The sequence below is a fragment of the Perca flavescens genome, chromosome 21, assembly GCF_004354835.1.
Source record: "Perca flavescens isolate YP-PL-M2 chromosome 21, PFLA_1.0, whole genome shotgun sequence".
NCBI classification, from domain to species: domain Eukaryota; kingdom Metazoa; phylum Chordata; class Actinopteri; order Perciformes; family Percidae; genus Perca; species Perca flavescens.
The window spans coordinates 29,466,107-29,587,846 of NC_041351.1; the positions used below are offsets into that span (position 1 = coordinate 29,466,107).

The following is a 121,740-nucleotide window of genomic DNA, read 5'->3' on the forward strand; positions in this document are numbered from 1 at the left end:
TCTAAGTAAAGGATATAATAAAAGGTCAAAATGACCAACAGGGTCTGATTAAACCAATGGAACAAAGCTGTATTTAAGCTAAACATCAAATCATTTATGATTATTATTATTGTAGCCTCACAAAGTACTGCAGGTTGTAATACATTTCTTCCTTGTCTTTATCTGTAGTACCCCATGTCTGGAATTTGTATTCTTTTCTTAACTTTACACATTTAAAAAATATATATAATTAAAAATTGGCGGCACCTCCTCAATCTGAATGTTAGAAGGGTTCCTTTTAAAAGCCCTCAGGGTTTTTATTTATTTTCCCACCTTTGCATTTTATTATGTTATTATATTTATTCTTTTTTTTTTGTCATTTTATTTGATATGGCACAAATATAAAGACAAAGATATTGCCTATTACAGTCAGCTTTAACTTAGCGTTTGTATACATGACTCTTCTTTTTTTATTATTTACAACTTGTCTTTACAAATAGTTTGATTATGTAAATGTAATAACAATGTATTGATTTGGTTTTCCTTTTATTTTAGGCTATAACGTCAATCAGCCCGTCACCAAATCTGATTAGTTTTAGAAAAGGCTAAAATGGTTCTTATTTCCAATGAATGGCCTAGGCCTACTATATTTATGTCAAGTGTGATTGATTTATTGTAATCTGTCATTTCAATTTTCGCCGAGTTATAGATGGTCACTAATTCAAATCAGTAGGCTACGTAATGTACTGATTTCCCTATTTTCTATTTCAAATAAATACCAAACAATAACTCACAGTCAATGTCCAGCTGTTCCAACATGTGTTCTTTCCACAAAAAATAGTTTATTAGATATCACACAACAAAACATAATTTGCGCTACATTGATTATTTAATGGAACGTCATGACGGAAGGTAAGGGCCCAAAGACTAACTATGTGAACGTGTATCATCATATAGACGACATACAGTACAGCAGAAACTCATCTCTACTGTTCATTTACAGTGATCGACACATAAACACACACACACACACACACACACACACACACACACACACACACACACACACACACAATCAACACAAATAACACACACACACAATCAACACAAATACAGCAGAGTGCTATATGCATTATATACAAACCGAAAAGTGTCCAATAGAGATAGAGACAGAGAAAGGCACTGGGAGATGGTGAAATGTTGTAGTTTTTGGGGACAGATTTTTACCTTAATATTACATCAGGAACTGGTCTATCAAGCTGTCATGGCAACCTGGCGTAAACAGACTGCAGTGAAGGTGAACGAACAGGCTCAAGTGTCAGAGGAGTGCAGTGATCTTCATCATCTTCATCATCCAGCTCCGAATGTCCGAGGAGATGTAGCCTATGGCCTGTATATTATATATGTATATTACAGGCCCCGTTTACCATCCGCACGCATTCCCATCCATCACACACATTCAATCACACCGTGGCCGAGTCTGCCGTACGACGTGTGTGAGATCAGATTAACATTCACAAACATTTACACACCGATGCATGGCGCTCCATCGGGAGAAATTCGGGGTTCAGTGTCCAGTGTCCAAGGACGATTCAGCAAGGAACTGCAGGGCCAGGGATCGAACCCCAGACCCTCCGATCGCTCTACCGCCTGAGCCACAGCCGCTCCGAGTGCATCCAGTGTCAGTGTCCCAACTATGGGTTCAGTGTGTAGTCGTCATCGTCGTCCTCCTCTATGTCCAGCTCCTGGTCTGTGTCATCGGACACGTCAGAGTCCAGCTCGGCGTGCGCCTGATGCGGGGACACGGGGCGCACGCAGCGGCCCGCCTGCACCAGATCGGAGGCCGGGACTGTGTGTCTCTGCTCCGGGTTCTGGATCCCGGAAGGCTCGGTCGTCTCGTCTCCTTTATTACTTCTCCCGGCGGGACTCTCGTCCTCCACCTCCCTCTTACCTCCCTGAGGATTTTCCTGATGCAAAAGGATAATAGATCGTTTGTGAATTAAATGTGATTGTTACCGTTGGGTGAACTATTTCCGAAGAAATGTGTGCCAGTAATCCCTCGCTCACCTGTTTGAGTCTTCGCCATTTTGCTCGTCGATTTTGAAACCAGGTTTTAACCTGAAAGACAAAATGAGAAAAATGGTTTCAATTCTGTTTCAATCAATCAAACAAGAAGAAGAAGAACAACAACAACAACAGGGAATACCCGTAAGCCTAACAAACTCTAGCTACGCGATAAATTGTTCAAATGATAACAGCACAAAACATTACAAGCAGTTTAAATGTGTGTGGATTAGCCTAATTGTGCTTTCATCCAAACAAATTGAAGCCTTATGTTTATGTCTTAATCCGGGTCACCGAGGTAGGCTATCATTGGCTAAAGCACCGAACGCCTGCTCTGGTCTATCGGTCTTATGTTTGTGTATTTAGGACCTGTGTGTGTGTGTGTGTGTGTGTGTGTGTGTGTTAACCCTCGTGTTGTCTTCCCGTGCAACTTTATATTTTTTCTAGGTCAGAAAAACATTTGGGTTGTTTTTTCCGACCTTTCTGAAGCTTTTCCGATTTTTTGTCGATTTATTTGCGCTTTATTTGAAGTTGTTTTTGAAGCTTTTTCCAACATTTTAGTCACTTTTTTTCAACGTTCTTTTATCATTTTTTTTCTTCAAATGCTATCAAATTGAATAAAACACCCAAATTCAATGAAAGTAGTGAACTGATTATGTATTCCGCTTATCAAGGACGTTGTATGGAACTATCCCGGTTATTTTTTTGATAATTTTGTTTAACGAAATCCAAATTTCTGATATAGAAACTTTTTGAAAATGGATCCGAGTTGACCCGAGGACACCATGAAGATTAAAGGACTAAGGAGTGAATTCTTCTAGTGGGCCTCAGCAGTAGCCTAGACGTTGTCTTCCCGCTATCGCCTGCTGATGTTATGCTTAGCTATAAGATGACGTCCTTCAATAACATGACGTCAAAATCCGCTGCGGCCTATCTATGCTTCACGCGCCAAGCCCCATCTCCTCTGCACGCGCGGCCTCTAGACAATAGACCAGAGATATTCAACAGCAAATTATGTTAAATATAATAACTTTTTGAAAGTTACAATTTTTTTTTATTAGAATGTCTAAACATATACATTAATATGGATCCAACATTATATAAGCTATTTAAAATGGCCTATTTGTAAGAAGAAGATAAAAACAGCTCCAGTGTGGTCACCTGTCTCTCGCTGAGCTGCAGCATCTTGGCCAGCCGCTTCCTCTCCGGAGGGGAGAGGTATTTCTGCGTCTCGAACTTCTTCTCCAGCTCGATCGTCTGGTCGTTAGAGAACCGGACCTGGCCGCCCTTTCTTTTATGTAAGGGCCGCTGTATGAAGGGGGCCCACAGCAGAGGTTTCCCTGTAGAGAAGAAGGAAACAGGGCCGGATAATCATTTGAAAGTCCACATTTAGCCTCATAATATCTGAGGATATCTATGGCATTTCTGATTGGTGAATGGACCAAGTATATATTTTTCACACCCGTAACACAGAATGGCATAGATTGAGCAGACTGACATAAATAAAAAGTGGCCTTGAAAAAAAAGATAACACAGAAAAAAGGGAGGGAACAAAACCCTTTCTAAAAGATATTTTGCACTTTTCTGGCCTTTATAAATAATTTAAAAACTTGACAAATGCCTAGGCCTACATAATGTCAATTTTGAAATATCTACAATTTGAAATCTAATCTTAATCCTATAAATACTGGACTATATGCCTGTCCTCTGCACATTTTAGGCTATAGGCCTACTGTATATCCGGAACTTTGGCACATCCCTCAACAATTTTTGTACATCCATATAGCTTTTTTTTTACTTACTTAAAAAGAATGTCAGAATGTCAGTCTGACATTTATTTCATCTGTAAAGAAAAGATTATAATAACATGTAGTTTCTGCATTTTCTGCTTTTGCTGGAAACGGATGATGTAGTCACTGTCAGCGGTAGACCATATAAACAGAAAATATTTAGGTGAATCATTGGTAAAAAAAAATTCAATTAAATTAAAAATCGATTCTGGGGAAAAGAATCAATTTTCAAAATCATCACAAAAAATCATGATACATACGATTTTCGATTTTTTTTTCTCCCACCCCTACTTAAGCTGCAATAGTCTACTAAAACCATGATCCAGTTATTAGTGCATAGCTCTCCGTGTTGTTTCAGATGACTATTGAACAGATTGATTTGAGTGGAATCAGGGCTGTTTTTCTCTTGTCGGGCTTCCTCTCCACTTAATGGCCTGGAACAAACAATAGCACCGGCTGCTGCTGCGGCCGCCGCGCTGCTCTTTAAGGAAGGTCGTGACAGAGTGAAAACTATGGCCAAATATCCGCTTCATGTGCTTCCTGCTTTGTGGTGTGATTATAGGCGATGGCATCCACCAACAGACGCTCGTGCCCTCTGCTCTCACTGACACAATGTAAATGGGTTGTGGTTGAAAGTGCTGTCAGAGCCCTTCTTATTGCTGCTCCTTTCCAAAGGAAGTTACCTAATCCTGTCCCATGAGATATATTCTCTCAACGACAATGTCATGACAGGAAAGATTTTGTAAGGAGCTTATTTTTGCTAACCTGCATTAATAAGGTGAAACCCGTTTCGAGTCATGTTGAGTCTTCATTTTTCTACACATTTTATTTCTATAGTTGTCTTTGTGATAACGCTCCCCTGGGGCCCATGGCAGGCCTTCTCTGGTAGGCCCTAGTTCATGTTTCCATCTGTAGCGAATGAAAGGAAATACATATGGTATGCTACAGTAAAGCTCATTCAACATCAAACATGTTTGCAGATATTAGTTTATTAACGAGGATTCTGATTGAAAGAAAGCTCAACGTTTCCTTTATCTTTATGATTATGTCGTTTCCATCTCTATTTCATTTTCTGTTTTTTTCTATTTTAAATTATTTTAAATTGCTCTTTAATTTTTTATGTAAAGCACTCGTTGCTTCTATACAAATACAAAAATACTCTTTCTTCTCACTTTCTAGCTACAGCCTATAGGCTACTTCTCTACCAATTATGCTGGGCAGAAAGCATGTTCCCATATTTAGCTGTAGAAAAATATGCGAAAGGAAGGATTTGTCCTAAAGTTTAAAAAAAAAATATCCACCATGAAGCCACGAGACAAACGAATGATCCTATTAAACTGCTGTTTAGAGCCCTTTGGTGCTGGAGAGCCCGTTTCGTTTTACAGCCTGTAACTATGATATACATGATACATAATCGCATACATGGCCTACTTATCGCTCTTATTATTTGACCATATTTTTATGTGATCGTGCCCAGGGACTGCTGAAGGAACCGAGCTAACCCCGGGACAGCCAGGGACTCCCCATTGTCCCTGTTAAACAAACAAATACATAAATCATTACTGGTTCACATTATATATATATATATATATATATATATATATATATATATATATATATATATATAAAATCATATACATCCCAAGAGCTGGCCTAATAAACTGAAGAGGCTATTCGTAAGGGATTATTTTGTGGGGTGAACTGAAATGCTTTAGGCCAATGAAAGCCTATTTTGTCAGCTTTTGTCAGTGAACATGTAAGTATTTAACACTAGCCCCTTCCTCTTTTATTGTAGCCTGATTTAAACTCCTTTAAATGAGATTGTATCTGTTAGTGGTAAGATGCCATCAGGCTTGATGTGCTGCTCTGTTTGCTTTATTTTCCTCTCGCCGCCAACCATGAAGAAAGTCAGCCACATCCTCGCGGGCCGGGCAGAGGAAGTGCAACAATATGTGAAAAACGGATCCCGGGCTATCAGAGGCCGAGTGTTTCCTGAATATGTCTGTATTGAGGATGTCGATAAAATAATCAGCAGCGTGCAGCGAGCTCCCGAGGAAGCGGCTGGCCGGGGTGAGCCAGGAAAACATTCAACAGCTTCTGAAACCAGATTTACTCCTATCGACAGACTCACGGCTTCCGCTGTGAACGGAAAAGGCCCGGCTCGTTCACTGCAGCACACAGTTAGACGCTCCGCTTGTCCCACTGTATTCAAGAGGACCATCACTCACAGCCTCTAACCCAGCCACAATAATATGGATTCAATCCTTAACCTATCTAAACCAATGATCAAGCCTTCCCGAAACCCTTACTCCTGTGCCCATGAGCCCTTATCCCCCATTAGCCTACTATCTGGTGAGCCTACTACTGCATCAACCTGAAATATTGACGCGACGCGGACCAGAATTTAAAATAAGCGCATGTAACGGACCCAGTGGATATGACAGGATTTCTTCTCATCCTCATTCATATGGGAGCAAGAACCTAACATAAAAAAAGGAATATGGGTATATGCATTTAAAGTAGGGGGCGTTTAGTGCTCACAAGTATATGAAAACACACACACACACACACACACACACACACACACACACACAAAGGAGTGAAATAACAAGTGATTTAGAGCCCAGCTATGTTTTAGTCAGCGGCAGATTTGCTCCTCTGATGTTTCAGAACAATGGGAGTCAGGAAAAAGAGTCAAGGTTGCCATTCACCTCCTGCCCCCCTCCCCCCCATCACCACCACCACTAGCAGACCGAATGGACAGGCCTGCCTGCTGTGGCCCCAAACATGTCTGTCACAATAACAGCGTGACTCATATGTGCGTGGTCAGACAGTGCAGAAATGTTCTTTTGGGACCGAGACGAGCTGAAGACTTAAGACAAGAACACGTCCAAAGACTCGTCCTTTGCCCTGCAATCTGTTTGTGTATAGGCTACAGGCGACTGTAGACTGTCTTGCTTTCGATATGCATGCATAACCAAGCGTGATATACTTAGGCTATGCAAAAATGGTTTCGTTGGCACTGAAACGAAGCTTGTGAAGACAAAAAACGTCCTCAGGCAAAGGGTAAAAAAGGCTTCTATTGCCACATCATCCAAACAAGTTGGATTTGTTTTGGACTAAATTAATTGAATGTATCACAACAGAAGCAGATCATCATTTTATGTACAATAAGGCATGAGGAAAAGGCAGCATGCAAAATATGGACTTGTGAAAAATGATCATTTGTAATGTAGCCTGACACTAAAGATAGCCTGCTGACAGAGTCATTAGGCCAACAGTCTGCACTCGTGGAACTGACGTTAGAGCTTCTCACACAAGGAAACAAAAACATGATTGTAGATTGTTCAGGGTGGTGCTAGAAATGACATTCACTCTAAAGAAGAAAGAATATGTAGTCTATACCTGAAAATATGGGTTTTACGCACACATGCCCAACTCACCTAGAGGGTCGTGCCTCAGCAGCGCCTGTGCGTACTCCCCCATGGAGCGGTGGTGCTGGTGGTGGTGGAACGGGTAGATGGAGCCGGCGAAAGCCCCGGCGGAGGCGTACGTCGCGCTCAACGCCGCAGCGGCGTGGTGAGACAGTGCCGGGTGGATCGGTGTGGGTTCATAAATCTGCGTCCTGTACGGCGAGATGAGAGTTGTGAAGGAGGAGTTGGGCGACGGGAGAGTCGGTGTGGGAATGATCGGAGTGGAGCAGGAGGAGGAAGAAGAAGAAGAAGAAGAAGAAGAAGAACAAGGCGAGGAGATGATGGTGGAGGTGGCAGTCCTCCCCAGAATGTCCTCGATGTAGAATGGTGTCGGGTGAGCCGGTTGGATTGGAGTCGGTGCGTAAAGCGGGACGCTCATGGTGCTGTTTATACCGCCGCTGCGCGCTGGAACTGTTAAAGCTGCGTCCCTCCTTTCTCTCCCTACAGCCTTCCTCTTTATCGGCACTATCTCTGAACAACTACTTTTACATAGTACTACACATCTACTGGAACTTTCAGCGCAAACTTCAGTCCGCTGACTATCCCAAACACATGAAAAGAGTGTTTCGGGGGCTGTGGAGGAGACCGTTAGAGGGTTTTGGTGTCCATCAGGCTGCGGTGGGGGGACTAGCTGGTGCTTGGTCCAACTGTTGGGGCTGTTATCTGGCTGCAGGCGGAGAAGGGAGGAGATAAGTGGAAGGCTAACTTCCTGCAGGTGGCCAGCGGCTGCTTCTGATTGGCTTACTTGCGGCTCCAATCGAGCCACACAGTGCTCAGATGACAGGAGGGGAAAGATAATTGTATTTCAGGAGAATTAGTTCACTACAGCCAATCATCTGGTCACTAGAAACCCGATGGGGAGAGTGATACAGCCTAATGGTGCGACGATGACTTACTAACACTAAGCCGATGTTTTTAAATGCCAGAAGTAGTTCTTACTCCGAATATTAGGACCAGCTCGCATTTCTCTTACTAGAAAGCGCTTTAGGCACAATGAGTTTGCGACCGGGTAATAATACACACTCTAAGACATAATAGAAAAAGTACTGCCAGCTCATTACCCGGACTTTGCCCCGTGATTATAAACTGAAATGATGTCATCTACAGTTAAAATTCATTTGAAAAAAACGACCAAAACCTCGTAAAAAGTGTCAAAGGTCGAAAAAAAGCTACAAAAACGTCAGTAAAAAACACAACCTTTTAAAATCTCGTAAAAAGCCACACACTAGCCGCCAGAGCACACATTATGCAATATGAAATGGAAAAAACAGAAACTGTGAATCACGTTCTATAGACAATTTCTGTTAGCCTACAATCTAGGCTACAGTGACACTGTAATACACAGATAGGTCTTAGAGTGCATCTTGGAAAGCAGGGAATGGGTCAGAAGATAATATCTTCACAGGAAAACAACCCCTCCAAAAAATATCGGCAATAAAAAGAAATCTCTGAGATTCTATCTCCCCACTGAGAAGCCTAAACATTAACAGGTGAAGAAAATGTTAAAAATGAAATGAGAACGTCCTTATATAACATTTCCTGTTGCTCCTGCCCGGTCTGTTGTCATTGTTTTTGACTGATATCAAGTAATCCGCAGCCTACATTTGATGTATAGGCCTATTCATTATTAATCTTTATATATTGCGAGCCTTTTGGCAACAAGGCTTCTCATGCAACTGAAAGACTGGGATTCTGTGTTCTAGTCTGCATTCAGGAAGGCGAATGCATGTGACTGTGTAATAATCAGTGGTAGAAGTATGCAGAACCTTTACCTTAGAAAGAGCAAAATAACAAATATTACAAGTAATTGGACTTACTTAAGTCCAATTATTATCAGTGCTAAAGCAGGCTATATCCGCTACTTTTATGATTCATGTATTGGAGTATCATGACTAATGCATTAATGTCTGATCAGCATTTGAATGCTGTAGCTGGCTGAGGTGGAGATCATTATTTGGAGCAGTTTATCCTGTAACAATGCATCCACTTCATAAAATTATCATATGTTTATACGTAAAATTTTAATCTGCCAATAACTGTCAGGTAGATATAGAAAGTAGCAATAAATGGAAACCATCACATAAAGTACAAGCATCTCAAAACGAACTTGAGTAAATGTACTTAGATACTTTTTAAAACACGCAGTATTATAAATGTATCATATGTTTTTTTTTTTTTTTTTTTAAATCATTTGGCAATAAGCTTATGTTGATTTCTATTTTTGCTATGGAACATTACGTTTGTATCTTTTTTGCTTATTTTAGTAATCTATTTGAATTAAGTTTCCCAAAGCAACACAGATATTACTGTGTAAGTAGTCGGTTTCTTATTAATGTGTCATTGTGCTGCCGGTGAAATCCTTGGACGGATTAGGAGACATTAGGCCCCTGCACAGGCACACACATATGGACCACCTTCCCACAAGCAAGTCGCTTTGCATCTTTCTGCTGCTTTTTACCGGTTCATTCTTAAGTTCTGTTGATGGGTGAAAGCATTTTGTTCAAGCTGGAGATGAAGAGAGGCTGTCACTCCTGCCACATCAGCTCCACAGATCCTCCTCACAGATATAACACTAAATGCTACACCATAATAGTATTATTTTTAAAACATGATCAGGACATGTTTTATTTGAGTGTTAAGGCTTTCAAAAGTCACTTTTTTACACCTCGGGCCCCCCTGGCACCCCTGCCTGTGGCTGGTAGGCCTGGTCAGTTTCCTCTCCATGCTGACGCACCCACACATGCACAGAAATCAAGTCCCACTCCTCTTCTCCTCTCAACGTTAATTATGACCCTGTTGTTGAGATTTGGGGTTGCCTCCCTAAACTATATATATTCACTGAGATGAAGTACAAACATGCCACCATGTACATGTTATACTTGTCTATTACTCTGATGTCAGAAATCAAATTTGAATGGGTGTTTTTATATGCTCACTTACACCAGTATAGTTCCTATTAATACTGCCAATATATTCCTATAGTCCCCCCCACACACCTATTTTCTTCTTCTTACAAACCGATCAAGGTGGCATGAGCTCACTGTTGTCATTGTTCTATTGCTCTGGTTCGTTAAAGCGCTCTTTGACTAATCAAACAGTTTGGAGTGTTATCTTGAACAATGTAATGCGGGTCATCTGCGGTCCTTAGCCCGGGGGTGCAGCTGAATGGCGGGTGATTAACTCATGATTTGAATGTTTGGAGTTTTCCCGTGAAATCCACCTAGGTTATTATCAGTGCGGTTGAGGGGATATATTTAGGATAACGACTACGAATGCAAAGCGTTTTAAAAAGGTCCTCGAAGTGCACGTGTATCCCCTCAGACCCGCTTCCAGTGTTAAACAGTAACCGACAACTTCTCGTTTTGACCAGGAACAGAGAAGCTGCCTCTCTCTGACCTAAGCGGGTTGGGACCATCTTGGTTTGGTTTTATGACCAGGTGACTTCATTAACGATATGGTCGCAAATCACGCTCCAGTGTTGGGAGGAAGCCTATCGCTTCATCACTGATAAATCGGCGCACTAATCGAATCCAATGGTTCGATTTTGTGATGCGTCCTTAAAGCGCGCGCCGCTAACTGCCAACTTTCTAACGGCTGTAATTTAGATAAAGTGGACTCGGAGCGCAAACAGGGATACGAGCAGCCTTGAAGACATGAAAGAAATCAGCAAACGGCTAATATTTGGTCTGAGACAATCATTGCAGCGCATCGATCCGGCCAGCTTTCCGCGGCGTCAGGCTCCTGTCGGAGGACAAGATTGATAAGTTCTCAGCCGAGGCGCTGCTGCTGCTTCTTGGGCAGCTGGCGCCATATATGTTAATGTTACCATCAACAATACCAATTAGAAAGAGATAAAGTCACAGTCTGACTTGGTATCTATTGCTTTTGACTTGCCACTAAATCGAAATTGGGACATTTAGGCTTAAGTCAAAATAGTGACTTAATGTTATTTCCCAAGTCTTTATTTTAACATAAGTCAACATTTTGACTTTTTAAAAAGGGTCACAGAGCCCTAATCCACCGGTGTTATTATGTTGACTGTTTAGACCTCTACTTTAACTTGATTACATTCAAAAATAAAGTTAGGAATTGTCAGTTCAGACACTTAAATCACACCGTGTGCGGTGCTACTGCCTCTCCTGTACTTGAGGCAGTGATGTTAGTTTGTCATTTCAACCGTCGGCTTAAAAGACATTTGAGAAAAATATTAAACGATTCATCTACATTTAGAAAATCTTTTCTCTGGCATGCCAGGGGACCAGTTACAGCTGCTGTAGTCTCGCTTTGCCAGACCATCCACACGCTGCGGAGCGGAAGGGGGTCTGGCTAGTCCACGTAGCATTCTGGGATGGGAGGAAAACGTGCTCTGGTCTCGGAATAAAAGCAAAAACTGATATATTATGTGCATCTAAACGTGGTCAGTGATGCCTAGTAAAAAAAAAAAATAGTTCCTATATGATCAGAAGCCACTCTGTTGTGAATGATGTTAGAAATGGTTTTGTATTTAACAAAGAAGAACTGTTTCACTTGAATATTTATTTAATATGCAAGTGCAAAACAAATTAGACAGGCTGTATACACACACCAACACTTTCAGATGTGGAATACACCAATCTTTAAAAAAAAATTATAATAGCAGCTTTACACGGTGTACTGGAAGAACAGAAATTGCTTTCATTCACAAATGTCTTTTTCAGGAGAACAGCTGAGATCATGGCATTTCCACAAACAAGCAATATATTTCACCTGCTTTGTAAATTAATTTTTTCAGCATGGCTACAGAAGGTGGACCTGCTGGTGTTTCATACAAGACCACCTAAATGAAGACAATATTATCACAATACTCCTTTTCATATCAGTCAATATCAATATACCATTATATCGCAACATAAATGAAGTTAATATTTCTGCTCATCTTAAGGATTCCCCACAGTTGTGACTGAGAGCAGGAACTAGATTTATAAGGAAATTATACAAAAATTTTAAATCCTTTTAGCATGAATCATAATAAATCCTGCAATGTGAAATGTTTTTTCTCCAATGTTTGTTTACACAGGAAATCTGTTTGGACATGCGTCTCAATTCATCACACTTCATTCAACAACACGCCCTAAAAACTTCTGGGAGAAATTGGCAAGCCTAGAGCGAATGTTTTCTTTGTTGGAAAAGCCAAGCAGGTGAGTCATGACTAACCACGACAGACCGAAAGGCCAGCTTCTCACTTTGGGTCCCGTTCAGGTGTCGGGTGTTCCTCAGGTGTCGGGTGTTCCTCAGGTGTCGGCGTCCGGAGGCTCCGAGTCGGAGCAGGGCTGCAGAGAGCGCCGGATGTGTTCCAGTGTCCACTGGTCCTGGGGTAGGGCGTGCTCCTCCAGGGTGAACTGACCCTGCTTGGTCCGGATCAGTTCCTTCACATGGGCACAGGACGACAGCGCTGCAGCACACAGGCACTGGTTATTCTCATGGGATGGGGGTGGGGGCTTTTGATTGGGTTAGTTCACTTTATTGACTTTTTCCATTAACATGCTGATCAGTGGTAGAAGTATTCACATCCGTTTCTTAAAGTCACTACATGTAACTTTTACACCTTTCTGAAAGTGTGTAATGTTCCATCTGATGATCAAACGTGACCTGTAACAGCAAACAACACTAACCGTGAAAAGAACGCTAGTTTTAGAGCTAAAGAACTTTGCCCGACCCGACGGGACATGACGGGTTTGGTCTTAATTTCTATCATTTTACATGGGCTTGGGTCGGGCTCGGGCTTGCGCATGACAAAAGGCAAATGAGCTGTGTGTGCGTGCACACATTTGAATAATGTCGGGCTGTCAACAGGTTTGGGCTTTTAAAAAGCTGTCAATCAAAATGTACTTGTTTTTATTAATGCCTCTGCCTGGGTCAGATTTTTACGATCCATCCAAACTAGGCTAAGTTCCCGTATTCAACACTGGAAATGCAACGATGCATCTGCAACTTATTCTGTTATGAATGATTTTCTGTCAGAGCAAAATATTAATGCTAACTATAGGACCTCTCTATAACGCTAACTCAGTAATATACTCTGGGTCATACAGCACCGGAAAGTCAAGAGCTTTACATCAGCAGGTGTGGTAAAAACACTAACGCTTTAGTCCAAAGGGCCCGCTAGAATCAACACAGACTGAAAGGTACATATACACACTTCAAGTAAAAGTGCTAACACCTCACTGTAAAAATACTCCGTTGCAAGTTAAAGTCATGTATTGAAAATGTTACTTAAAAAAGGTATTGTGAAGGATTTTCCAGAATTTTAGAAAAGAACCGCCCTCTGTACTTTTTGAAAAAATGCACATGCACAACACTCTGCCTGCTCCCGAGAGGGAACGCCTATTAAACGTGTGCACGAGAGAGCACTGTTTACAAGTTGCTGTCGGCATGGCTCATACAAGCCTACTTTCCAAAAGAAGATTTGCACTTTTTCACAAATTGAGATGTTTACCGTGTGTCTTGGTGGTGCGTGACTTGTGCCAGGGCTAGCATCGCTAATCATAGCTTACATCAACTTTTACTAGCAGTGATTTTAAATGGATTTCTCCAAATAGCCAAACTTTACCAGAGGAGTAGAAACTTCACGACTGAGGCATCAGTGGGAGGCCCAACCTGTGCTTTTAGCGCAGGCCAGCGTGTGAAATATTCTCCCAAAAGCTTCAATGCTTCAATGAATGGCTGAAACCATATGTGTGGTGAGCTCAAGCTCACCACACATATACACCTGAAAGCTAGGGACGTAAACATATCACCAGAATGATTGACAACTAGGAAGACCAATAGTCTTGATGATCCACCCGGAAAAAGAAAATCCTCCACTATACCTTTAAGTGAAAAAGTATTTAAGTGTAATCAGGAAGATGTACTTAAAGTATTCAATGTAAAAGTACGCAATGCAGAAAAATCCTCCCATTTTAGAAACTGGAAATGATCCAAACTGTTGTGTGTTTAATGGTCTGACCATTTCAGCTGGACTTGTAGGCCTACATAAACTACATGGGTTTTTTGTGAGAAAAAATGAAGTGGTCAGATGAATGTAGTGGAGTAAAAAGTACATTTCTCTCTGAATTAAAAAAGTGGCATTAAAAGGTATGACTCAAGTAAAATACAAGTACCTCAAATTTGTACTTAAGTAAAGTACTTGAGTAAATGTACTTAGTTACATCCCACCACTGATGCTGATGAGGAAATTCATTATCTCACCTTTTCCCAGGTCATCCACCAAGCTCCGGACATAAAATCCACCACCGCACTCGATATCTGTTGTAGAAATAAAACCCTTTCAGCGGTTTGTTTGAATGTGCAATTTAACTAAACGGAAACAGCAGGCAAAGATAACCAAAAATGCTATTTTAAAAGTCAGAAGTCATTATTAAAGAAAGAAAGAAATAGTGCATTCTGCAGCGTGTGCTAACCAAGAGTGAAGAGAGGAGGCTTGAACTCTTGCAGGGTCAGTTTGTACACAGTGACCGGTCTGGCTGGTTTGGCCTCAACCTTGTGACCTTTCTTCAGCAGGACAGACAGGCGCTGGCCGTCCTTTTTCAGCGCAGAGTAGCTGAAATGACAGAAAATCAATAAGCACAGCATACTAAAGATGTCTATTTCATTGAAAAGATAAGCTGCACTCAGAACAGAGTTTATATACATGACATCCATCCATCCATTTCATGTTGCAACCTTAAAGCTGTAGTAACTTTTTGATATTACATTCAAGCCATTGCCAAATGAGTTGCTACAAAGCTAATTAAGACTATCAGCTCCACACAACTCCCTCTGGATTTCTCAGTAGGACTATGTTCAGAAGATTGGGGCGTCTGGTGACTTTCCCACGCAGAAACTCAAGTGAAGATAATTACGTCTTCTGAAGAGTCCAACATGTTTTTTTAATCCTCCGTGTCCTCCTTGGCTACTAGCAACTGTGTGTGTGTGTGTGTGTGTGTGTGGGGGGGCTTGTTTCATGTGGATGCATCTCTACGCGAGCGACAAACAGTGCAAATAAATGAACACGAGACGGATTCTTGCAGTTTGTGAGTTCCATAAAATATAAAACAGTTAGCAGGACATGATCAGAGCATCGGCACAAGACTGGACGTATCGAGTAACGTCACATCTAGTTTAAACTTAAATAAGGCTGTAGAATTATGACTATGCTAATTTAGCTAACTTTAGCTATCAACCATAACAGTCTGTTGTATGAATCAACCTAGGATTAGGGATATATGATACCACTGTCAACCATCCATCCATCCATCCATCTTTGTCCGCTTATCCGGTGTCGGGTCGCGGGGGGAGCAGCTCCAGCAGGGGACCCCAAACTTCCCTTTCCCGAGCAACATTAACCAGCTCCGACTGGGGATCGGCGTTCCCAGGCCAGGTTGGAGATATAATCCCTCCACCTAGTCCTGGGTCTTCCCCGAGGCCTCCTCCCAGCTGGACGTGCCTGGAACACCTCCCTAGGGAGGCGCCCAGGGGGCATCCTTACCAGATGCCCGAACCACCTCAACTGGCTCCTTTCGACGCAAAGGAGCAGCGGCTCTACTCCGAGCTCCTCACGGATGACTGAGCTTCTCACCCTATCTCTAAGGGAGACGCCAGCCACCCTCCTGAGGAAACCCATTTCGGCCGCTTGTACCCTGGATCTCGTTCTTTCGGTCATGACCCAGCCTTCATGACCATAGGTGAGGGTAGGAACGAAAACTGACCGGTAGATCGAGAGCTTTGCCTTCTGGCTCAGCTCTCTTTTCGTCACAACGGTGCGATAGATTGAATGCAATACCGCACCCGCTGCGCCGATTCTCCGACCAATCTCCCGCTCCATTGTCCCCTCACTCGCGAACAAAACCCCAAGGTACTTGAACTCCTTCACTTGGGGTAAGGACTCATTCCCTACCTGGAAAAGGCATCTGTCAACCAATATCATTCAATTGTTTCAGATGACAGACATATTCCGATACCTGAACTTGCGTATCGGCCGATACCGAGTACCGATCCGATAACAGTGTGTCATATATTTTATTATGTTTTAACAACTGTATACTACTATCCCTGTATGGATGGGATATGATTTCTATCTTTGTTGTCGGTCTGGCTCAGGTTAAACTCTTTGTAAAACATGAACAAACACAAACAATTAATGCCACAGAACTTTCTATTATTATCCAGTTTGACAGTCAGTTATACCGGAAAAAGAACATAAATAAACTAATTTAACGTAGATTTTCTTTAGGGCTATCAGATCGGTGCATAAACTCCAGTACTTCCCGATACCAGCGTTTTAGGCAGTATCGGAGCCGATACCGATATCGGACCATCTCTACCTTGAAGCGGAGCTATTTTCATTTCGGCGCCCATGTTATCCAATCTGTCTGTTAATACCAGCAGAGGGGCTGCGCCAGCCCACCTGTTGCAGCCATCATTTCGCCGTCTCCTCTATTTCTTTGGCGAGAGTCAAGCCAGGCAGGTATAACACACAGGAAGGCCACAGAGCAGCCGGATACTTTACAAATAAATAAAACTAATTTAAATAACCCCAGGTGATTTGGGCTGTCACACACACACACACACACACACACACACACACACACACACACACACACACACACACACACACACACACACACACACACACACACACACACACACAATTTCACGGCTTTCTGCCGGTTACACCTGCACATTAAACCATTCAACGGTGTCCTTTCACATACACAGCCGTTTCCTCTGGTGGGAGGCTTTACTCACAGCGGAGGAACTTGCATTATGTCACCAGTGAAAGCTTTCAGTTTCTCCTCAATGTCCAACCTGGTTATGTGTTCTGTGGGCAAAAATCACATAAACATCATCCTGTAAAATAGAGAAAACTGCAGAAAAAGGAGGCATGCTGTTTGGATGAAATTATGTTATTTCTACTTCAATATTTACCAAAGTCTTTCTCCAGAATCACACTGCCAGTGGCATCAAGGCTATCTGTTGCTTTCCCCAGTTCCCCTACAGCAACGTATTTCTGAAAAACAAACGGTATACATCACCAAGTTGTCAGTGTATAAACGACCATTTATATGGAACTGTTGAAATCTGGAAATATTCATGCAGCTCATCTAAACACCAAATATTTTACAACAACAGGAGCAACATGTTTCATTTGGTCAGAGTATGTACTGTACTCAGTGAAACATACTACTCCAGACGAGTAGTGCAACTTGTGCAAGATTCTCAGACAAGTAGCAGACTTATTAAATGGAGGTTTTAATATAGTTTTGCTGTTAAACGCGGACCCCTATTACTTCAAGGATCAAGGATTTATTCCCTTTTTGGATTCTCTGTTCTCCATGAAGGCACGCAGCAAAAACTAATTTCACAAATTCAAGGCAACACTGGGTTATTGATATACAAATGGTATTTTTTTATTTGGACAGCCAGTCGAGAGTAGTCTATATTGACAAGCTTTCAATTTTTTTCAATTGTGATTGGTTTAAAGAAATGCCAATAAACCAGAGCACACCAGACCTTCCTCCGCAGCGCTGTGGAGGAAGGTCTGGCAATGCAAGACTCGTTGAGAAACAGCAAAAGTGGGGAGGAAGAGGGGTATGACATACAACCAAGGTCCCCCAGCTAGGAATCAAACTGTGTCCATTATGGTTGTATGGTATGCGTCCCAACAACTGGGCTACCTGAAAATGTAGTCAGATTGTTTGAAAATGCATAGCTATGACCTAATTTTAGCCCATTTCTAACAATTTCAAGACACAGTTTGAGTATAATTATTAAAATGCCAGGTGAGTGCGATTTCATTTTCCTGATTAAGTTACACACTGTCTGCCAACAAAGTCTATGTCATGGCTTTGGAGTGCACTGGAAATTATTTGTCAATAGAGTTTTCTATTTCATTTCCCCAATAAATACGAAACAAGATTTTTTTGTCATATAAAATGTGCCATACATCACTTACATACACATTTAAAATAAAATACCACTTTGATGAAATAATTTCTTTTTCAAAAGCATCTTAAAACCAACAATGGGATAAAACCCTCAACCAATGACAAAAACCTCATATAAGTATGAGTAAGGGTCTTAACTTTGTGTCAATGCTGAACAGCAGTATGCAGGTGACAAAAGCTCTAAAAAAACCTGAAGGACATGGAACATATCTGGTAGGGTTTATTGATTTTACAGTTGTTGTGATTTCTGATTTAACATTTAGAATAATCAACACACTGTCTGCCAACAAAAAGATTTTTTTGTCATGGCTTTGGAGTGCAATTTGTCAATAGAGTTTTCTATTTCATTTCCCCAATAAATACGAAACAAGATTTTTTTGTCATATAAAATGTGCCATACATCACTTACATACACATTTAAAATAAAATACCACTTTGATGAAATAATTTCTTTTTCAAAAGCATCTTAAAACCAACAATGGGATAAAACCCTCAACCAATGACAAAAACCTCATATAAGTATGAGTAAGGGTCTTAACTTTGTGTCAATGCTGAACAGCAGTATGCAGGTGACAAAAGCTCTAAAAAAACCTGAAGGACATGGAACATATCTGGTAGGGTTTATTGATTTTACAGTTGTTGTATGTGATTTCTGAAGTCAATACAATATAACATTTAGAAGTATTCCTAAAATAATAGTGCGTTCCATTTACTTCAGGACTCAGAAGACGAAGCTGGGAATGACGTCACAGCCGAGATGAATGCGTTCCATTTACAAGTCGCATTTTCATTGTTTTCATTAGCTCTAGCCAGGTTAGCCATTGTTAGCAATGTCGGGTTATAGCAACGCATTACGCTGTTATTTTGTGCATTCAAACAGCGTAACAACAGGTCCACAGATAGAAGAACTGTGTGTATGACTGATTTAGTGAGACATAGATAGACTGTACGTCACTGCAGCTTTCACAACGGTTGATGCACGGAGCAGCCATGTTGGATTTTAAGCTTGGGGTACTTGGTGGTGGTCCGAGTTCCGAGCTTGGAAGTCCGACTTTGACCTCAGATCTCCATCTTAAATGTTCTTGGAACCGTGTGCATTGAGAGCAACTTCAGGCCACAGTCAAATTCCTTGTATGTGTACACACACACCTGGCCAATAAAACGGATTCCATTTGAACTTACCAGACTGTTCTTTTATGTGCCCAGTGCCCACTTAGTTATTATATCCAAATTACTGATGATTATTTATCACAAATCGCATTGTGTAAATAGTAGTAGTAAAGTATTTTTGTGATGCACCAATTGTCAAGCCTACAATATCATCGCAATATCAAAATCAAGGTATTTGGTAACAATATCAATATTTCATTTTCTCCATATTGCCCAGCACTACTTCTGATATAGTGCTATCTACTGTATGTCTTCATTTTGAAATAACAAAAAGGTGTGTTTATATATTTTGTGCATACATTGTTTAATAAACCACGTTTCCAACTTGGAAAATCCGACTTTCAGCACAAATGGAATGCACTATAAACTTTGATTTCTCTCTTATCAGTATTGTATTCCCTGACTACATCTGGACCTTAATACAATGACATATTGTTGCTCACAGCTTTTAGCAAATGTGTGTTATGTTCCTAACTAATCTACAGATGCACAAGTCTTATTGTTTTATATGGTATACTAATGAATAAAATCGTTGTAATGAAAACACACAGTCTGTTGAAGCAGAACGGTTTTGTTAACATAGCTTTTTACACCTTTGTTGTACATATCTATTGACTTTTTATTAACATAAGTACAAACAAACTCACCTTAGAACCAGACAACATTGTACTGAGCATCTTTGTGCCATTCCCAACACCAACAACTGAAAGACACAGGGACAATGTTAGCAAAGCCCTGCTAGCATCCCCTAGAGGTGACAATGTTCATTACACCCAACACAGACCACACAACATACCAACGATTTAGCTCACTTTACAGCTTTACCAGTAGTGGCCCTAGGACTTATTTTCTGATTTTATTACAATTTTATCCATGCTGGCATATGGTCAAGGTATTGTCCAAATTCTGGGTAGGGCTGCAACTTACTTATAATTATTTTTAACTGTCTATAAAATGTTAGCAAAATAAATAGTGAAAAATGTCCATCATAAGATCCCAGAGACCAAGGTGATGTCTTCAATGTCTTGTTTTGTCGGACATAGAAGACTTTGAAAACAAGTAATTACTCACATTTTAAAAAGGTGGAATCAGTCATTTTTTGCCATTCTGCTTGAAAACTATTAGATTACCAAACTAATTGCTTATTTTCTGTCGATCGACTAATAGATTGATTGACCAATTTCTGCAGGTCTAAAGATCAATTCAGCCAACTGCAACAAGCGACATCACAAATGGTAACAGCTACATGACAACCCAACAACATGGAGAAATCACCTTACTGTTTTAAGTCCTGCACCCGCCCATAAAATAAAATGCCCATAAAACACGCATGCAGATGTCGGTATTTCGCAACCAGTTTGCAGTCCGCAAAGATACACAGGAGCTACAATAGTCACACCTGCAAACTCAGAAGGGCTGAAAAAGGTGACACATTTTAAACTGTTATAGTTCATCTCCAGTGAAATACAGACACACTTTTACACCGTTTACCTGTCAGCATTTTAACCGTGTTTACTCCAGCTGCTAGCTAACGGTAGGCTAGCGTTACCTGCTGTCGAGCGTAGTGTTAACTAGCGTGACATGCGGCGATGTTAAGGTTGCCTCTAACGTCCGTTTTCGGAGCATCCGAGAGAAGCGCAGGCATTTCAGTGGCACCAAAATCCGCATTGCAATTCGGTCCGGTAGATACCAGTTGTTAAGGCACCAGTGCCGTATTAGCACCGGGTCTCGGATCTACAAGATTCACGTGGATGACATTTTCCCATTCAAAACGTTGATTTTCACCAAAAAGCGACTAGTTTGCAGGTATGAATAGTGCGCACTAGTGGTGGGCGGATCGATCCAAATATTGATAATAACGTTGGTATTGATATTGGCGACCTGGCTGTCTGTCAGTGGCGCTCCTATCCCAGCATGGAGCAGGCACACTTTGCTCCTCCTCCCCCCTCTTGTGATTTGATGTTGTACCGTCACGTGACTCAGTGGCCACACACACACACACACACACACACACACACACACACACACACACACACACACACACACACACACACACACACACACACACACACACACACACACACACACACACACACACACACACACACACACACACACACACACACACACACACACACACACACACACACACACACACACACACACACACACACACCAGGAGAATGGCAGAGAGGAAGAGAAGCACTGTGTGTTTTTAGGCCGAAAATGAAACAACGGCAAGCTGTATAATTTGTAAAAAGGCTGTATGATACTGTGGTAACACAACAAATGTATACAAGCATATGAAAATTCTGTCCTGGGTTTTAACTTAATAAACCAAAAGAAAAATCACAAAACCACTTAAAGAGCAGCGGGGCGCTCGGACAGCTGGGCAGGAAGTGAAACAGCGAGACTATCCAGTCAATTTACCAAAAGAACGGAACTAATCAGCGGCACAGCCGGAACGTGTCCAGTGAAAAATCGGAGTAAGTTCCGCCAAAGCTAACATGACACTCGAGAAGTCACACAAATCACGTGACAGTTTTTTCAAAAGGTCAAAGTTTCCCCACCCAGCACCCCCAGCACCACCACATGCTTTTCACCTTATTGCCACAGTAGTAGGGTTGCACGATATAAGGAAAATATGTGATATGTAATAACATTGTTGAATATCGCGATAACAATATTACTCCTGATAAACAGATATTAAAGTGTTCAGTTGTGCATTTCTACTGAAGTATTCTGCTAAATTACAAATTGTTGAATTTAAAACATGAAAGGAAAAATCATTTCCAACATTTTCTTATTGAACATTGAATTAAATATAAAAGGCGCCACAACAAAAATGACAGTTATATATTGAAGTGCAGTTTTCTACAGATAAAAAAATAAAAAATCATTTGCGATGACGGTAAAAAACGATATATTGTGCAGCCCTATATGGGCGATATGGACAAAATCAAATATCACAACATTTTTGACCAAATACCATGATATCGATATCAGTGACATATCCAGAGCCCCATACGCTTAGCTACCAGAGGAGCTAACTGGTAGATTAAACTGTTTAGCTCGCCTCTGGCCCGCCTATATCACATACACCGATGTGATTGGTGCAGCTCTGCTACGAGGGCATAGTTAATGAGCATCATTACTGAATGCCAGAGGGACTCGCTGAGCAAATTACAATTGTGCTCTCGTGAGAACTCTGGATTTCCAGGGTAGATGACGCTTGGTGCTTTCACAAAATATTCACACAATTAGATTTGTGATAAATAATCATCAGTAATGTGGATATAATGATTTAGTGGGTAAAGGCAAATAATAGAACAGCAAGAACAGTCTGGTAATTTCAGAAAAGTACACCACTTTACTGTAATGCAGCCTTTAAAACCAGGAAAATACAACACTTATGTCATATTATGACATAACGATATCCAAAATCTAAGATGATATTAGGGCTACACAATTAATCGCAATTTTATCAAAATCGCAATTTGGACTAATGCAATATCCAAATCACAGGGGGGCAAACTATTTGTTGAAGGTAATGGTTTGACACATGTCAACAAACCATTGTGAATGAAGTAGTGTGGTGCTGCAGAGACATCCCGGCCTACAAATCGTATCCTACAGACTAAAGAAAAAAATGTGTTTGGTACAGACCCTTGCAAAAAAAAAAATCAGAATAATGATACATAAACGATCATTCCCTTCAATATCATGAACCATATCGCAATCGTAATATGTGTCAAAATAATTGCGATAGACATTTTCCTCATATCAATATCTAGTCTCATATCACGATATCGATTTATACTGATATATTGCCCAGCCCTACTTAGTAGTAATTAATAACCACAATGGAGAAATATCAACGTACATCGCATTTTGGGTGGAACTTTTCTACCAATATCTACTCCACATCAACCGAGCTAAGGCACAAGTGCCTTAGCTCCAACGAGCCGCTTACCTAACACCCCGCTAGCAGCGCTGTCCAGCGTCCCTCCGTGGCCCATCTTCAGGCTCTGCTTCCTCCTCTTCCGTGGGTTAGGGTTTTGTACACCAGCTTCTAAAAGACGAGAGACCCAAAACATGCCACTGTTAGCTTCAACACATGACAACAGACACATTTCCTGATTCCCGCCCCTGTCGAATTACCCTTGAGTAAAACTTCTTTGAGTGTATTCAACACGTCTGCAGATGTCGGTCCTTGTTTCTTATATATCGCAAACAATCCATTTAAAGACTGTAGTTTAGATAGAGAACTAGCTATCGGAGCAGCAGTATTACTTATGCTTCCTGCCATGCTCGTTTCATTCTTCTTCTACATCTGCCAATATTCTTCTTCTTCTGTTATTGGTCCAGTTATCAACTGCGGCTAAGCGAAGCATTTCTTTTGTATTTCGCCATCTGCTGGTTCAATAAGTTACTCATTATTTCTTATTTGGGCTCCAACAAGTCACAATATATGCTATATACGTTATAAAACATGACATTAATAAACATTATGCCCCTTTGACTTCTGAGTTTGACTGATTAAGGTTGATTAAGTGCCGTTTTAATTGAGGGTCGAAAAATGCTCACGCTTTAAAAAACAACTACGTTGACCAAGATGCTTTGCGCCGAAAAACACTTCCTAGTTACTTTGTCGGTTGGCTTCCTTTGCCTGTCAGCTGTGCAGTCTATAACAACAATAACTGCTACGAAGATATTCGTATTGCGACGTCAGTCGCTGAGGTTTGTAATTTTTGTTTCAAGATACAGTTCGTATATTCCCAGGAAAACCCAAATACTTCCGTAATTTAGGTTGGGCAACCATTTGATAGCCTAGAACGAACTTTTGACTCGCGTACACGATAACTCTTATTCAAAAATTGGCAAAACAAATGTTGCTTGCTTATTACCAAGATACATATCTTGTAAAATAAAACGCAATACCTTTTCTAAATTAATAGAAGCCATATTTTGATTCGGCAAACATAGGATTCCACCAAGCAGTGTTTATTTTATTACATGTTAATGTTATGCTTTTGCCAACTAGCTAGCTAGCTAACATAACAGGCAAATCAGTTCTTAAAGTTTGAATTTCCTCATCCTGATGCACTCTAAACTGCTCCTGTTTTGAGGGCGCTTGTAACAGTGCAGTACGTACTTGCCAGGTCAGTTCCAGTTGTTTAGATTTTCTAAGTGGAACCTGTACTTGTGGGTTGAGCATCTGTCCATCACAGTGACTCGGGACACTGTCAGTGCCTAACAAATCTTTAACTGATTAATCATCCACGTATTCCTAATCAGAAACTGTCCTGGAGTAGACTGGGTAAACCCAGTTTGGTCTGGTGATAGCCAGATTAGTCCTGTAGGCGAACCCAGTAATCGGGGAGCACTGACTCTGCCACACAAGAGTTTCATGCTTTTTGGCCCCACAAAGGCAGCTGATAACTGCTTTTTTACTTTGGTCCTTCTGCTTACTTCCACTTGATGGTAATGAGCTGCTAGTAGATCTCTGTACATGATTAAAACAGGAGGCCGGCAGAGAGAATCCCCTTTGAGGTGCAATTTTAACGTACTTGATGCAGGACAGATGGAACTATTAGAATGGTACTTTCTGTTTTCTGTCAAATTAATTTTCATTAGACACTGTGTATAGGGCTACAGCTAGAAATTGTTTTCTCATTATTACTACTACTACTACTACTACTACTACTACTAATAATAATAATAATAATAATAATACATTTTATTTATATAGCATTTTAAATGGTACTTAAAGATACTTTACAGCAAAACCAGCACATTTAGCACATTCAAATTTATATTGAATAATCTGATGATTGTTTTCTGGATTTTGGATTCATTTATTGAAACTTTGCTCTACAAATAGTTATAAAATTGTGAGAAATGGCCATCATGAATAACTAAAGCCCAAGGGGATGTCATTAAATGTGTTTTTTAGTCCAACCAACAGTCCAAAACCCAACGTTATTCAGTTTATAATCACATCAGTCAAAAAAAGCACTAAATCCTCACAATTAAGAAGTTACTAGGGACTGTTTGGCTTTTAAAAAAACGACTTAAAGGATTAATCAATTATTAAAATAGTAAATTTTCTGCTGATCAAATAATCATCTAATCATTTTATCACTAGTCTGCAAATTCAATCTTTTCTTCTCCAGTCAACAGGACAAGTCCCAGAGGAAAGAAGGAAGACTTGAAGAGAGCATTGTTCATCTCAGATGAAAAGGAGAGACAGGTGATGCACAATGGAGGATTTCAGGCAGGTGTACCTGCGTCTGTGTAAGGAGGGCGGTGCGGAGCCTCAAGAGAGTGTTGTGGCTCAGCTCCAGGAGAGCAGGGCTGCTCAGGGCTCTAGACTGGACCTGAGTGGACACAGCCTGTCTGCAGATACCTGCTCTGTGCTGGCCAGGGCCTTCCAAAATGATACCGGGTTTACAGAGGTGGTGCTCAGTGACTGCATGCTCAGCGAGGAAGGTGTGTATATTGTGTAAGTCTTGAGATTGACACACAGCCTATATGTACAGTAGTTTGGTTTATTACATTGTAAGTTTCTTGCTATAAGAGCAAGAGTCAATTAGCATGCATATACTGTAAATGCAAACACATGCTTGTAAATAAATTTGCATCTTTTGATTTTCCATAATGGATAACTGTCACTGATGCAGTGGTATGCACATTTACTCTGGGTTACTTTGCAATGTGGTTGTTAATACTACTGCATGTGACTGTTCACTGAAACCTGCCTGAGTCTGCCAACTCATCCAATGCATTTTAATTAGTCTGACTTAAAAAAAACCGTTTATTAATTTATTATTACATTTATTTATTTATATATATATATATATATATATATATATATATATATATTTACTAATCAAATTCCAAGACCAAAACCAACAATGTGTCTCTCAATATTATCTGATTTCCATACCCTGTCTGTTGCTCACCCATTGGATCTTATAAAGAAAATTACAAATATATAGTTTACTTTTTATGAAAAGCCTAAAACAACTGACCACTGTAGTTTTTAACAAACACTGCTCAAACAGGAGGAAATTGTGCAAATGTCTGGGACTATTTTCAGTGGCGGATTAATCCAAATTAGAACAAATCACTAGTGCAACAGTGTGGCTCATTGATGTGTTTTTAATAGTTTTTGGACAACAATGGAGCTCTATGGCACAGAGGAATAATCATTGTTGGTTTGTCTGTACATGGGATTTGATGAAATAAGTTAACATCATGTATGAGAGTGTCTGGTTTTATGCTTGTATGTGACTCTCAGGTGCCAAAGTACTTCTGACTGGACTGTTTGGCAACACAACTGTAAAAGTCCTGGATCTGAAGGTAACACCTGCCAAATTAGACTGTCTGCACTCTCAGACCCTAATGGATTTTAAGTGTTTGGATAGTCTGTTGATGGAAAATATTGTTCACAGGGAAATAACCTGAGATCGACAGGGGCAGAGATGTTGGGAAAGCTGTTGGCACGTAACAATACTCTGCGTAGGTGAGAACAATGCTCTTCACGTGAGAATATATTTTCTGTCGCTGAACACCAGACATGTGGTTTTTAAGTGTGAAACAATTGTCATAATGGCACCTGGATGCTGCTGGATCTTACTCTTTAACAGGAAGGTGGACCTCCTTAGAAATCCTTTCCATAATGTTGTCAGACATTTAGAATATTAATCTGAGCCTGTCAGTGGCAGAACAAGCCCTTTTGTTATACGTACTGTAAATACAAGCTGCACAATTGCCCTATTAAGTTACATTGTAGCTTGTTTCACTGACTGCCGACTGCAGCAATCTCCCTTATTACTAGACCAATGTCAAAGATTGTTGTTCCCATCAGTCACTTAGACACAAAACATAGGAAAATAGGGTTCAGATAAAAAAAAGAAGGTAGTTACCCTTTAACCCTTGTGTTGTCTTCCTGTCAACCTTGAAAAAAACTTTTTTTCAATGTTTTAAATTGTTACATTTTTCTTCTACACATTTTCAGTGCTTATTTCTACATCCCATATTTTCTGATATAAAACAAAAATTGAAAATGGGTCAATTTGACCCGAAGTCAACACAAGGGTTAAGAACTGAAGAATGTCAGTTCTGCTTGTACATGTCACATCACAAGTCCTTATTTGAGCTCCCATGAGTGGTCTAACCATGGCTGTTGAACCGTTAGGGGGCCCTTGGTAAAACCTTGCTGTTGAGCACCCTGACTTGTTATTGTTCAAGTGAATGCTTTTATGCCAGTGGCTCACAGCTTGGACATATATAACAACATATATACTTATCAAAGTTGACTGCTACCGCATATTATTAGAATCAACTAATAACTTACGTATTTATCTTCCTAGAAAGGATTTTTGATCAGGACATAAACTTGAAAACAAACATAACCCCACACTGCTGCAACAGAGAATGATGTCCCCATGAACACATAATGCTTACAACCTGTGAATACTGTTTGCAGGCTGGTGTTGGAGTGGAACGCTTTGGGAGTGTGGGACGAAGCCTTTTCACTCTTTTGTGATGGTTTGGCGTCCAACAGCGTGCTGACACAGCTGGACCTGCGCAACAATCAGATCAACCACCACGGAGCGTCTGAGCTCGCTCTGGCTCTTAAACGCAACACCACTGTGCAGGTGCTAGGTGAGACGCAATACAAACAAATATGACCACTTCACCCCTATACCGACGCCGATATTTTGCCTCCTGATTGGGTCATGACGTCTCCTTCTCTGAGACTAAGCAACTATTGTTTCCATGGCAACTACCAGCAACGGGCGCAGTATACACACTGCCTCCTGTTTACCCCGGCAAGCGCACGCCCAGTTTACAAGAATGTTCTTGTGATATTTTGGTTTGAGCGTGTTAGTTTAAACGGAGATTAGTTCTTCTACTAGTGCTAAAAACACTTGAGTGCACGGAGTTCGCTTTTGGCTCAAAACTCTTCAAAACCAAAACGTAGCGGTGGAGATGTAGCCTAAATATATAATAATCTGTTGAAAATTATTTGACAAAATCCCTGCTTCAAGGTTTTCCCTTTGTTTTCTTGTCAGAACATCTTTTCAGCTGAGGTCCCAGTGGTGGGACATGCTCTGTACAGGGAGATCCCACATATTTTACTGTGAAATAATTCAGGTTGGCTGTGCTTAGGGCTTAGCAATTTCAAGAAAATGTGTAACCGCATTGCCAGACCTATCTTCCCAGCGCTGTGTCAGTGCTGGAGTATGGTCTGGCTACACCGCTCTATCCTGGGTTAGGTTAAAAAAAGAAAAAAAAGATCTGGCTTGTTTGTATTTCTTTTAACCAATCACAACCGTCCTGGGCGGCGCTAAGCCCAGGATGTGGTAACAGTGCCCTTGCAAAATACAAAGTGGAGATAGCGCAGGGGGAGGGACATCCGGCACATTAGAGACACGCTGGATGACAGCTTTATCCCAGCAGTCTACATCCGTTGAGATAGACTACACCAAGCATAATCACAGATTGTTTCTGCATGCAATTAAACTGATCATAAGTTGCGTGTAGTTGAGGTCCTAAAAGAGTTCTTTTATACAAAAAAGTCAACAATAAATTAATCTAGTTTAATTAAATAGAGGTAGTCTGTACAGATTTTTTTTGGTGGTTAACAAACATGCAGAATGATCAATCTAATTCACAAGTTGGAGGGGTGAAGAACAGGTTCTTGCTGTATTCTGGTGTATATCGCTTGACTGACTAATGGTCCACTTTGGCTGTTCTCACTGACTGTATTTACAGATCTGAGGTGGAACAACATTGGTCTGCTGGGTGGCAGGACTTTGTTGGAGGCTCTGCAGAAGAACCATAGCATAGTGCAGCTGGAGATGGCAGGGAACAACATACCTAGTGACACACTCAAAGCACTTGGTAAGGTGTGTGTGTGTGTGTGTGTGTGTGTGTGTGTGTGTGTGTGTGTGTGTGTGTGTGTGTGTGTGTGTGTGTGTGTGTGTGTGTGTGTGTGTGTGTGTGTGTGTGTGTGTGTGTGTGTGTGTGTGTGTGTGTGTGTGTGTGTGTGTGTGTGTGTGTGCGCGTGTGCGTGTGTGGTACATGGTTAAGCATGCGTGTTGGTACAATTTACCCTAGTTTTTTTCTACACTGAATTACTCATTGCTTGTAATAAGCTAAACATGCAGCTGCATCCTGTCAGCCTCCTTAAAGGGACAGTTCATCAAAATTACTGTTTTATACCAAACTAGAATAAGGAAAAATGAAAATGTTATCACCTAACCTTGACTCCAGAAAATGAAGCCAAAAGACAACTAAATGTGGTAGGAGTCATGCAAATTGTATTATTTGTTAAAAAGAATAGATTCTAAGTAATGTTATCAAAACAGATGCAATCACTTTTCATTGGATACAAGCTTGTATAATACATATAAACTGAGTTATTGGATATGAGATCACATTGTTCAGTTTCAACTTGATATTACAATATACAGGGCTTTTCTTGGCACAAATTTGATCACATCCTTCAGTATACGTATAAGACATACACCATGAGGACAGCTGCTGGTGGGATAGATTTTTTGGGATATATATTCAGAGGAATTAATATTTACTGCAATAAGTGCCATCCGTGATTGTTACTCTTACACAGGGGCAACCGCTCTCCTGCTCTCCCTCTGACATATTAGATAGAGAGTCAGCCAAAGGCGGGAGTTTATATATTTTTAGTGGGTCTAAAATTGTCCATGCTCGAACACTATTGCTTCAATTTGAATAATTTTACACAATTTTAAAGCTACTCTTCCTGGAGTCCACTCAAAACATAAAACATGACAGAAACAGATATGACATTTCCAGACAAAACAACCACATGCAATAAAAATAAGAAAAGTATAGCTAGTAATATTCTTTCTCGCAAACATATAACTATACATATTCCTCTTCATATATATGACACTAAATTCATAGGCACTGAATATGTGTATAAATGTAAATATTCCTATACATAAAAAGTACATAATGTAGTTACAAAATATGGTTACAGGCATAGGGCCATTAGACCCTCCTCCAAAGCGCGCTGAATCAGGGTCTGCCTACCCCACACATCATTCTGGGATGGGAAGAAAACCTGCTCTGCTTTATTGGCATTTCTTTAAACCAATCAGAATCATCATGGGCGGCGCTAAGCTCCGCACAGAGCCGCTGTAAAATAGTCATGCAACAGAAAACTCTGATTGGACAGATAGTCTAGCTAGCTGTCTGGATTTAGCCTGCAGAGATCTGAGGAGTAGTTAACCATAGTCTTCAGAAATCCAGCACTGGAGCAATCCCAGAAGTGGACCACGAAGGATTTCGACTGGATGTCAGCTGATTTGAATGTGGTACGGATTATCACCCAGTGATACCTGTTCACATGCATCCTCTGCTCCGGACCCATTTTTTCTCTTTCTTCACTTATTATCCCTCTGCTCCTGTTGTTTAACCCTTTCAGAGCAGACCACAGGACACAACTCGGACAGACAGTCCACCCTGAGAGAGAGCCGCAGTAGGACCCAGGTCCTCAGCAAGGAGATTCAGACACTAAAAGAGGAGAAGGGCCGGCAGGTACCTCTCACCCCCTTACACCAAAGAATAAAATAATTCCATAGGTGTAGATTACAATTTATAAGTTTTACGGGAGGTAGATTTGCCTGCTAATACCTGCAAAACTAATGGCATGACTTCAGACTCGACTTGAGATACGAAACTCGTGTTGTTATTTTCAGGAAACGCCTGATGAATGTTATTCCCCTCCCTGCGTAACCTATATAACCTACCTACGTAACACAAAATACAGTACGTTACGTATCTGCTGCGCACGGCCACACGTGAGAGAGGACAACAAACAGCTGCCTTCCCTTTCATCATAAATTTTGACTTAAAAAATTTCATACAAGGCCAAAACAAAAGAAGAGCTGAATGCAAATATGTGGACTCTAGCTCAAAGACTTGAGACATGACTTGGACTTGAGCACAGATACTTTTGAGCATCTCTGGTTCAAGTCTTAAAACATCCAGAGAAATGACAGCATAGTTTAGCTGGACTGACATGAGTTGAAGCTAAGCGCAGTCACCATGCGCCAATGAAGCAAACCTGCATTTAAAGATCAACTTTTTTGATACACATAAAAGTTTGGTGGGGTTAACACTTTAAATTCTAAGTATTATTATTATTACGTTTTACAGATTTTGGATAAAGTCTGTGTTGGTGACTGTGGATGTTCCTCCTCTCTTTTAGTACCTTAGCCTGATGAATACCATAGATAGGCAGAGGGAGGAGATGGGACGCTCCAACGGGTGAGTGAAGGGTGTCATTACCCATAACCATAGTTTTATAACAAAGAGGCACATCTCCATATCATTTATATTTGCACTGGAAAGGAAATAAACCCAGGAAGAATATTGGTAATATGTTCAACAGTTACTCTGCATCTTCCTCAATTAATCACATTTTGTATCCATAACCTCATGGCAATGGCCTCTTTGCCTATTTTCCTGTTTGATTAGGTCCACCTCTATTCAGATAGGCCAACTCCAGGAAGCTCTGAATGAGAGGAAGTCAGCTGTCAACTCCCTCACTGCGAAGTAAGAATTTCATTTTCCTTTATTCAATTATTCACAATAAGAAGGAGGGCACAGTCTGTGCGTAGGTGTTGTGTGTAATATAAGTTACATAATTTAGTTAGATATTTTTCAGTCAAGCACAAAGTAGTATGAAGGACTGCAGTAAGAATTACACAGTATCGGTGTATGATCATTTTAGGACGAGGGGAGAACATTTTGGCTTTTCCAACTAATAAAAAAAAAAAAGACACAGGTCGCGCCATCCAACGCTAACACTGAACTGCCGGCTGCAGACGTGTGTCTCGGACGAGCAAGCAAGAGAGTAAGCACGGCGGTGCTTTGAATGACAGAAATAAAAGCTTATTTTCTGTACCTGTAACAATTCAAAATTTTGCTACAAAATTAACTGTCTCAGAAATAATTGCGATTAACAATATAATTGTATCTTTCAGTCAAAAACATATTTATTCATGGATTACCCTTTTAAACACATTAAAGTTTTGAATGAATACCAGGATACATCTTTTGATTACATCACTGTCATGTGACCCAGATAATAACACAGGTACACAGCCTATGAAGTAAACATCCATCCATCCATCTTCGTCTGCTTATCCGGTATCGGGTCGCGGGGGCAGCTCCAGCAGGGGACCCCAAACTTCCCTTTCCCGAGCAACATTAACCAGTTCCGACTGGGGGATCCCGAGGCGTTCCCAGGCCAGGTTGGAGACATAATCCCTCCACCTAGTCTGGGTCTTCCCCGAGGCCTCCTCCCAGCTGGACGTGCCTGGAACACCTCCCTAGGGAGGCGCCCAGGGGGCATCCTTACCAGATGCCCAAACCACCTCAACTGGCTCCTTTTGACGCGAAGGAGCAGCGGCTCTACTCCGAGCTCCTCACGGATGATTGAGCTTCTCACCCTATCTCTAAGGGAGACGCCAGCCACCCTCCTGAGGAAACCCATTTTGGCAGCTTGTACCCTGGATCTCGTTCTTTCGGTCATGACCCAGCCTTCATGACCATAGGTGAGGGTAGGAACGAAAACTGACCGGTAGATCGAAAGCTTTGCCTTCTGGCTCAGCTCTCTTTTTGTCCCAACGGTGCGATAAATTGAATGTAATACTGCACCCGCTGCGCCGATTCTCCGACCAATATCCCGCTCCATTGTCCCCTCACTCGCGAACAAAACCCCAAGGTACTTGAACTCCTTCACTTGGGGTAAGGACTCATTCCCTACCTGGAGTAGGCACTCCATCGGTTTCCTACTGAGAACCATGGCCTCAGATTTAGAGGTGCTGATCCTCATCCCAACCGCTTCACACTCGGCTGCGAACCGATCCAGTGAGTGCTGAAGGTCACAGGCCGATGATGCCATCAGGACCACATCATCTCCAAAGAGCAGCGATGAGATCCCCAGCCCACCGAACCGCAACCCCTCCCCACCCCGACTACGTCTTGATATCCTGTCCATAAATGTTACAAACAGGATTGGTGACAAAGCGCAGCCCTGGCGGAGGCCAACCCTCACTTGAAACGAGTCCGACTTACTGCCGAGAACCCGGACACAGCTCTCACTTTGGTCGTACAGCGATTGGATGGCCCTGAAAAGACACCCCCTCACCCCATACTCCCGCAGCACCTCCCACAGTATCTCCCGGGGGACCCGGTCATACGCCTTTTCCAGATCCACAAAACACATGTAGAGCGGTTGGGCATACTCCCAGGCTCCCTCCAGGATCCTTGCGAGAGTGAAGAGCTGGTCCGTTGTTCCCCGACCAGGACGGAATCCGCATTGTTCCTCTTCAATCCAAGGTTTGACTATCGGCCGAACCCTCCGTTCCAGCACCTTGGAGTAGACTTTACCAGGGAGGCTGAGAAGTGTGATACCCCTGTAATTTGCACACACCGTCTGGTCCCCCTTTTTAAAAAGGGGAACCACCACCCCAGTCTGCCACTCCCTTGGCACTCTCCCAGACTTCCACGCAATGTTGAAGAGGCGTGTCAACCAGGACAGCCCCTCCACACCCAGAGCCTTGAGCATTTCTGGACGAATCTCATCAATCCCAGGGGCTTTGCCACTATGGAGTTGTTTGACTACATCAGTGACTTCCTGCCTCTAACATAGAGGGCGTATTAGTCGGATTCAGGAGTTCCTCAAAGTGCTCCTTCCACCGCCCTATTACCTCCTCAGTTGAGGTCGACAGTGTCCCATCCTTACTGTACACAGCGTGGATGGTTCCCCGCTTCCCCGCTTCCCCCTCCTTAGGTGGCGAACAGTTTTCCAGAAGCACCTTGGTGCCGACCGAAAGTCCTTCTCCATGTCTTCTCCGAACTTCTCCCACACCGGCTGCTTTGCCTCTTTCACGGCAGAGGCGGTACCCTGCAACTGCCTCCGGAGTCCTCTGGGATAACATATCCCGGAAAGACTCCTTCTTCAGTCGGACGGTTTCCCTGACCACCGGTGTCCACCACGGTGTTCGTGGGTTACCGCCCCTTGAGGCACCTAAGACCCTAAGACCACAGCTCCTCGCCGCAGCTTCAGCAATGGAAACTTTGAAAATTGTCCACTCGGGTTCAATGCCCCCAGCCTCCACAGGGATGCACGAAAAGCTCCGCCGGAGGTGTGAGTTGAAAGTCTGTCGGACAGGGGCCTCCTCCAGACGTTCCCAATTTACCCGCACTACCCGTTTGGGCTTACCAGGTCTGTCCAGAGTCTTCCCCCACCCCCTGACCCAACTCACCACCAGATGGTGATCAGTTGACAGCTCCGCCCCTCTATTCACCCGAGTGTCCAAAACATACGGCCTCAGATCAGATGAAACGATTATAAAATCGATCATTGACCTTTGGCCTAGGGTGCTCTGGTACCAAGTACACTTATGAGCATCCCTATGTTCGAACATGGTGTTTGTTATAGACAATCCATGACTAGCACAGAAGTCCAACAACAAACAACCACTCTGGTTTAGATCAGGGAGGCCATTCCTCCCAATCACGCCTCTCCATGTGTCTCCATCATTGCCCACGTGCGCATTGAAGTCCCCCAGCAGAACAATGGAGTCCCCCACTGGAGCCCCATGCAGGACTCCAGTCAAGGTCTCCAAGAAGGCCAAATACTCCGAACTCTTGTTTGGTGCATATGCACAAACAACAGTCAGAGTTTTCCCCCCCACAACCCGCAGGCGTAGGGAGGCGACCCTCTCGTCCACCGGGGTAAACTCCAACGTAGCGACGCTCAGCCGGGGGCTTGTGAGTATACAAATTTGGCCTATGTAAACTAAATCAACAATTACCAGTCATACCCCTTAGGACCTTAGCTAATATTGGCAATTAATTGCAGTCAAACAAAGAAACCGCGATTATGTAAAAATTTAGACAATTAGACAGTTATGTAATAATTGTTACAGGCCTAGGCACAGTGAGACAAAATCTATTTTTCTTTTTTTTTTCAAGTGTGTTTTTGAAATGAAAGGGGCAGGTACACTGATCTGCGTTTACCCCAGCGACCACCAGCAGCCCTCATCCTGTCATGTAACTTTATACGTCAGCAGACTATTTTACATAGTCTTCACAGGTCTTTAGACCGGGGTGGAAACCTACACACAACATTGGACTTCTAAAGAAACCTTCTACTGGCCTGACAAGCCAGACCCACATCCAGATGTTCTGGTCTGAGTCTGGGAACTCACCATTGGCAGGACTCAATCCAAGGGGCGGGATAAACAGTTGTCTTTCAAATTCCCTCTGCACTCATAGCCAACCAGAGCAACACTAGTTGATAGATTCAACTTTTGCCGTATCCGGTCGGGAAAACTCAGATTCCTTTTTTAAGAATGACTTCTGTGTTTAACTCCAAGTCTTCCAGAGTCACAGCTAAAGCCGATTCCAAAGACCGCTGTTCGCCAGCAGCAGCAGCAGCCATCTTCTTTGTTTTCAAATAGCAGGGAATTCACACAGAACCGTCGCAACTCTGCCATCCTTATGTTAAGCCTGCCCACCAACACTATACACGATGTGATTGGCCTGATCAGAATTTGTTTTTTCCAGCTTGCAAGCCAACAGAGCTAGACGGCCCTGGCGGCAAATTACAATTGCTGCTGCTAGGGTGCGTCTAGATTTCTAGGCTAACCTTCTACAGTAGTTCTTTCAAAATAGATCTGGGGACTGAAAGATCCAGAACACAAAGTGTCAGGTTGTCTGGGACAGGTCTGCTTTCTGTCCACAGATTCAGAACTAAACAGAGAGAAGCAGCGTTCAGTTTTTATGCTCCACATATCTGGAACAATCTCCCAGAAAACTGCAGGTTTGCTGCAACTCTGAAGACCTTTCTTTTTGATGCTGCCTTTCTTTAAATAACTGTTCATTTCTTGTAATGCACTGTAACTTTTATTCTCATGTTTTATCTGTTTTTATATTTTTTATTGTTTTTACCTGCTGTAATATGTAAAACACTTTGAATTGCCCTATTGCTGAAATGTGCTATATAAATAAAGCTGCCTTGCCTGAAGAAGCACATGCAGTAACTCTGATTACGCAGTGTGATTTCTGTGCAGACTTCAGATGACCGAGGCTGCCCTCGCCCTCTCGGAGCAGAAAAACCACAACATGGGAGAGCTGCTGACACGAGTGAAGGCTGAGAAAGAAGAACAAAGGGAACGACAGAGCAGAGAGAGGAAGAAGGAGCAAGAGGTACGGACAGATGAGGAGAGACAACACTGCAAAACAAGTCATTTCACATCAAATGTGATTCGTAGGGCTACCCCCTCCTAGTGGTCAATTATCGTCGTCTTGGTCTATGTCGAGTTAGATTTCTTTAGTCGATCAGTAATTTAAAAAAATATTTTTTTAATGCTAAATGACTTATTTTCAAGAAACGCATGAGTATATCTCTGGGAAACACAAGACTTGACATGGTGCTTTTGCGTCATGGTTCGTGATGAAGTTTTATGGATCTGTCGATCAACTCAACTAATTGATTAGTCTTCAACCTTTTTTGGGCAAGGGACCCCTTAGCTGAAAGAGAGACCGAGTATGGACTTCCTACCACATATACTGTATACAATTGAGTTGCTTATTAAACTGGGCTGAATGGATGAAAATAAATGTATATTATATACATCATGTTTTAACGTTAAACATACACAGTAAATCCTTAAAGGTCCAATATGTAATATTTGTACTGTAATAAATCCAAAAATGACACCAATGCCTCATCAGATATTAAGGAAACATGTTAAACTGAAATACTATCTTTTCTGACAACAATGCTAATGTCAGTATTTTTTCTTTTTGAAATTTACATTCCGTGACGGAATTTATGTTTATGTTTTGGTCTATGTGTTGTTATCAACGGCCCAGTTTGACAGGCAGGCCGGGTTGCCAGATATACCTGTAAAAACGTAAACCCAGCGCGCTACAGCTGTAACGGTAGTACAGCCATGAAAGCAGCAAACAAACGAACAGGATCAACGGAGATAGATTCTACATGACATAAAAAAAAGAAAACAGCATGTTTCTAACAGTTGCGTGACCAGAGACGTAACAACCCCCTGGTAAATATTGGAGATGTATTTGAAAGATGGAGACAGCTTAGATCCCAAAAGGACGCAGAGTTGGCTTATTTTCTCCTGAACAGGTAAGCATTAGATTCAGGCTAATTTATCACAGCTACTAGGGACGGGCATTTTTTGTTATTTCAACATTTGTGTACTCACATTGAATTATATAGCTAGAGTACCCGAGTTGGTTACTCGCAAAAACAATTGAGACATAGCCAGTAAAGTGATCCCGACTGGTCCTGGCTAACGGCGCCATGCTAACTGTTAACGTTAGTACAGCTAGTTAGTACCGGGAGGACTAGGCAAGCAGCCCATAGCTGTTTACAGCGTGTAGTTCAGCAGCTGGAGCCGACAACCGTGAGTTATTTTAAGCCACGAGAGGGGGGCTGTAAATCGGAAAGAGAGGACTGTGAGTTTGCAGTGTGTTTAGCGATTGTTGCCATAATTCTAAGCCAATGAAGTGTGTTCCGTCGGCAAGGTAGTGGTATTTTTAGCGTTTTGTATTGTAATTCTAAGCCGAGGAAGCGTGCCTGACTGGCGTGTGGAGAGGACAGTGAGGTTGTTGTGTTTTTAGCGGTTCATACTGTAATTTTAAGCCGAAAAAGTGTGTCTGTCAGTTGGTTACAGAGCTCCGCGTGAGCACGGGCTTTTATGACTGTCAATATAGCCAGCATCTAACGTTAGCTACACCTGCGCCCATCTGTGGCCCATGGGCGTGCTGGTCTTACAGGGAGGTGTGTTCAGGTGCATTCTGGGAGTATTGCTATCTTGAGGCAGCGGGAAGTGATTGCACCAATGAGCAACAAAAACCTGGTCTAAAGTCAATAACGCAGCATTTCATTGTTATTTTAACAGAGCATTAGTAAAATGCTCCTAGGCTCGTGCACAGCGCACGCTCACTAATGCTTGTTACACACATATGCAGAAGATTACAAATAAAAATATTACGGTTCAAATCCTCCATCATAACAGCAATGCTCCAAGGCCCAAACACGCCTTACTTTTAAAGGGAATGGGAGATGATCTCTGATTGGTTGATTGCATGTTACGCCCAAAACACACCTCTGATTAATGAAGACACTAAGTACAACCCTTTAGAACCACGCGCCCAGCGTATGGACCCTTTTTTCCGCCGTTAATCTAGCAAAAGTGGATTTGTACACGCCCTAAACGCACCTGCACCAGCCACTTCACGCCGTGCGCTTAGATCGTTAAAATAGGACACAAAGTATTTAGTTTTTTTTCACAAATAGGCCAATTTATCTTTGCTATTAATATGTAGGGGTGGGAATCACCAGAGGCCTCACGATACGATATTATCCCGATACTTATGTCACGATACGATATTATTGCGATTTTAAAGATATTGCAATAGTCTGCGATATATTGCAATATATTACCTTTTTTCCAACTTCAGATTTTTCCCAATTTCAAATGATGTCCCGAAAGGACAATTTTGTCAACATCTGTTGTATCTAAAAATATACATTTCTCTGTTTGTTCATCACACTTCAGTTTTATTGGTGCAAAATGTGATTGTCAAGCAGACAAACTGACCAACACATATATCATAAAAGATCGATACTTGGCGTCTGTGTATCGATACAGTATTGCCAAGAAAAATATCGCGATACTATGCTGTATCGATTTTTTCCCCCACCCCTATTAATATGTTGGATTCATATAAAAGTATATTTTCAGACTTTGAAAAAAACTTATTTTTTAACCTAATTTAGCGGCCCTCTTGTACTAACTCTGAGGACCCCCTAGGGGCCATGGACCCCAGTTGAAAATCCCTGGATTAGTCAAATACAAATTTCTTTAATAAAGGACAGCTCTAGTGATTTGTACAGGAAACAAAGTTTAAAAAATTTCCATATGTGATTCAGCCTATAGCTAGCTCATGTGAGCCGACAAGTCTGATCTCCGATTACATGATTGGCCACCGCAGCGTGACGTGGGATTGAGATTCTCCAAATGTTGAGTGGGTCTCAACCTTTTGCTGCAGGTCCGCTGCAGGTTTTTTGCGTGTTCCCCCTGCCACAATAATAATAATAATAATAATGCATTTTATTTATATAGCGCTTTTTTAACACTCAAAGACACTTTACAAAGTTTTTAAAAGGAAATGTGAATGCCCACTAAAGGGTAAAAGGGCAGTGACAACACCACTGTCCTGAAAAGTGACATTATGAAATAAGTGTTACTGAAATAAATCCTAAAAAATATATAGAGTATATATTATTAAATACAAATCAACTATTAAATGCTATTCTACAATTACATTCACAAATTGACTCATTTTATATCTTTAATTCACATATGGACTTGTGCTGTGCGGCTGAAATCAAGTTTGCGATGCCAAGAAGAACATCTCTTTGTTAACAGTATACAGCCTTGCCATGGACAAATCATGTAGAATCCTCACTAACAGAAAAAGATCATGTCAAAGTTCAGTGTTCCAAAAAACTACAGTGACTGGTGTCTGTTTCCTACTACAGTCTGCTCGGTAATCTGAACAGTCAGTTCTGCTAAACAATAACGCAACAAGTTCACAAACACAGAATCATTTATGCTTTTTGAGATATTGCTCTCACTAATGAAAGTACCTCATGTGTTTCCATCCTGTAGGACAGTGCTCACAGAGAGGGCAAACTCCTCCGAGAGATCCAAAACCTGACAGAAACCAACGCCCAACTCATGAATAAAGTAAGAGCAATCTCTGTTCAGAACGGTGTACATTTATGTCTTGAGGATTTGCAAAAGAATGTAAATGCCAACGCTGAGCAACACACACACACACGCATTATGCGCAAGTTATTTATTATTAGATGTGAGCCTAACTGTCGTGTGTGTCTTAGGTGGAGGAGAAGGAGCGGAGGTGTAAGTCTCAGCAGCAGCAGATCTTTGAGCTGAAGCAGGAGCTGACCAATAGCACGGCAGAGCTCAAGCTGCAGCTCACACAGGCAGAAGGTAAAACACACACACACACACACACACACACACACACACACACACACGTTCCTATTTACAGATACATGAGATTATTTCACATAAAAGCCAGCAGAGATTTCCTATATGTCACCCTCTCTCAGACCGTCTGGAAATAGAGAAGCGAAGGTCCAAGCAAGCCCTGCAGGACATGGACAGTCTCCGCCAGAAAGAGGTGCTCTCAGGTTTCTTCTTCTTTATTTCATTTGTAAAGACGTACAGAACATGGATTTTCTGCTTTCGATCTGTTTTGCTGGAAACAGATATGATGTAGTCGCATGAGTGGTATCGCAGAAACAAAATAGTTAGGTGAATTATCGGTTTAAAAATAATCCATTCTGGGGGAAATAATTGATTTTAAAAATTGTCACAAAAAATCACGATACATGCGATTTTTGAATCCGATACTGTACTTAAGTACACATTTTGAGATACATCTACTTTACTTGAGTCTTTTCTTTTCATACCACTTTCTACTTCTACTCCGCTACATTTCAGAGAGAAATATTAGACTTTTTACTCCACTATGTTCAGCTGTTATAGGTTTAGTTACTAGTTACTTTACAGATTGAGATTTTTGCACACAGAACACATAAATTAAAATGACCTGACAATATAAAGGCCTACAAGTCCACTTAGCCGATTAAACACTTAGTTGGTTGACAAAACAGTTTGGATTGTTTCCAGTTTCTAAAATATGAGGATTTTTCTGCATTGAGTACTTTTACTTTTAATACTTTAAATACATTTTCCTGATAATACTTTGTAACATTTTCCCTACAGGACTTACTTGTAACAGAGTATTTTTACAGTTAGAAAACGATGAAATACTAAAAAGTTCAAATTTCTTCACAGGTGGAGCATATGACTCGTCATCTAGAAGAGAGCGAGAGGGCTCTGCAGGAACGCATCTTCAAGCTGGAGGGACAGCGGATACAACTGGAAGAGGTCGGAGTTTAGAGGGGCCGTGTTTAACAAGAGAAAAACACAATACAACACATACATTTAGGCAACAAAGTAACTGCTAATAACAGATCAGGTATTGTTATGGTCTGTTATTTTTAGGGCTGGGTATTGTTCAGAAATGTTCGATAACGGTACCGATACCATTACCATGACTTTGATACCGGTTCCTAAGCGATACTTTATTCAATACCAGTTTTATAAAACAAAAAGAAATGACAACATTACACATTACGGCTCACTGACTCTGATGAGATTTACTCCTTAGGTATTGAATTTGGGTATTGAATGACGAGACATTTTTCAATATGCGATACTGTAGAGCAGGGGTCTTCAGCGGTTTTTAAGCCAAGGACCCCTTAACTGAAAGAGAGACAGAGCAGGGACCCCCTACTACATATATTATATTAAATTAAGTTGCATATTAAACTGGGCCTACAATAACATGCAGGCCAAGGAGCAGGCCTAGAGCCTTTATACCTACCTTTTTTGCATAGAAAACTAATCCATTAAAATAGCCTAATAATTGTTGGCATGAGTTTATAAATCATGTTTTAATGTTAAATGTTAAACATACATGTGGAACAGTGAATCCTTATGATTAACTGTATCTGTGGATGGCCTTAGTGACTACCTTACCTATACGCCAGTAAGCCTTTAGCAGTGGGGAGTTATATTTGCTAATATTTTGTTGGATTCATGTTAAGACTTTTACATTTTTGAAAAGACTTTAAAACATTAAAGGAACACGCCGACTTATTGGGACTTTAGCTTATTCACCGTAACCCCCAGAGTAAGACAAGTCCATACATACCCTTCTCATCTCCGTGCGTGCTGTAACGCTGCCTGACGGCTCCAGCATTAGCTTAGCCTAGCACAGATCCTGCAGGTAACTGGTTCCAACTAGCCTACTGCTCCAAATTGTGACAAAAGTGACAAAATAACACCAACATGTTCCTATTTACATGTTGTGATTTGTAGAGTCACAGCATGTACAAAAAACAACGTAACATGAGACACAGCCATCTTCTAACCATAAACAAGCCAGGAACTATATTCTCAGACAGGCTTGCTGCGAGCATATCACTCCGCCAAAGTACTATATTCTTCCTCCTAAGAATATAGTTCCTGGTTTGTTTAGGGATAGAAGACGGCTGTGTCTCATGTTACGTTGTTTTTTGTACACGATGTGACTCTATAAATCACAACATGTAAATAGGAACATGTTGGTGTTATTTTGTCACTTATTGGGAGCAGTAGGATTACTGGAACCATTCACCTGCAGGATCTGTGCTGGCCTGATACCGCTGGAGCGGTCAGACAGCATTACAGCACGCACGGAGATGAGAAGGGTATGTATGGACTTGTCTAACACTGGGGGTTACGGTGAATAAGCTAAAGTCCCAATAAGTCGGCGTGTTCCTTTAACAATAATTTGGAGGCCCCCTTGCATTGACTCTGAGGACCCCCATTGGGTTCCCGGACCCCCGGTTGAAGATCCCTGCTTTTGATGCAATTCGGTTGGTGCCTAAAAAGTATTGAATTCGGTACCCAGCCCTAGTCATTTTATCTTTATTAGCTGAAAGCCAGATTTTCTACATTAAGCGGCTGTGTAGCAGCGGAGGCTATGCACATAGCCACAGTAGCTACTGTTTGTTTCGGGACTACAGTGGCTACGGAGATACCACGTGGAGACATCAAGAACTGTGATTGTATGGCTGAGCGGTATATCAGACGCATTGGTATACCGGTTTGAATTTCCTGTATGATATGAATTTTTAATATACCGCCATAACGGTGCATAGTTGAAACAATTGCTGTAACTCAGCAAAATATATAATATTGTTCGCTGCGTAGGGCAGGTTGTGAGTGTAGTGTATGGAGAGTGGACCAAGATTAACTGCATACCCTTCTTACTTACAGTATGGATATAACTTTTAACATAACAATTAATAACCCACAACTAACTTTCTTTAACAAGGCAAAGCACCATGGCGCACAACAATTTGTAACACTTAATTGTAAAAATTTACAAAATTACTCCGCAGAACGTCATTTTTTTATATTCATTATATTGTTCTCCTGACAGTATAGGCCACTGTAAATCTATAATAAGGCCCAGTCATGCAAAAACAAAAACGTGAAACCAACATAATCTTAAACAATACTGTGACACAAGGTTTTGCTCATGCCGCCCAGCACTATGTGACTGATGTTGTTTCTGATACAGTTGGAGATTGTTGATAGTAAAGAAAACGTTCCAGAAATTGAAGAAAGACGTTTTAAATTTTATTTTTATTTAGCCAGAAATGTCCCATTGTATTAAGCAATCACATCTAACAAAGACAAACGAGCTCACCACGATCACCACGATCCATGATAATGTACGGCACATCCATCTCCTGTTGTGAAAGCGCTGTCAGTGGTTGAAATCAGACACTGAAATATGAACGGTACCAGCATCAGACACTGACACCTACGTGAACTTTTATTTTCTTTACATAAAATCACTAATGGCAGCTGAGGTGTATTGCCAAAGACTGAGTGGGGCCTGTATTTACTGAAAGAGGAAGTTATTGCTTACCCTAACTGTATTTTTCCAGACAATTTGGTTATTCAAATCCACAAGGTGGCTTCTCTTTCCAAGCTGGGAATTTCCCACTTCTCAGGAAAAGCTGGGGTTGAATGTTATGACTATTGTGAAATGAATACAGTGTAGGTGGAGAGGTACAGTTGGTGGACAGGATAAGATTAACATCTTCCCAACCTACTGTCCTACAACACAGTAGCCCTGTATTTTGGGATCCTTTCTACAGAATGAAGTATTATTCCTCATTGTGATTTGGATCTTCAGGGACACCTTGAGCACAGTGTGTAGGAAGTACTGCTGGAATCTCCAGTCTACCTGTGCTCTTAATGTAATGCCATGTAATAATGTCCATGTGTTGTAGGAGCTGAGTAAAGCTAAAGCAGTGTGTGTGACGGAGAGGGCCCAGGCAGAGGAGGAACTGGGAAGAGTGCGAGCTCAAGCACGTCTGGAGGAGGTGAGTTTAAAAATGAGCATCATTGATCAGTTATTAAGATGTTACTACATTTATATTTATGATGTCTTTTTTTCCTAAGCGACGTACAAATGAGCTACAATCTAAGCCTCAATAGTGCCACAAGTAGGGATGGGGTTCCATTGCATTTCATCAAATTCAAATCCACTTATCAAATCCCTTTAAATCCCTCATTGAATTTTAATGGGATTTACTGAACAATATAACAATAGATTAATGTTGAATATATTTCATTATTTGTATTATACTGTACACTAGCACGTGAACTTGAAAGTCCTTGTTCAGACTAGATAACAGTCAGACAAAGTGTGTTTTTTATAAAAGAACCTGGAAAAGCAGAGGCAAATGATAAGTATGACTTATTAAAACTAATTTGTAGGTATTTGAGAAATTGCCTTACAGCATGCTTTTCTCCCCCACCCTCACATTTCATTGTTTTTAAAGTCAGTTGTTGTCACTTTCTGCTTTATTTCCTCTGAGCAGCAGGAGCTTGTGTCGGGCCTGGAGGAGAAGCTTCGCTCGGTGCGTTCCAACCTACAGGAGGTCCAGCTCCACTGCTCCCAGCAGAAACAGACCATCTCTGAGCTGCAGGCCAAGAACAGCCAGCAGGGCAGCGAGATAAACGCAATGCGGCGCAGGACGGAGGAGCTCCAGCAGGTCAGGAAGCCCTCCGGACCGCCGGAGGTTCCGACGGATGTCCCTCATTTTCGCCGGATGTCCCTCACTATCCGCTTTCTTTGTATTGGCGTTCTAAACTCCGGTGGATTTGTGAGGACTATAGTTAACTGCTCCTCAGATCTCTGCAGGGTAAATCCAGACAGCTAGCTAGACTATCTGTCCAATCTGAGTTTTCTGTTGCACGACTAAAACTACTTTAGAACGTACACATGTTCCACCAAAACAAGTTCCTTCCTGAGGCTATTTTGCAGAGGCACCGTCATTGCGCCTGGTGCTTAGCACCGCCCAAGACGATTGTGATTGGTTTAAAGAAATGCCAATAAACCAGAGCACGTTTGTGGAGTAGCCAGACCCTCCTTCGCAGCGCTGTGGAGGAAGGTCTTGCGATGAGAGACTACTGGTTACGCTACAGCTCCATCGACTCTGTGTCATGGTTCAAATGTCCACTATAGACCCAATGATATGGGATATTTTTAGGCTGATACCAATATTGATACTTGAGAGTTAAAAAAAAAAATCTGATGATTATATATCAGCCGATATTGGTTTACTACACTTATGCAACCCATTGTATATATAAAATATTTTGATAAGATTTAGCACCTACAATCAATATTTTTATAATAATGTATCAAATGAAAATGTAAAAACAATATGAAAATAGAAAGGTGCCTTGTGTAGTGATGAACCTACAGAGAGTTCTCGGCTGAAAGCTCTGAATATTGGACTTCCACAAACACCACTCCTAATTAAATGATAATGATAATGTTACTCTGTAACTACTGGATGTGTAACTAAGCAACTGTTTGGCTAAAAAAGTTCACCAAATCAACTCAAAAGGTGATATGTTAATGTTGTATTCACAACCTGTTTGCGCTGCCGACAGATCCTGGACACCCAAAATAACTCATTCCACTTTGCAGTGGTGGAATGTAAGTACTGTACTTAAGTATACATTTGAGGTACTTTCTACTTCTACTCCACTACATTTCAGAGAGAAATATTGTACTTTTTACTCCACCCCATTCATCTGACAGCTTTAGTTACTAGTCACTTTAAAAATTTAGATTTTTGCAAACAAAAAACTATTTTTATTATAAATTAAACTACCCAACAATATAAAGGCCTACAAGTCCACTTAGCTGATTAAACACTTAGTTGGTTGACAGAACAGTTTGGATCGTTTCCAGTTTCTATTGTTTTTCTGGATTGAATACTTTACATTTTCCTGATGATACTAACATACTTTTACTTAAGTAACATTTTCAATGCAGGACTTTTACTTTTAACAGAGTATTTTTACAGTGTGGTGTTAGCACTTTTACTCAAGTAAAGGATCAGGGGCCCGTTTCAGGGAAGAGGTTTAACAAACTCTGAGTCTAACAACCACAAACAAACTGGTCGGTGGAACTACTCATGTACACATACAGCAAATTTCAACATATATTTTGTTAAAAAAGCAACACGGCTGCTGCTGCAAAATAGCGAGAATTGGTGTGGGAGAAAATAGCTGCTCGAGTCAATGCGTAAGCTCTAATATAGTGTATTCATTTCATATTTAATCACAGGTAACCTATAATATTACTGGTGAAAACTGGAATGGTAGTAGGCTACACCTATAATTTAGGTGCAATGCTATGGTTGAAAAAGTAAACTACTATTAATCCCATTCTGAGGCTGCAGCACCATCATTAACAGAATTATGATTTACAATCATTTATTTATTTTTATGTCTCTTACTGGTTTATGTCCAGGGAACTCTACAAAAACGTTTAAAAAATGTTTCAGAGCGAGTCACACTCTTCTGACGGCGCTTTGCTACAGCGGCTTTACTAATATGTTCCGCATCACTGCCTTTTGCAAAAAAATAAACGTAATCTACTGGGATGTAAGAGCATGTCCACGATGGGTGACGTTAGTGATATGAGGACGGATAAGGTCATCTACATATCTGATAGACTGGGAAGAAAAACGATACCGCTCAAATAGGTAGTTATCTGGAAATGAAAATACATCTATAGCCGGGTTTTATAGTCTGCCTAACATGGTTAATAAACCAACCCTGTTTTTTTATTCATCCCGATAACAAACTGGTCTAAAATGCGCCTGATACAGACTGAATGAATGAATGAGGAAATGAATGAGCGCTGTGTCAGAGGGAGGAGACTGGGAGAAGAAAACCTGCTCCCGACCAGGTTAGGTTCACAGGCTCAGTTACCATAGTAACTGACTCTGAGGTTAAGTTACCATAGTAACTGACTCTGAGGTTGAGTCACCTCTGAAACAGAAAACCCAGAGTTTCCCTCATCTCAGGGTTAACAAACTCAGAGTGTTCACTAAACCTGCTTTCTGAAACGGGCCCCTGAATACTTCTTCCGCCACTGCCACTTTGCAACTCTATGATAGACTGCCAACTGTCTAAGGTTAACCGCATCTCTTACTCAATGCATGCTGGGATAAACCCCAACAGATACTCATGGCTGCTGTACAGTGGCCTCGTCCATCTGACGAGCCTCCAGAAGAGATAAATGATGGGGTTTATTTGTTTGTTGTCAGCCAAATGATGTGGGTGTTTAACAGGTGGCGTGTTGTTACAGGACCTGTCTGCTAAGGACCAGGAGAAGGTGGCTGAAGTAAGCCGGGTGAAGGTGGAACTGCAGGAGCAGATTGGACATTTGCAGGCAGAAAGAACGGCACAGGGAGGACTCAAAGAGAAGATCAGTGCTCTGGAGAGAGAGATTAAAGGTGCACCCCACTGTTTTTTTCTTATCACTTGACACAAGTCTTTATTTTCCTTTTGCAAAAGAGAGTACATTTTAACAAGTCAATTAGTTTCCTTTTTCAATCACAATGCAGTCTGCGAGGAGTACTGCTCGGTTGTGTAGAAAGGGTGTTACACGGCTAAGCTGACCTGGACTCTTATACTAAAGACACACAGTTACTAAAGGCTAACCTAGCTCGTAAAATGAATGGTATTGTCTCCTCTCCCTGCGTGTTGCGTTTAACGTGAGAATGAGACAGGATGAGTGTATACGTTCTTACCTAAGAGTGGTTGTGCTGTGTTAAACTGACTCACCCAGCCGCCGTGTTGTTTTGTGCTCCGTGCTAGCATCGGTCATCTGGAGGGACAGCCTGCTCGTGTGTTCCGAGCAGCTCCAGCGTCTTGTTGACTTCTCCGCCAGCCAGCTCCTTTTGTGTGTAGTTCAGGTTTTAAAAGGTGTATTTACAAAAGTAGTGTTGTGGGAAAACAAATGGTGTTCTCTGTGTGGTAGCGTGTCACGTGCAGCCATCCGCTTGAGACTCTCTACCTCTGCTTCCTCAATCAATTCCTCAATCAATCTCCACAGCTGCTGTTTGGCCTGGGTTAAATCAGCATCACACAAACACCCCCCACCATGTCATATATGTCATATCAGTTCTGACCCTTATTAAAACTAACCACATAACTTCCTGGAAGACATATACTGATATCATAACACTTTGGGCCCTATTTTAACAATCGTAAAGCGCCTGGTGCAGGTGCGTTTAGGGCGTGTCCAAATCCACTTTTGCTAGTTTGACAGCGGAAAAAAGGGTCCATACGCTGGGCGCATGGTCCTAAAGGGTTGTACTTAGTGTCTTCATTAATCAGAGGTGTGTTTTGGGCGTAACATGCAATCAACCAATCAGAGATCATCTCCCATTCCCTTTAAAAGCCAGGCGCGTTTGGACCTTGGCGCATTGCTATTATGATGGAGGATTTGCACCGTAATATATTTATTTGTAATCTTTTGCATGTGTGTGTGCTGCTGTGTGTCCCTGTGTGTGTGTAACAAGCATAGTGTGTGCGCGCTGTGCACGAGCCTAGGAGCATTTTACTAATGCTCTGTTAAAATAACAATGAAATGCTGCGTTATTGACTTTAGACCAGGTTTTTGTTGGTCAATGGCGCAATCACTTCCCGCTGACTCAAGATAGCAGTACGCCCAGAATGTACCTGAACACACCTCCCTGTAAGACCATGGGCCACAGATGGGTGCAGGTGCATTTCTTATTTAGACGACGTGGGCGCTGGACGGGAAACTGACAACTCCGTCGGTCTTAAACTAGCAAAGACACTTGCGTCGGGCTTTGCGCTGCACCGGGGGCAAGATAGGGCCCTTTGTTTGTGTCAGTAATCCCAGTTCAGATAAATTTTTCTTAAGAAATGTATTGATACCGTTAGCATCATGTTCCACAAGATATACAGCAAAAGGTTTCACATGTGTACCAACCTACTTGAAACAAAGTAGAACTACCCAGGTCAACCAGTAATCTGAACTGTTTGAGTCCTGTAATATTGACATATTTAAAAAAAATGAAATATTTTCTGTAGCGCTGTCTTTCATACCTTTCTCCCCCTGTGCTTGCTGGCCTGCAGTACTAAGCAGTAACCACAGAGAGGTGCTCCTGGACAAAGAGAGTGAGATGTCTTCCATGCTGGAGAAGCTGCGGCTGAAAGAGGCGGAGATCCAGAGGATGAGGGAAGACGAAGCCAACAGAGCCAGCTACCTGCAGAGCGCCATCCTCACCTACGTTCAGGGCTCGCCTCTGGGACACTACAGCAGTCCCAAAAAATGACCCACAGACCTCGACCCTCTCAGCTCTCGCACACTTCCTGCACAGGTCAGCACGGTCTGAAGAATAAAACAAAATCATGATTGTCTGGACCTGAAACATTTGGAAAACACAGGGAAATCAAGAGTGTATTCTGTGCTGGGCAATATGACTGTGATCTGTAATCATACCTAACACAGTGTGCATATCCAGTCAAGAAATGAAGGGTTTAAAAAGTTTGGGGAAAAAAAGCGACTGGCCTGACATCCATGACATTTGCAGGATATTCTTGGTCCCCAGAAGACAAAAATTACTTACAAGATATATTTTTGATGCATTTTTACACCTTAAGATGAATTTAGCACATTAATGCTCTTGAGGAGACAAATTATGCTCTTTCATCTATTGCTACCCTCGAAACAAACATCAAAAATAATAAAAGGGGTAAAAACAGTATCAGGGAACCATACATGCTAAGCATCTCAAAATGTCTACAATTGCACAGAGTGCTTTGGTCTTATTTTAAGAAAATATTTGATTTGAGACTAAACTGCTGTTGAAAGGACATTAAATCTGCTATGACCACAGCCCTGACTTAATGTTTAACATGTCCTTAGATGTTTGCCATTAAAATTCCCACTCTCGTGCATTTCGCTCTCCCATTAACTGAGATGTGCTGCGCTTAAAATGAACTGTACATTATCAGCATCATTTGTATCTGTTTTCGCTGTCCAACCCATCCGCTTGCACTCATTCTTTTTCTAATCCAGTCTAAATGAAACAAAAGCAGGGCACCATTGTTAGTGTTTGCATACAAAATGAGATTTGGTCCAAATATGTCTTAATATTGTATCGGTCGTACCGGACAGCTGCCCCTCTCCAGCTCAGATACAAAATAAAGTCTGCTGTTTTTACAAAATATTTTACGAGAAAGTGCTAATAAACTCTGGATGTATTTTTTTTTTTATAATACAAATTGCTGTTTTATATCTTGATATTTTGTTTCAGATATGTAATGGATACTTGTCATTTTATTTTTTCAGGCGTGTTTTTACCATTCTGCTGTTTTTGATTACATGTGTTTTTTTCTCAGTTAAATGTGGTAATTTCTAAAATAAATGTCTCATAAATTTTCTTAATGTGTGGATGATTTGATATGGAGTAGTCTATTATTTATTAATACACTTCACAAACACACAATACTGTAATGTTATCCGTGTTGGTGGGGTGGGGATGTATGAGGTCACTGGGTCTTAGAATTACAGCCAAAGATCCTTAACTGTCAAGATAGATCACATACACTTAAAGCCAATGAAAGTCAGTATGGAGGAACCTTCAGCATCATTCTCTCTGACATTCTTTTTTCATTTCATCGCATGTCATTATTAATAAAGAGTGTGGGTCTGGTAGTCCACCTATTGAAAGTGAAAACATTAATAAATACCCCACAAAATCCAGATAACAAACTATATGTTTCCCTAACTGCCATTTTAGGTCATTTGTATGTTTTTTGTAAGCATAAGTTTCTAACTACTGAGAATGCAATGACCACAAAGTAAGACATTTAAAAACACAATAAAGTGGAAAGTAAAATGGATTAGTAAGTAAAAAAGTTAAGTAAGTAAAATAAACACAATCCATAGGAATATAGTTCCATTACAGTTGTACAGTAGTGCAGTGATAAATAGCCCCAAAAATGATAGACTACAACAATAAAAACACTCATGGTAGGTCAAAGTTGGGGGAATTACTGGAATTGTTGGGTCTTTGAGTGTGGTCTAGACCTAATCTATCTGTAAAGTGTCTTGAGATAACTCTTGTTAGGAAACAGAATTGAATTGAAAGTTATTAAGAAATATTAAGTAAGTAAAAATGTTGAAATTATGAGATAATCAGATTATAAAATAGTACATATTGACTCTTTGTCATAATTCTATCTTGAAAAGTCATAATTTTGACTTAACGTAAGTAGGCTATTATTATTGATTCTGAATATTGTATCCATAGACTGTCTAGCCTTCTTTTTTCATCCAGGCTGGCAAAAATGGCTTTCTTAAATATATTATTAGTAGTATGCTGCTAATAATATATGAGCTTAGAAGGCCATTTTTGCCAGCCTGGACGAAAAAAGAAGGCTAGACAGTCTATGGATACAAGCCTACAACTACTACTGCTGCTACTAATAGTAGCAGCAGTAGTAGAAGTTGTAGGCTTGTAGTAATAGAAGTAATTGTAGACTAGTTGGCCTACTGGTAGTAGGCTAGTAACGTTAGCAGTAGTAGTAGAAGTAGTAGTAAGAGTAGAAGCCTAGTAGTAGTAGTAGTAGTAGTACGAGTAGTAGGCTAGCAGTAGTAACATGGACAAAAGACCACCTTACCATGGCCAAATGACACTCTCTGGCAACAAATGAAAGAGAGAGATTTTGCTTTAAAGAGGGCTCTAAAATCAGGGCATAGTAGTGACTGGCTCACTTTTACAACTCTCCGATCTAAGGTATTTAGGAATTTAAAAAAGGCTAAGGCAGAATCATTAATGAAGCTCAGGGAAATGGGAAACTTATCTGGAGAAATCTTAATAAATTAACTGGTAGGAATAAAGAAAAAAGGACAACTCTATCTGAACTCAAGGTGAATGGAATCGTGACTCAAGATAATGATTTGATAGCAAGTACATTTAATGATTTCTTTATAAAAATCAGTCAGGGAGCTGGTTCAAGGTATCCCAACTGAAACTGTACCATCTATCCCCATTGATAAAGCTAAACCTATTTTCAAAATAAAGGAAATATCTGAATCAGAGGTTATCAGAATTATAACCTCGCTAAGGAACTCAAAAGCAAAAGATTCATATTGTTTGGATACCACATTTTTAAAATCACACAGGGTCACACTTTCTTGCCCCATTGCTCATCTGATCAACCAGTCAGTTAGGCAAAGTACTTTTCCAAGCTCCTGGAAAACAGCAGTGGTATCTTCGATCTACAAGTCTGGTGATAAAACAATGGTGTCAAATTATAGACCCATTAGTATTCTATCAGTGATATCCAAGGTGTCAGAAAAATGGGTAGCAGAGCAGCTGAAAAACCATCTAAACTTGGGCCACACCCCTTTACACCCAATGCCCTTTGGATTTCGCACAAACCACTCTACAGAGACAGCTAACTGTTCCCTCCTTGAAAACATCAAGTCAAAATTAGATGAGGGTGGTATAGTAGGTGCAGTGTTTCTGGCCCTTAAGAAGGCTTTTCAAAATTGTCTTATTTTAATTTCTCAGCTGAGGCCATGAAATGGATGGAGTCCTACTTAACTAACAGGAAACAGAGCGTACGTATTGGTAATTCTTACTCTTCATACCTCGACTGTAATATTGGTGTACCCCAGGGGTCGGTACTGGGCCCTATCTTGTTTAGCCTGTACATTAACGACATACAAATGTATGCAGATGATACAGTTCTGTATTTGCATACCAAAAACTAACAGCAGGCTGCAACTAAACTAAAGATGGAGCACTGGTCCATCTTTCTGACTGGCTAAAAAGGTCATATCTACATCTTAACATTAACAAAACAGTCTGTATCTTCTTCTCTAAGAAATCCACAAGTGCACAGCAGGCTGATGTTTTTATTGAAGAAGAAAAACTCATGGTTGTGTCTGATTTTAAATACCTTGGTATCATTTTAGACTCTAACTTTTTAAAAGCATGTTAAAAAGGTGGCTAATACCATCATATATAATCTGGCTAACTTTAGACACATAAGGCTCTAACCACAGAGGCAGCCAAACTTTTTATACATGCCATGATCTTTTCCCACATATCATACTGTTTCACAAGCTGGTCCCAAGCAAACATGACAACTATTAAAGCAATAGAAACCCTTTATATGCTAACTTTAAAAATACTAGATCAAAAACCTATCAGCCATCACCACTGCCATATCACTACTAAATACAATGTATTCAATTCTGACAGTTTCCTACATTATGTAGATGCCTGCCTCATTTTCAAAATATTACATGGGCTTGCACCTCCACCACTGGGTGAATTTATACAACAGAAGAACAGCAGTGGCAGGGCAACTAGGGCAGCCAGCAGGGGAGACTGTTGTACAGTATAGACGTAGTACGTTTGGCCAAACAGTCTTCTCAGTATGGGGCTCAAATTACAGCACCTGCTATCTATCATTTAAAACCACACTCAAGAGATGGATTAAAAACAATGAAAACTGCAATCATCAATAGCTTGTTTACCTCATCCTAGGTATTGCCCTTCTTTGTATTGTACTTATTTTTTATTTATTTTATTTGTCCCTTTCTCTTTTCTCTTCTTTTTTTTTCTTTTTAATTTGCTTTCTATCTTTCTTGCATTTTTTTTAATTAATGTAATATGATGATGTGTTGACCTGTCAAGGGATTTCAGATGAAAATGAGCTTTTTTGCTTACTCGTTTACATTTTGAGTGTAAACAAAAAATGTCAATTGATGTGCATTGTTCCTTTTAAATAAATAAATAAATAAAAAATAGTGTGCTAAGTTAAAGAATATAAGCGAAGACGGAAGTAGAAGATGTGAATTATCTCTAACTCTACTAGCTCTTCGGTTCCGTGCGCTGTCCCTTTAAAAAATGATCGGTACTTTCCGGAGTTGCTCGGCACTGCTCGTCATCGACCCCTTTCACTGCGGCTCCATCGCCGAGCGGACTGGCCCGCTGCTCTCATCCGAGACCTCCGTGCACACTGTCGGATCTATTAAACCAGCAACGCCGGTTCCCTGAAAGCCTTCAGCTCCTGTAGAAATGCAGGCTATCAAATGTGTGGTGGTGGGCGACGGGTAAGAGCATGCTTCCACACACAGAACAACAGCCCGTTTTCTCTTATGTGTTTTCGGCGAAGCGTCCACGGATGGATGGATGATGGGAGGATGCTATGTAGGAAAAGGGGCTGGGGCTCACCGATCTGTCGGTCGCCCTGTTTTATTTCATGTGTTGTGGTCTGCTCCCTGATGCTCAGTATATTTCCTCAGTTATCTGCTTTGTAATCGCATTCGGTTTGGTCACATCGTGGCCTCCGGTTCATTGTGTCGGTAGGAGCGGATGCGGGAACACCTACACGCCTCGTAGGCCACTGGAGGCAGGCTGAAGTGCTGATGCACGCTAAGGAATTTGTGGCCCTGTCAGTGGCAGACAGGCCCCGCTGCCCTAATTCTGCTCCCACTGTGCCTTTCTTACTGCACCCAGACAGGCTAAATGATAGGCTATCATTTACCTTCATGTGGACTGACATTTTTTAACAGGATGTTCTTCATTGTTGTTGTAAAACCTTAATATCATTGCTAGAATGAGCCATTAGTGTCAGCTATTAGGAAAAAAAAGAATAGGCCTGAGTCATATATTTATTATTAAAGTCAGAATGCTAAAACTAAATAATTGTGAATGCAATTTTTGAATGCTGCTTTATAAAAATTCTCTCGATATATGCAAAAAGAGATTGTTGGGAATTCTGAAATGTCACAAATCACTTATAGGAGCATTTCTTCCGACTTCACACATCAAGCTCAGTTTTAGAGATAGCTCTCTGAAGCCTAAAAAACAACCCTGGTGACGTCATCACCGTGGGCTGTGAAACTAAGAATCTATAACAGGCGTAGTGACTTAAGGCTAGTGACATTTTGCTTTGTGTTATTCGTACAAATGTATGTTCTTGTTGTCAGTTTTTATCCATTTCATAGATTGTACAGATTGGTGTAGAAGGTACATGGAGCAAATTTGACCACTGGACTGCTTGTGCACTTTATGTTTACTAGCCTCAAATGGACATATATAGTCCTTTCTATGGAAGACATTGTTACATGTGAGAGGAGGAAAATCACAGGTGGAAATAATAAATATGAATGATGGCTGAATTCCATTTAGCTGCTTCAGTTTTAGGGTCCTGCTATTTTCCGTGCTGGCTCACTGTTACACTGTCATGGTTAGTTTACAACCATGTTATTACCAACTCCTGTGCTTTTCCGACCATGACAAGTCAAAAGGTCTGCTGCTGAAAAGGCCTGTGTACCAGATGCACAGACATTAGCTGCAACTCGCTAGCAAAGTACGCACTGGCCATGAATGCGGAGGCCATCTGTGTGTGTGTTTGTGTAACAGCGCGGACTACGACTAATCTCAGAAACTCCTGTTCTTTCTAGTATTTTTCTCCAATCTTTCTCCTTTTCCAATAATACATCAATCTACTGGTTTCATAAAGCCTTGGGTTGAAACACTTTCAGCTCACGTAGTCTCTATTTCGTTGGTTCAATTTGCGCCACCCAGAGCAAATCTGTGTCCACTTGCTTCTCCCACCTCAAAACTCTGTTGCACTGCTGTTGAAATAACATTGCATTCAATCTGAACACACTTTAAAGAATAGATATACAATATCAAGTTGCATTGTGGGAAGTGTAGGATCCAGTGTTTTTGGAGCTCGACACAAAATTGGGACTGAAGGTCTCTCATCCTCTGTCTGCTCTCAATCCCAAACAGAGAAACTCACTGACCTCAAATCAGCCGAATGGCACCCTCACACATATTGGCACTGTGTGTCACCACCATTTGCTGTGTCTCCATGCACACAAAATTGCTCATTACTTCATGCATGAGCACACAGCCAATACCGATTCCATGCCACCACCAATCTGTGTGGCATCCTGCGCCTTGTGTCCGTACAGTACAGTATAGGACGGGAGGGGGTGGTATGTGTGCTGTATGTTAGCAGGAGAGGCAGGTTAGTGAGTGAGTGAGTGAGTGAGTGAGTGAGTGAGTGAGTGAGTGAGTGAGTGAGTGAGTGTGTGTGTGTGTGTGTGTGTGTGTGTGTGTGTGTGTGTGTGTGTGTGTGTGTGTGGTGTGGGGGGGGTATCATAGAGGTCTATTGTGTCCCTCAGGCAACATGAATGTAGGCCAGTGTCTGTGTGGTACAGTAAAAGGGAGTAGCAGCCTGTCTTCTTCACACTCATGCGGACACATACACACATACAGACTCAGATACAGTCTACACAGATTATGGTTTTTGTACATACTAGTGTGGAACTGTTGTATACATTTGTACTTATGTATCTTCTTTTGTCCCCCTTCCTCAGAGCGGTGGGTAAGACCTGTCTGCTGATTAGCTACACCACCAATGCCTTCCCTGGTGAATACATCCCCACTGTGTGAGTAAACCACACACTGCACATGTGCTCACACTTATTGGATGTAAGCTGGAGTTTCATGTTATAGGGCCATACCATAATTTAGGGTTGAGTGCTACGACAATACATACAACCGTGAGTGAGATTTTGCCATAGTGTTTATACTATGGTAGCCATCAATTTAATATCGCTGGATGTCTTAGACCGTATTTGGCAATATCATTGACCAGGACTGATTTATTGCAATATTGTTGTAATAAGATTTTCCTGACTGGTTATTTTCCCCTATAAACATTGAGCTACAACGGTTATTCTTCACTGTAGAAAAAGTAGTTTAACAAAAAAAAATAAAAATAGTTTTGATTCAAGGTTGACTTCCTAGCTATTTCCAGGAATTTCAACAGTATTGTTCTGTCTCAATGACCACGTCACAACACGTATGATATCTATGGTCAGTGGCGCCAGCAGGATTCTATTTCAGAGTACACACCAGAACCGCCGCTGGCAACGTCTAGCATCACACGTGCTCACATACGCAAACTACTCAGCAAGCGAGTAAGCAAGACAAAGAGAGATTGATTCATGGTTTTTGGCACAAACGTTACCGACACAACAACACTAAAAAAACTCTGATTAGCATACTGCATGCATTTCAAATTCCAGCCAACGTTCTTACACAATATCCTTACTTTCACACATTGTCAAAATAATGTAGTGATGTGGTATCTGTAGGAACCACTGACGGGCGTGGATTAACTTAAAATAAACTAAAAAATAAAAATAATCGATGTCCAGAGGATTCGGTGAGCCATTTATTGACATTTGTGTGTACACATGCTCACTGTAATGTTTCCCTTACGAGTTATGAATAAAGTTCTCTCAATAACTGGTGCATTAAACAACTCGAAACAGTGCCATAAATTACATTATTATTATTAGATGTGTCGCAATGTCTCACAGAAAAAAAAGTATGCATGTTGCGTACAGGATTAGGGCTGCCAGACCAACTTTACCACCTGACCAAAGTTGACAACAATGATGACAACTGAGCAAACATCTGTTGATGAAGAGATGTTGAACATTTGTGGTACATATACTACACTACTTGGTGGCAATCTACAACAAGCTACATCATCAACCAACCCTGGCTCTCAAAAATCTATAAAAAACAAAACTGCCTTCTTAATTACGTTTCGAGGGAAATGTATTTTCCAGCGACTGGCGCACGTTGTTAAACGGTCGCTGTTAAACACGTGGCTAATGTTGTAAATTAAAACAAAACCACTTGCTTAGGTTTAGAAAAAGATTATGTTTGGGTTGAAATAAGTATATTTGTTACATCATTTAAGCTAGGTATGTAAGTTAAGTACAGCAGTCTCCTGGGTGACATTCCCACCTCCTCCATACCGGCCTTTTGCTGGCTTTGATTACAAAGGTATTTGTGATTTGTCAAAGACAATGAGTTCCCTTGAAACGTAATTTAGAATGCAGAAAGGAATAGTAAAGGCATGTCAAATAATACACAAGCAAACAATTGTTTTTCCTTCTTAAAAAATGTGTCATCCTTGTCTAGGTATACAGGACGTGGTAATACTATTGAACAAGGTTATGTTTGAAGCCTGGCTTTCAGTAATTAGTGCTGTTGTGATTTGGAATGAGGTTTTCTCAACCCATATGTTCTGGTTTTACTTTATCTCTATCCTGGGTATTCAGTTCCCTAAACAAATAGTTTTGGAAATGCAGACAAATTCAACTAGGTGGATGCCCCCTCTCTCTTAACTGCATCGTACTCAGTGTAGTATCTGCCTTCCTGCAGCTTTGACAACTACTCTGCCAATGTGATGGTGGATGGGAAACCAGTCAATCTGGGCCTTTGGGATACAGCAGGACAGGAGGACTACGATAGGCTCAGACCACTGTCTTACCCACAGACGGTATTCAAACCACACACACACACACACACACACACACACACACACACACACACACACACACACACACACACACACACACACACATTTCGCTCTCAACTAGCCATCTCTCTGGTTCTCTCCCAGGATGTGTTCTTGATATGCTTCTCCCTGGTCAGTCCGGCCTCCTTTGAGAACGTCCGAGCTAAGGTCAGTACCCTGACTGACCATCCGCCCCCCCTCCCTTTGTCCCCCGTCAATGCCGAGTCTGACCACAAGGAGGCACATCTATGGCTCCACCTGGCTTATCACACTGCTGCCCTTACCTGTTCAGACCTTGGCTTAGAACAGTCTGGACTCGGACTGATTCCCCCAGGGGGTGTAGTACGGAGACATGTTGTAAGGCGAGGTCTGAACGAGTTCAAACCCTCTACAGAGGGAGCGTGACGGCCGGCTGTGGTTTGGTCTGCTGAGCATCATGAGACGCTCTCATATGAAATCACACTTTCCCGAAGGTCCAACCTCCCTCTGCAGAGTGTGTATGCGTTATTGTCTGACAGGATTTTATCATCATGTGATGTAAAAAGAGGCTGTTTTGCCTGAGGATGTTTCATGCTTCTATCAGACAGATCTATTAAAAACAACTTATTCTAGCTCCACCACTCACACAGTCTGTTGGATGTCACGGTGGAAAGGCGTTCGTTGCTCTTCTTCAGTATCTGCTAACTGTTGTCTTTCTCCTCTCTCACTGGCTTTGTCCTTTGTATATGCGAATGTACACGTGTGTGTTTGTGTGTGCGGTGCACTAGTGGTACCCTGAGGTGAGACACCACTGCCCCAACACACCCATCATCCTGGTAGGCACCAAGCTGGATCTGCGAGATGACAAGGACACCATTGAGAGGCTGCGGGACAAGAAGCTTTCCCCCATCACCTACCCGCAGGGCCTGGCCATGGCAAGAGAGATTGGTGAGGCTGTGTGTGCCACATGCACAACTGGATATGTTTGTATAAAGATTTAAAGCTGTAGTGCATAATTGCTGTCGCCCCCATGAGGAATTTGAGGTAACTAGTACAAAACGTCCCGATTGCTTGGCCTCCTGTATTGCTGCTTGCAGCTTTCTCCAGAACCATTGTACTCCGAAACAACTTACAAAAGGACCCCAAAGCACTTAATATGCGACTGTAGGCCTATACTACTGACTTACTGTGTACTTACTACTGCATATACCTGACATAGAACATTGCAGATTCAGATTCTACTCACAAAATACCACAATTAAAACATGATGCATTCAAATACCCAGCATTATATCAGAGTTGAAATCTCCACCTTGAAGTAGCCCACATTGTCCTGATAATGCGCCTCCTTTTTTACTTCTACTAAACATTTGAAAGCAGTACTTGTACTTGACCTTACGGCATAATTAAGGCGCTTGGGAATGTGTGTTTTTTTGTAATTAGTTTTTTTTAAGATTATTTTTTGGGGCTTTTCCCTTTATTTGAAAGTGACAGTGGACAGACAGGAAAGGTGGGAGAGAGATGGGGGATGACACGCAGCAAAGGGCCGCAGGTTGGACTCGAACCCACGCCGCTGCAGAGGACTCAGCCTACACGGGGCGCACACTCTTACTGGGTGAGCTAGAGGTCGCCCAGTAATTTGTTTTTTATAAAACTCAACCTGTAACACGTGTTGCAGATTCAGTCGTTCACGAGTTTGCTGCGGCTCATGTAAACATTCAGCTTGTCCGCTTTTTCCGTGTAGCAGTCCCACATTGTGGTAGTGTTAGGTGATGGGGCCCGGACGTGGACTCATCGCCGCAATATCGCCGGACTCCACCATTTTGTAAACATATCCATACTGAGAAATCCAGAGAGAGTTGTGTGGAGCTGGTAGTCTTAGCTTTGCATCAACTCATTTGGCAATGGCTTGAATGTAACGGACGTTCATTAATATAAAATAGCACACAATAGCTTGAATCATTTATAGGAAGAAGACATACTTTATTAATCCCACGGGAAGGTAAAATATAAATTTTTCAGTCTGTTGTTACACACATTACACACAGGCCCGAAATACACACACGTGCCCAGGAGCTATACATGTTTCCAAGCCAAGTCCCTATGGACTGCGCTACTGCTTTCGTTACCATTTATTTAGCTACAAATAAGTATCACAAATCAGGTCAAACAGGGTGAGTCAGGAACATGGTCAGAAATGTGCTGCATTACAGCAGCTACAGTTCTTATTGAGGCATGACTGATGAGCTGAAGAGGCTTCAAATCAAAGACTCAAAGAAATGGATACACATTTTTGAAAACGAAGTGCCAGAGTCAGGACGTGGTTAGCATAGCTTAGCATAAAGACTGCATGCAAGGGGAAGCAGCTAGCCTGATTCTGTCTAAAGCGGGGGTGTAGTGCTGCGGGAGGGCGACGCTCCGGTACTTTCTTTAGAATATTGGCAGTTTACATACACCAATACAAATTCATATACATTTCTATAAAGGGCTTGTGGGTCCAATAATCACCAAAGTGTATATCACGCACGAGTACGATGCACTGAGTGTGCTCTGTGTGGATGAAGCATTAAGTTGTTAAATGTGACTCATTTAGCGGCTGGCTCTCTGCCTCGTAATGGTATCTCGTAATGTTGCTCGTTTGTCTGTTACTGCTAAACCTCAGTACCACTAACTGACGGAAGTCAGCTTATTCGAAAATGTATATGTTGCCATGGCAACTGTACACATTAAAAACCCATAAAACCGGCTGCAGCTCTGACCATACTGCTATGTTGATTTGAATAGGAATGGCCTTTTTATCCGTTTTATTGCTCATCTAGGCTATGGAACAGTGGTTACATAACCTTAGAAACGCGTGTGAATGCGCTCCGGCACTAAAACAAATAGCTCTACACCCCTGGTCTAAAGGTAAAAACAATACACCTACCAATACCTCTAAAGCAATCACACGTTATATCTCTGTGATTTTATCTGTACACACACACACACATAGATCTTAAATTCACAGATGTGGTTTTAGTGGGAATTATGTGCTGGAAATGTTTCTGGAACATACCATGTGAATGTAGCACAAACGCCCTATCTCGCAATGTTAACGGAAGTGAAACAAATTTTTTTGATAAATTTGATACTATAAATAAAAAATAAATTGAAATAATTTGTGCCCCGTGATTCAGATCCGCTCCAAAACGTAATGGGGTGCATCCTTGGCCCATGCTACACCCTTTCACCAAGTTTCATGAATTAGGGCCAGTAGTTTTTCCATAATCCTGCTGACAGACAAACAAACAGACAGACAAACCAAACCGCAAACATAACCTTCTTGGCGGAGATAAAAATAACACAGCATTCTGCTAACCTTTCAGCCAGCCAAAGGGCACACTTAAAGGCAGGTGAACAGCCTGTTGAAATAGTCCTCTGGCTACATCACGTAGCTCCCTGGTCTTTCTCCAAACAACTCTGTGCCTTTTGTGTGTCTTTGTACTCTCAATGCAACAAATCGTAGTCATGGGGATAAAGGTGCACATTTTCGGTCTCTTCTTGAATTCATTCATGGTGTTGCACCATTTAAACATCAGGTCAATCGCTGCGTAAAGTACATGTGATTGCCAGATTTGGAGAGTTACTGTTGGTCACATCCCCCCAATTCTGATGTCAAAAAGGTGTGGGGGGTGGAGGTTTCTGACGCTGTTAAAGGATCCAACAAACACTTCACTTGAAGCATACTGAGGCCCTGAGGCTCTTTTTAACTGTCTCCATTTGAGCCTTGCTATACTTGAGCACCAAAAACCAAAAAGTTGTTTTCCCATCATCCCCTCTTCCTTCCTCAGGGGCTGTGAAGTACCTGGAGTGCTCTGCACTGACCCAGCGAGGACTGAAGACGGTATTCGACGAGGCCATCCGAGCCGTGCTCTGCCCTCCGCCCGTCAAGAAGAGGGGGAAGAGGTGCACCATGTTCTGAGGAGGAAACATTGCTAAAACACTACACTACATCACCATGAACAACAACCACTACTTCTCTGAGAGGATTTGAGAGAAAACTAGCAAGAGTGAGTGTACACTGCTGAGATTGCTTTCTTTATATTGATGTTTTTTCAAAGCGGTCTATTGGTCTCGTTACCAATATTTAATCAAATTTTTTTACCATTACTGAATAGGCTCATAGGTTCTCTGTGAAAGACATTGACTGTCCACCTACTTTGTACTCAGAACCACATCAAAGTTGCCACGAGGGCTGACAAAGGTTTCTATTACTCGTCTTCATACTGCAACATCTCTTCTTTTTCAGCCATGCTTGCTTGAATTAATGCAGTGTTGACTAGATAGAAAGTAAAACTAGGAATACGCCTTCAGGTCTGAAGTTAACCTCAGCTCCTGATCTAAGATCAGCATGTGGAGACCAAATGCATATTACTGGCATGCACACAGAAATCGGTTGCTACTGACAGTAAACACAGAGTACTACTGCCTGCATTCACTACATTTCACAAATACAGCACGGTCTTAAATGGAAATAATGTGGGTTTTCTACAAGAAATGAGAACTCTGGATGAGGAAATTCTGGTTGTATTACAACCTGGGTCTTCGTTTTGTAGTTTTAGCCTTCATTCCAATCAGTAACAATGTTGCACTCACCCATTGCTTACATTTAGGAAGACAATGTCCGATGAGTCAAGAAACACAAGAAAGGGCTTTAAAGCAACTCCAGTAGTTGTACTTAATCTTGAAGCCCTGTCTTGTAGAGCGGCCCTGTTTAAAACTGGGGCCAGGTAGTGTTTTAGTTTAGAAAAGCTGTAACAGAGTCAAAGGAACGGGGGTTAATGGGGGCCCAGTGGCCTTTTTGTTGCCTTTAACCTTAGAGGTTAAGATGGCTATGGCCATCGCTGCTCGTTTTCCTTGCCCTTTCGGACATCTCAGCAGTTATTTTAACGTGTGCATACTGACAGGAATGATCGACAAAACTATGAACATGTTCCACTAAAAGGATTATATGGAAGAGACCTAGCATAACATTGAAATAGCAGTCAAAAGTAAGAGTGTTGACTTTTAACTCCAGTGTCTCTGAGCTCATCACGTTTTTTGGCTTTTCTCATTCAGTCAAAAATAATTCAGTTATCAGGTCCACTTACTTGGTTTTACTGGAGCTTTCAGCCACACCTGCTGCCTGATCAGCAGAAGAGTTTGCTCAATTCAAGTCTATGAGGTGTGGCTGCTATTTAAACTCAAGACTTAGCTTAATTTGTGAATACTAGTTCTGTGGGTCATTCACTGGGTCTTCTTCGCTAATGAAGCCCATGAGATGTGGTTGAAGGCTCTGGGGGGAAAAACGACTAAGTGAACCTTGAGTTAAGATAATTTTGTCAAATGACCTGAAGTTTAATGGTGAAAAAAAAGAGAGAAAAAGATCTGTTTCTTGAACACAGTTGTGTTCTTACTTTGGACGAGCATCTGATCTTAGTCGAGTGTCTTTGGGTAACTTCATCTAACTGTGAACATGTGACAGACAAGCATGCCAAACATGGGGGCTGTACAACCTTGCTGCCTGAGTTCTGCCTCTGGGGGTGGAGTAGCTTGCATGGGTCTTAAAATATTCTGTCTTAATTTATCCCATTGTTTAGATCTCGTCTCTGTTCCGTGTGTGTGTGTGTGTGTGTGTGTGTGTGTGTGTGTGTGTGTGCGCGCGAGTGAGCGAGTGCGTCATGGGTGTGTATATGAACACTGGTGTTTGTGTGTGTGGACGAGCATGTGTCGGTATCAGTGAGACAGCTTTGTTTCACAGTTTGGGGTAGTGCATAAAAGACAGTATTGTTTTAAGCCAAGTTTTTAAGTGTCCCGTTTTTGGTACTATTTCATATTGTATTGTAGTAATACACAAGACTTTTCAACAATCTGTGGACATAAAGAAAGAAAAAAAGGATATTGATGACATATAGTGATGTACAGAATAATCCTTAGAAAAAGGAATGCGTTATGAATATCTATCTACATGTACCGGAATATTTAGCTCTTAAAACTAAAACAATTCAAACTAAAGGGATTATAGTCGCTTGTGTTGAAGTTAGAAATGTTGCTAACAGTGTACAATAAAGGGGCCAATCTTTGTGGGGTTTGTCATTGTGGCAAACAGTGCAGATTGCACCTTTATGAAATGCATTTCTGTATGGTTCCAGGTCTGCAGTGTGTCTGTCTCCCTCGTGTGGTGAGACGCAGCACTGCAGGCCACCCTGTCACGCTGTCTTTGGTTGGCATAGCAAACTGTGTGGTTGAATCATGTTGTGTGGTCCTGCCTAGCTAAGGTGTTGAAATGTAGATGAGAAAAAAACGCAGCAAAACCATTCTAATCTACTATTGCATGGAAGTTCTCTGGTTATTTGACACACCGTAATTTTTAGGAGAGGTTGTATGAAATGCATTGGCCATGTACGTATGTAATGTAAGATGACTTGTATACTTGTTCCAACGGTTTGTCTTATTTTTTATTACTTCACGTCTGTGTGGTGAAATATTTCAATTTTTTGTATACTAAATACAAATGTATATGTAAGGTACTCCGCATTCTGTCATGATTTGTTCTTCACTCTGACTTTTCTTTCCCCTTACAACCCATGATAACATGTAAGAACATGAAAGAAACTGAAGTAAAGTAAGCAGACTTATTGCCCAGTAATTTAAATCAAATTCTGGGCAAATACGATACAATAAATGAAAAAATTATAGGTAAAATACAAATTATGCAAATGATCAAACAAGCACACTCTGGTAAATGTTAAATAGCTTATTATCAGGAAGTCTTTATTGTTTTTTAGTATTTGGCAGTGCTTATGCTATAGTATTGTTTTAATTAATCTGTTTAAACTGGTCGATTATGGCTTAATTTAAAAATGGTTTTGTTCAATATATACACAGAGCTGACGCAATTAGTTGATCAAGAAAGAAACAGAAAATTAATTGATACCTATTTTGATAATTACTCCAAGTAATTTTTCAAGCAAAATGACCAAACATTCTCTGGGTTCATCTTGTCCAACGTGAGGCTTTGCTGCTTTCCTTCTGCTTCTGTGATAATAACCTGAGACTAAAGAACAATGTCACAGACTTTACCCTATCAATTCATAGAACTTGATTAATCGAAGTCCTGAATATCCATATCTCTGCGTGCAAGGTTAACCTGAGATTGATTTTGGGCACTACTTTTTTAATCCACCAAAAAGTTAATCATGAACATTTTTACAATTGTTGGCTGGGATCAGCTCCAGGCCCCCACGACCCTCTAATAAGTTAAGTCTCTCCTACCCTGCTGTCGTGTGAACCCTTTCACTTGTGACATCTTTGGGGGGTACTAATAAGTTAAATAAGATAAACATTCAATAAACAATAAGTAATATTAACCAACATAGACATGTCTGAAAAGGAGTACGAAGAAGTATACAATTATTTAATCCGACCCCTTTTCCATAACTCAGTAAATTATTATTATTTCATTTAACACATATTTATATCTTATTCACAATTATCTTATAATATATAGCCTATATATATATTTATACATACATACACACATATATACATAGATATACACACACACACACACACACACACACACACACACATAATCATACACACGTCAATGAACACATATATTGCAGCTGTTAAAGTGAAAATCATTGCTCTGTACCTTTTTTTAAACTGGATTATGTTTGGACATTGTTTTAGTTCTGTGCACAAACCTTTCCACAATTTCACACCACTGATTGTAATGCATTATAGTCGTGCGAACAGCTCAAACCTTTAATTTTAACTTATTCCTTAAATTATAACCCCCCCTCTCTATCAAAAAAAACTTCTGAATATTACCTGTTAGTAGTCTGTTTTTAGCTTTATACATGATTTGTGCAACTTGAAATTCAACTAGATCAATGAACTTTAAAGCTCTGGAATGTAAAAACAGTAAGTTGGTGTGATCATAATATCCTGCTTTATGAACTCTTCTTATGGCTCTTTTTTGTAGTGTGATTAGTGGTTGCAGTGTGCTTTTATAGGTGTTCCCCCAGCCCTCATATATTCACAGTCAGAGGAAAAACTCCAGTAAATTCCTATTTTATTCATGACCATAATGACTACTTTTGCTTTCATAGTATTAGCAGTTAAATACCATGTTTTGCAATAATAATACAGAATCCTGCTGGTGCCTCTGCCATTATGATTGTATCCTCTGTGTAATGCAGTATGTTAAATAAACCCCTACATCATCAGATCTCAGACTTGTTTCTAACCACCTCATGTTAAAGGTGCTGTAGGTAGGATTATGAAGATCCAGGACTTAGCCAAAAAATTTAACATTAACAACTTCTCGGTCCCTCCCCCCTTTCTGCTAAAGCCCTAAACGGTCTCCTAAGCCCCTCCCCACACAAGAGAGAATGAATGCGTGCGCATGAGCAGTGATTGACACAGAGTCAGACACCCCCCCCTGGCCCTGATTGGTGCATCTGAACAGGGAGCGGTGGATGTTTGCAAATCCCACTCCAGACTGGAGGTGGTGCCAGATTTTTAAATGACCTGCTTTGTGTAGTTCTACTGAAACATAGGGTCAGTTTCAGCAAATATGACAGAAAGTTAGTTTTATAAGTTTTACCTACTGCACCTTTAAGCCCTCTGTAGATACCAGTAACATTTACATAAATAGCAACGAAACATGCTCCAATATAAATAAACACAAAGAAAGAAAAGTTAGAGGTTGGTTGTGCAGTGGCTGAGTTTAATTACTGAATAGCTTTGGCCTCTATTTGTATAATGCAGTGAGATGATAAGATAGGAAGTATTTCTTCTTTTCCCCCATCAGATGGGGGTCTTTGGTGTTGGTCAGCAGGCCAGGAAGCCTCCGTCCACCGGCAGAGTGACTCCATTAGTCATGTTGCTCTTATCACTCAGCAGGAACAGGATACTGTTCACCACGTCCTCCACCTCTGCACACAGACACACAGGGAGCTTAGGGAACACACCTATGTAGCACAAGCGTGTGTATACACTAGGGGTGCACGATATATCGACTCAATATCGTTTTTTGCAATATCACATTGTGCAATATCAATATGGAAAATGTCCCAAAGAGCATGCGATATTCCGTTTATTTCGCGGAGAGATGCACCGGTGGCTGTGCGTTGTGATCAATTTAGAGCCTGCATATTTCATTGGTCAGTTGCCCTGTCACACGTGCACACTTCGACAGCGTGAGTGAAGAGGGAAATAGAGAAAGCAAAAGAAGCGAGAAGCGAAAGGACAAAAAAGATAGTGTGAACTGCGAAGCAAGTGTGTGGAGCGAAAGGAAAGAAGAGAGAGAAAAGTAAGAACATGAGTGTAGCTCAGGGAGACAACCAAACTATGGAGATTGAAGAGAAAATGTTAGTAGCCAAAAAGTAATGCTTCCTTGCCAGCGTAGAAGTACTTTGGCTTTAAGCCAACAGATGTGGCCCAAGCTAATGCACTGTCGAAACATGCGGTATGGTTGTTTTGATGTTCTGTAAATCTATTTTGATGCGTTTTCCCATTACTTTTGTGTTTTTATATACAGTATGTTTAGGAATATCGAAATGAATATCGACATCGCAATATTCATGGTCATTACACATTTTGTCAATCTCGTGCAACCCTAGTATACACTGCATAATTGCAGCACTGGAGGCATTTTGTCTATAGCCATTCTGACAATAAGATAAGATAAAAATAAGATGAACTCGTTGGCTGCACCTCCAGATGCTGACTGTCGATGAAAACCATGAACAGAACTGATGAATCAGTCTTGGTGGAGTCCAACACTGACCCAGATACACAGAGACTGTGAACACAGGGAGGACAGAATAAACCCTATCCAGTCCACAAAACACATATAGACTGAATGGCCAGGCAAGGGTGAATCCACATTCCTGAATCCACATTCCTGAATCTGAATCAACCATCAGCCTCCTTTTCAATACCCTGGTATGCATAGGAGGGGGATGGGATAGGCTTCCCAGCCCTATCCCATGCCATGGCACCAGCACACAAAAACTATTCCTTACCCATCTTCCACTTAAGGTATAACGATTTGCTGCACTGGCTGTGGTGGTATGACTATGGGCATCATAAAATGGTTGTAACTGTACAGGCAGGAGCTGGGAGCAGCTCCATGTTAAATCCTGAACACTATATTTTGAGATTTATATCCATCTGCTCAACTCACTCTGAGAAAGAAAGCAAATGGCTGTTTTTCCCCCAAAAATGTTGAACTATGCTTAAGATATGCAGTAACCAGATGGACTGGTGATCTTTCACTCAATGCATGCTGGGATAGACTCCAGCTGGTATAGATAATGGATGGGGATAGGTACCATGTATTTATTTTTCAAGCTGTACAGAAAGGCCATTGTATCAACAGTAATCTATATCCACGACATTTCATTTACGGGATCACTTTCCGTTTTCTAAACTCCAGCTCTATTCGGGAAACATCCTCTCAGCTAGAACCGGCAATCAAATCACATTTATTGTCCGACATTTTTGTCACTTTTTTCAATGTTCTTTTATCAATTATTTTCTTCAAATGCTATAAAATTGTATAAAACACCCAAACTAAATGAAAGTAGTGAACTGATCATTTATTTTACTGGTGAAGAGTAATGGTTGTATGGAACCCTCCACGTTATTTCTTTTTGACAATTTGGTTGAAAAAATGGGTCAAATGGGACCAAGGACAACAAGAGGGTTAACATTCTCATCACACACACGGCAGCCATTTAAATGTGTCAACATGATGTACTGTATATATGCAGCCTGTAGTGTCTGACCTGCGAAGCGGCCTAGAGGGATGCGGGACGTCATGGTCTTGGCTTTTTCGGGGTCACTCCAGCCCAGGTGACCCATCTCAGTCATCACCACTGTGGGGTTCACACTGTTCACACGGATCTGATCAGAACACAACACTGGATCGTCATTCAAGAACACATCTAAACATGTTTTGTTTTTTTTGTGGTCACAATTTTAATGTCAAAAAAGCACTGTACAGTTTAGCAAATATTAATGAAGTAATTGATTAACACAGACAGACAATATGAAACTCATCATCTAGAGGGAAAATGTTGTCCCCAAGAGGCTCTGTATACATAACAACATACATGTAATTCTATATGTACTATAATATGCATACTAAAATAAAAATAAAATGAAAAAAATGAGTAGAACATTTAAAAGAGATGTGCAGTACAAATGTGAATGCAGCTGCAACACATGAATGAATGAAAGTGCAGGGTAGCAATGACGTTATAAGCATTGGAAAAAGATGACCAGAAAGGTGCATTTGCATGAGAACCCTTGGATCCCTGATAAAAAAAAAAAAAAAAAAAAAAAAAGTAGTAGAGATTTAGTGACAAAATAACTCATTACAAACAAACATTACAGTAAAATAAATACATAATAATAAAGATTTATTGGTGGTAGCCTGATGTGCTGATTTAAAAAGAGACAATGTTGTGCACATCCATGTAGTTGCTGGTGCAGGACAAAAAAAGAAATGGTCAAAATAAGGTAAAGTCAACAGTTAATTGCACCAAAAAAAAGTTTAATAATGCAGAATCAGGCACACAACGTTCCTTCACCAGCAACTACATGGATGTGCACAACATTATCTCTTTTTAAACCAGTTCACTTCACAAGCCTGCTGTGGTCAACCATATGACCTGAATATAAAGCTGACATTAAGCATACACTGAAATACATCGTAAATACAAGTAAGTAAAAGTAGGTACCTCAAAATTGTACTTAAGTACAGCACGTGAGTACATTTACTTAGTTACTAAAGTTACTTATAGTTATTAGACAGCACAGACAAATTAAAAATGATTTAATCGTGCTCATTTAATATTCTTCATTAATACTGTTCACTGTTCAGTCATTATAAAAGAGAGACTTTTGATGAGCGGCAGCTGCTGTGGCTACGAGTATTTACAATTTTGGGATTATGCTACATGCTAAACTATTTTAGCTGTAGAGAAGGGACCTCCACATGACCCTGTATAAATCAATCTAAAATAAAAACCATAGCTAGAGCATTGATTCTTTTTGCAGCAAAAAGCTGATGCTTCTGTCTTTTGAGTCATTATTTTGTACGCTCGTGATGATGCTATCATGTTACGTGACATCCAGTGGAAAACCTTGTAAAACCATTCTATTGCAGATGAAACTATCAAAACGCCTTTAAAAATAAGCATATCTCAAACAAAAAAGTTTAGAGTTCAAATAACTTATGGATTCTTAAGAACTATTTTGGTTATGTTTCGATGTTTAGAAATCTTTTGGATCAAAATGGTTTCTGGGTTTATTTAGTAAAATTTGATGAAAACATGTTTGATTTTCCTTTTACTTTATGACACAATTTCTTTTCAAAATGTCATACTTTTACTAATTATATCGGTTTATTGACTTACATAACCTTTTAGCTTAGATTGTACTGATTTTAGGGATATGAAGCATTTTAAGATACTCCAAGAATTGACATCACAATGAACAAAAATACCAATGTAGGCACTGGCAGACCATTTCTATTGCAGAGTAAACAACTAAACCAATTTAACATCAGCACAAGTGTGTGTGGGTTGGGGGGGTCATAGTTAGAGGACCGACTGCAATATTACCTAACTTTACCTAACATTGGCCACAATAAGCTACCAATCATACCCGACCAAGTGAGTGATGCGACACAGCAACAGTAAGTCTTGCTTTAAGTATTAGAGATAGCAGGAATCATAGTAAGTGAGGAAAGGATGAGCTGCTGACTGTACTGATCCCTTATATATAATATATATATATTTAAGAGATGCATAAAAAAATTTGTATGATGTGATAATATTATTTAGAAATGTTCCGATACCGATACCAGTAACGGAAAAGCCTCCCATACTGCCTAAAATGCTGGTATCGGTATCGGCAAGTGCTGGAGTTTATGCACCGATCCCATACCATGTAATTTAGCCCCGAAGAAAATCTACTTTAACGTAGTTTATTTATATTCTTTGTCCGTTATGACTGACTGGATTGTTAAACTGGATAATAAAAGAAAGTTCTGTGGAGTTCATTGTTTGTGTTTCTTCATGTTTCACGAAGGGTTTAACCTGAGCCAGACCATACAACAATGATAGAAATTATATCACATCCATACAGGGATAGTAGTAGATAGATGTTAAAACATAATAAAATATACGTATTTTTTTTAACACGCTGGTATTGGATCGGTACTCGGTATCGGCCGATAGCAAGCTCAGGTTTGGGAATCTGTATCGGAACATCACATACATACAGTGCTTATCAGGGTTTTTTTAACTGCATTACGTACAGCCAGTGGTTAAAGTGGGCCGGAACGATCCCTTCGATTAACAAGTTAATTAATCTAACAGGCAGTTTCATACATCAGTTAATATTCTTTTAAACTCCAAATATCCATTCCAGTGTGTTCCCTATTCACTCTCGGCAGCGCACCCCCGTGAGTCTATGAACGTGTGAAAGTGTCCGTGGTTAGTTCACGTCTGTAATAATAGCAGGACAGTCACATACTAAACTGGTGAAGTCAGTTGAAGGGGTGAAGATCACGTTGTTGGTAGCCTAGCAAACAGACTCAGTAGTCTTCAGCTGAGCTAGACACAGAATATTGGTTATCTATTGGGGGCGCGGTCACGGAAGGCTTGTATCATGTGGACGTGCCGACAGTTTTGTTGCCATTACTTATAATTCCTCATGGAGGAGACAGAAACTACGCACTATAGCGTTAAGTTTGAGCCAAAATATAGTCCAAATTATTAAAAAGGTATTTGCCATGCTGTGTAAGTGTAAAAGTACCTGGTGGGGTCCCAGCTCGAGAGCCATCACTTTAGTCAGCATGTCCAGGGCTGCTTTAGTGGCACCTGAACAATGACAGGGACACAAAGAGCACAGGAACTTTACTGTCACCAGGGCTACAGCAGGGAAATACACACATCTAAGAACTGAAATCCTTTTTATTCTCCAAGGAAAGGCTGCAGGTGAATGTTGGCCCACGGCGGTTCCTCTGTTACTCACAGTAGACAGTGTGGTCTCTGAGGGCACACTGTGAGGCCTGGCTGGACACGTTGACGATGGAGCCTCCAGATCGCCTGGCCTTCATACCACGAGCCACTATCTGACCACAGAGACAGAGCTCGGTTGGATTCGAGAGAAGCAGTTAGAGGAGGCAGACATTTAAATTAAACCAGATCCAGCAGGATACTCAACAGTTTCTTTCCACAGAAAGTTAGGATTGTAAATAGATTGTGCCCCCTGCCAATACCCCCTGACTGACTGACTTTGTTGAGCACCATAACACTTTCAACACACTGCCCTGCTAACTACATACAACAGCACTTTAACAAACTGTAATGTCGACTGTTTTTAAAGGTTTTTGATCTGGTTTTATATATTTTAGTCGATGTATTCTTATGTACGTCTGTATGATCGTCTTTTCCTGTTGCATTGCAATTGGCTGGTGGAGAACAGTTGTTTCAATGTCTTTATGTATGTAAGTACACAAGAAAAGGCAAATAAATTAATCTAATCTCATCTAATCTAATTTTAAAGTGTGATTTAACCGATACGCTGCTTGTCTATTACAGGAAATATTTTTTTTAACAAGGGAATTAAAGGAGCTCTAAGCGATGTTGGGTGATGTTCTTGTTGACGTTCAAAGTACTGTCAAACTGTCGCCCATCCCTCCTCCTCATCCCGTCCCCTCCCCCTCCCTTCCACGCACTAACCCCCCAACCCCCACCTCCAAATCCTTCTTGTCAGTTGTTGGCTGGAAGACTGTTTAAGTTTGGTGGTGCAAGTTGGCCACTTTGTTTTTGTTGCCATTTGTGTAGCCTGGGCTGTCTACAGAGACTGCATTTTTTACAGTGTGTTCAGGGGACAGGCAGCTAGCAGATAGTGAGGAGATGTTTTTTACAGTGTGTTCAGGGGACAGGCAGCTAGCAGATAGTGAGGAGATGTTTCCTGTGTGTGACAAAAAATGTTGTAGCCTAAAAAACGCGTCACATTGCTTAAAGCACCTTTAAGTCCTGTTGTACATACTGTACACCTGACCCCGATTTTCCACTGGGCACGTTTGTGCTGTGTTCTGGTTTTGTTCCGCCCTCCGCCTCGCGCCATACCACACCGGGAGCGTCTGGAGCGTCTTGCTGCCCGACTCACAGATTACATTGTCTCTTCTTTGTACTTTATAGAACAATCAGGTGTTTATTAAACTGGTATCTACCTTCCAGTCCAAGCTCTCCTGCAGTTAAACTCCATGTATACATATACGTCATTGGGGGGTAAACTGACTGGATACTCTCGCTGTTTCCCTTCCTGCCCGGCTGTCAGAACACCCTGCAGCTCACGAGAAAATAGATCTGACGCTTCACGCACTCATTCGGAATGCAGCACAGACGCACCCGGTGGAAAATAGGGGTGAGGTTACCATTCATGTTTAGATCAGCAAAATATCTATTACAACCAAAGAAAAAAAAAAAAAGAAAAGAACAAAATGGAGCCAAGAATGCAGGACATGCAATTGTAGTGATGTGGATTTGAGCCGTTACCTGGGAAACATGCAGCACAGCTTTCACGTTCACATTAAATGACCTGGGGATGAAAGACATCTTAGAACATATACCGTAATAAACATAACAGGTGGCCATATGATCAAATTCTTGATTGAATTTCTTTTTTTAGATTATTTTTGGGGGTCATTTTTGCCTTTAGTTCATAGGACAGCTGTAGACATGAAAGGCGGGAAAGAGAGGGGGGACGACATGCAGCAAAGGGCTGTAGGTTGGAATCCAACCTGCACCACTGCGGTAAGGACTGAGCCTTAAAGCTGTTTTATGCTTCTGCGTCAACTCCACGCCATTGTTCCTACGGCGTCGTTCCTACGGCGTCGTTCCTACGCCGTGGTGACCCTTTGGGAGTTCTGCGTCAGTGTTGCTTTGCATCACGGTGCATTTCACCGCCACAACGCCAGGGGGTGTCGCCTGTGTCTGTGTCGCCTGTGTCTGTGTCGCTCACCACCAAAACGGTAGAATTGTGAACCCCACAGACTGTCGTGCTAAAATATTAATCTCATTTGTTTGGCCTTTTCTTGCTTAGATTTTGTAAAAAGTATCATGAAATAGGCACAGTCAAATCCATTGACTTATAGTTACTGTAACCAGAAAATAAGTGGGAGGTTATCTGCGAGGTGTCTGCCAGCCAGTTTATGTTATGTTAGCAAGCTAACTTTAACACAACTGCCCACAAAGTCCTGCTTGCTGGCGAAGTGCTAATATCAAAATGTTACTGACATATAGACACGTTACTAACGGATAACCCCGTCATTGGAACCAATATATCTCTGAGTTTATTAGCAGAGCTGATGTCAGTGAACTAGCATGTTGCTACTCCCCACAGTAGGCTGCTGGAAACACCCACTATCAACACACAGGACCAGTTGACCAATCACAGTCCTGGCGGTCTGCGTCGCCTTGACGCAAAGTTAAAAATTTTTGGAGGTGCACGTCGAGCTACGGCGGAGGGCTCGGAGGGGGGTTGGTGGCGACGCAGAGGGGTCTGCGGGGGTACGCCGTTGATTCGACGCAGAAGCATGAAACAGCCTTTAGTAGCCCCATGTAGGCCTTTAGTAGCCTCCATGGGGCGCACACTCAACCAGAGGAGATACCAGGGCGCCCTGAAATTGTGGATTCTGACTCATATGTTCTACAGTGCGTTGTATTCTATGACTTTTTGCTGCTGGAAATCATTAAAGTATCCTGTTTTGTCTTACTGTTCAAACTGGTCGGGTGTAACATCCAGAAATGGCTGCAGATTGGCACAGGCAGCGTTATTCACCAGCAGATGGATGGGGCCGACGTCCTGCAGGGCGGCCTCCGTGGCCCCCCAGTCCGCCAGGTCCACACACACCGGGGTGATGGACGCACACTGAAGCAGACAACAGATGAAGGAGGAGACAGAGCTTTAATTGTTCTGAAAGCTCAGATATTTCAGATTGGTGCAAAAAAAAAAAAAAAAAAAGATAGATTCTGAAAACATTTTTCCATTAGCCCTCACACAGCCAGCTCTTTAATAATACAACAGTCTGGAGTTGTCAGATGACGTGAAGGTTTTAGCAGTCATAAACATGGGAATCTCTCCCATCTCTGATGAGTAAAACGCAACACGCACACCACTTGCTTTTTCTCCTTTGTGGTGCAGGGAAAGAAGTCCACCGAAGATCCATTTCCAAAGAAAAAAGAAAGAATAATCCTGCACACACTTTATTGCATTGGTTTATTTCACCGGTCGACGTTTTGGTCCCAAGGACCTTCGTCAAGATACGTAATAGTAGGGTGACATAGTGCATAGTGCTTAAATACAAATCATGATGAGGACAAGACATGATGATCCACAGCTGGTTTTGGAGGTGTGTCCATGACAGTGTTGTAATGTAACAAAGTACAAATATTATGTTATCCTCATTACTACAAAATAAAATCAGAAGAAATTTGTTAGACTGCAAAAAAAGTTTGGCGAATCATTGCTCCTAGATTGCCAAGTTAATGCACGCTCCATTCCAGTTGGTGACATAATGCCAAGTGCCAAAACCATAGGCCAAAACCAAAGAAGAAGAGGACGAAGCATAATAACTGATTGCACCACGGAAGCGCCTGCTGCAGGCTCTGTCGCCATGGTAACAGACGATGATCACCCAGACGACAGCGGTGAATGGGGTGCTAATAAAGATAAGATAGTAGTAGAACATAGTAATATCCCAGTTTGGGAATAATAATGTCCATCCATCCATCCATCTTTCTTTCTATCTATATCCATCCATCCATCTATTTGTCTATCTATAAATTGTTAACTCTTTAAATTTCTGTGAGTGATTTTTATGTATGTGAGATATATGTGTGTATGTGTGTTTGTTGTGTTATGGTTGTAGCTTCTCTTGGGATGAATAAAGCATCTATCTATCTATCTATCTATCTATCTATCTATCTATCTATCCCATTACACACAGTGTACAAATGTTTTGTAAACTGGAGTGAAAGATTGTTTGTCCCAAAATGTTTGGTCCTTTAACTTGGAGAGATTGTGCCTAGAAAGTTCTGGAGAAGACTTTGAATGTGATGGTTAAGAAGGAGTGGAAACCCTGAATATCATGCTTTACTATAAGGAAGCCATGATAAAGTTCAAAATCAAAGTTTTTACTTTTACTTCTAATTATTAAGTACATTAAATATCAGAAAATCACTTTTGATACTTAACTACAGTACATTTCAGATACTTTAACACTTTTACTTAAGTAATACTCTAAAAGGTGACTTTAACTTCTACCAAAGTCATTTTCTTATAAGATACTTGCACTTTTACTCAAGTATTGCTTTAGTACTAAGCAAGTAGTACTTTATACAAGACTGGTCCATGATCACACACAGAGAGAACCCCTAAAATTGAATTGCACACAGTGCTTAAACTACGTAAACAGCTATTTTGTATGGATTTGTCCTGTTTTGGTATTTATTGTTTATTCTTATTATAGTTTAATATGTTTGTTTGTATGTATGCACCCAATCACCAAGGCAACTTCAATGTAGTCCCACTACTGTGGCAATATCATCTTTCTGATTCTGATGCTGATTCTGAAAATACCAAACTAAATTGAAAAGGTCCTTGTGACTGAAACGACAAGTGTGTGCTGGAATGTTCTTTCTTTTTTCTTTGAAAATCTCCCCCCTCTCTACCATCCCTCACATAGAACTTTAAGTCAAAGTGCGCGGAGTACCTCTTGCACCAGACTGTCGAGGTCAGCCTGCGTGCGTGTGAGCGCTGTGACCTTCGCCCCGCAGCGTGCCAGAGCCAGGGCCGTGGCCCGGCCGATTCCTGAGACACAAAGCATCCATAAACACAAAGACTTATTACAGAGTGGAGCTGCTGCCGTGACACCAGAGCTGACACACACACACACACACACACACACACACACACACACACACACACACACACACACACACACACACACACACACACACACACACACACACACACACACACACACACACACACACACACACACACACACACACACACTCCACGCATGTCTCAGGCTTTCCACACTGCGCTCCATGAACAAAGCTTTTTTTTCTATTCCATTTTCTCACTGGGTTGCTGACGAGACTCTTTGAGGGTACGTACAAACTCATCACATGCCTCGATCAGTCTCCCAAAGTTCACACGCAATGTCATTACAGTTTTTAATTGATTTTTTAATTGACATTCATTTTGATCACCCCCAGCTTTCATCAATTCAATTCAATTTTATTTATAGTATCAAATCATAACAAGAGTTATCTCGAGACACTTTACAGATAGAGTAGGTCTAGACCACACTCTATAATTTACAAAGCCCCAACAATTCCAACAATTACAGTAATTCCCTCAAGAGCAAGCAGTGCGACAGTGGCGATCAGGTAATGTTTTAACGGTAACACTTTGATTTAAGTCCCAGTATTTAGCATTTAGAAGAAGTATAAACAAGGGCGTAACTTTGGGTTCAGCAATTCAAATTTTGAATGCCAAACACTTCATTTTCTTTACCCGGGTAGGATTTTTCCCGTGAAGTCACAGAATGATCTACGGCAGGTAGACAGATCTACAGAGCACACATTCTGATGGGTCACAGGTTTCATTGTAACACCAGAGAAGCCTGTGTTAGTGTATCCAGCCAGGTAAAAGGAAGCAGGAGATGTCTTTATGTAGGTCTAATTGTATTTTAATGTTATTTTAGAAGTTATCTGTTGTAGTTATGGCTGATACTGGGGCAGGACCATCACAGGAAAGAAGGAAATTAAACAAAGAAGAACTAAAAGCTAAAAGGGAAAGTGGAAGACGACGGGTGAAAACCTGATTCGAACAGGAGAAAATTACGGGATTGTAAATGATTCAAAATCATCCCCGAATTGGCCCTCAGGTATGTTATATGTCTATTTCCTATATAAATATAAGTTATTATTACGTTGGTTACCAGGTTTAGCTCACGATCCATCCAAAATAGGATAAGTTCCAGTATGCAACACTTGAAATGCAACGATGCATTCCATAATGTTGTCAGACACTTAGAATATTAATCTGAGCCTGTCAGTGGCAAAAACAGAACTTTTGAGAAGGTAAATACAAGCTGGACTATTGTCCTATTAACTTACATTGTAGCTTGTTTTGCCACTGCCGACTGCAGCGATCTCTCTTAATACTGGACTAATGTCAAAGATTGGTGTTCAGTCACTTAGACACAAAACATAGGAACATAGGGTCCAGGTCGAACCGTTTAAGGTTTTACACAAGGTGCAACTTAACAGGTCAAGATGTATTATCACAGAGCGGTAAGTTGATGCAGTAGACAAATCAAGTTTACATTAGTAGTCATTACTAAAAATATAGCAAACACATCTGATTTTTTTCATGAGTCATGTAGAAATATAACAAATATCAAACATTAGACTATACTTATCAAAACTAAAGAAATAACTTGGATAAAGAACAATGGATTCAATACATTAGTTCCAATAAAACAGAAAGGATAACAATATGTCTATGTAATTTCCAATGGACGATCTCACTCAGGAGACATTACAGATTATCAGTCTGTGTGCACAATCCCTCCCTCACTGCCCAGACCCCATCAGTCCCCCAAAACCATTCGGAACATATATGTTTTCCCATGAGCCTTTGCAAAAGTTGAATTACAACTAAAACTGGGTTTACAGTGTTCAGGTCCAGGGCTGTAGTTGAACGCTGAGGCCATCTTCTTGCTTATATTGATATTTCATTATGTTTCATGTACCCTATACTGTATATGTTCAAGTCTGTGTGTTCTATGTTTTTACCTACCTACACATTTCTTTTTGGGGAAAATAAAGTTAAAGATGAATCATGTAGGGGGATCAAATGAACAGAAAATATATTTAAACAGTTAAACTAATTATGGACACAGAAATACAGAAATAAATCAATGTAGGTGGACAAAAATGTAGAAATACATTTTAAGCATTTATTAATTTATTTATTCTTTTATGTATTATTTTATTTATTTCGGCATTTACTTATATCTGTATTTATCTATATATTCCTGTATTTATTTATTTGTTCCTCTATTTATTTAAACATTTATTTATTGAGACTTAAAGGGAAATTTCACTGCTGGAAAGCTGAATATATCTTTAAATTGGGTCACTTATGTAGTAGAAATGTGAGAAAAAAAATTGAAATTGGTGCCTTCTAGGCCGAGATAAGACAGAAAATGTGTTTTTGGCTCATATGGATGAAAGACACCAAATCCCAGAATGCACTTGCTTTGCTGCTCTATGAGGCCACTCCCAAGCCACGCCTGCCCTTTACAGACAGACAGTGAGACGATCAACTCAACAAGTGTGTTTTATTGTCATTTCAACCATATACACGAAAAAATGTTTCACCGTGGCTCAAGTGGTGTTACACATTTAAAACATGCTTTTTTTTTGGCCACAGCTGAAACATTATCCGGACTTCTTTCAGCGGATTGATTGATAGCTCCAGAGTGAACAGAACTGTGTCCATGGCAACGCTCTGCTATGCATGGCAACAGTGTGTTATCCTTAGCAGCGGTCTGTTGTCAAGAAATAACAGACATTCTACATTAGAATTCAACCAAGCCATGTAATAAAAGAAGGCTAACTCATGGCTACTAGCATTAGCTCTTGGTGGGCTGTGGTATAAACATCGAGTATAAACACAGCCGTACATTTGCGTGGGATGTAGCTAGAATTGTCGGCATTTTACAGTCACAAACTCCACCAGCAGTTAGCAGTTAGTTGGATACAAATCAGCCCATTTCTGCAACAGGCAGTCCGGGGTAACACAGCCCACCTCCACTAGTAGTCTTACCCAGTGACAGCAGGCTGGATTGTCCACAGCAATATTTCCACAACAACAAAAACACAGCACAGCCGTCTCTGAACTCACGTGGGGAGTTTGGTTGAAGTTGGATGTAGTCCAGTTTGTTTAATGAGTGGACACTTGCAAGCACGATTGGTGAACAGATGGCTGGCTAGCGTTAGCTTTCCACCGGCACACTCGTTCAACGCTCCCCACTGATGAGGTCTCTTTACGGGCCAGAGGCATCGAGCACCACCGCTGGTCTCCGTGCAGGCAAAGCTTGCGTGGTGTGTCGAGTATTGCGTCCGTAATAAAGTGTCCTGCATATTCTCCCATGTGTTCCAATGTATCCCGGTGGAACACGTGTGTGGTAGTTTGAATGCACATAATTGTTGTTCTAAAATTTCCAAGACTGTATGGCTGCAGCCTGGAGCGTCCCATATCATGCCGTCCCGTCTACTTTTCAAAATAAAAGCTTGCGTCCCAAAATTTCCGTCGGGATGAACAGTTTCTGCTCCTGCTGAGAAGCTAAGCGAGGATTCAAGATGGCTGACACTCGTTGTTTCCTCGGCAATCTCCGGAAAAAGCCGACAGTCCAACCCCCTTTGGGCTATGTGGAAGTGGCTCCTAATACAGGCTGTAGTTTTTTGCCTCTGGGCAAAAAAGCCTCACATGATGAAAAAAATCGTCATTTTGCGTCATCTGAGGTTTTTTCCAGACCCTCAATACAGAGATCTCCCCTCTCAGGGGGACATGAGGGAGGGAAGCATGGTCATTCAAAAATACTACCGGAGTTCTACTGATACAAAGCTTAATGCTAATCGGTGAAGTTTCCCTTTAAGACTTAAAGGGAAACTTCACCGAAACGTTTAAGTCCTGTTCCGTCCTCCATAGGCCGGGCTGAAGAGGATTGCCTGGTGGTGGCAGTGCACGCACTGTGTGTGTATTTGTGTTAAGTGTAGCCTTTACCTTTTCCAGCTCCGGTGACTAGAGCTCGTTTCCCTGCAAATGAAATCTCCATGGTCGGTCCAGTCCGCCGAGATCAGCTGCACGGTTCTATTCAACAAGACAGACATGTTAGAGACGGAAGAGAAGCCATCAGTCACCTAACGGATCGACCTAACGTTAACTGCGCCCCAACTTCCTGATCTTTCTCTTAAATCTGACACACGTTCCCTGCATCTACTTACTAATCGTGCACAACTTGTGTTTTATGGTTACCAGCTGTGCGGCAGACAGAGCGCTCGGTCCGGGCTGAAGGAAGCGGGGTCTCGGTGTTGTCTCGGTGTTGTCTCGGGGCTCAAACATTAACACGAAAGTTAATGGTCCAACTCGTTTGTGTTCCAGGTCAGTCCTGTTCCTGTACAGTCCCCGTGAACTGGCAGAAACCCCCACGGACTAAATAAATATATTTTATAAAGGTCAGTTCACCCAAATGATAGGCTGTATGATCTCTCTCATATAACGTATAGTACGGAAGACGATTAGGGACATATGTGAAGAATTACAGTTCTGAGTTTAAAGTCAGAATGTTGAGTTTTGTTTATTTTTTCGGAGTTTGTTTTTAAAAGTAATTAGTTTAGTTTTTTAATTCTCAGAATTCTGACTTTAAACTTAAATACATGTTTCCCATGTGGCCCTAATCCTCTTCCATACTGCTGGTATCTACTTTTGGTTTATTTGTCCAGGTACAATACGACCAATACAACGCAATGGAGGTGAGTGGACTTAAATCACCACAATATTAATATTCAGTTATCATTGGGACTAATTCTTTAGTGAAAAGTATAATGATGCTTCATCAAGATTCATCTTCAATCATGTTTATTTATGTAGGCCTATTGATCATGATGGTTTCTAGTTTTACTCAAAAATATTCAGACTATCGACTGTACTGTGAAGTACAGTCTTGTCTTTAGACACATTTCACGTTTGACAACTTTGGATTTTTCTGTTGAATAAAAATAAGTTTGTGTTCAATGACCCAAACAAAACAGATGCATACATTAACTCTGCCATATGCTAGCAATTCAACAATAAATCAACAAGTCAAACAATTGACAATGCAGAAAGAGTTTATTGTTATTGGAACAACACAATAATACATCTGTGGTAAAGGCTTTACAAAAACACTCACTCACTCTTTCAGTCTCACCCACTGACCTGCAGTGGAACACATGCTCTGGATTTTGGATTCTAGTCTCGTGTGCAAAAAGGTAGACGAGTGTTTTACACAAATACTTTTCACAGGCAGGAATACTGTCGCTGGTTGGTGGGAGCGGAGTGGGTGGAGCCAAAGAACCAGTCAAATGGAGTACATGTCAGCAAAAAAAAGAGCAAACCTGAAGTCCAAAGAACGAACAGTGGACTTGATATTTGGAAAAAAAAAATCCTTTTCCAATTAACATGAGTATTTTATAATTTGGAGGGTCGGCCAAGAATACTTTAAAAACTACAGTATGGCTGTGGCTAGTAAGGCATTTCTGCACCCAATGTCTAGATAAGGCATCTTAACACAGGATGTCTTACTGTAGCTAGAAACATGACTAAACATCTACTCTGAGGCTGTACTTACGTACAGCGGTACTTGAGCTAAATGCATACATGCTCAAAATTACAATGCACACTATGCATAAACCAGACTAAGAATCTGGAGAGTGGCTAACACTAGGGCTACACAATATATTGTTTTTTTTAAATCGTCATTGTGATATCAAGTGGTGTAATAAACACATCGTGAAAGGTTGCGACATATCGGGAAAGAGACTCTGATTTATTGTTAGCTGAAAGAAAATATCAGTAGGAAACCGCACTTTAAAATATATGTCACTTTTCTTTCGTGGTGCCTTTTATATTCAACTCAATGTTCAATTTGTTCAATAAAATAATGTTGGTAATAATTGCCTTTCATTTGTTTTAAATTCAACAAGCAATTTATTGTATTTTAGCAGAATACTGAAAGCAGCAGAACGGAGTACATTTTGATATCCGTTTATTTATCGCAAGTAATATCGTTATGGCGATATTCTACAACATTATCCCATTCCACATACAGTATTTTCCTTATATTGTGCAGCCCTAGTGAACACACATGCCTGTCAACTTGAAGGTCATAAGTTGTGTCACATAGCATTTAGATCTTGCCTGTGTGTTATCGAGAAACTGGAAATTCCTTGACATTGGCCTTTTAATCTCATTTTAAGAGTTCTGGTAGCTGGGCATCCTGACTTATTTTAAGATATATAATGTGAAAATCATTTACTACACTGGCCGCCACATTTGCTTGCAGAAGAATGCCAACCCCCCAAAAAGGTCACTTATAGTGCTCATATTATGCTCATTTTCAGGTTCATAATTGTATTTAGAGGTTATATCAGAATAGGTTTACATGGTTTAATTTTCAAAAACAGCATCTTTTTGTTGTACTGCACATTGCTGCAGCTCCTCTTTTCACCCTGTGTGTTGAGCTCTCTGTTTTAGCTACAGAGTGAGACATCGTACTTCGGTTCTATCTTTGTTGGGAGTCACACATGCTCAGTACCTAGGTAAGGACTACTAGCCAGTCAGAAGCAGAGTATGAGGGCGAGCCCTGACAGTACCTAGGTAAGGACTACTAGCCAGTCAGAAGCAGAGTATGAGGGCGTGCCCTAACAGTACCTAGGTAAGGACTACTAGCCAGTCAGAAGCAGACTATGAGGGCAAGCCCTGACAGTACCTAGGTAAGGACTACTAGCCAGTCAGAAGCAGAGTATGAGGGCGAGCCCTGACAGTACCTAGGTAAGGACTACTAGCCAGTCAGAAGCAGAGTATGAGGGCGTGCCCTGACAGTACCTAGGTAAGGACTACTAGCCAGTCAGAAGCAGAGTATGAGGGCGTGCCCTGACAGTACCTAGGTAAGGACTACTAGCCAGTCAGAAGCAGAGTATGAGGGCATGCCACGCTAGCAGCTAGGCGAGCATTATAACGTGTGTTCCAAAGTTTGTAGTAAAGGCTGGACTACAATAGAGCTGTTTGGAGCAGTGTGTGAACAGTGTTTTCTGTTGGAGATGGTAAGTCCCCTTGGGGGGGACTTTGGGCTTTTTCACTTTGTAAACCTTTAACGTGCACAAAAAAACATAAGGGAAAACACAATAAAGGAAAGGGAAAAAGCCAAAAAGCATAATATGAGCACTTTAAATGATTATTAACACCCCCTGGGGACCATGAATTCCCACACCAAATCCCATAGCAATATGTTTGAGATATCTTTTGGCTCCACTAACACACTGCCTTTCAGCGTGGCTCTGCCTTGAAGAAGCATGCAGAGCTAAACTACAACCTATGCAAAGAAAGGATACATAATGAAGTTCACTCATATTTATACCAACATTGTAACATGTACAGTAACTAGTCGGTAACATACAGGAAGTGACAAGATCAAAGTAGTGCAAAACCATAAAGATGGGCCTGTTAGAAGTAGGCTAATACAAAGAAAAAGGTATTTGGCCGAGAATACGAAGGCATCAGAACAATTACAACAGACTGAAATAACTGCAATACAAATGCAGCATACAAACCTTCCACAGAGATTTTCTGTTGTTTATGGTCATCTCAAACATTGATTCAGTTCATGTTTGAGACCAAATAATTATGAAAATCTCAATAGATCTTAATCACACGCTTTAAAAGTACCTCAACAATCTTTCATTCTAAAGAAACAATCTTTACTTTATATTGACTTTGGGGTAACCTGTCAACAGTAAAATAATAAAGTGGTGAAATGACAATAAGAGACAGTGGTTTGTGATGGAGGACAGTACTCAAACATCTAGGCCCTCATTAAGAGATTAGGGAACTCAAGGCAATGATAATACTGCCGGGTTCTTCACACTGTAGCATTTGGCTGAAGTGGTTCTCCACTCAGCCGAAGAAGCATGACACTGACATGCAGAGTAAAGTTTCAGAACTACTTTTTGGAGACATGTTTTCATTGGTTGGGCCAAAGAGCCACTAGATTTACAAGTAGTAGAGTACAAGTTAGCTATCTGGCTAACATGAATGTCAAGTGAGTAACTGAATGCAGCGACTTCTTTTATAGTCATCTATAACTATGGGGTAGCTTCAGATTTTAGGATTATCACTTCTGTAGCCTTGGCCAGTAACCTAGCCCATTTCGCTACTCTAATGTTAAAGTTAAAACACAGCGGATGGAGCCAAAGGATCTAATATTTCCTTCATTGAACCAATGATAAAGGCAGGAAGTAGGAAAGGCTGAAGCTAGTTCTTTGACATGTATCACTATAACTGTAGATATGAAAGTTCTTTTTTAATAGCAAATAAGTAGTCCCACAATACAGGTAGACTTGGTAAGTGGCTAAGTCTGTCTCAACACTCATATGTACACCCATATGTATGTTACAAAAAGGCCGTAATCATTACTCATCTGTCTATACTGACCATGAAGAGACTCTTTGATTGAAAGACTGCACTGCACTCTGTCTGTGGAAACACAAAGATGGAATTTTATACTACAGCGTTACTGCTGAGCCGTGGTGGAGCCACTCCTCCAGGTAGCCCATGTAGGTTTGTTGACGTGACCAAACACCTGTAATAAACTCACATGGGACTCCCAGAACAAGGATACCCACTTGATTAACGTTCACAGCAGTTATGGAGAGGAGGAATAATTACAGTGACTCGTTGCTCTTTCAACATACATACTGTATGCCATGTGAGGGTTGAATTAAGATACGTTCCTATCCTTCAAGATAACTAGCTTGCCTAGCTCGAAGAAGAAGTTAACTTCAAAAGCATTTACATCTACATTTAGCAAGTTTGCTAGGTTTTAAAGTACTGGCTTCCATTTTGCCTACTTCCTGTCTCTATCCACTGTGAGTTGACTTGACCAGCGGAGTACCACATGTGCTAGGATACAGTATGTGGGGTGGCCAAGGTTCCAGATGGAGACACCATTAGGTGGCTGCCTATTCAACTTAGATGGGCATGGAATTCTCCTGGTTGAATCATTAACACACAAAAAGTCCCGCAGAGCTTTGAGATAAGAAACGTCCAACTGCAGTGAGCCTCAAAGTCAGCCGTCACAACACACCACATACACAATAGGGGAGGCAAAAAAAGCTGTTTTTGACATTGGGCCAATTCAGCAACTAGGGTGCAGTGTTGGATCCGAACTACAGTGGCAAAGCCTATGCTAGGACTCTTGTGCTGCAGATGTCGACAGAAGCGTACAAATGGAAAACCCTCCCATTATTTAACTGCAATTGCGTGCCTTGGTAAAATCAAATAAACTATTAAAAATAGGAAGAGGACATGCCCACTTTTTCCCCCATTTTGCTGACTAAACCATATAACATGAATGTGGCATGCTCTCACAGCTTAGCTGGAGTCTTCTTGATAGCGATGACCAAGCTAAGGAAGCTTATCAAACTTTGGAAAAAAAGATTTTCTCATGAATTAAGTTGAAACATTTCTACCTGATGGCTGTGACATGAACTTACAATTTGGTGAACTATCTAGGAGACTGCTGTGTATCTCTGTTAAAGAACATTTAGGTTAGTGTTTATAGTCAACTCTCAAAAGCTAATTTACTTTTGGGGGTAATACGGCTCTGGCCACTAGTGGCTTTACCCACACACATGCTCCGGTAGCCAGAAACAAATCATTCTTTGGTTCCACCTATTTAGATTGAGTTCAGGAGTTATATACATTTTGCCTGTTGAATAGCTCTGCCTCTGAGGGGTAACAAAAACAACTAGCACTGCATTCATGGAGCATGAGGTAAGGCTGCATCAGGCATCCACCAAATGACACGTGACATGGCATATTTTTCCAGCTGAACCCAACTGCCAATCGTGGCAGGGTGAGGCAGTGGAATAAAAGTTTAGCAGGTATGAGTGCTACAGGGTAAAAACCCAGCGTCTTTCAGTTTATGTGGCGATGTTGGAGTTTTGGACACCAGCTAGTATCTGGATACAGAAGGCAGTGCACCGTCTTGAACCTGGATGGGAAGAGAAGAGCATCAGGGACAAATTAACTTCTCTCACAAGAGCAAACTTCAAGTGTTCAGTGTTTCCCAGAGTACAAGCCTTCAAAGGGATTCTTATGCACACAAAAGAGTGTAGCACTGATCAATTCAACAACATGTTTTAAGGATTTTTGTCACCATTTGGGACATGTGCTGACTTGACCTAAAACGTATACTCACCTAAATATTACTTTTGATAAGAGAAGTCTTATAGCTCCATCATAGTACACTTTGATGTGGAAGAACTTGACTGGTGTGCACAGAGCCCTGACTTCAACCTCCTCCAACACAACTGGAACGCTGCCTGTGAACCAGGCCTACATTTGTTTTTTTGCACATTCTGCACTCAATCCATTCAGCCTGTTTTTTTTTTCTTATGTTAAACAGCCATTTCTATATTGTTTATTATTATTGTTTATTATTAATGTTTAATTAGTTTGTTTATGTATGTCCAATTCTCTGATATGAATATGAATCCCGCATTGCATTGTGGGATATGGGCTTTGAATGCGCCCCGCTCGGATCATATTGTAGTGTTCTGTCTCACAGCTTACTGTAATATTTCACCAGTAATACCTTTTTAATATTATTAAAATAAAGAAATGAATACCATGATAACATCTAAATAAATGTTGATAGATGTAGCGTTATAGTTTAAAAATATCAATAAACAACAAAGCAATCTGGCTTCCCTGGCAATAAGACTGAAATAATAACATAACTTAAAAGAAATACATATAAACCATGATAAGAACTGGTGAATAAATGTTGATTTAAACAGCGGTTATTGGGCTAAAAATACCAATAATAGCAAAGCTGTATCCAGCTTCTCTGCTGCAGCCGACTGGCAGAGAGAATTGTGCTGTGATCACTAAAGATGCTTCCCATTGAAATACATTCGTTTAAAAAACGTGCTGACATCACGGAAAAAAACGAGATAAACGTGTCCGTCTACATGACTTAATAGATTAAATTATGTGAACATTTCACCGACTGCCATGAGACTGGGTTGTAGAGGAACAGAAGGGCCATATTAGTAATATCGGTAATAGTTATTAATATGCCTACCTTGTGGGGTCCTCAGCCAGTGAAAAGCCTCCAACAATGCTGACCACATTTCTTCTGTTTTTAAAGCCTCCGAAGCTGAGAGTCACCTGTTGTAAAACAAACAGAAAATGCACACTGTTAACTTCGCAGAGAGCAAATGATGAAAGGAGCTCAGGAAAAACACAAACGATAAAAAAAAATATATAATTGGATGCTGACATTTTCGGATTTCCGGATCACATAAGCGGTGTAGGCGAACCATATTCCAGAGCTGACACAGCGCTGTGGAGATAGATCTGGCAATGCGAGACTATACCGTACACAGAACCACACACTCACCTGCTCCAGCACCGTGTCCGTGGGCAGCTTCTGTAGGTTCTCCAGGTGAGAGTGGAAGAGGTGTGTGTGTGTGAGGGTCACCTCCAGCAGCGCCTCGATGATGTAGCCGATGGTGCAGTCGTCTGGTAGTCGGATCCTCTCTGCTGTGCTGATGAAATTCCCCAAACTGAAAGCAGAGGACACAGTTTCAGCCTACGAAGCCTTTCAAAGTGTGTTTTCACACCAACAACAGCCGTTTACAGCAGCCATTGTTAAACGTACTCCTCCTAAGTAATAGTACTCAGGCATACAACTAAAGGTAGCTTTAAAAAGGACTTGGGGCCCATTGTTAAGGAACCAACAAGTCAGATAAGTGGTTTCTGTATTTACTATGGAGCCACACAGAGGTTTTGAACCAGCAAACAAAAAAAAAAAAAAAAAAAAAGGCATGTTCGCGTCAATGACGTGTATTTTTGGACTATGTAGGACTGCAAAATATTGACAGAGGGGATGGAAATACATCAGCTGTGAAAATGTATCATTGACAATTGATCACTGCTGCAGATGCTTTTATTTAACATCTAGGAAAAGCAGGAGTAGAACTGCAGCCCGGTTGCTTCATCAGGAGATAGATACGGTGGCCGAGAAGGGTCACAACACATAAACGCCACAACAACTACATATTCAGAAAACACATACAAATTCAGAAAACAACTTCGTCAATTTCACATCACGTACGCTGCAAATATTCACAGCATGAGTAAATAGGGAAACGAACTGCAAGCTGCAAAGACGACAACGGAAATGTTTCCAGGGGGGCCATAATCAGTGACGGACCCGCATCCATCTGGTTGTCTTCTCGCTATCTGCCGTTTCTCATTGTCAAGGATCCTTCAGAGGGCTAGGTCAGACTCCTCCTGAGCATTCGGACAACATGTACATTGGAACAGGCTAGCAAGTGCACGTCATTTCGTGCTTGCGTCATTGAAAGTGTTTCGTCACCTTCACTTCCGCGCTGCATTTCAAAACACTGGACGACATGGATGTGGAACTGTGAACTGTGCTGTTCAATGTTTTTGTTGAAATGAAGAATATGAATCAGCGTCAGTCTGCTTGCAGGAGGAGAATAATCTGTCGGCAACTTTGCCGCAACGTGCTAAGGTAGGTAACGTTACCGACACTGTTAGGCTTTAATGTAAGCAATAGTCGTTTTCTCTTATTTATCCCATGTCAGTAAATTAAAAAAAAAATTGTGAGAGTTCATGTTTGCAATTGCATTAATCTTAATTGCATTATCCTTACAGTAGAAGTATACATTAGCTTGTAGTTTACTAAATGTATGTAACATTAGCCCATTGTCCAGTAGCTTCTAGCTTTCAAACAAATGCAGTGCAAAATATGATCAGCATTTACAAGGTAAACACTACCAGCTAATGACCTACCACAGGCAGTATGATATGCAGTATGCTTAAATATATTTGTGATACAATTCTAATCTTACCAGGACAGGTTGGATAACTACTGGACTAACCTAAAGCTTTCTCCTTCTGTCTGCAGTCTTGAAGCAACCCCATCATCAGCTACTGAGTCTGGTCGCCGCTTCATGTTGAATATACTTGTGTACAGTTTAGTAATGTTTGAATAAATGTTATAATAAAGATACACGTTTCGTTAATGTCTTTTTAGAGCTTATATACCTTACAAGTTATTGAAACAAGTACCATCTGAATATAATTATTCAGTTAGAAATAGAAATTGAAAAAACGTTTATATTATATACACACCCAAAAACGAAATGACAAAGACAAACCAGTTAAGTTAAGGCATTTATTTTCAGAATGGCAAATAATCTAGCTATTCAACATCTCTCTTTGGCCTCTGCCTCCCTGCTTGTCTTTTGCTTTCCCATCATCAGCGACCACCTCCGTTTGTCCCTGTTAAAAGACAGCAAACACAAGAAAAATATGTTTACCATTATGAATTCCATAACGTAACGTTATATGCAACGTTATACTTGTTACATGGGATACTACTCATATATTTTAGCCTTCATGTAATGTTGATAGTGAAGTAAATAAGGTGCAGCGTTACCTTAAATCATGCAGCTACAACTGATAAACACACATTTCTAAATCTCGGCTAACGTTATATAAAAGAGATGAAAATGCCACCGGACAAACTTTAAAAACGCAAATGGTACAAAAAGACAGCAACCTAGCTAGCTAACAGCCTACTGTTAACGATAGCTTAACGTTAGCTCGGGTGTATCTACCTAATTACTATAGCAATTTGTACCAGCATTGAAGCGTTAAGCATTACATTGATGTAAAACATTAACGGTGATAACACATGTACGACACACTAAAGATACTTACATTTAAATTATTATTTCACCGTGGCCATAATTGGATTCGTAATTTTGCACCCCGGATGGATGCGGGTCCGTCACTGATTATGGCCCCCCTGGAAACATTTCCGTTGTCGTCTTTGCAGCTTGCAGTTCGTTTCCCTATTTACTCGTGCTGTGAATATTTGCAGCGTACGTGATGTGAAATCGACGAAGTTGTTTTCTGAATTTGTATGTGTTTTCTAAATATGTAGTTGTTGTGGCGTTTGTATGTGTTTTCTGAATATGTAGTTGTTGTGGCGTTTGTATGTGTTTTCTGAATATGTAGTTGTTGTGGCGTTTGTATGTGTTTTCTGAATTTGGAGGTGTTTTCTGAATATGTAGTTGTGGCGTTTGCATGTGTTTTGCTGAATTTGGAGGTGTTTTCTGAATATGCAGTTGTTGTGGCGTTTGTATGTGTTGTGACCCTTCTCGGCCACCGTAGATAGATGCCTAGGGCGGGGGTTCAATGGTTGTTGAAAGCTTCCATCTTCTAATATGAAAATGAAAAATACCCAGGTGACAGCAGTAAATCATATTACAATGAATTACAACATGGACACAAAGGGCGCTGCAAGAGTTTTCTGTTCAGTGCCTCAAAACCACAACATAAGCCAGAAGATCGGCAATACAATAATTTAAGCACTTTGTTTGGTGCGCAGCAGACAAGTGATTTCCTACATTTACCAGAATGCCTTTGGTCATTATTTCAAAGCACAATCTGTCTATCTATAGGAACACATCAGGGTTAAAGGTCAGATTTTGTTGTCTATTTTTTGTGGTGCAAATTAAGGAATAGATGCTGATGTGAACAGAGGAGGCAGAGACAACTATTTCTACTTTAGCTTATAATGCATTGAAGCTACTCATGTCACCCTCTGGAAACTCGAGTTCTCTTGACAGTACTGTCGCTGTGATTATTTCCGTCTTCATCTAAACTTAGGGGGCTTTCACACCTACCTCGTTTGGTCCGGAGTTTCGGATTTTTCAGTTTGATCCGAACCAAAATTACAGGTGTGAAACCTCCCCAGTACCACTGGTCAAACTGAGCCACGATCCGGTTTGTTTCTAGTGTGAAAGCATTTCTGGTATGGTTAAGCTCTGGCAGGCTATCTTGGTGTTATAAGAGCGGAGAAGCTCCGTTTAGGAACAGCTCAGTGTTTAGTGAGTACGTGAGAGAGGGTAACTGTGTCAGCGCTCAGAGCAGTCAGCTGTCAGAGCAGAGAATATATCAGCAGTTTACTTGTTAAGTGGTAGTAAATGTACAGTGGAGGTTTCAGTTTGTCTCTGAATAAATGCTGCAGCTCCTCAAAAAAAAAAGTAAAGTTCCCGTGTCTCGCTTCTCAACAACAACAAAAAGAAAAGAGCTGCGGCAGCACGGGGAGAGCAGCGGTCAGCTGGAAAATAACCGACACACAGAGAGGATAGGAGAGGACGGAGAAGAACGTCTACAGACCAATCAGTTCCAGCTGTCGGGAGACACAGCTCGCGTACGTGGTGACAACAGGACGTCGTTTTGTCACGTATAGGTCTTTGGGGCGCTTGCATAACTGCAGTGTGAAACCAAAACTTACTTACTTCAAATACTAAAACATGAACCTTGGTCCAGACCTTGGTTCGGACTTTCAGGTGTGAAAGCCCCCTTAAAAAACATACTGGAACTGACAAGTCCAGACATTCTTAGAAACAGCTTACAGAAAGGGTTGTTCTCACTGAAAAAAACGTTGGTTTTCAATCACAGGCTTAAGAAGGTACAACAGTTTGAATTAGTTCAAAGACCAGGGGTCTCATTTATAAACGTGGCGTACGCACAAAACGGGGCTGAAAATGTGCGTACGCCACTTCCCACGCAAAGGTTGTGATTTATAAAAAACAAACTTGAAGGGAGAATGTGCGGTCTTCCACGCAAACTCTGACCCATACGTACGCACATTTTGGAGACAAAATAGGAATTGGCGACGCAGATGGTGAGGTGGTGAACTGAAGTCAGACTGCAGAAAGTACATGTGGGAATAACAATTACTCTTAATATGTTTAAGTATTAAAAAATAATGCCTCACGCACATTTCTTCACACCATATGAAGATTAAATCCAGCAGTGTTATTTGCGCTTGTACTGAGTGATAATTGTTCCATAAACACCTCAAACATTAAATAAAAACTCATTCTTAATATTTAATCGGCACTGTCTCACCATCACATTGTCCACTACGGAACGCAGGAGGAGGAGATGGCCCGACTGCATGGAATACAGGATAGCATCAAATACCCTACCATTAAATAACAGCAGAACACAGTGTAAATAACTAAATATCTGTCTTTAAAACTGTGCATATATCATCAAATGTCAAAGTCTGAAAATACAGCCGTTAAGCTATCACGCAATCGTTACACTTAATGTCCTCGTTATCAGTCCGAACTTTAATACTGTTCGTGACAAACCCTGCATGAAGAAAAGTGTATTTGCCTATTACATTTCAATTTCAAATTGTATCTCGGGTGGGGGTACCACTAGTTGATGCTGTGATTTTAGCAAGGTGTTAACAATCCCAAATTGTTGTAGACTAAACATATAAATACTGCGGTGAACCCGTGCGTAATGCTGCATGATGGCCCTGCTGGCCCTGCAGGAGGACTACACTAATGGAAGAATCAGGAGACAAAGAGACTTCAGGGACCATGACAATGACTGGCTCATATGCAGATTTAAATTCCCTAATGTAGCTGTAATAATAATATAGCTGCGCTCTTGGATCTATGTACTGAATTGGGTCCAGTAGAGAGGGCAACGCGCCGGAACCGTGCCATATCCCGGTCCAAATACAGGTCCTCGCCACTCTGGGGGAAACCGGCTGTTTCCAGAGGGAAATGTCAGACAGCTAAGTATTTTTTTAAATAAATATTATATATAATCTTCAACTTCATCACTAAGGCTTGTTTGAATATAATATATAGTTCTGTTAATCTTATTATATAGATCTGGTATATCGAAGCTGTCCCCGAGTACCGTAATGCCTGCTGTTTTGGAAGATTTTATTAATAAAAGGTAGTCTATAGATCCGGTTTCCATACGCTGTGCGACAACAGGCCGAAATTATAATTCAATTGGCAGCAATTCCCGAGTGTCTGAGAGGTTTTTATTTGTTTGTTTGTTTTCTCAGCCAGTCGTCATGATTCGGCATGTTTCGGTGTACCGAAAGAACAACTGCAAGGGTCATTAACATACTGATCAGCATTCACGAGGTGCTTTACATTGACTATTTATGGTTAAAAATGGGCGTGTACAGGGCGGGATAAGAGGCTGATCCACGTACGTACACTTGTAGTCAGTCTGTGATTTATAAAGGGAACATTGCTTACAGGTGTGCGTACACACGGTTTTATAAATCTGACTTTTTTTCGGCGTACGCCAATTTGGGCTTTTGGGCGCACGAACACTTATAGTAAGGATCCTACGCACAGTTTTATAAATGAGACCCCAGGTGAGTGCCTGACCTACCTGGCCCATGGGCTCATTTTCAGTGCCAGGCCTCTGCTGATACAGAAACCTGCTCCACCTGTGGCAAACCAGAACTTGACAGAAACCTGAAATGAGACAAAGACAGCGAGCTGTTAGGGCTGTACTTGTCTAGAGAAGTTTGATGCTTTTGTGGCATCGCACAGATTTGGCTTCATTGCTCGCTGCTATATTTGTCAGTTTGTGAAGCCAGAATCTCTTAACAAGGTACAAGCAGACTGACCGATCCATCACTCTTGACCCTCTCTGCAGCCTCTATAGGATGATCCAGGCTGGGCCGGCCCAGGTAGACATCCTGGCTGTGGTGGTAGGAGGAGAGCAGCCGCAGCAGGCTGGGCAGGATCACATAGTTATCATCATCCACATGGCAGAACCACCTACAGCACACAGGGGGACAACAGAAGATACAGGAGTACAAATGTGTACACTGCAGGTCCACACGTATGTACAAAAACAAAAATCTGTGTAGACTGTATCTGAGTGTGCATGTATGTATGACTGTATGTGTACACACAAGTGTGAAGACAGGCTGCTTCTCCCTTCTACTGTGACACACACACACACACACACACACACACACACACACACACACACACACACACACACACACACACACACACACACACACACACACTTTAAGCATGATTCTTTATATTCTTGTCTTATTTCTGTTTTAGTTTCTCTCATAATACTGAAAGTGAATTTATCTCATTCTCACATGTTGATTCTGATTCTCACTAAACTAAGTGGGAGCCACAAAGTCTGGGAACGTAATGTGTACGCTGAACAGATAAGGTACAAGGTCACCCTAAACTATCTCTCCCGGTACATTCATTTCTCCCTGGATAGTTGAGACTTCTCAGATAGTTCAGATAAACAGGATGTCTAACCTTGGGGTAGAAAGTGGTACAGAGGGGAAGAAGCAAAGTGGCTCCTGAATGTCTACTATGTTTGATTGACTGTAAGAAATGCCGAGTCATGCTTAGACAAGTGCGTGTGTACCATCTCACTGAAGATGCATATAAGCGGTGTGCTTTTTCTCATTCGAGGAAGAAACTTCACACTGAGCTGCTGTGCCTTTTGTGAAATTGTGTTACTCCTATATTCTTGCAAGTATATAATAAAGTACAAAAACCAAACTTGGTTTAGTCTGCAACTGTCTTTATTTGTTTCACTCTTAAACTCTCTAAATCCACTACTGCTGCAAAAGAAACTACCACAACAATTTGGCGGGGATGGGATCAGGCTGGAAAACCGAGGAGAACTCCGTGGGTCGCTGGTGACTTGCTATCCAGGGATGAAAATGGCCTGCCTCTACCTCGCCTACAAAGCATTCAGAGAGAGAGGATCAGAAACCGCCGAGGGCTCCACTCAATCCACACTGATCCTTAAAAGGAAGCAATTTCGAGCAGCAGGGGTAAGATATTAATTTGAAAGTGATTTTTTGTAAATCCACTCCTGCTGCAAAGGAAATTTCCACAACAATTTGGGTGGGATGAGGATGGGATTTGGGCGGCGGTGCACAAAACATGTGTCCTCTTCATCCCTCCGTTTTCCCAGCTCGTCTTGTAGACGAACTGGAAAGCTCAGAATATGGGCTGTGGTTAGGTTGTAGAACTGATGAGGAGGTTATTGGTGTATGTGTGTTTCTGCATTCTTTCCCTGAATCACTACCATCACCTTTTATCCATAGTTAAAACATGTTTTTTTTGTTTTGTCTATTAGCTGAAATCGTCTGTTTTAATTCATTAACTGTTAAGTGTTTAATGCTTCCCTGCAGTTTAACTAGTCTGTTCAGATCAGGTCCAGATTACGTCTCACTCACTTCTTCTGAGACTCGATGAATTTATCGTACTCCACAGACATCTTGCAGCACAGAGCCTGCCGGGTGTGAGCTGCTGAGCAGTTAGTGTTGATGATGTTAGCTCCTGGTAAAGAGACAGCAGAGGACAGCACAGTTCAATTCCATGCTGCTGTGTATCTGCAGTATCTTACATGTTGGTAGCAGATGATTCACACATAGTACATAAGCACTGGAGATACCACACATCATAAATGTTAACATTCTTCTTCCATTTGCTTGGTTTGAAAAATGTGTACTTGCAGTAAGCTTGGGCAATATCAAATCTCAACCATCTAGACCACACTATATTTGTCAGCTAACTTGACTACACAATTACACACAATTGAGTGTAAAAAGTAGTCAGCAAGCCAAGTCTAACTAGTAAGCTAAAAGTAATGGATAAGACAGATACTGTTATACACAATTACCGTACTCAAATTTAATTGGCTCGCTTGCCCAAAAAGATTTTTGGTGCCCTAGCTATATTCTATTGTTGATTATTGCAACAAAGGGTCATGCAGGTTTACTCTGATATGCTGGGTCACTACATAGTATGGCTACACTAAAACAAAGAAACATTTTGAACTTGGAGCCATTCATGTTATTTTATGTTATGTCATATTTCGTAGGAATGATTAATTATGGTTTGTTATGATAGGCTGCTTGTCACGGGTCATACACAGAATTTGTAACTGAAAGTATGCCCCGCCGTGTATAGGGCTGCTGTTTTTGAGAGACTTTATAACAGAAGGTGTCAGAATTAACGTTCCACTGGATGCCTAGAGCACGCTCTAGTGGTAGCTCGCTCCTTTCCAGATTGACGTCTGTGATTTCCTTCAGAGCTCTATCTTTGTCTGGGACTGAAGCTAGCACATGGCTACTGTTGCTCACCCATTTGGTTAATCTGAAGCCTCCTGTTGCGCATGTCACTCTAAGATCATTAACTAGGCGTATGGCCTGCTTCTCGGAGGCAACGGATTTCAGACAGTCGTCGACATAGAAATTATTCTTGATGGTGTTCAGCACGTCTGTGGCCACTTTATCCTGGTTGTCTTTGGCAGTTCTTTTTAACGCATAATTAGCACAGCTCGGCGAGGAGACTGCACCAAAGAGATGCACCACCATTCTGTATTCTGTGAGAGGTTTGTTGACCTCGCCATTAGGCCACCACAGGAAACGTAAAAGGTCAACATCATTTTCAGGCACTCGGACTTGGTGGAACATCCCCTCAATATCCGCCATGATGGCAACAGGTTCCTGTCTGAACCGGAGGATGACGCCCAGGAGGATGTTTGTCAGATCAGGTCCTTGCAGTAGCTGATTGTTTAATGAGGTGCCCTGAAATGATGCAGTACAATCAAATACTACACAGATTTTCTTTTTCTTCTTATGGTAGACCCCATGGTGGGGTATATACCACACTCTACCATCACATCTGGACAGCTCGTCGTTTGGCACCTTCTCAGCATGGCCTTGGTCAAACATGGCATTCATAAAACATGTGTAGTCCGAATGAAAAGCCTCATTCTTCAGAAGTTTTCTTCGTAGAGTCATGGCTCGCAGCTCTGCTACGGCCTTGTTGTTTGGCATAATCACATTGTCGTCCCGAAAGGGCAACCGCATTTCGTAGTGACCATCCTTTTTAATGGCTGACTCATCAGCTATTTTCAGGAATTTCTTGTCCTCAAAAGACGGATCTGCTTGTTCTTCACAGGCCTTTTCTGGGAAGTCTTCATTGTACTGCTTAATGAGCAGTTCCTGTAGACAAGCCACAGAGATTCTATTGCAGGAAACGCACGGTCGGACTGTTTCATCGGTAAGTGAACCAACACTCGACGGGCCATTGATGATCCATCCTAAAAGGGTCCCGACAGCATGAGGCCCGTCTCCTTGGCTGTGTATGATTTCCCATGGTTCTAAAGCCCGCGGGGCATTGGCCAGTGGAACTGGGACTTGTTGGATATGCAGGATCGTAGGGTGTCTTTTCTTGCATATCTGGCAGGTCAGACGTTTCTTGCATGCATTACTCATGTGGCCCTTGATAAGGCAAGCGAAACACATTCTATTATCCTTTAAGAACAGAACCTTTTCTTTGTGTTGTTTTACCGCCATCCGGTGACAAGATTCCATAAAGTGGTCTCCTGCTGTGCAGAATACTGTAAGCATGGTTTAGCGTAAGCCGCTCTTGGGTTTTCAGTGCAATTTGCTGACCGATTTGTTGTTTCATCGCCTTGCTCTGTATGGGCTGCTACACAGGCTATTGTGGTGGCGAAGCTTTTCTTGCTCACAGGCCGTTTCTGTTTGGTACCTTTGGCCATTTTAGTTGTTGACTCCTGGATAGAACCGAACACTGGCATCCTGGCCTGCCTTTCTGTGAACTCCACAACATGTTGGAATTTTGCTCTTCTTTGTGTACTTTCCTGTATCTCACACGCTTTAGCTCTCCATCGCTCCCGCAACTTGTATGGCAGTTTTGACAAAATCAACTTTAAATTGGAAGGGGTGTCGAGCTCGGTCATATCTGGTAGATCTCTTGCCACATTCCAACAGCTTTGCAGATACAGGGCATAGCTGTGGAACTCCTTACCATCCTCAGCCTTTATATTATTCCAGTTTAAGGCCTTATTGATATAGGCAGCGCTGAGGCGATACGGGTCAACAAAATGAACACTGAGAAGGCGTTTAGATTCCCTATATCCCAGATCGGCATCCATGTGGAGGCAGCTTCGAACTAGCTCTTTTGGCTGGCCATTTGTGTATTGCTCAAAGAAGTACAGCCGGTCCAAATCATTATCGGTCTCTCTACCCAAACAGTGTTCAAAGGCTTGGATGAATGGACGGTAGCTCAAGATATCACCATCGAAGGTTGGTATTTCTCTAGACGGAAGAGATGCTTGTCTTTGTTGCAATCTGATTAAATCTGCAAGGTCATGTTGTGTGTTGGGCGGTTGTTGTCCAGGTTGAGGATCATATGGGGGGACATGGCTATTTATTGTAGGCTGACCCACATTAATTGTCGCTGCGGTCTGTGCATGAAGTGCTGGTCGAGCTTTAAGCGTGTGCATTCTTGGTTTTGGATATATCGGTTCCTCCTCCATCATTCTCTGTAGAGGTGTTTTAGGGACTGCTCCAAGCTGTGTGTACTGAACAGGAGATGGCTCTGACACAGACGCTGCATTTTCCACATATTCCTGAAGGTAATCATTCATCCCATCTCCTTGTGATTGCGTAACAAAGTCCCCAGTGGATTGCAGTTGGACGCTGGGATCATAGCTCTCCAATGCATGTAATTTTGCATCAGCTGCAGCAATATCAGTTTGAAGCTCAATCATTTCCATTTTGCTCTGGATTTGTGCCTTTTCGAGGTCAAGTGCATGTTTTTGCTGCAAACCTGCTGCTTTTGCTGTGAGGGCTGCTCTCTCAGCTGCAGCTTGTGCGCGTAGGGAAGACACAGAGGAGGCCTTTGATCCTGCCTTAGACACGCCGTCTTCAGGAGCGATCTCTACTATACCCCTTTGTGGTTTTAATGCATATCTTGTCCAGTCCTCAACACGTTTTATGTAATCCTCAAACACCGTCATTTTAGGTTCATACCATTCAGCGTGATCCTTATCGGACATTAAAGCCTGCGCGTTTCCATGCGCGTCAGCAAAGTCATCCATCGCGATTTTTAATGCAGAAAGACTCAATAATGGTTACGACACTTGAACCAGCATCAAACAAAACCTTTGATTCATTCATCTTTCTTGTACACACACCCAGTTTTCCACCGCGTCTCGCAGTTAAAGCTTTTAGGTTTTCCTCATCCATTGTTTCAGAGATTTATTGTTCAGTTTACGCACACATCTCCGTCTCAGTCTTTATTTGCGGTTATGTCCGCGATATATTTCCAACACTAGAAGTAAACAATGTTCATAATATCCTCCGAAATGTTTGCTTGTGTTACTTTGAATGAGGAAGTCCGTAATTCCGAAGCTCGTCAGGGAATAAACATTTACTCACGGACCGAAGTGCTGCAGGATTGGCCAATCCTTCCGATGCTTTGCCCTTATATTGGCGTTTCAAAGCCGAAAATCCCACGTCCGTGGAAGGTTCCAACATCCAGAGTTTAATCCATGGGAGTTTTTTGACTTAATATTGCGGCCTCCGGCGAAACTTTTGCCCGGAGCCACTATGTCGGGAGTAAAGATCGTCTCAGACGCGTGGCAGCTGATTTGCAAACAACTTAAACGTTTATTATGTTCGTAGTTCTTTCGGTTACATATAATCGTCACGTACACAGTCAAAAAACTGTGTCCCTTCTACTCCCGCCAGCTCATTCATCAGAATCATTCACACACACTACCACCTGTATAGGTGATCAGCCCAAAATGGGTGGAGCTGAAACATTACATGCTTATCCCATTCACAAAACACCCGTGACAAGCAGCCTATCATAACAAACCATAATTAATCATTCCTACAAAATAGGACATAACATAAAATAACATGAATGGCTCCAACACTTTTATTTCCTAATAGGACTGCCAAGCTTCTTACCGGTTCTCATCCTCAGCTCCTTGTCCTCACCGTCTGTGAATATGTAGGTCTGAAACAGACAAAGACGCCCTTTTAAAAAATGTAAGTGCAAGCACAAATACACACACATTCATGCTCTCCTACTGGGACACAATAAAGTGATCCATTGTTTTCTTTTAGATGAGGACACAAGCAAAAATCAGACACACAGACAAACACAATAGTGCTAAACAGTTGGAATAAAAGAGAAGTAGAGGAAGAGCACATTTCACATCACCCCACAATGCTTAAACTGGGTGCATTTTTTTACCAAATAAGTTGAGAATAGGGCTGCTATTTTCATTCTTGAATTGATTATTTTCTCAGTTAATCGATTAGCTGTATGGTCTGTAAATGTCAGAAAATGGTATGTTGCTCGGTCAAAATGTCTTGTTGTGTCCACAACTCAAAAAGGTATTTAGTATCATGTTGTAGAGGAGAGAAGAAATAAGAAAATATTCACATTAAAGAAGCTGGAATCAGAGAATTTTGACATCTAAGCGAGTCATCTTTGCTCTGGTTAAATAAGTGAATTGCATGCTCATCTTTTTTTTTGTTTCTCTTTAGGTTCTGTTGTGCATATAAAACCCATTTAAACTAGTCAAACTGCCAGCGTTTTTACAGAGAAAAGACACAAAGTTCACCTGCTACACTGACAGTGAAGTTTGGACCTGTGTGTTTGTTCAATGATCATCACTCTCGTTCCATCTAGATTCCAGTTCATGTAAGAGCCTCCGATAATGAAGGGTTTTCCACAGACCTCTATATGGACAGTCAGTCATGTACAGTGTACATCAGACAGAGGCAGACAAGCTCATGCAGGCAGGCATTAACCTTCACACACACCATCTAATGACACGGTCAAAAGGCTGGTTTAACCTTTGGCTTCTATTAAATAACCACTGTCTTTTTATGTCTTTTTTTATGTGAATATACCTTCTCTACACACACACACACACACACACACACACACACACACACACACACACACACACACACACACACACACACACACACACACAGACTAGTGGAGTGGAAGTGCTATACTGACATATTTACATTAAAGCAGCTTTTAATTTTACAGGCAGTTGTAAACACGAGGGGTAGACTTTAAGAGCCTAAGAGCAGTAAAACTTGAATGGGAACAGGCCTGTAATGCCTGCCAGTAGCGGATAGTACATCGTTAGTTACAGTTGACCGCTAACCCAGAACAGACTCACAGTGGAGCCCTTTCACAGCCGACCTGGCCACAGAGCCAGTATGAGCAGAGTTGTTGATACTGGGAGCACCCGCTGAACTGGAACTCCTCCATCCTCTCTGACAGTGGCATTTCTGGGTGAAGTGGGGGCAGAATGTTTCTGTACTTAAACCTCCCTCTCTCCACACTGAGGCTCTTTGTCCGGCAGTAGGACTTACTAATTACTTTTAATAGCTCTCAACACAGAGCTGGGCACAGTGCTTTCTGTGATGGATAATTCATATGAGGTACTTAGGACCTCTTTAAACCACAGCCTCTGTTCATTTACATTTGACTTGGTGGGTTAAAAACCTTGAAGCAGGAAAACTGGCCATGGAACGTTGGCTGACTATCAATAACTCTTTTTGTGGTGGACAATCCCATTTTGTCTCATCTCTTTGTCTTCTGATGTCAACTGTAGAAACACCAACTGCTCAAAATATAGCTGAAGCAGTTCATTGATTTACAGAATTAATTGGCCACTATTTTATTTTATTTAATATATATATATATATATATATATATATATATATATATATATATATATATATATATATATATATATATATATATATACACACACACACACATACATACATACATACATACATACATACACACACACACACACACATTGCAGCTTCTAAGTTGCTGTTTTTTGTTGTATGTGATAGTGAATTGCTAATTTTTGGGTAGGACTTGAATTTAAACATTGTTCACTATTTTCTGACCTTTTACAGACCAAACGATTAAAAAAATGAATTGGCAGATCATTAAAAAATGAAAATAATTAATTGCAGCTCTAGTTTAAAAGTTGTAGTGTTTAGAAAGATAATTATTTTATTTAGTCTACAGTAAAACACATTCTCAGTGTATGGACGTCTGCAAAGGTTGCTGCATAGCTGCACCACATTAAAACAAGCATATGGATTAATTACTGGAGTCACAGAAATGTAACAGACCAGAACATTACAGGCTGTAGACACTCGTGAACCACCCACGCAGGCTGTGACGGTGTGTACAGACCATGATTGATATCTCCCTGGCTACTCTGTTAGTTCATTTGCGCGCCCTGCTGAAATATGTTGTGGTTTTGGAAGTTTGATGACGTAATGACTATTTGCTCTATGGTTTGCTCTCTGAACAGTAAGTTCCTGCAGTTAATTCAAGATTCAAAGTTAATTACAAGGTTCTCTGATTAAGGTTAATGTTTTGTCATTCTACAACAAAATGCCCCTTATGCTACACAAAGAAAAATGAGAAAAAGAAATGGGGGAGTTGAAGAGTCTTACAGGCTGAGGAAAGTTGCTTTGTAGGCTGGTGGTATGACAGTGGATACTTCTCTATCACTTGCCAGAAGGCCGCAGGGTGAACCCTAAGTGTTGTCTTTTGGTATCCTCACCTAACCAATATCATGCTTAGTAGATGGGTACCAATGATTATAGAGGATAGGTTGTTTTAGTCACCCGCTGCAGAGCCCTCCTGCTCCTTTAAGTTTCCTTAAAGGTCCCATGGCATGAAAATGTCACTTTGAGTTTTTTTTAACATTAATATGGGTAACACTTTATTTAGATAGTCAATCTGTAGATGCTCTACAAACTATCAACAGATTATCAGTACATTTCTCAACTGAATGTCTGCAGACCTTCAACAATTAATCTGTAGATGATCTACAAACTATCAACAAACTATTGTACTTCCATAACTGAATGACTGTAGACATTCTCAACTGAATGTCTGTAGACATTCAACAATTAATCTGTAGATGATCTACAAACTTTCAACACTTTTTATTGTGATAATCTATATATCTACAGATATAAAAAATGCTTGAAAAAGCACATTTGTAGTGTATCAGTAACACACACACACACATATATATGTGTTATTATATATGTATATATATACACATATATATATATATATATATACACACACACACACACACACACACACATATAGATACTCAACAACTTTGCTACTACTTATTTGTAGATTGTCAATAGCGTCTCTAAAATATTCTTAACCATTTACATCTACCGCAAATCTCTAAGTCTATTAACAGCATAACTAAGGCATCACTAACACTTTTACAACACATGTGATGTCATCAAGTAACTATCTGTAGGTATGCTTTGTGACTATCCAAATAAAGTGAAACACAAGTGAAACTTAGTCGACTGTTTATGGCTTATTGATCAACATGTTCAGTGCGTTCACAAACTCTAGAAATAATGTATAGATATGCCTTATGTCTATCCAAATAAAGTGAAATTTATTTGACTGGTTATGGCTTATCTACTTCACATTAACAAAACATCTACTGATCAACATGTTCAGTATATTCATAAACTCTAGAAATAATCCATAGATGTGCCTTATGACTATACAAATAAATTGAGAGTGTTGCAGTGTTGTATTTGTCATGGTGCAGCTATATTTCTTATCTATTTTAGGGTATTGACTTGCTGGAATTTGGTTGTGCTTTTAACTATAGATGATTGAAAGCATAGTCGAGAAACTGTGAATTTAACAAATATACAGACCTGTTTTGAGTGGATAAATAAAGGTGTAAATTTCCTTTCTCAATTTCTTTACTGAAACTATACAAGATCTCACACAAACTGGATAATGTCCACTGAGAATTAGCCACATAATGCTAAATTACCTGTAAAACATGCAATGTGTTTTAAAAATGTATAAACATTCTTCACAATAATAAATCAAATGTCTAACATTATGTTTCCAGATTTTCACAAGGTTTGTCTATGCGGCAAGTGGACATGTTGCAAGATGGGATTTCTAAGAGTAGTGCCACACTCTCAAGGATGGCAAAGAAACTTCGGCACATCTGTCTTAAAAGCATGAGAAAGCATCGGAAGCAAAAAGGGCAGAGAATAGGTGGAGTTGATATCCTTATCCACATTGATGAAAGCAAATTCTGTCATAAAAGAAAGGTATGTATTCTGTTGCTAAGTTATTCTATAGCTTTCAAGTCAAAATATGCAATATCAACACTAAATTTGCACGCAGAAAAAAAGACGACATTATCTACAAATCTGTATGAACAACATGGTTCATTCAATTCTATTCAAATTGATCTTGCAAACCAGCTCAATATCTTATACTACAAAATTATTTTTATTGTTTTAACTGACAAGTCTCTTCAAAGTGTTGGCAGATTCCTTGTCCACTCATTATATTTAAACATTAATTTATTTCAGTATGCCAGAGGACACTTTGGTAACACATGGAGGATAAATACGTGGGTATTTGGGATGTTGGAGATACGGGGCAACTCCAGACGACCCGTCCTTCGTCTAGTGAAGAGGAGGAACAAGGCTACCTTGGTTCCTATTGTCAAGAAGCACATAAAAAAACCTCAGAGTACGGTAGTAAGTGATGAGTGGAGAGATTATTCAAGTCTTTCACAGGAAGGCTACAGACATGTGAAGGTCAACCACAGTCAAAATTACATAGACCCAGCTACAGGTCTACACACACAGAACATTGAGAGGGCATGGCAGACCTACAAGAAGGAAGTATGGCGGTTGCGTGGAAACCGAACAGAAAAGTCTCTGAAAAGGCAGCTCTGCTTCATAGAATGGACCTACTGGTTGGGCAAAAGACAAACATGGAATCCTTGGTAGACTTTTTAAGGACATAAGATATTCATGAATGGAGACAAATTGTAGATATCAGCCATTGTAAAGTTTATACTCTCCTCCTCTTTTACTAACCTCTTCTAACCTCCCAATGTGACTTGTAGAGGTGAACACAAAAAATAAAAAATAAAAAATTATGTTCAGCAATGTTGCAGCAGATTTCGGTGCGTTGTTTGTATTAGAGGCTCTGTTTTTGTATAAGATGTGCACATTTTGGTAGACCAGGCAATATACCAGGCAATACAATGCTGTGATTTTTTGTTCTTTGTGAATGTACTGAACATGTTGATCAGCAGATACAGTATTATGTAAATGTGAAGTAAGCCATAAACAGTCCACAAAGTTTCCCTTGTGTTTTATTGTTATTTTGATAGTCATAGGCATATAGATTATTACTAGGTTGTGAATGCACTGAACTTTTTGATAAGTAGACATTTTGTTAATGTGATGTAGATAAGCAATAACAAGTCAACTACATTTCAATTTATTTGTATAGTCATAAGGCACATCTATGGATTATTTCTAAAGTTTATGAATATACTGAGCATGTTGATCAGTAGATGTTTTGTTAATGTGAAGTAGATAAGCCATAACCAGTCAAATAAATTTCACTTTATTTGGATAGACATAAGGCATATCTATACATTATTTGTAGAGTTTGTGAACGCACTGAACATGTTGATCAATAAGCCATAAACAGTCAACTAAGTTTCACTTGTGTTTCACTTTATTTGGATAGTCACAAAGCATACCTACAGATAGTTACTTGATGACATCACATGTGTTGTAAAAGTGTTACAGATGCCTCAGTAATGCTGCTAATAGACAGAGATAGGTAGATGTAAATGGTTAAGAATATTTTAGAGACGCTATTGACAAGCTACAAATAAATTGTAGCAAAGTTGTTGAGTTTATATATATATATATATATATATATATATATATATATATATATATATATATATATATATATATATATATATATATATATGTATGTGTGTGTGTGTGTGTGTTACTGATACACTACAAATGTGCTTTTTCAAGCATTTTTTATATCTGTAGATATATAGATTACCACAATAAAAAGTGTTGAAAGTTTGTAGATCATCTACAGATTAATTGTTGAATGTCTACAGACATTCAGTTATTAAAGTAGTTTGTCGATCATGTACAGATTAATTGTTGAAGGTCTGCAGACATTCAGTTGAGAAATGTACTGATAATCTGTTGATAGTTTGTAGAGCATCTACAGATTGACTATCTAAATAAAGTGTTACCTTAATATGCATTCCCCCAGCCTGCCTATGGTCCCCCAGTGGCTAGAAATGGTGATAGGGGTAAACCGAGCCCTGGGTATCCTGCTCTGCCTTTGAGAAAATGAAAGCTCAGATGGACCACTCAGGAATCTTCTCCTTATGAGGTCATAAGGAGCAAAGTTACCTCCCCTTTCTCTGCTTTGCCCGCCCAGAGAATTTGGCCCACCCATGAGAGAGAGAGAGAGAGACATCATGGCTTTCAAACGAGCAAAGTGGCAGTTGGTCAAGGCCACACCCCCACCCTCCACCTTGCCCCCCCCCTCCACCTTGCCCCCCTCTCCTCCTCAATAGCTACAGACACAGAAATGGCACATCCTAAGGAAAGCTCATTGTGGGACTGGCTCTAGTGGCTGGAATTCTGCACCAAGGTTGAATTTCGGGAAAGAGACTTCAGATACAGTATTAGGGGACCATTAAGGTCTATATAAAAGAGACTTCAGATACAGTATTGGGGGACCACTAAGGTCTATATAAAAGAGACTTCAGATACAGTATTAGGGGACCACTAAGGTCTATATAAAAGAGACTTCAGATACAGTATTAGGGGACCACTAAGGCCTATATAAAAGACTTCAGATACAGTATTAGGGGACCACTAAAAGCATCCAAAGAGCACATGTCATGGGACCTGTAAAGTTGCTATTTGCAGAGTAGAGCTTTGTTTGCACCGTGCGGTGAACAAGAGTGGACAGCGCATGAAGAGCAGACTGAAATATCGGTTTCTACATGTTTAAATTTGCCTGTAGAACTGGTAGGTGGGTTTTGATAAATAGTGACTCTTTAATCATGGAGGGTTTATTGTAGGCTTCTTACAGTTAACGAGTGTACCGTTAGTTCATCTGCGCCAGCGGAAGTAAATAATGTATAAGCTGTAGCTATCGTTTCTGCTATCGTTGTATGTATGTATGTGTGTGTGTGTGTGTGTGTGTGTGCATTGCTGTTCAGAATCCCATCTATCTTCCATAATGCAACGCTTGTATCCAAATGAATTGTGTTGTGAAGTTGTCATTAGCTTCACTGCTGTTAGCCACCTCCACTGAGCCCCAGGGACTTGCTGTAACGTTAGAGCACTCTAAAGGGGGTTTACCTTTCATTTGATCGGGTTTGCTTGCTACGTTGCCATCCTCTTGAACGACATTAAACACAACATATAGTTCATGAGTGGTTTCATCTGCCCTGTTTAACGTGTTGAAGCTCCCCGGCGGCGCAGTAGCGCTGTAGCTGGCCGCCGTGGCCGGTGAGGGCTGGTTGAAGGCGCCGTCCTCACGCTGCTGCTGCCGTAAAACTGGACACGGCAAAGTTAAGTGGCGCTGCGGCGACATCGGGTCCTCTTCCAGCAGTGCTGGAGGAAAACGGGTATCTTGCATCGCAGGAGTGCTGTACAAAAATGTAATTATAGTTCGCATTAAACTTTTTATTTGTGTATTTGTTTAATTAGTATCATTTCTTCCCCAAGCTCATAAAATAAATTTGGGTCGCACATTAATTGACAAGGTCGGTCGGAAACCGGAACCAAACAATTCATTTAGTTAGGCCTGATCGCCTGTTTTAGCATTCTGAAGGTGCCTGTTTTATCCATTGGTTGTATCCTGTTGCAGTTTATTAGGCAATATTCCGCATAAGATGGGCTTATATTTGGAAACACATTACATCTGCATTTCAGTGGTAACAGATAAGGTGAATCATCTTTCTTTATTACTGTTAGCACTACACTCAAACTAAAGCGGCGTCTCTTCGGAGCTGTCATTTTCTCAAATGAGCCGCGGCAATGTTTCTAATGAGCTTCTAACGCTAGACAAACAACTTTATTTTAAACGCGATCACCTGGCTTGTACCCAAACTATTTCGAAACTAAGGAGCCATTTGTCCTCCGATTACATACAAGCTCCTCGCCCCTCTGGACTTGTTTCGCTGTAGGGGATTTAAAAACGTGACGTGAGTGGAAGGGGTGCGGGGCTGTGTGTGGGGTGTGTGTGTGTGTGTGTGTGTGTGTGTGTGTGTGTGTGTGTGTGTGTGTGTGTGTGTGTGTGTGTGTGTGTGTGTGTGTGTGTGTGTGTGTGAGAGAGATGCGACAGAGTTGAGAAATTGCAGGCGCGGCTCGAAATGGCTGTTATTTCAAATAGCGCAGCATATTTTAAACTAAGCGGTTAACCGGTTTCAACCGGTTAATGAGGCTCTGTGACCGGTCAAGAAAATTTTTAGTTTTAGCCATCCCTAATATTGTGTAGATAACGCAAAAAGTCAGTGCACTGAAGGAGGGATCAGGGACGTCGACCGGCAGCTGATTGGACGAACGCCTCACGTGGGTCTGGCTTCTCCCTTCTTTCACAACAGAGCATAATGGCGGCTCGTTCAGAATACGATCTCGTATTTTACGTAAATATTTCACCAAAACGTGTTTCTGAAAACATTTTAAGCGAGAAATAGGCCGTGCAGTTGCAAAATCTGTTTTTTTGATCGACAAAGGTCAGTTTAATAGATTTTCATCAGATTTTGAGAGGCAGCGAGCCGAGCCAACCGCTCGTCATTTCCGGTAAGTGTTTTAATGTAAGTGTTCCTTTTAGGACAATACTAACCATCAAAAGTGGGCGCTACAGCAGCAAGTGGTCAGTGCACATTAGCAGTGTACTGACGGAGTATGCAGAATGAGACACAGCCATTGCTTAGCTTCTGTGCCTATAAACAACTTGGTTTAATAGAGAGGATTCTGACACAAGGCAGATGACGGATAAAGTCACGATTTTACTTTCTGATAAATGTCCTGTGGTTCCACTAAATGTCAACAAGGGCAAACTAACAGCATCACAGTGGAATCTCTGACAGAAATAAGGCAACACCCTAAAAACCACCCAAAAAACAGACATGGGGTGTATGCAGGCAAGAGCCAAATCCATTAGCACTAGCATCACTGTATAAGCCTAAATCCATATATAAACTGGTGGACAAGGTCATGAAGCCCTGCTGCTCTCTGCGTCTTGCCTCACCCGGTCACCACAGGAGCCAGGACATGCTGAAGGAATGTGTTTATATGAGAGTTGCTTATTTATTTAAAAGATGTGCTTGGAATTGTATGACCCGCTGTCAGTATGCAGCTGATATCTATCTTTAATGATCACAACTCATGAATTATTATAGAGGGTTTATAGCTTATGCACTGTACCACACCCCTGGCAGCCATATTGGATGGTTCAGCTCTTGTGTAACAGCGGTTATGGAGAGTAATATTTTTTTTTAACTACCACAGAATTTAGCAAATGCATTTCTTAAGGTGGGGTTTAGGACTGGGAACTGCATATAAATATGATTTATTTTGTGTTGAAATGATGTCAAGTTGTAAGCCATCTTAGCACAGTATTATGTCAGGGTATATGTAGGAATCCTCAAGTTGAATTTAATACCTTTTAAGAGTTTTTTTTTTTTAAAAGACCCTTTCCATACATTTTAAGATTACATCCCTTCCTTTGTCAGACCAGGTGAGTGTTACATATGAATTATGAAATTCACACTGTTGAGCCAAAACAGCACAGCATATAAGGCAACATTGTTTGATCCCAATGTGTCGGAAAGAAAGTTAAAGTGATGGTTCGGAGTAATTTCACCCTAGGGTACTTTGCACCATGACCTCGAGCCAAACACTCCCCCAGAAGCTTTTTTCAGCTGGGTCTAGCATTGGGAGAGTTAGCGTAGCAGCGCTATCAGCTGAATAGCTTAGCGCAGGGGCTAATGGACCCATGTTTTTATCTGGTAAATGACCCCACTAATAATGCCCGAAATGATACCTAACTTCAACACTAGTACATATAGGTAAGTGTTCATAAACTTCTGGTGTACTTACAAACTTTCCAATCCATCGTTTTATGAGTACATAACCTATTTGTACTAGTGTAGAAGTTTGGTATCATTTCGGGCATTATTAGTGGGGTCATTTACGAGATACAAACGTGGGACCATTAGCCCCTGTGCTAAGCTATTCAGCTGATAACGCTGCTACGCTAACTCTCCCAATGCTAGACCCAGCTAAAAAGCTTCTGGGAGGGCGTTTGGCTCGAGGTCATGGTGCAAAGGACCCTAGGGTGAAATTACTCCAAACCATCACTTTAAGAGGTGGATGCATTATTCGGCAGACCTAATTTCATAGCTGCAGAGATTTGCATCCCGTTAGCCTGGAAGACAGCCAGGACAAAAAAGTTCCCCAAAATATGTAGTTAGTTATAGGATAGATGCAGTATTAGGCAGAGGTTTTCTTTTTTTACCCGCCGAGAAATGCATTCCCTCATGTCTCAGTGCAGGTGAGTGTCAAATGCCTGATGCTCACACACACACACACACACACACACACACACACACACACACACACACACACACACACACACACACACACACACACACACACACACACACACACACACACACACACACACACACACACACACACACACACACACACACACACACACACACACACACACACACACACAAAATTGCCCAAAATATGTATGCCAAATGTTAAAACCATTTAACTCCTGGGTCTCCACAGACACATTTTAGGGTTAAGGTAAAAACAGTTGATGCAAATCTCAGTAGCTATTTAATCTATTCTGCTGAATTAGGACTCTGAACGTTCATGAACTACTGACTTCAGATCATTTATCACCATTGATAAACCCCACAAAGAAGATTACTTGGGTTTAGAAATCATTACGTCTGGTAGTTTTCGCTTTAGTTGTGGGCACTCCTCCGAGGGCATGCACTTCCATGACACCATTTCCAGAGACAAGCCTCAGCCATCAAACTCCTTGTCCTCCAACCATTTGTCCGAAAACGTACATCTCCCCATTAGCTAGGTAGCACCCGGGTCTAAAAGGGACCTTTGTGTATTGTTATGAAGCAACAGCAGTCAGTGGATCAGTGAGTGCGCTAACAGTTCTATTAGAGGACGTCAAATCAAGCAGGATTCCAAAAATAAACTACACAGAATCCAAATATGCAAGTACAAATGCACAGATACACATTGCACCAAGAGGGAGATACACACCCCATATGTTGATTATTTTTTAATTGATCTATAAAACTTAAAAAAAAAAAAAGAAATTACCAATTGTTTTGTCCAACAACAGTCCAGCTCTCTAAGATAAACAGAAGCAACAATTTGAGAAGCTAAACCTGCTAATCTAATATTTTGCTTGTTAAATTATTAAAATTATGACTTCATTATTGGAATACTTTACCATTTTCTGTCAATCAACTTATCCTTTTAGCATTACAGTATTTTATTCTCTTTGTATAACTGTTATATCTCTTATGATAGTCCAGTCCTACAGTGAGCACAACTCAGTTAAGGCTACATCCCCATAAAAAAATTAAAATAAAACACATTCCAGCTCTCCTCACCTGTTCTTTAGCTTGGGAAACCCAGGTCTGAATCAGCAGCTCCAGTCTGGACTTGTGGTACTTCCTGGTAGTCTTCACTGCAATGAAAATGTCCTTAAACTCTAACAGGTCCCGTGACCTAGACCTTTTGGAGTCCATCCCCCTCTTGGGACTATGGATATCATTCCTGGTACCTTCAGTCTCAGTGGATCTCCCCTGCCCTGCTGAGCTCATATTAGGCTCTGTGGCAGAGTCAGTTTCCCCTGCATCGACAGACGCTCCGGGAACCCTAACATAGTGTGATGGGCCTGCCTTTGCAGGTCTGACTTGGGGTCGGGGCTGAGGCAGGTCCACCTGCCGCGCCGGGGGCTGGAGGGCAGGGATGAGCAGAAGCAGGAGGCCGCAGAAAGCGAGGGAAAACAGGAAGCAAAATTTGCTGACACCCACTGAAGCTATGTGCATCCTGACTGGCCAATGGAGCGGGTTCATCAGCCTCCAGGGCTGCAGTCACTCCCAACACCACCCTGTCCCATCCTCACACCATCACATGGAATTCTGCACAGAAAAAGGGAAAGTTTCAATAACATACAGTATATATGTTCATACTCCTAAGACTCATTCAGCACCTCCAAGAACTTCAAGGTCCCATATGATGCTCTTTTTGAGGTTCCTACTTGTATTTTGTTTTTTTACAAGAACAGGTTTACATGCTTTAATGTTGCGATTATTTCAGATATATTGGGCAAATTGCTTTTGATTTTAGTTTGCGTTGCCAGCTGTAAGTCATGACTGGTTTTCAAGACAGCAGCCGTATGTAAACATGAACACTACTGTCTTTATAATCTATCTTTTCGATAAACTGTACACTTAAAAAGTTCTCAATGCTTCGGTATACATGTAGGGACCCTCATTATGCTACCGTTGAAGTGTGGCGATATTCTGAGCCTTTTTAGTGGTATAAATAGCGATCTGTAGTTACTTTCCCTGTGCCCCGAATACTAGCGTTGTAAGCTAACCAGCAGTCCGCGCTAGGTTCTTTCAAGCTACAAACACATTCGATTAGCATAAAAACATGTCCCAGAGAACGACCAAGTGGGTACACATCTGTTATTAACCCCTTGGTTCATTTTGCGCCGGAATTGTCCTTTAAGCCCCTCTCTTGAAAATGCCCAGTCTGCTCTGATTGGTCAGTGGTATTTCGCATCGATGTTCTCAGAGTCTCTGCACCACCATTGCAGCTGGGGAATAACTGTAACGGCACTGCAGCAGCACTTTCTACCTATATACAGTATAGATGTGACATCACAACCGTACAGAAGTCCTGATGGCTCGTTTAAAAGTACCGTTTCTGAATTCTACACGTGTGTATTTTCTGTGGATTGAGTGTTTTGATTCTTTCACAGCACCTCGACTTGCTCTATTATCGAAAAATATGGCAATCTCACTTTTGTCAATATGGGACCTTTAAAAGAGAGCTCTTCTAAATATATTTGACCTAACTTTTAACAGGTGAGATAAGTTTTTTTTTTTTTTTAAGAAGGGACCAATTGGCATGAACCAAATTATTCAGGATCAACCGGTAAATACAGGGACACGGAGGAGTTTCATGCTCCATTTTCCTTATTCTGATAGTTTCTTCACAATAAAGCCCAGTTAAACAATGAGCTGAAACTCACTATAAAGCTCTGTAAAGTCAGGGAGCTGCAGATTCAGCCCAATTCTCTGTAGGCTCATCACACACATTACATATTGTCCTTTGATACACTGTTACCCTAAAAATATTAATTATAGATGCTTAAAAGGTGAAGCAGGAATTGTTGGTGTCATTTAAGTGTGGTCACTTTAGCCTTTTGTCAAACGGAATTGCCCCCCCCCACAAAATGAAAGGTTTCAGTTAAGAGGTGTGTAGTCTATATCCTTGATGTGCCACTTCCAGGATTGCTCCGGTGCCACAGGTTCCGCTTACTTTGTGTTGGCGTTCTAACCTCCGGTGGATTAGTGAGGACTATGGTTAACTGCTCCTCAGATCTCTGCAGGGTAAATCCAGACAGCTAGCTAGACTATCTGTCCAATCGGAGTTTTCTCTCGCACAACTATTTCGCAGCACCCATGATGATTCTGATTGGTTTAAAGAAATGCCAATAAACCAGAGCATGTTTTGCTCCCATCCCTGAATGCTGTGTGGACTAGCCAGACCCTCCTTCAGCGCGCTTTGGAGGAGGGTCTGGCAAAGTGAGACTAGTGGCGTTTTTCTATTACATGGTACCTGCTCGACTCGCCTCTACTTGCCTCGACGCACTATGCGTCCCTTTTCTATTGCAGATTTTAGTATCGCCTCAGCGTGGCTGGTCGTCATAGCGACTGCCATGGGCGTGGCTTGGTAGCGTTGCATTTCCCCGACTCAATTCCTGGTTCTCCTTCTCCGTAAACAACATGAAATCAACAAGATAGTTAACTTTTCCTGCTCCAGATTTCCCACCGTGGTCAGAAAGAACAGGGGAGACACTTTGTTTCTCTCACTATATGACTCTAGAGTCACTACTCGCTGCCGAGCTAATCGCCGGCACTCTCTCACTCCCTCCCACCAGCCACCACACACACACACACACACACACACACACACACACACACACACACACACACACACACACACACACACACACACACACACACACACACACACACACACACACACACAACCATCACACACACACACTTGTATAACCATCAGGAGAAAGAAAGCTCTGCGTGGAGCCTCCGGCAGCAAAAAACACCGCTGGCTAAACTATTTAAAAATGCCGTCTGTCGCTAGCAATGCAGTGATCAGTGACGATTCTTTCCAACCAATTTGTAGCCTGCAGGGTTTCACGTCAACTTCTCGGCTCGCCTCAGCTCGCTTGGAACCTCGACTGAGGAGGTACTAAAAAAAGTACTTGTTAGCAGGTACCAGGTACTTTTTTTCGTAATGGAAAACCAAAAAAGGCGAGTAGAGTTGAGGTGAGTCGAGCAGGTACCATGTAATGGAAAAGCGCCATAAGATGTGTGTAAAATGTTAAAGGTGATCAGAGCAACCACAAACTGTTAACAGTTAAACTGTGAAAGCAATGTGCTGGTTTCTAGTCTGGTAGTGGGATATTGTACAAAATGGTTGATGGCAAACACTAGAATAGTTTTCCAAATGTCTCCCTATTTTTAATGGCAGACCCTGCACATCCATACAGCTAAGCTGAACTCTGACCTGCGACCATGCTGGAGGCGATTAAGGACCACACTAACACTTCGGTCATGCAGGCTTCATTTAAATGAATGGGAAACCACTAAGTCTCCAAGACTACCACTTAGTCTCTAAATCCACTTTTTAGTCTCCGAATTCATTTTTGTATTATCACTTTTTCTAGTCTGATGTTTTTCAATCACTGTTCAACACTTTGAATTGCATTTTGTTATGTATGAAAGGTGCTTTATAAATACAACTTGATTGATGGTTGATTGATAAAGATTTACCAATAAATGTATCTATTTAGCCTTTCATTTCCATAGAATTAATTCTAAGTTTAATAGAATTTCCAGTCAACTTCTAAGAAATGATTAAATAATTACAGACCCATAACATGAAGTGTTGATTTTACTTGTCTAACTGAAGTTGTGATGTATGTTACTTGCTTGAGATGTTGTTAAAGTCTTACACTGATCCATGCCCCTTTCATTTTAAACAATACTACTAATGTGTTACTCTAGATAGAGTTCCATCGGAGTTCACTCCTTAAATATTTCCAAAAATATTCAATTTTGTAAATTTTTTGTCCACTTCTCACCAACTCATTTTGTTTTTGAGAAAACTTTCTAACACCCCATTTCACAGCTCATTGGAGCTTACTTGCTGTTGCGTTCCCCCCAGAAGAAAACCCCCCACACATCTGTTTCCAATACTGGTTTCTGTCCCCTACAAAGGGCCCCGTTTAGTTCCGAAATGGATGACAGGAATCCGTATTGATCCCCAGCAGCAGACAGGCTTTACTCCTGCTGCTCAGTGTTCATAGATTTATTTCAGATACACTCTGGTTTTGGCGAGTCAGCAGTCAGAGCCAGCAGTTAACCAACAAGTTCATAAGTGTGCCATCTGAGAGCCAGGCCACCACACTGACTGGAGCATATTAACTGGGTGCAGCTATTTTCTAGAGAGCAGGTACACTGCATCAACAGCGAGGCCGTCTTTCAAAGCTCAGGCCAGTGGATGAACTGACCTGAGAAGCCTAAAGCTTGATTTATACTTCTTAAGTCAGTCCTGCGGAAAATCTATGCCACTGCTACGTACGTAGGTAGGTGGAGACACAAACCTACGCTGTAGCCTGACGTGCACCTCACCAAAAATTTAACTACACGTCGCGGCGACGCACGTTGCTCGGCTGTGGCCTGGTAGCGTAGTATTCCCCCCAGCTCCTTTCCTGGTTCTCCTTCTCCATAAACAACATGAAATCAAGGAGAGGGTTAACTTCCCCTGCTCCAGATCTCCCACCGTGGTCAGAAAGAACAGGGGAGACTCTGGTTCTCTCACTAGGACTCTAGAGTCACTACTCACTCAGAAGATAATCACCATCACTCTCTCACTTCTCCCTCGCTCTACCACACAATCCACACACACACACGCTGGCTCGACGCACACACCAGCGCACAAGTATAAACTTCAGGCCACTTACGTAGGCTACGGAGAAAGCGCTGCGTGGAGCCTCCGCAGAACCATAAATCACACTTTAGCTTACATGTAAAGTGTTTATTTTTGATTTTTGCTAAAGCTCTTGGTCCAAACTGAAAAGGTGAAACAATGTGAACATGGTTAAATCTCTTTACAATCCTCTTTCAGTTGGCAAACAACTAGATCAAACAAATAGTCAATTAATATATTAACAGACAGAAAATGTATACATAAACAGATGAATTAATAATGAAAATAATCGTTAGTTGCAGCTCTACAAACAAATGTGCATATAATAAAAAAATACAAGCAATGGTGGAATGTAACTAAGTACATTTACTCCAATACTGTACTTCAGTCCAAATGTTGAAGTACTTGTACTTTACTTCTAGTCTTTTCTTTTCATGCCACTTTCTACTCCGCTACATTTCAGAGAGAAATATTGGACTTTTTACTCTACTACATTTATCTGACAGCTTTACAAATTAAGATGTTTGCACACAAAACACATGTAGTCTATAAAATATGTTTAATTATAAATTAAACTGCCTAACAATTTATAGACCTACAAGTGCAGCTGAAATGATCAGATCATTGAACACTTAGTTGATTGACAGAACTGTTTTGATCGTTTCCAGTTTCCAAAAGCTAAGAGTGCGGTGACCTATGACCTCCAAAAAAAGGATGTGGAATTGTGGATGGGCAAGCAAAGAGGGCAACAAGCAATTACTCATTAGAATACAAATTCTAGTAAAAAATAACAAGTAAAAACAATAAAAGTTTGTTTGAAGAGTTTCTAAATTGAGCCAAAATCTCATTGTTATCCCACGGTAAAGACCACAATCTCCTTTACATACAGATTTCCAACAGTTTTTAAAGGGCACGGTGCCTTCCCATGCTTCCACGGAGAGCTTTATAAAACCAACTATGTCTCCGGATACTTCAGCCATTGCCTTTAATACCAACCTTAAGATAGCTCCGGGAACTTGCTTATCAAACAGCTCTTACTTCCGTTTAAAAATGAGAACATTTAAGATCGGCTTGTTTATTACGCAATGTTACATACAGTATAATTATGGCACAAGTAGTATTAAGAGTCAAAGAGACACACTGTTGAATTCCCCAAGCATTTCTACAGCAGTGTAACACTGAAGATGTGCGAATGAGAAAAGCCGTTCCAAAAAGGAGAATTTGCATTCAACTAGCTTCAATAAGCTGATTGAGAATTACGTCTATGACGATTTGAAGAGTAGCGTAGTTTTAATCCCTAACGTAATACCTTTTATCCTCTTGTTAGACGGGACGCACACGTCCGTCTGTAACAAGCGCTATCTAAATAGAAAGACTTCCAAGTGGAGTTTGGCGTGGTGAACCAGCTTAGGAGAGAACGGTACCGGGACCTCGGTGCAGCACTTACCATGACATTTTGGAGGACACATTTGACGGTTTTTTCCAATATGACGAGAACGGAAGCATATAGCTTTGACTGAAAAGCAACTAGCTTACTGAAAGAAAAAAACTGTTTCGATGGTGTTGAATGATAACGTGAATGCCACCGGATCCACTGCTCGACTCGCTGTCTTTCTTTTTGTTCCGACGTGACTTTAAATTGACCGTCCAGCGGTTTTCGTAGATCCTCTTCTGCCGTTTCGGAGTAGGTCAGCGGTCTTAATGGCGGTCAGGAAGTTATTAAGACTGCTTAAACCAGCACACGGCTACTTTCACAGGCAGCCCGTCCACTTCGAGGCTTCCAAACATTCCACAAACCACTAAACTCATGTCGGAAAGCAGTGCCAAGCTGGACGTGATAACACAACTGCCATTCCGGTCACATCTTTCAAAATAAAAGATGTATTAAAGCACTGTATCGTCATTGTCAGAAGGGTAGAAAACAAGGCGGCCTGAGTGTGACTTTTATGAAGGTCAAACAAATAAAAATTAAACGGTGGTGACTTTTTGTAATAGCCTATTGGTATTACAAGTAAAAACACGTAGGCCTAATTTAGTCAATTATCTGATAATGATTCACAATTTAGTTTTTCACTTTATTATATTATTGTTACAAAATTGTAATTAGGCTACATAACTAAATCATTATTATTGTTACAATTCCAATGAGTCGTATTGCCCATTTATTTAACAACGTTATTTTCTTTCTTTTATACGTTTATAACCGTCATTTAGGCCAATGCAAAACTGATAACATTATGCAATTATTTACAAATTAAATGTCAGACCACTTTGAATGATCACGATTAGGCTACAATGCTCAACGTTTTAATGTAGCTAAAGTGTAATGCTTTTATTCTTAAATTCGTGAATGTCTGCTATTGATTGAGATTAATTTCGTCAACTTGACGCAGCCTGAGTCCCCGCTGTGTGTTCTGCGACTATTGTCTGTTGGTGAAGTCAACTGGTCCAGTCTCCGCCTCTGTGGTCGTAGCTCAGCGCTCTCTGGCGGCCGTCGTTAGCAGGGTCTACTCTGCACACACTCATTTTGCTCGAATGATGGAAACAATTCTGACAATTCAAAAAGATGAGAACTTTTTCCAAGGTACATCACAAATCAATGAGAGACATTTTTACTGCACACATGGGTTTTAAAGTAGCCTATATATAGAAGTGTGTGTATATATAGGGTAGTGGCACTTCTACTAGATAAAATCCATTATCAACTATTTATTTTATCTGTTTCTATCCCACAATACTAATGTCATTATCAGAAAAACTACAAAGGCCTATATGATGCATGAGAGCATCCATACAATATTTTGTACTTTTCTTATTAACATATGTGCTGACACGAAACGTCAATAAATGTATCTACCAACAAGAATTGTGTGTGTAGCAAAGCCTCCTGATCTTTGTTACCTGCTACCATTGCACCAGCTATATATATATATTTCTCAGTCCATAGGGAGTTGGGTTGGGAACCGGAGGGTCGCTGGTTCAAGTCCCTGTACGGACCAAAGTACGGAGCCTGCAGTCTTTCCTACTGTATCACCTCCACGGTACTGTGGATGAAGTTCTGGCAAAGCGAGACTAGGCCTATTTGTGTCCTCAGCACTACATATGTTACTCTGTGATTTGGTTATACAGCAAAATTTACAATTAAATTCCATATTTCCACAGGCTGCGCCAGTCACTGCACTGGCCTGCAATAGCTAGTGGAGAAGAAAAGCAGAGTGAAGCGGGACAGTGTGTGGAAATATTGGGTTTAAGCATTTGTTTCACTGAAGGCAAACACTAGGGAAGTAACAGCTAAGCTGACAATGCCAATCAATCAAAATCCCCCAAGAACCTGCATTTCCATGGAATTTTCCAAAACGGCTATTCACCGCCTGTCCACCAGATGCCTTCAGACGTTATCTGCCTTTCCATTCACTCACTGTTGCCAGCGTTGCCATTGTGTTCTGGCAGTTCTTGCTTGTAGCTTGATGGTTGTTCCTGTTCCCTGTTTTGCCAACCTGGCTGTTATTTGGCCAGCTGCCAGTCTATGACCTGATTTCTGATGGAACCCTACTGGACTTGATTGCTTTCTTTGAGTGCCTTCCCTCACTGCAAGCCTGTTTATTTGACCAACCATTTAATAAAGTCTTATTTATTCTGCCTGCTCTGTGGTCTGTCTGCGTGGAACATGCAAATGAGCCATGACATATTTTAACGGGATCTTTTCTAAGGTCCTTTTGTACCTGTTGCCTCATGTGTGTGTCACTGTGTCTAACACTTGACACAATACAGACAGCTCTGATCACAAGGTGCGTCATAACCATGACAGGAGAAAAATTAGATTTTTGAGGAGAGAGTGTGAAGTGCAAGACTAATGACACATATTGCAGCTGATTTTGACTACGGCCG

At 41.1% G+C, this 121,740-nt stretch overlaps 6 protein-coding genes across 10 annotated transcripts; 2 read left to right on the forward strand and 4 right to left on the reverse strand.

Annotated features, from left to right (window-relative positions):
* Nucleotides 1-1,023: 1,023 nt before the first annotated feature.
* On the reverse strand, nt 1,024-7,948 carry hhex (hematopoietically expressed homeobox). Its single transcript, XM_028568070.1, has 4 exons — nt 7,277-7,948; nt 3,205-3,383; nt 2,047-2,097; nt 1,024-1,946 (listed from the first exon to the last, which is right to left on the reverse strand). The coding sequence occupies exons 1-4, from the start codon at nt 7,683-7,685 to the stop codon at nt 1,674-1,676; spliced, it is 912 nt and encodes a 303-aa protein (XP_028423871.1). The 5' UTR covers nt 7,686-7,948; the 3' UTR covers nt 1,024-1,673.
* Nucleotides 7,949-11,827: 3,879 nt separating this feature from the next.
* trub1 (TruB pseudouridine (psi) synthase family member 1) lies at nt 11,828-23,819 on the reverse strand. Its single transcript, XM_028568033.1, has 8 exons — nt 23,602-23,819; nt 23,414-23,512; nt 20,088-20,143; nt 17,252-17,333; nt 17,072-17,144; nt 14,746-14,885; nt 14,534-14,590; nt 11,828-12,737 (listed from the first exon to the last, which is right to left on the reverse strand). Exons 1-8 carry the CDS (start codon nt 23,747-23,749, stop codon nt 12,577-12,579), a joined length of 816 nt encoding a protein of 271 aa, XP_028423834.1. The 5' UTR covers nt 23,750-23,819; the 3' UTR covers nt 11,828-12,576.
* A 258-nt stretch (nt 23,820-24,077) lies between these two features.
* On the forward strand, nt 24,078-50,998 carry lrrc45 (leucine rich repeat containing 45). Of its 2 annotated transcripts, XM_028567582.1 has the most exons (18): nt 24,078-24,180; nt 25,617-25,932; nt 26,744-26,805; nt 26,898-26,968; nt 27,935-28,113; nt 29,227-29,355; nt 30,926-31,038; nt 31,712-31,770; nt 31,981-32,058; nt 36,591-36,726; nt 40,227-40,304; nt 40,457-40,568; nt 40,691-40,761; nt 41,442-41,534; nt 44,501-44,593; nt 45,095-45,268; nt 47,887-48,034; nt 49,689-50,998. In XM_028567582.1, the coding sequence occupies exons 2-18, from the start codon at nt 25,704-25,706 to the stop codon at nt 49,886-49,888; spliced, it is 2,025 nt and encodes a 674-aa protein (XP_028423383.1). In that variant the 5' UTR covers nt 24,078-24,180; nt 25,617-25,703; the 3' UTR covers nt 49,889-50,998. The 2 variants fall into 2 exon arrangements, with proteins under 2 accessions (XP_028423383.1, XP_028423384.1); XM_028567583.1 differs by lacking the exon at nt 24,078-24,180 and having other exon boundaries at nt 25,779-25,945.
* A 3,536-nt stretch (nt 50,999-54,534) lies between these two features.
* On the forward strand, nt 54,535-65,503 carry rac3b (Rac family small GTPase 3b). Of its 3 annotated transcripts, XM_028567184.1 has the most exons (6): nt 54,535-54,690; nt 56,974-57,045; nt 58,841-58,958; nt 59,082-59,144; nt 59,744-59,903; nt 62,786-65,503. In XM_028567184.1, exons 1-6 carry the CDS (start codon nt 54,656-54,658, stop codon nt 62,914-62,916), a joined length of 579 nt encoding a protein of 192 aa, XP_028422985.1. In that variant the 5' UTR covers nt 54,535-54,655; the 3' UTR covers nt 62,917-65,503. The 3 variants fall into 3 exon arrangements, with proteins under 3 accessions (XP_028422985.1, XP_028422984.1, XP_028422986.1); XM_028567183.1 differs by having other exon boundaries at nt 58,841-59,144; XM_028567185.1 differs by lacking the exon at nt 59,082-59,144.
* A 2,186-nt stretch (nt 65,504-67,689) lies between these two features.
* dcxr (dicarbonyl/L-xylulose reductase) lies at nt 67,690-82,383 on the reverse strand. Of its 2 annotated transcripts, none has more exons than XM_028567997.1 (9): nt 82,131-82,383; nt 81,879-81,965; nt 77,785-77,882; nt 75,787-75,941; nt 74,567-74,609; nt 73,035-73,134; nt 72,816-72,880; nt 69,776-69,893; nt 67,690-67,918 (listed from the first exon to the last, which is right to left on the reverse strand). In XM_028567997.1, exons 2-9 carry the CDS (start codon nt 81,928-81,930, stop codon nt 67,815-67,817), a joined length of 735 nt encoding a protein of 244 aa, XP_028423798.1. In that variant the 5' UTR covers nt 81,931-81,965; nt 82,131-82,383; the 3' UTR covers nt 67,690-67,814. The 2 variants fall into 2 exon arrangements, with proteins under 2 accessions (XP_028423798.1, XP_028423799.1); XM_028567998.1 differs by having other exon boundaries at nt 67,803-67,918; nt 82,100-82,383.
* Nucleotides 82,384-86,276: 3,893 nt separating this feature from the next.
* rfng (RFNG O-fucosylpeptide 3-beta-N-acetylglucosaminyltransferase) lies at nt 86,277-119,695 on the reverse strand. Its single transcript, XM_028567864.1, has 9 exons — nt 119,300-119,695; nt 113,211-113,744; nt 101,584-101,632; nt 97,027-97,129; nt 95,425-95,578; nt 95,184-95,269; nt 89,320-89,485; nt 89,002-89,087; nt 86,277-87,906 (listed from the first exon to the last, which is right to left on the reverse strand). Exons 2-9 carry the CDS (start codon nt 113,676-113,678, stop codon nt 87,831-87,833), a joined length of 1,188 nt encoding a protein of 395 aa, XP_028423665.1. The 5' UTR covers nt 113,679-113,744; nt 119,300-119,695; the 3' UTR covers nt 86,277-87,830.
* Between the last annotated feature and the right edge of the window lie 2,045 nt (nt 119,696-121,740).

What these genes read in the sequence shown, in the direction of transcription:
- hhex (XM_028568070.1), bottom strand. Translation starts at nt 7,685, where the DNA reads ATGAGCGTCCCGCTTTACGCACCGACTCCAATCCAACCGGCTCACCCG. An exon ending in GCTGAGGCACGACCCTCTAG is followed by an intron (nt 3,384 to 7,276) that starts GTGAGTTGGGCA and finishes TCTTCTCTACAG; the next exon opens with GGAAACCTCTGCTGTGGGCC. An exon ending in TGCAGCTCAGCGAGAGACAG is followed by an intron (nt 2,098 to 3,204) that starts GTGACCACACTG and finishes TTTGTCTTTCAG; the next exon opens with GTTAAAACCTGGTTTCAAAA.
- trub1 (XM_028568033.1), bottom strand. Translation starts at nt 23,749, where the DNA reads ATGGCAGGAAGCATAAGTAATACTGCTGCTCCGATAGCTAGTTCTCTA. An exon ending in CGCTGCTAGCGGGGTGTTAG is followed by an intron (nt 20,144 to 23,413) that starts GTAAGCGGCTCG and finishes TGTGTCTTTCAG; the next exon opens with TTGTTGGTGTTGGGAATGGC. An exon ending in GGTGGATGACCTGGGAAAAG is followed by an intron (nt 12,738 to 14,533) that starts GTGAGATAATGA and finishes TGTGTGCTGCAG; the next exon opens with CGCTGTCGTCCTGTGCCCAT.
- lrrc45 (XM_028567582.1), top strand. Translation starts at nt 25,704, where the DNA reads ATGGAGGATTTCAGGCAGGTGTACCTGCGTCTGTGTAAGGAGGGCGGT. An exon ending in TGACACACTCAAAGCACTTG is followed by an intron (nt 29,356 to 30,925) that starts GTAAGGTGTGTG and finishes TAACCCTTTCAG; the next exon opens with AGCAGACCACAGGACACAAC. An exon ending in ACGCCCAACTCATGAATAAA is followed by an intron (nt 40,305 to 40,456) that starts GTAAGAGCAATC and finishes TGTGTGTCTTAG; the next exon opens with GTGGAGGAGAAGGAGCGGAG.
- rac3b (XM_028567183.1), top strand. Translation starts at nt 54,656, where the DNA reads ATGCAGGCTATCAAATGTGTGGTGGTGGGCGACGG. An exon ending in TGTGTGGTGGTGGGCGACGG is followed by an intron (nt 54,691 to 56,973) that starts GTAAGAGCATGC and finishes CCCCTTCCTCAG; the next exon opens with AGCGGTGGGTAAGACCTGTC. An exon ending in GGCCATGGCAAGAGAGATTG is followed by an intron (nt 59,904 to 62,785) that starts GTGAGGCTGTGT and finishes TTCCTTCCTCAG; the next exon opens with GGGCTGTGAAGTACCTGGAG.
- dcxr (XM_028567997.1), bottom strand. Translation starts at nt 81,930, where the DNA reads ATGGAGATTTCATTTGCAGGGAAACGAGCTCTAGTCACCGGAGCTGGA. An exon ending in TCGACAGTCTGGTGCAAGAG is followed by an intron (nt 75,942 to 77,784) that starts GTACTCCGCGCA and finishes TGTCTGCTTCAG; the next exon opens with TGTGCGTCCATCACCCCGGT. An exon ending in ACACCCGACCAGTTTGAACA is followed by an intron (nt 74,610 to 75,786) that starts GTAAGACAAAAC and finishes TTTCATCCCCAG; the next exon opens with GTCATTTAATGTGAACGTGA.
- rfng (XM_028567864.1), bottom strand. Translation starts at nt 113,678, where the DNA reads ATGAACCCGCTCCATTGGCCAGTCAGGATGCACATAGCTTCAGTGGGT. An exon ending in GGAGCTGAGGATGAGAACCG is followed by an intron (nt 97,130 to 101,583) that starts GTAAGAAGCTTG and finishes TCTCTTTACCAG; the next exon opens with GAGCTAACATCATCAACACT. An exon ending in AAAATGAGCCCATGGGCCAG is followed by an intron (nt 89,486 to 95,183) that starts GTAGGTCAGGCA and finishes CTCTGCTTTCAG; the next exon opens with TTTGGGGAATTTCATCAGCA.